At 36.9% G+C, this 144,179-nt stretch overlaps 1 long non-coding RNA gene across 3 annotated transcripts; it reads left to right on the forward strand.

Moving 5' to 3' along the window:
• The first annotated feature begins 5,412 nt into the window (after positions 1–5,412).
• LOC139827596 (uncharacterized) lies at positions 5,413–80,916 on the forward strand. 3 transcript variants are annotated; one of them, XR_011738411.1, is made up of 8 exons: positions 5,413–5,494; positions 12,004–12,167; positions 12,830–12,927; positions 50,899–51,024; positions 53,046–53,259; positions 53,627–53,734; positions 60,566–60,617; positions 72,277–80,916. It is a non-coding gene; the product is annotated as an uncharacterized lncRNA (long non-coding RNA). The 3 variants fall into 3 exon arrangements; XR_011738413.1 differs by lacking the exon at positions 53,627–53,734; XR_011738412.1 differs by lacking the exon at positions 50,899–51,024.
• The last annotated feature ends 63,263 nt before the right edge of the window (positions 80,917–144,179 follow it).

Here is a 144,179-nt window from a genome sequence, read left to right on the forward strand (position 1 = left end):
GTGCGACAATTTTCTATGAAAAATAAAAAAGGGTAAAAGCTCTGTGAACTTCTGAGCATTACCGGGATAGGCAAACACACAGGACGTTATTCTGTGAGAGCAGTTACTTTTTTCTCTCCAAAATGGTGCTGGATATTTCACGGTATGATCTGACCTTCAGTAGAGTTTGCTTAGATTTATTTGGCAGTTGGAATAATTAAAAAACAACAACAACAACAACAACAAAACCCAAAACAAAATGGATAACACGTTACGTTGGATAACTCCAAATGTCTGAATTCAGCATTCTGAATAGGGGGAAATGGTAAAGAAGTAATTTACTATTAATTGAAAAAGGAAAAAAAATCTTCAAAGTTTCATGTGAGTTCTGTCATTGCATAAGCAGGAAACCGCTGACCACAGTGATTACTGGATGAACCACTGAGACTGACAACTGCTGCTGTTCCACAACTGACGGCAGAGTGTAACTGACTAATGAGAAGGGGTCAGGAGAAAGGAAGATATAAAAACTCAGCAAGGCCGCACCTGGGAATTACTTCTCAGAGGGATAAAGGGGATGCTGCGGCTGCTGCTGTGAAGAATTAAGTAAGAGTGTCTGAACCCTCATGGGCCCAGAACCTGTTAACATTTTGCACCTTTAGTTTTACATACATACAGAATAGTTCCATTGCAGTCTAGTTCAGTTTCTGATTCCAAGATTTTAAAGCCAGGAGGGACTATTAGATCATCTCTTCTGACCTTCTGTGTAACACAGATCATAAAATATCATGCAGAGACTGTTGTACTGAGCCTAATAACCAGTGTGGAGTCATAAGTCATAGGAGTTTCACTGTCAAGTATTGTCTTCAATATTTGATCTTAAAAGCAAGGTGATTTGGCTTTAGATAAATAGAAAACCTTACCTCATTCTGTGTCATTATCCCTACTCGCTCTAGCAAAGGTTAAGGAGCATGATCATTTGAAGTAATGCAATTCAGTGGAGGGCTCTGTGTTAAATTATCCAGTGGAGCTTCTGTTTGCTGTTGCTAACTGAACTATTAACATATGGAAGTATATTAAATAAGCAACATACAACATACAGCTTGAAGCAATAAGAAGAATCCTGATCAAAGATTTAGGTGGAACTAAGAGCTGTCACAGATGCTTCAGCACGGAAAGTGTCTGTCAATCCCAGATTCTCAGCTGGACATCCTACCACTAGAGTTTTTCTGTTTGGCAGCTGATGGTTTAATGTTTGTTTGTCTGTTTGACTTTAAAATTCATTTTAATTCGCATATTTTTTTGCAAGCTCATATGCAATTTTATCCACCCCAGTGGAATATTAAGACAGTACCATAATCATGTGACTGCACCGCAGCAAGTTGAGTGTTGGTATCTTTGTTTAAACCATAGAGAGAGCTGTTTCCTCACGAAAAGTTTGTTTCTTTCTCAGACCCAGCAGAAATCTGCTTAAGTTGGGAATTAGTGGCAAGATTTGTTTCCTCATCTCTCTCCATAGGGCATGCAAATATTTCTTCAGATTCGGAAGGAACTGTTTTGAATGGGAAATCTCTGCAGACTCAAAGTGAATGTGCATATCTGTTTTTATCACCTTCATCTGCTTATGACAGAGGAAGAGAAATATAGGTCAGTGGCAATTCATTCCATGAAATAAAGGAGGGAAGATTCAGATGCATAGTAGAAATGAGAAAACAGATAGGAAATTTAGTCTGGGCTTCAGCTGTTACTATCTTTGCTTTTCCCTGAAGTAGCCATGTAAGTGAATGCTTTTGATAAAATTTCCATCTTCACAACACACCAAAAGCTTTCATGCAATGCTCTTGTTACCTGATAGCCTCCAGGATGTTAACAGCAGCTAACAATGTCAGGTGTCCTGCTGTCTTATAGGAAAGGCAGAGCGCCTTTTGGAGAAACATAATGGGTTTTTTGGTAGATTAAGGACTCTAATTGATCATATATCACAGGTAGTCTGATCCATGTTTTCACATTTTGAGATAACATCTTTTAAATACAATGGTGGATCTGAACATATTAGAGTAGCAGTGCTGGGCCCATGGGACCTTAAATGCTGTGGGACTACATATTGGGTAAAATTACATTTTTTTTATTTACGTAATTACTAATAGGAAATTAAGTTACCTGTAGGTGTATAAACTCGTACAAAATAAGGACCAATCCAAATGTATACCTTTGGAAAGCCTGAAAGTGGTCAGAAATGTGCATTTCATGTTTATAGATCCTTTTCAGGCATGGAAGTGTCAACCCACCATCTAAAACTGTCAGAAGAACTAAATCTGCCTATGTATTTTGTAGTTAGAAGAGCCTCAGGCTGGCAGGACAGATGCAGACATATACCAAATTCTGCTTCTCAAGATGCTGAAGCTAACCTTCCTTTTTTTTTGCCTCATGGCCTAAACATTAATGAAAGAGTAACTTTTTGTTGTTGTTATTTAGGATAGTATTTTATTGTGTGATATTTGATCTTGCTCAGGTATAATCTGTAATTTTATTCTCAGAAAAAAATATGTTATTTCTTGACATCACTCACTGATTCTGTTTCCAGTATTTTTGTCAGACATATTTTATACATTTAAGGCCATGCAGCTCCCCAGCAGCAAGACTGCAATACTTGTCTCCTAGAGACTTCCAGACCAGTAGTTCTGCAGGAAATGTCTTCGGTAGTCACATCTGTGTTTTCCTCTCTTTACTTTTCTTTGTTCATTAAAAAAATGCATAACATCTATGTGTTCATCATACATTTTTTTCAATTATTTAGGTGGTAAATAAGGTGAACTTGCCATATTCATTCTGATGATGACAGGATGAAAATATTACACAAATGAGAGACAGGGAGGGACAGAAAACAACATGTTAAAAATAACATGTTTAAAATTTCTACATCATATCTAGATTGTTATTGTCATACAGACCATTGGAAGACAGTTTAAGAAGTTTGTTCTCTTTTTGGATGTACCTTCACACATCATGACTGATTTCAGCAAAGTCAACAGAATCCAGAATTGTGAGAGGGTAAATGAGAAGAGAATTTGCTTGGGAACTTGATAATTTTAGGAATCCATTCCTTGTCATAAAGTGAAGTAAGTTCTAGCTGAGACATTACTCAGAGTAACAATTCCAGAAAGAAAAATAGTAGTTGAACATGATATTTCACATTTTTCTTTTTCATTTTTTAATGAGTAGTGATTAAGATGCACAACTCTACTTTTTCAGTTTTGAAATTAACATTCTTCTTTGATATCAACCAAAAAAAAAAAACAGGTTACAATTATCTTTTTTAATTTAAATAACAAATATTCCTACTGACAACAATTGCCTTTTTTTGGTAAATATAGAAATAATGATAGAATGAGTAGTACGGATTTTTGTGAGTGAAATTAATTCTAAGTGAGCAAGACTGAGAAAAATTACTTTTACAACATTCCTTAGGGGAGCAGGAGTCAAATAATTGTATCTATATTTTGTATTTGTATTTTCCATCCCATAAAAGCTATAGCATATTCTTTGGTTTTCCCTTCTTTACAGTCCATAGTTGTGGATTACTGCAGAACAGTTGATATTTCAGCCTGATAGAGCAGAAAGTATTCACACAGTTGCAAAATGAGCAAGCTCAGGGTTTACTAATTTAACTTCTCTTCTGCCTGCCATATTTATTTATGTTACCTCTGGGAAGATGGTACATCTTCAGTGTAAAGAAAATGCTGCTGAACCAGTGAATCCACTGACAAAACAGTGAGTTCACAAGAGAGGCTTAAAGCCCCGTGATCTGTGACATTTATTTTTTTTTGTGGATCGGGCAGACAAGACCTATTGAATGCAGGTGGGAATGACAAAGAGGAGCCACACACAAAAGGACTGCAAGAGTTTCTGTCTGAAAACTCAAGCTCCCTGTTATTGATAATCACTGTAAACAGGGATTAACTAAATCAAAACTAAATGTTAAGAACCAGTGCCAATTTAAAGCATAAACCTTAGAAAAGATGACAGGTCTAATGGTTCTAAAAATGTCAATGACTAGAAAATAGTTGTAGAAGACAGGCAGTCTTTCTGACACACTTATTGCATTTCCAGTCATCCTTTGTGCCACCATCAGCTGCTCCACCTATTCTAAACCTTCTCCTGATCCTGCACAGCAGCTGGGGGATGTTATTGCCCTCTCCTGGCTAGAGATTGTGCAGTGCAGCTGTGCAATAAATGCATGTTCTCTGAGGGTAAAGGAAAATTGACCAGGAAGATCTCAGTCCAGGGTGAATAAGTGTCTGCTGTGGCTGAACTCCGGGATCACAAGAAGCCTCAGCATGGTGCAAAATACCAACTAAAAGCTGCATAAGTACTGACTTACAAAGAAAACTAATAAAACAAAGTACTACTGAAAGAGGGGTTTAAAGATATAATTTATCTACTGAAGAGTGGATCACAAAATTTCAGTTGTTTGTCATGGCACTGGGCAAATCCATGTGGGGGTGAGTTTTGGCCAGGTGCAATTCATCTGCACAGCTGTCCTCCTTTAGTCATCTCCACTTAAAGCAGACCGAGACACAGCTGACAGTGGAATTGCATTAGCAGCAGGTCCAAGTTTCTTCTTTCCTCTGCTTCCTGCAGTGGGCCCCTCCTGATCTCTCTGCTGTGACAGCAGCTTTAAGAGTTTAACAACACAGTGCCTTTTGATCTCATTTCGGCAGCTGTGATTAAATAGACACACATCACTTGCTGTGCCACTGTGTGAGCAACCCATGGTTCACCTTCACTGAATTAGTACCCGCTGAGCACTGCAAATATTTGAAATGTCAATCCATTTGATAATGTCAAAGAGGGCTGCAAATACCACAGAATGACACGAAGGAAACATTCAACACACCCAGTGGCATATATAATCTCTCTTTTCTTCAGGACAAAAATCATAGTTAAATAGAAACAGGAAACCATCATAAGAAGACATTAAGGTCAACAGATCCAATAACTTGAAGTAGGATGTGTTTCTGCAATTTATCACTTCAAAATTTTAAGCAAACCCATCTCCTCTCAGAGAGCTTAATTGTTCCACATTCATTCATTCTAGGAAATTATTTTCTGCTAGTAAAAATTGAGATGTTCACAGCGTAATGACCTATGTGTTTGACATGCGGATTCTGTTGCTTTAAACAAGGGTGGAAAGTAGAGCCTTGTTATGACGTCTTCATTATATTTTCCCACTCAAGAATCCTAAACCAGAGGGAAATATTTTATCTGAACAGAATACAATAATGAAACCATCTTTTCAGTCACAGAAGCTTGGATCAGCAAAGAAGCAGGTGAAAGCAGAAGAGATTAAGCTGACTAGTAGGTTGCACTTTGCCCTGTAGAAAGATTTGCTTTTACAAAAGACAGCAGAAAATAAGACATTAAACTTGTTGCTGGGAGTTGAATGAGAAACTTACCAACCTTAAGCATGTGCAACAAAGAACTGACATCTGGCAGAGGAGAGAACAGTCTTCCAGTGAGTTATAGCTGTGGTTTTTGTTTGTTTGTTTTTCTTCTGTGTGTGTGTGGGTGTGTGTATGTTAAACTTTTCTTGCTAAATTTCAGATTTCTAAACATTTCCCAAAGTTGTACAGGTTAATATGTAAGAAATTAAATATTAGTGATGCAGGGCAAGTTTCCTTTTTCATTGAAGAGTCATTCAATAACATAAAGGTTTAAAAAAAATTATAGAAAGTATAGTTAACATACTGACTGGCACAGCAGGCAAATACCTTGTGCCTTATTTGTGGCAGCTGAGAGTCAAGAGAAGATTTTCCCCTTTGTATGCTGATGAAGACTAATGATTTGCTGAGCACAAATACATCTGCATGTAATTAGACCAGTGGTACCTTAGCAATAGGAAGTTATAGTGAGACTTAATGTTTGTTTTATACCACTGTCCAATTATCTTGACATTCCAAAAGACAGCTACTTTTCCGTAGCTTAAAGGCAGGTGTCCAGTTAATCTAAAGAACTATTTTTAAATAAGACAAGAAAAATTACAAACTACAGTATACTCAGCAAGAACAACATTCATGAGCATAGGGCACCTTAATAAAGCTGCTTCTGAAGGCTTGGCTATCAGTTCCTCTTGGGTTTATCAGTCACTTCAACAGCTTAATTTTCAAGATTTTTTGCCTCATTACTCAGCAAGAAGATTTACATGATTGCTTCTGTCCATCTGTGACCCTCATTTACCCTAACAACCTTAAAGCCTACTAGTTTTCCTCACTGTCAAATTTAAGTGAGGCTTCACCTACAATTTATTACTTCCAAGCTCTGTATCAGTATGTGAGAGATTGCTTTATGTTGTCAGCATTATCTGTATTTTTTCCTGCTACCATATTTATAAAAAGATTTAAGATAAGTTACAACAGGTCTTAGTCTACTTAGCTAATATAATTAAAGTACAGGTTGCAAGATGTATTAGTGGCAAGTGGCAAGACTGATCAGCCTAAAAATCAGTCTTAATGCAGACAAGTAAACTCCAGTTAGTCTCTCAGACATACTAACTTTTGAGTCTGGGAATTTCACTCACTGCCTTGCCCGTTGTCTTTGTTAGTAACAAACAGGATGTTACTGCAAACACCCCAAGCAGCAAAAGTTATTACTTATTCTCCAGTTTCCTGTTCTGGAGAATTTAAAGACAAAGTTTCCTGTATTTTCTTAAAAATTAAACAACTCTATTGCTGTCTTACTTCCACTACTTTATTGGATCTTTAATGTCAAAACATGCAGATACACAAATACAAAGCCTGTTACACAGACTTCAGTGGCATTTAGTAAGAAATGCAACTGAAAAATTTGAGTCTCTTTCACCATTCTCTCAACATGTGTTTAATTAAACCTAAACTGTTGGTCACTGCTAAATAAGTGCTTCAAAAACAAGCTTATCAATTATTGCTCTTCCACCTGCTTTTCATCTGAAGCAGGAGGGCAGGAGGCTGCAGTCAAAAACAGGCAGGCTCTACAAATCCTTTGAGTTTTAATCACCTCTGTTGATTTTTCCTTTGATCATATTATTAGACAACAATGTCAGATATTCCTTTTCATGTATGCAGTTTATCTCAAATCTTTGTCTTCTTATTCCCTAATCAGGAAGGGACTAAAATTCTGATTAATGTCTCTATTACGCAGGCCTTCGTTAGCGTAATTCTTTCTTTGCCCATATCCCTCAGTCACCTTTGAAGTGATTCAGTTGCACAACTAAAGCTCAGAATATGAATATATTAAAACAATAGGGTGGTTTCAGTATAAGAACTTTCTCTCATCTGACTTCACGACATGCTTTATCCTGAGGCAGACTTTAAGTATCCTTGGATACTCTTCTCAAGTGGCATATAAAAATGTCCCTCCAGACATTTCTCAGATGAAAGCAGGGCAAAGTCCTTACTTGGTGCCTGATTAGCTAATTTCCTCTTCTTCCTCTTTTTTTTTCTCTCTAAACATGCACCAGCTTTTTTCTGTCATCAATAAAGCTGATACATGAACTGAAAATGGAGGAAAGCCTAATTAGAGGAATAGGCCTCTGGCTGATAATTAACTGTGGACCTTGATCCATTATACTGGGTTCTGGCTTTGAACAGTATCAATGTATTTATACTCATGAAATAAAGGTAGAGCTCCCCTGGTACGATGAGACCTACCAATGCTCCTGTGTTTATTTAAGTTTTTTTATTTTATTCACATGAGTGTTCGTTTTGCAGATATCTGAGTTGAATGTGTTCCATATGAATATACATATTTGATTATTGCTACACATCTTTCAATTTTTCCTTAGGATATACGGGGACAAGAAGGCAGGCTTACATGGGTATTCTTAGATACAGGAGTACTGGGATGCTTTAGAGTGTGCAATAGCAACCCAAACTAGTAATGTTCAAACAATGAGCCATTGCATTAATGCAAAAGATAGTCCTCATACAGTCAGCAAAAGTACAATAAGTAACAGGATTATGTCTGTTCAAAAACAAGAAATACGCAACAAGAGCTAAACTAGCACTGATGATCACTCCTTTGCTGCTCTCTGTCCCTGACAGAAAAGTTTCCACTTCGTTCCTCCTCATTGAAATAGAAGGTCTCAACGAGGACTCAGATGACCTTTATTTTTAATCAGGGGAAACAAACAAACAAACAACTCAGAGAGCAGCTGCTGCACATAATGACAGCACATGGCTCCCAAACATGAAGACTCTAGCTGGCTTTGTAGACCCTGGTAAATATACCCAGCAGAGCTCTGCAATAGCTAACCTGAATAATGGTATCTAGTAGAGCTCAGTGAATGTTGACTCGGCCTGACTTATATGCTATCAGTAAACTGCAACTGAACCCCCAGGATACAACTGGAGAGATGTGAAAATGTACAAAAATGAAGAAAAAACCTGTCTATTCCCTATCAATAGCATGAAATAATACAAGGTTATACAGTTCAACTGTCACTACTGAGGTTATTAATCTGCTAAAAAAAAAGATGGTATAATGAAGAAAAACACTTCAGTGAGAGGACAAGCAAATTTAGATTTATCAGTGAAGGGAATTACTAGATCTGCTCTGGGAGACAAGTAGCTGAGAGGAACAAGAAGAATTTCTTATACCATCCCTCTGCTGAACATGACCTTGAAAGTAGTTCTCATCCATTCTGGGACAAAAACCTAACTGGTGAGTGTAAAGACCTTCAGATTAATTTGTTATGCTGTGTCCTGTATTAGCCAGTCACAGCAACATAGTGAATCTTATCTGAGGGACAGCAAATAGGCAGTGAGCACCGGGCTGTGCAGCTGCAGTTTCAAGTGTGTGTTCATTCAGTTTTTTGGCAAGAATTCTCTTCCACCTCCACACTGCCATGCTCCGTGTTTTGTTAAGCCTCAGAGTACACCGGAGTTCCTATATAAATGCAACAACATATTAAACATCTATGTGGACTAATTCTTGGGAATGGCTCAGAAGCTAATTAAATAGAGAAACTGTCACTGAATAGAACAGGCTAGCATAGCAATAAGAAATGCCACACATGTCTGAAAAATCCTGTACCTGAGCTGCAAGCTCTTCTGATGCTGAGCTGTCATGGGCCAGTGCATTGGGAGGTGTTGCCACATTTAAGTCCAAAGTAGCACAGTACTGCTGCCTCTTTTGCTTCAACCTCAATGGCAAAGCCTGCAATGACTACCAAACTGCAATGGCAATGACTGCATAAACTGTGGCACAAGTTGGAAGCTGCTGTCTTAAAGGAAATTACTTTCACTTAGTTAATGACTGATATCATAGCCCTGCACAGGCAAAAACCCTCTGCTGGCAAGAGTTCTGCAAGAAGTGAGAGCCACTACATTAGAGGAAGCAGATAAATCCCTGGGGGTGAGGGAGACGCTGTCCAGTTCTCACTGATTTTTGCAAACGTTGGAAATGCTACGCTACCATATCAGTTTGGACAAGCATCGGGTGAACCATTGGTGTACTGGGATCCATTGTGCAGCAAAGGTAACCAAACCCAGCTACATGTTTCTTCTGTATACACTGAAATACACATAGCTGCAAGGACCAGAATGACCCTCGTTATCAAATACAGCACCCCCAGCGACAGCTAATCCAAGTGCTGCTTTTTGTGTAGGCTTCTTACACCACATTCTTTTAGCAACACTTCCATGGGAGGTGGCTTATAATGCTAATTCAGTTCTACTTTTTACTGTTTTGATGAACAATCACAGGCATTAGGTGAATATATGAATGGAAATTGAGACAAAGAATGAAATTAAATCAGTCACATCGTTTAAGAAGTCTCAACCACTTTTTGTTACCACCAGTAAATCACTTCATAATACCATATAGTAATGCAATTACTACCTATTAGAAAAGTGGTGTTTTCTCAAAGTCTAGCTGTAAACTTGCACAGACAATACAGTCTGGTGTGCAAGTTATACTGAGGATTTTATTTTATTTTATTTAGAAAAGACAAGTGCTCAAAAGTTTTAATGTACAGTCAAAAGGCATCTACAATACACAAATCTGTCAAAACTGGTCCCATGTGTATTTTTTCAATCTAATTGGGAAGGATCAGGGTGAAAAAGCAAAAATCTGTGTAGCTTCCTTATAGGTTATACAACCAAAAAAAAAATCATCTGCTCTTCAGTTCAGTCTGTTCTTTGAAGTTACTCCATACCACCCCATTCAAAGAAAGGAAGTGAAGAAAAAGAAAGATCTTGACTGTATACTTGAACTTGATCCTATAAAGAAGAATAGGAGCAATGTCCTCAAGTTAAATGAATCACACCTGTGGTCAAGAGTGAGAAGCAGGAAAGAACTCAGATGGTTTAACTGTGTAAACCTGTGGGTTTGGCAGCTTTATTGTTTCATCTAAGTGCCTTTAGCCGGAAAGTTATCAACCAAAAAATATTCTGCTGTTTATTTTATTGATAAAAAGAGAGATATAGATGACACACATATTAGCAGTTAAATACCAAATATGCAACATTCCCATTAGGTATGGTAATCTAATTTCATCAGCTTTAATAAGAAGTTAAGTACACAAATATAGGTAGGCCCTTGTTGCGTATTTTGCAAATGTTAATTACACAATTGTAGCAAAATTAGTTTTTGTGCAAAAGACAAGGAAGCATAGAAAGAACACTTTAATATGCTGAGGTGGTACATTAAAATGCTGAGTATAGTAATTTTGCTCAGTCTATGGCAGACCTGCGTCTCATGGCTTCATTTTTTCTGCACCAGACCTTTAAAGCAAAGAATAGACAAAAACGTGAAATGAGTATAAAATCTCAAGGGAAAAAGATGAAATGATTGTGGATGAACAACGTGTATCAAAATTTCTTACAGTATTCACTGCAGTATTTGTTCTAGATTTCCAGTGTTGAGCTGAAGTTTTGAATGGGTGTAAATAAAGACTTCTACAGCAGAAAATTGATCACCTTTCTGTTTAACTCCTCTGTATATAAACACTTCTGTGCAGCTGTATTGACTGCATGAGTGAGACTTTCTTGTTCCACTGTGTTTAGGAGAGCAACCATTATTAGAATGGATTAGTTTAAGTCAATAGCTTTAATAAAATACAAATTTTTCCCTAGGGTAGGAAAGTAGTCTGTTCTGTCTTATGCAGCTGATTTATTGCAAATAATGATAAAAAATGTGACCCATATCAGAAGTTAAACAATTATTCTTCCTCTATTCCAATGAACGAGTAAAATGGATATTTGCCAATATCACTTTCATGGCATGAGGAAGTAGGAAGTCTGCAGAATAGACCAGGAATGATCATTAGAAGCGGTTAACTGATGAGGACCCTGCAACATACTTCCAAGAAGGATGAAGTACCATAAAAAAGTGAGAAAAACTCCCACTGATTGAATAAGATCTGCAAGGACAGGAAAATAGCCAGAACAAAGCTATTATTTAATAAAGGGACTAGCACTTCTTTGTTTTATTTTTTTTTCCAAGTTGCTGTTTACTGAAGGTTGAACAAAGATTTCTAGAGGTTTTAAAAGTATTAATCCATTAATATATCCATCTGGTCAATGTTCTTAATGAAGAAAAAGAATTAATTTATTGAATCTATGAACTCAGTTTGAAAGTTATTGTAAAACTTTAGGTTTCCAGACATCTAGATGAGACTGCTAGTGTTCTAGCTGAGCATAACAAAGGTTTGGTGTCCAATAAAAGAAAAACAATTGTATTATCAGCATACGACATTGAAATTTTTTCACAATAAAATTTTAAAAAATAATGTGGTAAATGTGGCTTAAATGAAGGCTGAAGTCTGACACTGGCATATTCAGATCAGTAAATACAGTGAAATATTTGAAGAAGTTTGCAGTACGAGTGAGTATAGAGCCCATAGAAGCCAGAGGGGAACCTACATGACTAATTAGGCTATGTGTCCTATTTTTAAGTAGCCAGGGTTAGATAAAATAGACCACATTCATCACGAGACAGGTACCTAAAAATATACTATAACTCAAACAAAAACATCTTGTTTTGCAGGAATCAAGAGGCAATGCACTATGCCATCTGTTAACAAGAGGTCACCTTAGAAAATAACAATAATCCCCTTTTAATGTCAAGAGATTTATACAATGGTTCATCAGCCATCAATGCTCAGTATACTTCTATCAACAAGCGGGGAATGATATACTGAGATGGATCAGGTAAAGAATGGATAACAACATATTCAGACACCTAAAATATATTCGTTATAAGAGATTTGTTCTTCAGTTTTGAAAAGGGTCATTTAAAATGGAAAAGTTTTGGGGACAAAAGAAGTTGTTCTCATTAGGCAAAATTTGTAATTAGATATTATATGGAGCAAACCGAGCATTTGGGCATGCAGGCTTTTCAGGTCTGAAGCACAAAAAGTAAACTTCAAAGATAAATACAATTTGAGAACAAATTGGTTTAGATTTAATTAGATATTATATCATCAAGGCCATCTGAGAGAAAAGAGGGAAAAGGGGATCTTAACATGGGAGTGGGGGAGATAAGATAGCTATCTGTCAGAGCTGGAGAAAGAGACAGCTAAAATATAGGTTAGCCGCACACTGTGCATGCATGTGTGTGTTTGGGAAGGGGGAGGTTACGTATGTCCTAGAACCAGCATTCCTACTGAATCCATGATTTTTGCTTTCATAAAATTATGAACATAGTTCCGAAGTTCATCTTTGTAAGTTATTTTGTCAAAATTTAGACTGAATTAATCAATAAATTATTTATTTAGAAATATTTTTCCCCTACTGGTAGCTGGGTCATTCCATCCTTTATTGATAGTCTGTATGAGTTTATTCTGGTGCATAATGGTTGTTTATTTCCACAGGTATAATTTCAGTAGTGGTACTGAGTACACTGGATGAAATATAATATCCTTCAAGAAATGAAATACAGAATCTGAGGATTTTGATGGCTCTGCTGCAGGTAGTATTTTTGTGGTGGTTGTAGAGATCTTTGGCAAACTTAAATTATTACTAGAGGCACAACCTGGATTCTTTCAGTGCACATCAGACTCTGGAGAACTTGTTTCAAAAGATGAATTTAGTGACAATGTTGTTGGAAGAATTGATTTTCCAGTGCAGATTCTGGTGTGTGTCTAGGGGAGCAGCAGGAGTATGAGGATATGGGATTCTTCTTGTGCTGAATTAAAATCTAACATGGTTCTAAACAGTAAAATACCTTTAAAATATTAATCTAATTCTCTGGTGCAATGCTCCTCCTAGGTATGACCTTTTTTAGATTGTGGAGGTCTGTAACTCATGTGTTTCCCTCAGAGGAAATGTGATGTGACCTGGTTTGCTGGCTGTGCTTTGCAGCTTATTTTGGCTTGATGAAGACATTTGCTGGCTTTATAAGGATGAGGAGATAGACAGGTTGGGCTTTGAGTTTTCTGCATGTTGTAGCTTGTAAATTGCCACTTATTTGTGATGAGTGTGGTGTAGGGAAGTAACTTTGTCATCGTGGCATTACAAAAACAGTTTGATAAAGGGTCATTGGTTGTGTTTTGTAGATCAGTAGGACAGGCTGTTTCTGTGCTGGTCTTGGCTGGGATAGAGTTAATTTTCTTTACAGCAGCTAATATGAGGTTGTGTTTTGGATTTGTGCTGAAAGCAGCATTCATAACACAGGGATGTTTTAGTTACTGCTGAGCAGTGCTTATACTGAGTCAAGGCCTTTTCTGCTTGCCACACCACCCACCAGCAAGTAGGCTGGGGGTGCACAAGAAGTTTTGGAAGGGGACACAGCCAGGACAGATGACCCCAACTGACCAAAGCAGTATTCCACACCATATGACATCATGCTCAGTATAAATCTGGGAGAAGAAGGAAGTGGGGTACATTCAGAGTGATGACATGTCTTTCAAAGTAACTGTTACATGTGATAGAGCCTTGGTTTCCTGGAGATGACTGAACACCTACTTGCTGCTGTGGAGCAGTGAATTAATTCCTTGTTCTGCTTTACTTGTGTACTTGGCTTTTACTTTATTTATCAAACTGTCTTTATCTAAACCATGATTTTTCTCTACTTTTACCCTTCTGATTCTCTCTCCCATCCCACCAGGGGTGAGTGAGTGAGCAGCTGCATGGTGCTTAGTTACTGGTTGGCAGTAAACCATGTCACCTCCTAACCCAGATGAGAATAAGTCATATGTGTATTTTAAGTATCATATAGACCTGGCAATTGAACTATTTTAAATCTCTCCAAGGTGGCATATTAAAATGTTGGCCTAGTTTTGTGCCTGTTAGCTAGAGACCATGTTCATTATTGAAAGTAAAGCTGTTGGTAAAGATGAAAAGACTGATAATAATGACATCCTTGACTTTATACTATGAATATTGAACATTCAGGAAAGAGTATGTTGCACAAAGTTATTAGATATTAGTGGACAGAATGGCATGAAGGTGTTTCATAGCTGATGGAAGAAATCAATTGCATCTTAGAGAAATCTTGGAGTCAGGAAGACTAGGAATCTTAGACTTGGTTTCATGAATGTTTTTTCAGAGAAGTTTAGCTAAATATTATCACCTTGCCAGTGATTTTTTTTTTAGTGATCATATTTAAAAATCCTGCAGAGGACTGGGTTTTGTGATTTTTCTTGGAACTGAGATGTGTCTGCGAACTGAGACTGTACTGCATGCTTGACTTTTGAAATGTTGCTAGATTACCTCTCGCACTACTGGTGAGTTGGGTGCAGAATTGTTTCTTATAGTGTTTTCCCTACTTGATCTGCCAGATCATTTTCTTTGTAGTAACCAGTTCTATTCCTAAATTCATATTTTTTTGCAAATTCCTACTACTGTATGTTAACAGTACAGTGGCAAAGTTATCACCACTGTAAAACGTTCTTAAATTCTTTCTTTGCTTAATCTATTTTTAAAAAGCAATTAAGCAAGCATTTAACTTTATTAATCCTTCAGAAATATAATTCCAGGTATCTAAATTAGTTAAACATTGGACATACAGATAAATAGTGTAACATGAATTTCATTTAATATTTGCTAATATTTGAGAGACCTAATAGAAGGTTGTGCACATTTCATTTGAAAGATTTGGTCAAAGTAGAGACTTTATCAAAGCTGGGGGAACATTTGTATTTTGAACAGAAACAGTACCTCTCTGTGTAACAGTCATTGATCATGTTGATATACCCATCAATTCCTATGTCCTGTTCATAAGCAAACAAAGAAAAAAAAATCACTAATTTCTCAGTATTGTATACTGAGAAAGATTTACTTCTTGAACCTTGATGCAATTACTGGTGGCCCTGAGTCCTACCTCTTTACTTCTAGTTTACATGATTATCTACAAATCAATATGATTGTGTGACTCCAAAATCTAACTATCACCAAGAGTCATGATATCCAGATTGTCTTAAATTGGCAGTTATTGAAGTACCTATTTTTATTTTTTTTAAGTGGCCTATGTATTCACAAACTGAATGCATCACTCAGAAAAATCCTATATATATTTTTTTGTCTACAGCCAGGTTCAGACTGCCATTGACTTTAGTGGGCCTTGGACAAGGAAACTTCTTTATTGAATACCTGGCTTGCACGTGACTCATTTGTAAACTACTTACAACTAAGCATTTTCATTTTGTATTACCTTGTATGAACATCTTCAGAATTATCTCAATGCAGTACACTGATGCCCCAGGAATGGGTAAGGCTATAACATCTATTTGCTTTCATTTGTGAGTCTGAGAGATACTGGGGTCCTAGTTACATTGTGTGACTGAGCAATCGGACATGTTTCTGCTCCCATAAATCTGGATGGTCTCATCATTGCTGGGAGATAGCAGGCTTTAGCTGTAGAGTTTGAAACACAAAACCGGAGTTGAGTATTTAGAGCTGTCTCTTGGTAAAACTGAAGCAAACTTTTAGAACACCTCTTTGTCTACCTTTCATTTATTTTTTTCATTTCACATTTTCCTCTGTCTCAACTGAGGTTGCTTAATTGCTGTAGTATTTTTCACTGCATGTATTATCAGTCAGACTTTCTAAGGACCATGCAAACTGTAGATGGGCTCTTTTTGCAATGGCAGACATTAAACTTTTCCATTTTTTTCTTGGTTTTAATGTTTTTTTTCAGATTTTCTCTCATTTTTCTCTAAGACCCCACCATAATTTTTTTTTGTGAAGTCCACTGTATTGCTGCATCTGTGTTCTGCCATATCTTTATCCTGCCAGTCCAATTCAACACAGGCTCCCTGTTGAATCAGAAGACCTCTCATTCAGAGATTTGCTGTTCTCTCCTGACAACCTGGCAGTCAAAGCTTCCTCTTTGTGAATAACCCTATGCATTAGTTTAAATCTGGTAGATCCTTTCTGCCAGAGAGCCTTCAACAGCATAATGTGTCTATTTTCTCTCATCTGAGTCATCTGATTACTCTGTATGTCCTATTGCACTCACAAGCCTCAGCATGCTCTCCTGAAGTATCTTGGCTATAGACCTCATCTCCTGCAGGGAGAGGAATCACTATGTCCTCGTTTGCTGCATATCTTTATGTGGGCTTGAGTTTCAGTGATTGGGACACAGTTTGTACAAGAAGATATGTTTTTCACTTTCTTCTAGATGAGTCATCTTCACAATAAAAATAGAGCACAAATCCTAAACCATCTTAGGAGTGCAGAATAAAGTCATATCATTGACCACTCTGTGTTACTTATTAGTTCCCGAATACTTTCCTTCACATCTCTAAAGGTTTTCTCACCTTCCGCAAGATACTGCTGTACTTCCTGCCTATTTGGATCAGAATCTTTGGAGGACTCATGATCCATTTTTTTTAAAGGTACAAACTGGGCAAAGTAAGAAACAAATACTTTGCTTACATAATGAAAATTCAAAGTAACTGCCTCCCTAGTGATGAATTATATCCTTTCTGGTGCCGTGACTCAGTATGTAAGGATTCTTTTGTCTTTACATGAAGAATTAGCATGGAAATACTAGTTTATAATACTCTAAATGTTCTAGTCTGATGGACTAGGAGAAAGAAGGTAAAAGGCCATGTTTTTATTACAGAAAGCTGTTCTTCCTTCTTTAGTTCTTCCTTCCCATTTTGCAGTATCTCTCAATATACAACATTTTCTCACCAGCAAAACTCATATGTAGTTGCTGCTGTATGATACATTCTACAGTTATTATCAGTTTGTTTGGCTCCTCCATTTTTGGCTTACACCATGTCTGCTCAGTTTTATTATAACTTAAATCAATTAAATGACATCCTGTAATGTTCCTCTTCCATGCATTGCTTCTCTGTTCTTACCAGCTACACGATCTTTTAATGCTATTTTCTATTATCTGTTCAGTTCTTCTTGCACCATGTTTGTTACAGGACAACCTCCAAGCTAAGTCTCAAAATATGCAGAATTTTATTGTACTATAAGTACCAAACTTGCAGCTTTTCTTTCAACTGCATTTAGTAAACAAGCTGCAGCTTTCTGTCTTTGTTCATCACTTTTGCTGAAATTGTCTTAAAGTCTAGCTGATAACGAAGTAATCTGTAATTCTGTTCACTGTGCTTTCTTCCGATGTTGTCAATCAATTGCATCACAAAGTCTATTTCTTTTCCAGGGATAATTTACATTAAGAATAACATCCATCATCTTTTTTCTTCCAATTTGACTTATACCTGTTTATGTCCAGTCACTGTACTCTGTTCAGGTTGGGTTATACAATGCCAACTTCTAATCTAGTGCTTTATTAAAATCCTTATTATGACTGAATGATGTAGAACCTCTTCCAGAAAATGTGAATGATGAAGCAGCTATTAAATTCAGGCTTCAAAACCAAAAAATATTCATTTGTCCTTACTGAAAGACCTCACATTTTTTCTCTTCCTGATAATTATTCAATAACAGTGCCCATAGAAGCAGCTACAGGAAACTCTGAAGTGTACCCAGAGTTTGGTACTTATCTGAGCTGAACTTTCTGAGTACACATCATTGCTTAAGAGCTTCTATTTTAAGCTAAAAATTTTCAATGAAGCCTACCTAATAAGTGACTGACTAGAGTAGTCACAGGTGAGCATTTCTCATCAACTGAATGAGGAATCTACCCTATCTTATGTATGTCAGCAGAAAAGAAGTGGTTTCATTTGAGCTGTTGACTGCAGATCTTGTTTGGCACTCTTCTATTCATGCCATATATAGAACCCTTCCCTCAACCTTCACCAAAAAATAACCTACAAAAAGTTTCTAAATGGTTGCATGAAGAATGTGTATAACACATTTGGAAAAGCAGGAGAACTTCAGTGTTTTCTTTCACCTCTGCCAGCACATGAGGTAAAGCGGTCCAGAGATTTAGAGGCACAGCACGTATGTGCCCTGGCAGCCCTTGCAGTTGAAATTTCCACTCTGATCTCTCACTGTATGCTAAAGAGTCTTCCTGGATATTATTTTTTTACTAGAAGGCACACCTTCTTGAAGACTGTACCATTAGTTCCTTCTCTGGCCCCTGTACTGAACTATGGCTACACTCTGCAGCCTTTTCAATGAATGAATGAACGTGCCGGAGAACTGAGTATTTAAGACGTTTTATTCTCAGTTTACGGATTTACCACTGTGTTTGGTATGGAGTTTTTACTGTTATTGATTTAAGTAGCATTTACCTTAGGTTAAGGTAAAATCCAAATAACTCTTATTGCAGTGTCATGCTTACCAATCACATAAGTTATTGATGTTTTTGTAGGATGACAGAAAGTGAAAGAAATTTAATTAATCTACATGTGCTTCCTGTTAGATCAGAAGAGGTTTAATTCAGATCCAGATGCTGTTCTGCCCTGACAAGTCTATCTCTTAGGTCTTTCCTACCACAGGTCTTTCATCAGCATAATACTTCGTCTTAGTGGAATGTCTTAATTTTTAAGCCAATTTTTACTTTGAAGTACCCCAGAAGGTCAGGTAGATTTTAATTTTTCTGAGAACAGCCCTGTTTCCTCCTTGTTGAAATCATAGGCTGGCCATATATCTTCATCATAATAAAAATTATTTTATTTCCTTGAAGACACAATGTCTTCCTCTCAGATCAATATGTTGTCTCTTGGTACTGGAGAAAGGAGCGTAACTGTCATCTGGAATTTTGGTGACTCATGGGCAAGTTTTAGTATAAGAAATGTTGCACCAAATGTTGTGTTTTGTCACTTAATCATCTAGATGAGATAAACATATGTATCTTGCACCTTGATGGAGAGTAGATGCAATGGTTATTGGCCAACTGAAATATTGCAATTCACCCACCAATCAAAAGCCTCTTTATTCTAAACACAGTGTAGCTATGCTGAGTCGTTCCTCTCTTTTCCTTTCCATACAGTATAAAATCAGAGTATTCTAACAGAAAAGAACTAACAGTCTTCAAAGAAACAAATTATAAGAGTATTTCAAACAGATCAATGCTGAGCCCCAAATCCGGTTAATAATGTGTTTTGGTTTTTTTGGTGGTTTTGTTTGTTTGTTTGTGCGTTTTTGTTTGTTGGTTTGTTTTTTGTTTGTTTTTATTTTTATTTTTTTTTTTTTACTTTGCTTGCTTTGAATAAATACTTTTAGAAAGTGGAGGAGTATAATTTTTGTTTACCACTGAAGTTCTGGTGATTTTACATGGCTTAAGTTTCTCCAGCTATTAAGGCTATATCTTGACAATGATATATAATTTTGTTTGTAATATCAACCAGCAGCATAGATGATGTTTACAGATTATATCTGACTACTGTCCTAAATTCATAATGAAAAAATACGAAAAGAAGCATGAAAAATAGCAGCAGCACTTCAGTTTCCAATATAAATAGTCCAAGAAACAACATTTAGCCCTCCTTGACAAGGTATTATCAGCATGAAGTCTTGGCATAGATTTCTTCTCTTGTGTAATCAATATACAGTGCAGAACAATTATACTGGCTTACCCTGCAGAAAATCTTCATTAACATTTTTCAAAAACCTTTTGGACAAATTACCCCATTTGTAGCGTGCATCCATTTACTTCAATTTAATTTACTTGCACTGGTTGCTCCCTGTTTCTTGGCAAAATTAATAGTCACCATAGTTCAGTAGCTGTGTGCCCTCAACTAGTTATCACTGTGTTGTAGACAGAACTCAGGTTTCTGTGGTTTAATTTTTTTTCAGGATCCTTGAAATGGTTTCTTTCCTTCCATGTGTCTGCTGTCAAGTGTGTAAGCACAGCATTGCAGCTCCTGCTTGCACAATTTCTCCTTCCCCTTTCATTCCTCACAACAGAATGAGTCTTTTGTGGACTTAAGCTTCATTACTACCCAGCTTCATTGGGATATGATAGTATTCAAATCCCAGCTTTCTCCTCTGTAAGTGAAACAATACAGTTTGCTTGTTTGACACAGGCAACATGCTTCTCTGTCCAATGTGACTATTCTTCTTCTCAGGTGGGGCAATGCTGAATACCAGCATCACACAATTCCTCTTGTTAGCTCTTCTAATGAAGCACAGTTTAAAACGGACTGGGATAGCAGCTGCATGCTGCTGCTCTTCACTCACAGGGCTGGAGCCACATGGCCCAAAGAGTCAGGTTTGGGAGGGGAATCGCTGGCACAAAAAGGACAAACCAAGGTGGCTGCACAGAGCTCTTCATGAGGGCTGTGAGCAAGGATGTGCTGTTGGAACTTGCCCAGGACGAGTTACTGGGACTGGTTATTTTCCAAAGGGTGGTTTCTGTGAAAAACTGTGGTGTTGTTGCAATATTTGACCACTGACAAAAAAGCTGCCTATACATGCTACACAGATATCTTAACTATCCTCAAGAAAAGGGAAACGCTTGATATTTCTGTCTTTTTCCATGAAGAGACATACTGTGACTCTGGGCTAGATTTTATTAAGTTATTTTGTGACTATCAGGCCGTAGACTTTCTTAGGTCTTTGTTTGTTTATTAAGCACCCGTATCCTACCTATTCCTGGAAATGGAGTAAATATATATGTAAGAAGCAGCATTCTCTGTGCATACATACAGTCAGGAAACAATGTGAATTTATTAGGAACTGCTTATTGAGTGTGTTTGGATTCTGCATCAAACAGTCTCACCCAAAAATGATTAAAGAAGTTTTATTACCATTAAGCCTTCTAGACATTGTCTGTCCAAAAAAAAAAAAAAAACAAACAAACTATTTTACTGTGGGTTTGGGTTGTGTTTTTTTGAGTGTCTGGGTTGTTTTTTTGTCTGTTTGTTTGTTTTGTTTTGTTTTAAGATCTAATAGCCATTCCTGGCTGCAGCAGCTACCTAATAGGTAACGTGTGAATTAAATGCTCCACCAGCCTCTTTTAAAGTACAGACTTCACCTTAATGACTGATTGGTAGTGGTCTTGTAACATAATTATAATAATTTCAGCCCTTGAGAACAATCCTAACTAGCTTCAAATGATAAGAAGTAACACACTCAGTAGCTCCAAAGTCAGGAGACTATAGCTGGCTGATGCTTTTTCTCTCCCAATCAACTTCTTATGAAAGGTGCCATAAAAGTTTCATTGGTTAAAACTAGAAATGGACAGAACCAGTCTGAATTGTAGATACTAGACCAAATATTTCATGTTAACATTAATGTTGAGATACCAACACTGGTGTTTTGGCATGTAACCTGAAGTTTCTTAGGGAAGGGGGAAAAATTAGAAAGCCACAGAGAATACAGAATTCTAACAAACCTAGGAATAAAAAGAAAACAATGGTCCTTACATTCAGAACAGGAAGGTGAATAGAGATATGGAAGACTTAGAGAAATAATATGTAGAGAGATTTGCAGGAGAAAGAGTAAGTCGGAGAAACAACGGGAAAATAATGAGAGACACCAAGAAGGGAAAAGGAAAAGAAAAACCAAACAGAAACAGAAGAAGTTGTTTTTTCTATATCAATATAATTCTCATATTCCCTTATACTCCCATCACTTATTGTTTTGAACTCATTATTTTTTCTAAGTTTGCCGAATAAGAAGGTTGGCTCAGTACATAGGGGTTTCTTGTTGTTTTGTAAGTTTTTTTTTTTTTTACAATTACTTACAATGACATTATAAAACTGGTGTCACTACCAAGAAAAGCTATCCCAAATACTTTTATGTCTCTGCCTCACTGTTAGGACTGTGTAAAGAGATAAGCAGGAGTTATATATTCAGGATTTTATATATGTGTGTGTCTCTGTATGTACAACATACACTTATATGAATAAATACATTAAAAATTTATTTTAGAAAATTTATGTATGAAAATAAAGAAATATGCACTTGGAATGAAATAATTATTCAAAGTAACTTAAGAGAGTAATTACTGAATATTGGAGAGATCTGTGGATTTTATTCAACACATTGCAATATAAACTACTGGATTATTTTTTGTAATAAAGATTTGACAACTTTTGGTGGGGAAATTCAAATAGTGCTACAGTCCTATATTTTAATATTTCCAATGGACTGAACAGTTCAGTAAATTGCATGAGGAGCAAAGCAATACTGGTCATAGTTGGCACAGTTACTCCAAGGTTGTGACACTTATGATGTGATTTGAAAAATCTCAGCTACTGCTGCAGTGCTGTCTATACTAGTATTTCACATTTATGTAGCGTCAACATATCTCAAAGCACACAGTAAATGTTCAAAGGATATACCACCTTTTTGCAGATGGAGAAGCTGCTGTGTGGAAAGGTTATGATTACAAAGCAATTTGATGATATACACAGGAACAGAAATGATTTCAGGTCACTTGTTCTGGACAGGCCCTCACCATTTTATTTTTCTGTTAGCATCTTTGGACTTTTCATTTTTGGCCTAATTTCATTCCCAGTTTCCTCATATTTCTCAACATAATGCTCATTTAAAGCAAGCAAGTTCATTTATGATAACACATGTTCATTCATCATAATTTATCTTTTCTTGTTCTGCGAAATCAATCCTTTCTCTTTTTTGTGTTCCAAAGTTTGTTTCTTGCTATTTTTATGTAGTCTCTATGAAAAGTCAGAAGTAACCAGAAAATTAAGTGTAAATTACAAACGTCTTCCAAATGTTGCTTACCACCAGATAATGACCAGCTGGGAATTTATTGATGGCAAGAGTAAAAAAAAAAATAAAAAAAATTTAAAAAGTTTATCCTTTAAAACATCAGCTCTTCAATAATAGAATTTGATGTGAACATTGTTTTTTCAAATCTATAGTTAATGGCATGCTTTTCTTCTAATGTTTAGTTACATTAATATGCTATTTGGAAGTTTGTAACTGATGTTATCAGGAATTTATTTTCTGGCAATTAAATACTATGATGTGTTGTTTTGATACCATAAAGGATAATATAGGATCTCAAAATTCTAATGTAAATTAAAGTTTGAAAAACTTGGAAATATTCATATTGAAACATAAATTTTTGGCTTCTAAATAAGACATAAAGAATTAAATCCAAATACAAATGGCTTATTGATTAGAAGTCATATTCTGTGTTTAACACCTTATTTTTGCAGGAGACAGGAGGGGACTTTCGTACAACCTATAACCTTGCAAAACACTCTTACAAAATTACATCCAAACAATAACTTAAAAATGCCATTTGTGCTATAATAATGTTAGAGTTCTCCTACGCATCTTTATATCCTGAAGTCTGAATTATTGCCAAAGGCTGAGAGGAAAACTTCCTAAAAAATTAGATATCATTCAGATATGACAAATGCTTATACACTAATCCTAACAGCATATATGAAGGGCAAATATGTATGCCTTGAAATACATCCTTTTAAATATTGTGTCTTAAAAGATATTGTGTTTATACACAGGTCTAGAGTGATAATATTTCAATGCAACTGCATCCTGGGTTGCCTTAGGAGAAGCACTGCCAGCAGGTTAAGGGAGCAGATCCTTCCCCTTTCCCAGTACTGGTGAAACACATCTGAACTGCTGGGTCCAGTTCAAGGATCCTCAGCTCAAGCAAGAAATGGACATGCTGGAGTGAATCCAGTGAAGGACCAGGAGTATGAGTAAAGAACTGAGGCATCTGACATACGAGGAGAGACTTTGAGAACCCAGAATATTCAGTCTCAAAATGCTCAGGGTGGTGGTGGGATCTTATCCATGTGCCTAAATACTGAATAGAAGGAAGTCAAGAAAATAAAGCTTCATCCCAGTTTCTCTCCGAAGCCACCCCTGTAGCCCTCCCACTACCAAAACCTAACTATGCAAACCCAATATAGGGTACAAAGTGAAAAGCAGGGGATTCCACTTAAACACAAGAAAAGCCTCTTTCAATTTGAGGGTAGTCAAACACTGAAACTGGTTGCCCAGAGAGGATGTGGAGTTTCCATCCTCGGAGATGTTTGAAACCCAACTGGGCACAGTCCAGCATAATCTGCTCTAGATAATGCTGCTCTGGGCAGGGGGATTGGTTCACATGATCTCCAGAGATGTCTTCCAGCCTCACTTATTCTGTGACCATGTGGGGGTTTTATTACTTCAAATTGTATATCAGACTTACTCTAACATTGTTCTGGTATAGACATTTATTAGCTTATCTCTTGAGATGGGTTAAGTGTATTTTTTTTTATTTTAGTTTTTATATGTATTGTGCGACTGAATGCAGTGATTACACAGAAGGAAGGGTAAAGGAAAGAAGGAAAAATAATCACATAACATGTGGATTATATTGAGACTGGGGAAAGAGATGAGGGAGAATTCCATTCCCCAGTTCAGCACTCACATACTATTCATGTAAATATACTCATGTACCACGACACTGAGAATCAACAAGTAGAGGAAAAAAAAAGGCCTCAGTATGTGCTATAAGAAAGCATACAGTTGCACAATTCCATCATATTGGACCCAGAACAGAAAATATTCTGTGGCATTCTGAGGTTTTGAAGTACACGATTAAGAAATAAAGGAAAATGACCCAAGTGATTTATTAGGAGTAGATAGAAGTATCATGTACAATACTGCTTGTACTGCCTTATTTATGATACAACTATATAATCCTTTAATTTTTCAATATTCTTTGAAAGGCCATATAGAATCTGCAGTCAGCTTAAAATAGGTTGTTCTTTGTGTTGGAATTTGTTCTTCAGAGCACATTCAAGGTTACAGGGTTCTTAAAAATATATTCTCGTAGAACCTGGTAAAATGTAGGAAAAATGTCTCTTGAGATTCTATCCATTCAAGGACCATGTTGAGAACTGGAGAGTGTTGAAAAAGAAGAAAAAAATGAAAAAGATGATACATTATGATCTGGAATAGGCATTGCTACAGGAAATTTATTTTTATGTCCTAATTTAAAATATTTAAGTCTACCTAATTGTATTTCTTGGACAGACAGTAGTATTGAGAAATCAGTCATGATTTCCTCCTGAGTAACACAAGGGAGTTTGCTAACAAGATTTGATCTTCCAACTAATATAAGTGTATTTGGAAGTAATGCTTGATGAGTATTCATGTTCCCAAACTCCAAAAGAGCATGGATTGTCTTATGGAAACCCTTTGGAAAAGCCTGGAAGTCTATCTGCTGAAATATATTCTCAGTGTGTACACAGTCAATAACATTCTCCAGACAGGTACAGAGTTCACTGTCCATAAAATTTGTTTAGAAGAGTTTAGGGGAAAAAGATGACTGAACATGGAATGTTTTTGGCCAGGAACACTGACAATGTGGCAACCCAGCAATTCCTTTTCAACCTTACAACTGCGGCTGTGTTGTCGTGGTTGAGACGGACAAACGACACTGTGTCAAGGCTGAAATGTTCCGATGTCCCTTCTTGGCTTTTGGGTCTGTATTGGGGGAATGACAGATGCTTTAACAGGAATAGTCCTATTTCAGCATTTGGTGAAACTTGTGGTGTGGAATTAAATAGAGAGTGCACTCATTAGTATCTACTATAATTCAGTGCTCAGAGAAATGGTCATTGCTAATAAGCAGACAGATGAGAACACTGAAAAAAAACCCCTGTATCTGACAAAGATGGCACTATAGCAGAGTGGGAACTCGGATGCATGCTTCTGCTGAAGTAAGCACAAAGATTCCTAGTGCCACTGAAACGAGTAAAAGCAGCATGAAGACCAACTGGGATGACTCCGCCATCTGACGAGGAGGTAACAGTCAAGGACACCTTTTTTTTCTTTGTCAGTCAGCAGCCCGCTGAGCTGTCCGTTCATTTTGATCAACTCATAAGCAAAATTATCTTGTTTACTCCTGTGAGATACCTTTCTTGGATCTCACTACTGGCTAATTAAAACTCTTATAGCATTTCTGATTTTACGGAAATGTTCTGACAGAGAGAAACAATTCCCTCTGCCACTTATGTAGGGAGTCTATAGTGTCACAGGTGTTCAAACTCTAAGGTCTCAACCAGCGATGTTGGTAAAAACCTTTATTTTTCTATAACACACAAAGTAGGATAGGGATGCTGTTCAAACAAACATTCCATCAGGGACCTTTTGAGCATGATCTGCTGTGCCCATTTCTGCGCTACTCCATATCATAAATGAGACAAGATTTCTTAGTAGGCATAATGACCTTCCAGGAGGAACAAAACTTGAAACCAAGAGGCATTTGCATTTCACACTTGGGACCAGATATTTCAGGCTTCAAACAGGTATGGCAGCCTTCTATCCCTCAGAATTTAAATTTGTCACACTCCATTTATTTGTTTGTTTGCTTGTTTATCACAGTAGAATGAAAGATGGTACTTGCAGTGCTGAGAACAAAGCAGTCTGTGGGTTGCTACAGCTGTTAGCTGAGAGAACTGAGAAGAAACTGAAGAGGAGTTAGGAAAGCTTTATTGTCTAAGTCTTCAGCTTACATTACAAAGAGACTTGGGACATATATATACAACCTATATTCTTCCACTGGAGGATAAAGATTTTGTATATATGAAATGCAGCGAACTAGATGAAGCATTTTCACTGCATTTGGCTGAAAAAGCCTGATAAAGTATTTTGAATTTGTGAAAAGTCTGAACATCTGATGAAATATTTTTCTCATTAACCATACTCTTACTCAGCTCTAATCTCTGGCAATGTATCCATGTCTGGTCAATGAACTGGAGAGTTAGCACAAAACTGTCACAAAAGGACTAGAAATATTGCGTAAAACAGATTGTCTGTTAAAAAGTCTTGCTACATATTTTCAAGAAGAAAGAGGTAGTTTTAACAAAAAAAAAAAAAAAAAAAACAAATCCATCTAAATTAGTTGCATTTCTCAACACATGAAAAGCTAAAGATATAAATACATATGTGTATGTTGTTTGGTTGTTGCTGCTTTGGGTTTTTTTGTTTGTTTGTTTTTTAATTTTTAACAGAGGGAAAAGAGAAAGGATAATTTTTACTTTTGTAATGAGGTCTTGACTTTAATTTTTTAGCTTGTCCTCAGAACCCAGATATACTAACTGTTTAGATAGATTTTGTAATATGGAAGAGTCCATTGGGATTTACTTCATGTAACTCACACTTTTCTAGCTGAAATTCTAGGTGTTTCAATGAGGGGATATTCTCTCCTGTTCTTAAATTTTATTCATTTCCTTATTTGCCAGGAAGGATGTGGAATTCTGGCACTGTGGGCATCAGTAGGACCAAGTTTTCCTTGCTCTCCAGATGTGAATAACGTTTAAACATAAATTTTTCACAAGTGTGCACACATACACAAACAGACCTGCAGTAAAGCACCATGTAGTTCAAAATAATTTCAATTAAAGTTAGTTCAGAGCTCATTGTTACATGTGATTTCACAAAGTGATAATTTAACGCACTAAATTACCACTCTGTTCCTCATAGAAGGTGACACTTATGACCACATAATAAAATACTTTATGGCCTGTTGTTCAGAGTCATAATTCCACTTTGCTGTAGTAGGAGGAAGCCACAAGTCATTCCACTCTAGATGTCATTAGGGGATATATTGCTTTTCCAGCCTATGTGCTGCGATTAAAAACCTGACAGCCTCTCATCCGCAGATGGCAGAAACCTCTAAAGCTGTTGAACTGGCACTCAGTCAGTTGGCTTTTGATCTGGTTGTTCAGATATAAGAGCCCATTTAAGCAGAAAAGAAAATAGGCTGTTCATGTTCAGTTAGTATAAAACTCTCTTCCGATGAGGCTCTGTCTTTATCTGTTCCTTCAGCTGCTTTTAATTAGTGCTTTGAAGACACTGTGTATTTTGGATTTAAGGGCTAGAATAACTCTTCCTAACTCAACTCCATATTAAACATCTTGATTGTGAGCAGCAGCCCTGTTTTCCCCCAGTGCACTCTCTGCACAATAACTTATTAATAAATTTCTTGAAATAGGTACAGATTTTCTCATTTAGCAAGGAATACAATCCCAGTTTATTTACAGTTGTTTGGAGAATCACAGCTTAGTGTAGACTAAATGAATAGATAAATAAAAAACTGTTTCACAGCCATTAGACTTCAGGGGTTATGGAAAGCCCAGCAGCGCAAGGCATTTAATTTGCAAGCAACTTTTCTGATCCTACAGGATGAATCCCTAGGTAATAAATATCCGCATTGCTATTTTTTCATCAGCTAGCCAGTGGGTGTGATGCAAAGCAGCAGTTAGCACAGTGCTCTTCTGTTAGTAGTAAATATTTCTAAGTGTTTCAAATGGAAATATCCTGTGTAATCTTAAGATGCTTGTCAAACATGAAGACAACCTCCAAAAGGTAGCAGACATGTTTTAGTATTCCAATCACAAAGCAGTCTTGCACTCATACAGCAGCTGACAACTCTGTGCTGTAGTAGAGTTGACTGATCCACAGAGAACTGAACTGCTTGATGTACGCACAGAGCTTGACAGCTAGCTGACTCACACTGGGGTACGGACAAGGGTGCAAGACAAGAAGGCCCATGCTGTCTGGTGGACTCAGGAAGAATTGTGTTTCCCCGTTATTTTTGCCTCCAGCTCATTCCAGTTGTTTCAATAACTGGAGCTTGGGAAACCAAGCGTTCACCCATCAAGGATGCTTATAAAGAACCTAAAGATTCCTATATATTTGGAGAATTTGTTCACCAATTTATTTTCTAATATTGGTAGCACGGCTGCTTCTGTCAAGGATGTCCTCAAATAGTGTTCACCTCACCATGGCAGCTCCTAGAAAAAGTAGTGACTGAGTGTATCTCATTGTGGGTCACAAAATCTTAGTTTTCCATTCATCAAAATCTGAGGTGTGGACAGAGTGTACTGAGGTTTCCTATCATTGCAAATGTCTAGACTTCTTCCCTTCACAACAAAAGCATAAAAAGGAAGTGAGTGAATCTGATGCACATACAGACATAAGCCTGATAAAGGATGTCTGATAGCCAGGTGCAGAGACTTACAAGTACTACTTGGATTACCAATTTACATATAGCCCTTTTAATTGAGATAACAAGGACAAGACCAAGTTATTAAAGAAGAGATTTAAAAATAGAAATAGATTAGGATGGTCTGTCTAATGTTGCCTATACACGTTTAGAAGCCCAATGTCAGCCTTTGATGTCTTTTACTCTCTCTCTATAGCTTTTGGTCTTTTTCTATAGGCCTAATTTTCATCACGAGATACTTGAAAATATTTCATAAACACTCCATAGTATGCAGTGAAGAAGCATGTCAGCAAACATTGTTCTGATATTATTTTCACCTTGTACTCAAATTCTGCTGCTTTTTAGGGTTTAAGAACTTGAAAGAATGAAGTGTACAAAATACAACTTTTGATTTCTTTAGCTTCTTCTCCTACCTGAACTACTGAAAACTTTCCTTTCTGCCTCCAGAGAAAGCTAAACATTATCCTCTCAGCATGCACTGTACTATTGTGTTGGGAAGATTCTGATTTTGGTTGACATCTTCCTTTCAAGAAGAACATGCCTCTCCATGCTCTTCTTCAAACATAAAACTGATTTGAGTATGCTTGAGTATATTTGAGAAAATGTCATTCTGTCTCACATTTGGCCTAGTCTTATTTTTTTACACATGAATAACTTCGACTGTGCTTTGCCACTCTCTTTCATGCCAATCAAGCATATTAGTATTTACCTTCCATTTAAAATTCTATTACCTTTGAGTACACTGACTGTTGATGCTGAGCTCACAGAAATATTTTAAAAGCTCTACTTCAACTTCTTTTCCTTGCTGCACATATAGAGAGTGTATTTGACAATTATACTGCTGTGAAACCAATCAGTTTATGGCTTCAAAAGGCCTACCTCTGCAAATTTATATTTTAAATTATTCCCAAACCCTGTCCTCTTTTCCCTTCAGTCCACAGACTTTTTTTTCCCCTACAAATTCAGTGCACCTAGCCTTGTTGAACCAAAGGCACTCCCTTGGAGTGATTGCTGTAAAACACAATTACAGGATTGATTTCAAAACTCCTCTCTTAAATATGTCACATTATGGTCTCCTGTCAGACTTCTCCCATTCTCAAATCCTTCCTTTCTGAAAGAACATCTATGATAAAGTTGTCAATTAAAAATGTTCAAAAAAGAAACATCATGTTAATTGCTCACGGTTCAGTAAGCATTGTCATGTTTATTATATAAAGGTGATCAGACTCATGTGTTACACCTTATCCTAAATTTCCACTTTCCTTCTATTCACTTAATCATCTCCAGGAGAATATTGTTTCATAGAGAGGCAGAGTGGAAAAAACTGTAAAACAAGCAGATTTATTTTTTTTTTAAAGTTTATTTCTTCAAAGTACCATCGTCTTTCCAAAGTTCCTGTCAAGCTGCTGTGCAAGCTGAGTATATCTGCTCCAGAACCAGTAGCCCAATAAAGTCCAATAATGCAGTCCTTCAAATGAAATTACTAAAACACTAAAGCCTACTTTTTATAGGAAATAACATTTACTTATAGTCTATCCATAAATACCTCCTAAAAAGCTGTTGCAGAATTTGGTTTTTTGAGAGAAGAGACTACGATAGAAAAATAAACTTGGTAATTTTCAGATATTTTCTTCTTTTTAATGTATTGCTTTTCTCCTCCTACTCCATCTGTAAGTATTTCTTAGAGAAAAGAACACAGCCAGAGGGATATGAGATATAGTTATAATGAAAGCCCAAACCACTTCTAAAATACACTTCTGTCCAGTATGTTACTTAAGCACAATACACATTGGGGTAGCATAAAAGCTTTACTAGCTTTTGGCATGAGTTATATGATTCACTCAGTTCTTCATCAGTCCAAAGGAAAAAAGAAACAAACAAAAACAGTTGTGCAAATCTCATAAGGACAAACGTGTTACCCTATCCTACCAAATTTTGTATTTTATAGTATACACTTAGATGCACACTTAGAAAGCAATAATTAACATTGATAAATAACTGTAATTGGTTCAGTTATTCAAGAAGTACAGCTCGTAAGGAATAACTGCTTTTTTAATAATACATCATTGTTCTCTCAGATGTGATCATGCTTGTCAATGACAAACACATCTCAGAGCATCAAATTTTGCCAAAATATTTGCAGATTCTTTCAGAACTGTTTTGCCTCAATCAGTCCTCATGAAGAAAGCTTTCAGGTTTACTTGCAGAACAAAACACCTTTGAAAGTAAGTGGATTTCCCGTGTCTGGTTTTAAAAATATTAGGATGCCTTACACATTACGCTGAGAGTTTTCAGAATATTATATTGTGTTAAATGTTGAAATGCTATTTTTCAATAGCCCTGTAACAATTTAGCAATAATGTATTAGCCTCTCCAATACAGATTTCTGAGCAAAAAGAAAGAATACTGATGTTGAATAGCAATCTATTGGTAACACAGAGAAAAGCATGCGGGCATATATATCCACTATATTTCCTTTACTTGCTTTAACAGTGCAAGGTTCTCTGGTGACAGGACAAGCTGGAGAGTAGACTACGTATGTTCTTTATTACTATATCTTCAATATCAACCAGTCTTTCATATATGAACTCAAACAGGAATAATTAGTACCTGAAATCCAAATAACTTGCTGCCTATAGATTTGATAAATATAATGAAGTTACAGTGGTGATCAGAACAGCAATAAACAATTGTTTGCCTCCATGAATGTTTATCTGGAAAAGTTTTCAAGTCATGTAAATAATTAATTTCAAACCCTCAAATGTTGTCTGCACCTCTCCAGAGTTCCCCCGGGAGTACCTCCGGGTAGGGGCTGAGAACCGAATAAATCTGTTCAGTTGGAAGGAAGGATGTGGATTGCCTGGAAGTTTTGCAAAATTAACTTCATTCATTTCAAGGAGCCCTTCCCTGTCACAGGGGATTGTTGCACAGGAATGCAAATTATCCTAAAACGATAGGACTTCAAGAGCTTCATAAAGCTTTAGTCAAACATGCGAAAGTAATCAAGTAAAAGTCTAATCAAACAGGCTGATCTTAAGCAAATATTTCAAATGGTCTTGAGACTGAGTTTCTAAGCAGTCCATGTGTGTTTGAGAGGTGGGTTGGTAAGGGGAATTAATAACTATGATGTGTGAACACTTTCCTTTCTAAAATGTAGTTAGACTTTGGAGAAGAAGAATCAAACAATAAATGCAAAAACACACCAGAGACCCTGAGACTTGAACTAACAAAACCAAACAAACAAATGCAGGAAAAACCCCAAACAAACAAACAAAAAGAGAGTAAAATTCTATGTTTTGGAGCTGTATGGAGCAGCGAGCAACTCAGTAATAGACTTGCCTGCACAAGTGGTAGCTGGGAAATATTACAACACATATAAGAAAGGATACTAAAAAAGCCCTCTTCTGTTCAAAGAAAATGTTAGCATATGCTCCACTATTTCATGAAATGAATAGCAAATGTAAGCCCTCTTTGGGAGGTTTATTAGCCTTGGCGTATTGCACACGACACTGCAACGTGTAACTTGCGCTCTTTTGAGATTAATTTTGAAAATAGCAGAAGCAAAACTAATTGAACACTTATTTCTTCACAGGTTTTATTTCTTAGCTTCTGTATGTAGCCAATTTCAACTGGACGTCAGTGTAATATTAGTCTGGGGCACAGAATGTGAAATTTTGATTTAATAATGTTCTCTTCATTAATTCAAAGATTTTTTAAAAATCCCTACAGTGTTTCCCTTATGCGATAGAGCACATTACTTATTTGTATTCATGCAAGCTTTTGAAGAACTAGAAAACTCTGAAATAAACTGAGAAGAACGGCACCTTTTTACATAAAGAAAGATACACTGAATAGAGCCACTGTCGTTATTGTGTTAGTTGATGCCAGTAATGATTTCTACTACCGGTATGCGAGACGGTCCACCTGAAACACAGATAGCATCACAGGCTATCCAATACATAGAAAAATGCATAGGTCTGATTACCATTTTCAAAATATGCCATGAGAAAATGCGAGACAGGAAAGAAGTTAGGCTAGTTGTCAACAGGTGACAAAAAAGTGTTTATATCTGCTATACCTAGCAGCTTTGGGAGTTCTGTGTATCTCCCAGGAAAATCTGTGCACTGCCAGAATGTTGTGCACATTAATAAAATTCCAAATGCTCCCCTGTTTAAATATAACCCTTCATTGTGTCTCTGCCATTTCTGAGAAATCAAATGAAGCTGAAAATTCAACTCGGAGAGCAGGAGGATGCTATTAATAACATTTGAAAGGGAGGTTATAACATGTGAAACAGTGGAATAGAAACATTTTAATGGTCTTTTTGACCTTGGCATAGTCATGTCTCTTATCTGTATTTCAGATCTTCATCTGGAAAATAGTAATATAAACACAAGAAAAAAGTTTAAGGTAACAAATCTCTTATGACCATGTACAGGTACTATAAACCTCTACATCCTATCATCCTACCATCCAGTTGGATATTGTACCACAAAACAAATAAAGAAAGTGAAGGAAACCCCACAGCTTCAAACAAAACAGTGCTGCTCTTTTGCCTCAAACCTGTCACACTAAAATAAAATAAAATAAAATAAAATAAAATAAAATAAAATAAAATAAAATAAAATAAAATAAAATAAAATAAAATAAAATAAATCTACTCCTACTGTCAAAGTATTTGGGTTCAACAATATTTTCACATAAAAGTGTCTAATTCAGATATAGTATCGATACTGGTCATGAACACCATTTAAATTTAATAAACTAATTTCCTTTGTGTTCATTTTCAAGGTATACTCTGGAGACTTGAGTTTATAGCAACAGAAATCTTGAGGAAATATTCAGAGGAAGTCAATGCCTAAGCTATATTGGCCATAAAATCCTGTTTTAGTAGTCACATTCATCCAATTAATGTATGATCTGTTCAAAATAAGCCAAATCATGAACATGTAATAACAATAACCTACGTTCAGCTGCAGTATTACAGATAACTTCATGCAGCAACATAACTATTCAAGTTCGAGAGGACTATAATAACCTGTTAACAGAGAGAACTTTCAGGAAAAAAGCCAATGAAAGGAGTTAATTTTTTTCAATTAATTGTATTGTTTGAAAATACCGGTGTTTCTTCAGTCTTCTCTTTATTTTTGAGTTCTTATCTGTAAATTTAGCCTTTATAGACACTGTATTTATTATAAGCTAGGGTGGACCATGTGATTCTAGCTGGATGTAACTCTCAAACAGATCAAGTGAAACTCTCATGCTGGTGTTTTGTAGCCTGTAGGCTTGAGGACTCCTGAGGAACATAATCTCTCTGACTGCAACAGGACAGGATTCCACCAAAAGCTGGTGTCTCCAGGTCAACACAACATCCACCTGCCACATTCAGCGGCACTTTGTGTTGGACCTTCACCTCCCACCTGCTGGCAATGCATGTTATGTGCTGAAGTTTCTCACCCACAAGACTTGTTGGGATTTTTTGGTTTTTAATATAACTTGTAGGAGTACAGATTTGTCTATTTCTCTGTTTTATTACTATCCAAACTGCTTCTAGATGTCAATATCTTTTCATATAAATTCTACTGACAGCCCCTCTACTAATAATATTTTGCAGCGTATTTTGAAAACAGTATGCAAAGATGATATTAAGAACAGAAATTCATTGTAATTTTAACGTTTTATTATAGTAAAAAAAATTAAGAATAATTTTCTTGCATCTGAGACTAAAATTCTTCAATATCTATATAATTCAATCATCATTTACTGCTCTGTCAGAGAAGTTATAAGGATTTGAAAGGTAAAAATAAAAGTGGAAATTATGCGGTCATGAAACTGTATAGAGATGCTAAGGCTGCTTTTTAGACTTTCACTTTAACAATTTAAAAATTCATTCTTCAGTGGTTTTTTGCATTGCTCAGCAAAGTTCCAAAATTCCTCAGAAATCTTTCATACACCTAAATGACTATGAAATTAATACATTAATAACATAAAAAAACCATACATATTTGCATATTATAAGGACACAGTTTCACAAACTCGAATCATTTTAGTCCCATGATGCACAAACTCTGCTTAAGGCACTTTGAGTTAACACAGTAAAAAAATAATGAAGTTCATATCATGTAGCAATAGATTACTGCTGTCTGGGAAAAAAAATTTCTTCTGTGTGGAAACATAAGCACATTCTCTTTCATGGGGTAATGAAGAAATAAGAGAAATGTAGGGTGGAGTGAGTAGAGAGCATGAAGTGAGGAATCATTATAAAAGACCGGTAATACAACAGCATTAAATGAAATCAAAATGTGCTAAAGTTGCCCTGAACTGTTCTTTTGGTTTTCAGTAGAAGTTTATAGAAAGAAAACAACCTCCCTCATACATTTTTGGTATATACTCTTCCAGCAACTGGCAATGAAGTCATACTGAAAACTAGGATATGTTAAAGAACTCTCAGTGACCTGTAGAGGATGGTCCATGTTTCACAAAGCCTGATAGCTGAAGCAATTTCAGTAACATTTTCAGAAATGACTACATGTGACTATGGTTATTCCAAGGAGACTATGATATTTCAGTACCCATTAAAATTCTGAGGGAACTAGATGTCAGTTTTACTTACTTTAGACAGAAAAAGGTTTTATCTCTTACACTCACAGAACTTTAGCCCAGGTTTTGGATTAGAAATCATCTTGCAAATATTGTGTAGATATTTTCAGAATTTATTTCAGGTATAGTACTGGTATCACAAAGATTTTCTCCTTATTTTTCCATCTTGTTTATATTCACTCAGCGTTTAACTATATTCACTTTATCTTTGAAGTGTGTATTCACTTAATATATATGTTATGTGTAATACAGATATCTGATTGGACACCTTGGTTAACGTATTTTAAAATAATATTTAAATATTTTGGTATTTTTTCAGAACCCAATCTCAGGCTGAATTTTTCAGAGCATTGTCAGTCATTGGGTTCTCTCTTTCTAGTTCTAAGGAAACAGATGCAGTGTGATGTGAGAAGAGCTGTAAGCTCAGTGCTCTTTACCAGATAACTGTCAGGGAGCAGCTACAGCAAAGAGGGCTAATAAGACATAGAGGCAAGGCAATGATTGGGGCAAGCACCTTAAAACCAAGAAGAAATGAAATCTAAAGGGTTTGCCAGCCAAGGTAGGGCTCATACATTACAAACACCCTGGCCTTTGAGGGCTGAACAAGAGCTGAACAACCCTGAAACTGTGCTTCACAGCCCCACACTTTTTGAGACTCCAGACTACCTAATTGAGGTGTTCCTCAGCAAGCTGATAAAATTGTGGGCATGATGTTAAGTCCTGAAAAGAGTTGGGTACATTATGGCACATTGTCTGATTCAGTTTGAAGTGAAAATAGTGAGAAGACACAACTGTTTCAGACTCAGAAATTGAACAACTTGTTTAATTTACAGGTTTCAGTAGCACTTACTGTAAGATTAAATATCTGGATTATGTCATCCTTCATAAAACACTTTCAAGATATTTTGGGGACTGTAGCAAACAATGTCAAAGTAACTCTGACATTGCTACAAAGAGTACTGTTTTGCAGGTGTCCAGCAAAAATAACGTGAGGGGAGGGGGTACGGAGAAGAGGGAAATGAGCTAAGCAATTAGTATTCCCAAATACCCAGGAGGAGAAAGAGATGGGAACACAGCATTTTCTCAGGATTCACTTACTAAGATGTAGAAATAAGGGTGTTATCTTCTTTAAATCCACTTCCCTGATCAGTAAGCGGTCTGGGAATTGTGACTGATTTGTCTGGTGGTTATTTTTTTTTACTTTTTTCACCAATCAGAGAATGAGACTGAGGCAGTTTCTGTGAAGAATTAGTAAGTTAAACTTTAAATAAAATATCCAAATCAGAGGGTTGGGAATCAAGCAACAAATCAGTTTTGAGACAATTTCTTAGCCGCATAGCAGCTACTGAAAAATTACATTCCTGTTGCCATGCCTCATGCCTGAGCCAATAACTCCTAGAAGCCAACTGTAGTATGCATTATGTAGTTATTGTGAAAGAATAATAACAATTATGCAAACTAGCTTGAACCCATTGAGTGTTCAGAAGTTGTGTAAATGTGGTGGGGAGGTAGGATACTTCTACTTTGTTCAGCAGCTGAACTGCAGCACTGTGGTGTAAAGGTGAGAGGCAGTTTCTCATACATATGCTGAACTATAGACACTTGATATAGTGACACCTGTCATAATATTAATTTATTTATATGCTATAATGTAAAAATATCTGTCATTAACATGGCAGTGATGAGGCTTTAACAGTCATTGCAACCTTTCTTCTACTTAAAAAATGAAGTGATGTATCTCTGTGTTATCAATTGGGTATCCACTGACAGTTGTTTAATTTATATATTTTTTAAAACAATAATTGGATGTGTTGAAGAAATGTAAAATTTTGTTCTATTTCATGCTTTTCTTTAATACTGTGCTGCACTAAACTATCCTTGTTAACCCCACTATAAAGGAAATCTTCTTTAATCCAGTACAACACATTATAAATGAAAATAAACTATCAGAATACTTATTTGCTTCTTGATATAGGTAAATTATGTTGAAAACTTGCGTAAATAGAGGCTAAGATAGTACTAAGACAGCAATGAATTCCACCCTCAGTCTATAGTGTCTTTATAGCGATCGAGTGGGAAAGTGGCATAAGTATGAACGCTGCAATTAGGAATGCTGCAATATTATATGTGAAAAGAAAATTAACATTTAAGTAAATCAAGTAACCCTAAGGAATTAACTGATTATGCACTTGGAACTGACTGCGGTGTGCATACAGCAGACCACAGCCACAAAAGACCTTACATGGTTACAGGTAAAATAAAACTGTTTTCCATTTGATCTTGGAGTTATAAAACTATAGTGATTCTTACTCAGTTCTGGCCTCATTTAGTGGAAAGCTATCACGTCATTTCCTCTCTGCTGCCCCACAGTAGTAAAATCATTGCAGTTTGCTTTTAGGGTAAGCAGATGATTTAGAGAAACTCATGTGAAAAGAGCTGTCTTACGACTTGTAAATCAGGCTTGTCAGCCAGTAGTAGACAAGTACCTATTATTAGCTGTTACAGCAGGCAAGATAGAAATGTCATTTTTTCTGAAAGGTGAAGTTAAACTTTTCCATTTCACTAGAGAAGATTTCTGTCACATTTTGAGACAGTGCTATATGTGGAAGCTAGCACTGTATCATCTGTCCCAGCAAGTGATATTTTGGGGCCACATTGTAACCCAGCTGATGACTAGCTCATAACCTTGACCAAAATACTTTCTGTGAATTAAAGTTACGTATACACTTAGGGCCTAAATTCAGCTTGTTCACTGGTAGGTCAACACTTCTGAAAGAGCTGTAATTGCTTGGGAAAGACAGGAACATACTGAATCATGTAGAAACATTTTGCATGAGGATTAATAACGAACCTAAACTTGAACATGCTTCCAACCCTTGAGTTCTGCTGATACGTAGAGTCATTCACCTACCATTCTTGCAACCTAAGGAAATAAAATGTGGACTATACTGTGTCCAGTATTTTTAGCATACTTTGCACAAAGAGATGTTGTTATTTTCCTGAACTAGTGTAAACTCTTAAACCTATTTGTCCTTTCTGTGCTGAAAATCCTACATTTGACCCTAATTTTGTTTTTAAAAGACCTTTTTCATTGTTTTGACTGGTGAGACTTTGCAAATATGAACGCTTTAAAGATTATTGTCCTGAATCATATTTTGAGACATTATATGCCTGATTTTGCCAAAATGTATCATGGTTACAAATGTGATACCTAACTTTGATATACTGGGCTACTGTGGGAAGGTGAAGGAGACAAAGTCTATCCTTTCTGCAGCCTGGGGAACCAGTTTGCTGTAGTTTGAAAAGCATTACACAGAAGTTGGTGAAGGACAAAGAAAAAGGGTCAGCCCATATCTGAGGAAAAGCAGGGAAAGCCAGCAACACAGACTAGAGAAACAAATTATTTCTTTTTGGCTGTTCCATGTGCAGCTGATGTGCAATAACTGCAGAGAGATTGCTTTGTGATACACTTTTCTACAGTGTCTTTTTTCACCCTTAAAATAAATAGCATTACCTTTTCTAAAAGTTGGCTGATCACAGATAAACTCTGTTATTATTCTTACAGGAGCCACAGGGCAACTGCCCACCTTGTATTTGGTGCCCTGAGATCTGAGGAGAGGATAAGGGGACCCTGACTGTAAACTCAAGTCTAGAGGCAGAGGACTGCACTTCCTCACCTGCAAGAAACTCAGATTTGCATATCTGCGACCATAGCAAAATACCTTAGGGGATTTTGTGAGGGACAAAGCTGTGGTAAATGAACATCACAGGAACTACAAATGTGACTAAAATAATTAAAAATCCATTCGACTTATTAAAGAGTCTATTAACCATTAAATATTCAAACAATGCTTCGAGATTTCAAAATAGGTGCACCATAGTCCTTTACATGTTATGTATGATACTGGTTTAGGAATACGGAGCAGCAAACAAATATTTGGAAAGTGAAGTTACATTCTTCAGTGCTTACTTATCAAAGTATATTTTCACTTTCCTTAACCTCATTTCATGGTTACTTCAACAGCACAGCTGAAAAGAACTCTGAATCTCAAAGCTATAATATCACCCTAACAAAATATAATATTTCACCTGTATAAGAGTGAGGGAAGAAAATTCAAAAACCTATCCACAATTTTAAGACCAGCAGTTGCCTAGCAACTCTGCTGAGGATTGTGGGATTTTGCTCAGACACAGGCCAGTAGGCAGCTGGCCAGTGTGGGGCACAAGGGACTTCTCCCCAGGCTCCCACACACCATTAGGAAAAGTCCCTGACTTCAAAAACACTTTTCAGAGGTCCAGTGCAAAATAATAGTTTTATTTTTCAGAAGTTACACTTTTCTGTTTCCTGGACTTTGAAGGATTTAGCTTTCCATCCCATCCTGGCTGCTACACAGCACGCCTATAGACTAAATGGTATTTATTCCATAAGAGTTTTCTCTTCTGGCTTCCACTGTGGTGCTGTGCTGCAGTTGTTACTGGGTATGTTACCAAACTGCTCCCAAAAGTACAGCTGAGCTGAAAGGAATAAACATTTCAGGCTGCAGTCAAACAAGTTCAAAATTCTGGCATTCCTGTTCCTAAAATTGGCCCAAAACCATAACTCAAAAATCATCACACTACAACAGCTGCCCACTCACTACACCATATCTTAGTATCTTCTTCTTCTAAGTATCTTTCTCTCTAAGTGTGGCTTATGAAATTTCACCACTGCTTAGAAATTGCAGCAAGCTATATATGATGTCCTCACTTTGTGACATCTTACCAGTAGTTTCTCTTCCCAGGAATATACTTCCTCCCCATGACATTTTGTCACTGGACTTTAGAAATTTCTCTTGGAAAAGCATTGGCAAGGGTGACTGGCTTATCATTTTGTCAAGATGCTCAAATTTAACTGGATTTTTTTTTAATGGGAGTGGGAATGAGGGGGAGTATTTTGACAAGTCTTGAGATTGTTCATCCTCCACCTTTTTTCCAAGCTACTCTAGAAATAGATAAGAAAAATTTAGATTAAGATTCTGTCTCAGAAAAACGAAACAAAACAAAACAAAAACACCAACCAACCAACCAACCAACAAAAAATGCACGAGGTATCTTTCTTCCTCCCAATCAATTCAAGATGTAGTTTTGACTCAGGACCACAGTACACACTTGGATTTTTACCTTATATACACTGAAGCCCAAGTTTCAGCTTGAATCTTTCCTAAGCTTATGCAAAACCTCAAATCATACTGTTTGAAAATCTTAGCAAATCTGGGCCAAGCTTCAGCTCCTTTTAGAAAAGTTTCTAACACATTTAAGTGTATCTCTGTAGAAAACGGGATGCCTAAACGAACTTTTATGTAACAGAGACATGGTGAACCTAAGGATCACACTTAACAGAGCGGTTTCAATACATTTTTTTTTGAGAGATGTAAGGCATTAGAGGCATGATTAGTGCTGCTTTCAGGTTTTTGTCAATTTCCTCTTCCCATCTTTGCTGCTCTATGATCAATTGAGAAGCAGTAAGATTGTTACGACTCAGGAGTGCTTGTGAACTGTTGTGGACTCACAGATAAGGCTATCCATTTAGAGATAAAAACCATCAATATATGTCCATAAAAAAATTATCAGTTTTATATAAAAATGTTGTTTATTGATGGTTAACTCAGAAATTGTTTCAATATGAAACATGGGGAGAAAAGTATTCTATATTACCTCTTTTAAAATATTTTTAGTTGAATGTGTAACTTAACTAGGAATTTACAATAAACAAATGAATTCCCTTTTGACAACAAGTAGTAAAATGTTCCAGGCACAGTCGAAATGCTCATTAGCACAACAGAGCAAAGGGAAAGAATTTTGTTTGCCTTAATCTATTTTACCCTGCCCAAGCGCCAGTCATATTAGCTAAAAGTAAAGACAAGGCAGCAGGTCTTCAGCAGATTCAGCATGAGAAGAAGACATCTAATAGAAAAATAAAATTGGTTTTCCTGTTACAGCACTGGCTTCAGGCTTGAGAGACCCAGGCTGCAGTCTTGCATAGTAATTGCTTCCACTGCAGTGCTGAGCCCAGGTGTTCAACAACATTTAGTTAGAAACTAACAGGGCTGATCAGAGAATGATTGAGGTTGGAAGGAACCTCTGCAGGTCAAGTGATCCAACCATCCTGCTCAAGCAGGACCACCTAGAGCTGGTTGTTTGGGACCATTCCAGACAGCTTTTTAATATCTCCCAAGATGGAGACTTCACAACCTCCCCGGGCAAGCTGTGCTTGTGCTCAGTCAGTGCTGCCACTGGACACTACTGAAAAGAGCATAGCTCCATCTTCTTCAGAGCCTTCCCTCAGGCATTTATATGCATTGACAAGACCCCCTTGAAACTTCTTCTCTCTAGGCTGAACAGTCCCAGGTCTCTTAACCTTTCCTCATATGTGAGATAATCCAGTCCCTTCTTCATCTCCAAGGCCCTTTGATGGACTTTCTCCAACATGCCCATGTCTTTCTCTACTACGGAGCATAAAACTGGACTCAGTACTCCAGGTGTGGCCACACCAGTGATGAGCAGAGAGGAAAGATCAGCTCCCTTTCCCTTTAGGCAGTGTTCCTCCTAATGCAGCCCAGGATATCATTAGACACCTTTGCCACAAGAACATATTCCTTGCTCTTGGCCTGATGGCTTGGTCCAAAACCATAGGTATTTAAACATTAGCAACCTAAATGTTTCAGTGACTTATCTGTAAACTGAACACACTAAGGATACTTCCAGGTCAGTTTTGCACCTTCGTTGAATGTGCTATATTTAAAACAGGTATACAGAGCACCTTACAACAATGTAGTCCGTATGCTTACTAGAGACAATATTACAACAGTAGCAGTTTCGCTCTTTTCCAGATTCGTGTGTCAGATTAAATTGAAATAATTCTCAGGCTTTTGGCTCAATGCAGATATTTAACAATATTTAACAAACAGGTGTCAGAATTCCATTGAAACCAATTTAGGTACATTTTTATTGCAACAATGTAATCAAAACTACTCTGCCAGTTTATGGCAGTCAAATTATCTGCAATTGGAAGGAAAGCCATATTTTACAATATAACTGATAGGAACAAGATCAAAGAATAATCAGATGATCAAGACTTTTCCTCACCAAGCTGAAATATTAAACATTCTCATATACTTGTTCTAGCAGCAACACAACTGCTCCTCAGGCTGACACCTTACCGTTAACCATGCTACAGATCTAATTACACACCATGTATATTTATAATAAAACATTTTTTCTCTACTGAACTGCAGGGTTATCACTCACTAGGTAGTAAACAGAAACAGTGCTCACAGTGGAAACTGAAGATATTAAAATTTGTCTTTTTGTTTTTTTGTTTTTTTTTTTTTTGTCTCTCATCTTACCAGGTTTAATCCCTCTCCAGTAGAGATCTTTTCCTTCTCTCAGTTTGAATTTGGGCCATATTTACTCCTTCCCATTTCTAGGTCATTTTCTTTGGTTCTCTAGTCTGTTTCCAGTTCAGTCACTTTGTCAAGTACTTGTGTATCTTTTTCATACAAGTGTGTGCTCAGTTTTACCCACTACTACTTTCTGGCCCAACTCTCACCTAATTTAATTTCATTCAATTTTTCTACTTTTCCACATCCAAGTTTTGCTCAGTTCCTTGTATTCTGATTCCAGTGGAATTTAATTAATTTCTCTTTGTTTCTTGCTCAGTCTCAACTACTTGAAAGTGAACTAAAATGGGTAAGAAAGATTTGAAATTGCAAAGGAATGCATTATTCATTATCAATGAACTAGAATGGGAAAATGAAATGAGTACTATGGGCTGAACTATTAGAAGGGAATAGTTCTGGTGGGCTGAATGGATAGCAAATGGGGAAAAATGCACGGGCTTGGAATGGAAAATAGATTAAATTACAAAAATGAAATAAAAAGAGTATACAAGAGAAAAGAAACAATTCTGAGGAACAAAGACAAATAAGGTCGTAGGGAGAAAAAAAAAAAAAAAAGAAAACCAAGCAACAGACAAAATAATGTAGAACATGAAACAAGAAAATAGGCTGGGCTTCATCAAAAACATTTGAAAAACACCAAATAGAAAATCAAACAGATTCAGCTGAAAGAAAAATCCAAATATAAATTAATACAAGATTAATGGACAACTACTAACATGGAAACAATTATAGGATTAGATTCTGCTTACATGGCCATGATGCGAATAGTCAAGAAGAAACAGAACTGAATTATTTGTACAGCTATATTGATGTGAGCACTGATATGGCTGCTTGTGCTTTTTCAGTCACTGTTCTGAGCTACTGAGCTCACGGGCTGTCACTCAATTGCCTGGTCATACTGGGTTCTGCAACCAGTAGCTGTCAAGTGGTTTTACTTCAATATTTGTCAAAGAGGTAATTCTCTTCTCTACACCTTTATTACCTCAAGTGGAGATTATTGCAATGATTTCTACATGGGGCATGGCTTCAAACCACCTACAACTTGTAGATGGAGTAGAACATCCCAGACCATTTCTTTAGTAGTATTTCATGCAGAGAGTAGTTTGTTTTGACCTTTTAAATCATTTTTTAAACAGTTTGGGGCTCATCTAGCCAAGAAGCAGACTGTCTGTTTGTGTGTCTTCTGCACAGCTGAAGTCACCTGAGGTACTTCAGCTGAAAGCCCCTTCATGGTAATAGACTAACAGGAGGAGGCTGATGGCAAAGTGTTCTCAGTGTGAAGTCTTTGACTTCGAACTAAGCTTTATATTTTTTACTGGGATCTTTCAAAAACTGTATCTTATCAGGTAACATTAAATGTCCAGTGAGTTAAAGAGATAGAAGAGATAGAAGAAGATAGAAGGTAACAAGGAGGAACTGGTGGGACACTGCTAGTCAGAGGGGGAAAAATGGAGGAGAAAGGGGCAAAAGTCAAGTGACAGAAGATAAGGGGGAATTAGTGTGTTCAGTGGTGGGTCCTATTCCAGTCTGATAATAAAAAAATGCCTTGGGCATGAACTGGAACCATTTTATATATGCTGAATTTAGCCTTGCCAGATTATTTTTAAATTTTGATATAGTTTTGTACAATGTTTAATAGATACTCTATGTAAATTAAAACAACATTTTATCTATTCCGGAAACAGTACATTTTGATTAGGACATGCTGGGCCATATATAAATAAAATACATAGCATAATACATTGCTGTTTCTTCTAGGTTACCTTTCTAAACTTTATTATTTCCTTCTTGTCAAGAACCTTGAGATAATTTCAGAGTTTGATTCTGAGACACTGACTATTGCTCAGATATTTATTTTTTTCCAAATGCCTGGAAGGCGGAAGGACTGACTGAAGGTTTTTATTGTTCAGTTAGACCTTTGCTCACAAGAAGAGCAGGATTCTGCATGCATGATGATAACATGTCAGGCATTGGCTGTCAATGGTAGGAAGGAGGAAAGGCAGCCCAAGCTTAGGTGATCATCCCTGTGACAGAGGAGTGCACAGAGAGGGAGCAGACATCTTGTTGATATCCCTGTGGAATGAAGGCAGAGAAATGTACTTGACAGTGGCAACCATGGGATTTCTCTCTTTGTCAGTGAAAGGAAAGCACAACTGACAGTTTCAGCCTAAAGTACAGCAGCAAGAATGGAAATAGCACTGCAGGGTAAATGAGCCATGGGAAGAAGTGCAGTCCACAGAGTGGAAAGGTAATTTTTAGAGTTCTAATTTAAAACAAGATACTACTAGTCAGTGTCCCTTTTTAAAAATAAATAAATAAATAAATTAAAAATTATGGCTTTCTATGTGGTAGCTTAGAGGAACAGTGGATGAGATGCCATATGTGCATTCCATTTTCAGGAAACTGGAATGAAATATAAATATTTTCTATTTTCTTTGATTTACTCAGCCTTGATTGTTTAAATAAACTTAACATGTTTTGCAAACGTAAGGTAGAGTCAATGTGAAATACCCTTGATTTCTTATTTGTCCGTTGCTTTACAATTGTTTAGTACCACAATCAGCTGCAACGTTGATAGTTCTCATATCATAAGACAACTATTAGCTGCTGTGATCATCATGCCATCAGCAGGACTCAAACTATTTAATTTCTCCTGACAAAGAAACATTGATTTAGACAAAGAGAGATTGGGGTAAAAGACCTTAAGCATTTTAAATGTACTAGATTAAATATCCAAATGGTTTCAGGTAAATAATTACTTTGCAAATATTGACATAATAACATAAAACTCAGCTCCCCTTGTGAGTTACAATTTTAGGCAGAAACTGAACTGATTCCAAAATGTTTAGAAATTCTTTGCTAGTTATAAATATCTTCGATCCTCAAGGATGAAGAGATTAAGATGCAGAGCTAAATTTCATTCTCAGTTATGTTATTTGTCCAATACATCTCAGTCCTTGGCGGTCCATTTGCCAAGCAGTAAGGACAGAAGAGTTATACCTCAACTCAGAAAACTCTTCCAATGGTACTTAAGTACAGAGTGAGAGGTGATCCTCTTCTATGGCTGCTGGGGCCATACAAGCACCGAGGAAGTTAATACCATTAAAACCAGTCATGTTTTCATTCATTTTCCATCATTTTAGTTAAAATGTACGAGCTCTCATTAGCACATCTATACATTAAGATACATAGCAGAAAACCTTGTCTCACCATCAAGTTCCTCTTAGGGATCCATCAGTATTGTCTGTCATGACATTTGCCAGAATACTTAATTCTTCTTTTCAGTTACATTATGTGTGATTTTGTCTGTTTTGAGAATATTAACTTATCAGAAAACCCCGAAAGTGGAGAAACAACGGAGTTGACTTGTCCTGCATGGACAACACCATCATAACTTAAAATGGTGCTATTACCAGTATTATACAAACACATTTTTTCTCATTCTATGAAGGTATATTCCATGGAGAAAGGAAGTTTAAAAGGATGATAATGTATTGAAAAGGTAAAAACTAAAATTTGAAGGAAATTATTTAATTTAGATTGCATTTTCAGTCTTGGTTTAGACAGTCTTCACAACTTTATATTACGTGTTTTCTTTTGTTATATTGTTCTTCATTTTTTTTTCTTAATTATGTGATCCTCTATTTCATTGAGTGTAGAGATATATGCATCTAATGACCATAAGGCATTGTTTTACACGGTAGTATTTCTGTTATCACTTTATAGGTCAAAATGAGGTCAAACACTTTATTTACTGACTATTGGTTGAACCCTGCTCCAGCTACAGCATCATAAGTTTCCTTGTGGACTTTTATGTAACACTCATCATTACAGTTGTTTACAGCTGTTAATTCATTTTCACACCTGTGACATGAGGCAACCTGTTAACTACGTTTACTAGAACAAATGATAAAACTGGCTATAAAAGCACTAAGATTTTTAGACACTGTAATTAATGTTACAGACAATACAACATCAGTCAGAAACTAAGGGCAAAGACAAAAAAAGGTGAAAAAGGATTTAACTGTTCATGACACACAAATCTGATTTTTCCTCAGTTCTTATTTGTTTTCTGTAGCAATAGGGTGTCAGAAACTACTCTATTACAGTCACTGGTGCAAGATCCCTTGCTGCTGCAGGAAGCTATGTTATGAACATGAATACATGATGGGATGGTGGAAATGGGAAACAGCATGCTAATCTCCAAGATTTGTCATCTTCTCTATGTCTCCAGTCTCCAAAACTAGTCATAAGTTTGTGCAAAGAAACTTAAATCACAAACCTGAATCCTCTCTTTTAACCTTCTATTTTATAATGATTTTGAGAGTTAGTAGCAAAAGCTAGAAGTTTCACAACACTAACGTGAAGAAATGATTAGCACCTGGGAGCATTATCTGTACTTGATATGCATCAATTAGGAGGGTATTAAATTCCAAAATACAGAAATATAATCAAATCTTTAGAGATACCTGTCAAATGGTGAAAATTCCTCTGACTTCAGAACAAATAAACTATGTAATAAACTTTTAAAAAAAGTTCTTCAGCAAAACTAGGAGTCCATCTCCAAGTAAATCTGAGTTTTCATCTCTCATAAAGAGACACCACAAAATTATGAATCAGGCAGTAAAAAATTCTTTGTGGTCCTTTGTAGCATGATTATATTTGTCCAGAACACCACTAGTGATACTACTTTGCTCTGCACATCAGGCTATTTTGTTCCAAGTTAAATCTCATATAATGAGTATGTAGCTACTGACTTCTTGCATAAAATCTGGGTTAACTGACCTGCTTATTACTATCAGAAAGTGTTATCTTGCATTCTTACTACTGTAATAAGTCATGGTAGCACTTTCTCTCTTCTGGTACTTCTTTCTTTGTTCACCAAATATCTTCCTTCCAACCAGAGGTCTAAGGAACTCCAGAAAAAGATTTATACTTGAATCTATTACACTGCATATTACTTAAAATGGTAGGTCTGAAGTAACCAGTTAATACAAATTGAAACTTTCATTTAGATGCATAAAACCTGCAGTAATACTTTTGTTTTTAATGCTAAGAAAGGGATGCAAAATGTGACAGCATACTTGTATACATATCACAAAGCACAAGTATAGAAAGGAACAGTGTACAATGGACTAAATTTTGGAACTTAGTTCCAGTTAGGATCATTTTACATCAATAACAAATTTATTTGCATGTAATTATCAAGTTTATTGTTAAAATTCCCATGCTTCTAAAAAAGTCTATTCAATTTTTACTGTTTCCAATAAAATTACCTTAGATATTTACAAATCTTCAATATTAAAAAAAAATAATCAAAACTAAAGCAAAACTGTTTGGGATTATTCATCTTAGCCAGTCAGATTATGTGAATTTCCCTGTTTTCCTGAAAATAAGGCCTACCCCAAAAATAAGCCCTAGCATGATTTTTCAGGATTTTTGAGGGTGCTCAAAACATAAGCCCTACTCCAAAAATGAGCCCTACTTACAGTTCATAAAAACAGTCAATTTAAATAGTGTCCAGGCAGCTATACATCTAAAAAAGTAAGCATCTTTTGGAGCAAAAATTAATGTAAGACCCTGTCTTATTTTCAGGGAAACAGGCCAGCATGACTGGTAAATAAGATTGACAAAGTAAGCTGGTTTTGTTGCTGCTGTTGTTGTTTTTCTTCACTTTTTGTGGAAAACTACTGCCTACAGATTGACCTTTCTTTTCAGTATGCTTTCTGTCAGATGAATCTAACTACTTGAAGAAAGGTTGAAGTCCAGCCTGAAATTCGCTACTATGCTATGTTAGACCACAGGAAACCACATTAGATTCAAAGATGAAAGGCTAAAATACCTCTTGTTACTGCATAGTATTAAACAGTACATAGAAAAAGCAACATGTAGCAAGCAAGATGTAAGAAACAGCAATACAAGGAGATGGGAAATCACACTTGGAAGCACTTTACCAAGTATCCTTGCCTCACACTAATGAAACACCATTTCCTTATGTGTCAGTGGTGTGGAAGGTAGTCTCTGGCAGCAGAGAAAAAATTCCAAAACAGTAACAAACTGCTTCAAACTACTGGGAAAAAAAATGGTTCCAGAAAATATGTTAGCAGATCAATACATTTCTCAACAACGCCCTGCATGGCCACCCAGCCCTAGAGTTGAAGAATACCAGTTGAAATGCTGAATAGCAGCTCTACCTTCAAAAATTCAATGGCTGCTCAAAATCCTGAGTGCTTTCTGTAACAGTTTTATTTAGTGGTTACAAAAGAAAAGAAGGAAAACATGGGAAACCATACTGTCTTTTATAAGAAGGTACATCAAAGCTATCCAAAGGCCAAAATTTTAAGCTCACAGCAAGATGATGCTCTGTGGAAACAGAAGATTTATTTAGAATGATTTTTTTTTTTTTTCAGGTGACTGTTTATTCTTATGTTTCTGGACTACTGCAAATACAGTGAAAATAAGAAGCCGAGATTTCTACAGTGCCCTGGTACTCAGTGAGGTTCCCTGACTATGCACAGTGAAGTCTGAAGATACGCTCCATTCTTTTCATCATTCCATGTATAAAAGGAGGAAAAGGCACTTCATTTTAAGATTGCTTGGCAAGGCACAAAATTCTGATTTTTGGAGACAAACAGTTGAAAAGATGATTCCTCAACAAAAAGCCATTTTTCCTCTGAAGATTACATTTAAATGTCCAGGGTTTAAGAACACACAGTGCTTTTGTAGTCCTTTGCAGGGAATAACAGATGTGTTTTGCTGACTGACACCACAATCTTCTTAATGCATCAGTTGCCCACGACTACTTACTTTGAATTCCAAGAACCTTTCCTCCACAACTAAGGGAATTATTTATTTTTTATTTTCTTTCCTATCATTCCTGTTTCTGCATTAAACTGTGCCAAAGGATGCAGGCACTAGAGAGAAAGGAAAAAAAAAAGAAAAGTTACTGCAGCAGCTGTGACAGCAAGTACATTATTCAGTCAAAGAGGATGAGTGGATTTAATAATTTTGAAAGTGTTTTGTGAGTGCTCTTGTCTTTAATATATCAGGAAAGTGGACAAGTCCCTAAACTGTGAACTCTGTGGTCTCATAATTAGGCACTGAAAACTCAGCTAGCATTTAAGGCAAGTGGTTATTTGAACACAGCAATCCCTTGTCGGCAGCGTAAGTGGCTAACAGAAAGGAAAGAACTGGAGGTGCACAGGACAATATGGTCAGTTGGAAAAAATAAAAGGTGCTTTTTCTGCTTTTTGGGAAGGAAAACTCAAGAATCATTGCATTTGAAATTATAACCTATTTTTATGTCTGTAATTTCAGTTGCTAACAAGAAGACGCTTTTTTGCATGCCAGTTCAGAAATTCTTCTGAATTCTGCAAACTGCTTAACTCTGTAAATATTGGATCACTGCAGCCTAGATGAGGAAAAGTTACTTTAACACAACTTTCTAAAGACTTTGAAAGCACCATTGCTTTCACTTGCCTTTGTTTTGAGAGAAAGATTTGTCCTTCCTACTATCTTGGTGGGTTATTTTTTCTGGGCCCCATTCTATCTCTTTGGTTAATATGGATCTACTCTGTTTCCTACCTGCTAGTCTGAGTTCAAGACCAGTTTCCAAGCAAATACTTGTGAAATTCAAAGGCATTTTGAAATCAAGACACTACATTTTTCCTTGATTGACAGACATCTCTTGAAAAGCATTAGTCACACCAACACTCCGGTAAGTCCAGGGAGACTTGTGAATGCTTTGCACGAGAACTCATAACAAATGTTTCTCCTTGCAGCAACAGCAATTAAAAACCATCGGGTTTCATCCAACAAAACTTTACTGGTGACCATCAACCTCATACTACTGACATTATCACACTACATTATCACACTAGTGTAATCTGATAATCAATCTTGACACAAGATTTTCCTTTCTTTTTAAACAGCTCAGGGTAAAGTCCTATTAATAGAGGCATCCAGGAGAAATTGCCTCAGTGAAAAAAATTTTGTTTTACAAAAGCTTTGATTTCAAATACTAATTACATACGTTAAAGGCATATTTTTCCTTATAAATAGGCTTTTATTAGTGACAGCCTAAGCAGTATTCAAACAGGTAAGTATGAGGGTGATACCTAAGGAAAAAGGAAAATCTTGAAAGATCCATGTTACAAACTGTCACTTCTGCTGAGAAAATACAGGTAGAGAAGCTGAAGGGAAAGTTGCTACATTTTACCAGGGAATTTAAAGAAGTACCCTGTGGATCCATATCCTTAAATCTCATAACATCCAAGGTACTTCTGCAAAACTTGAGCTTTGCTTTCAGCTCAATTATCTGCTTAGGTGACAAAACAACAAACCTTTAAGAAAGCCCATTCCCTTCAGATAATGCTCTGGATCTGATGTACAGTGTGAAAAGAATACCTTTGGAAATGTGGCAAGTGACATGCAGAAAGCAAATCTTTACATTGTGTAAACAGGTTGCATTTCATTACTGGCACAAATATTCAACAGAGTGTGATTTTGCATATATTTTCAGTCTCTCTTGTTTGTATGCCCATGAATACACATAACACATTTTAAATATAAACTACAGAGTCTCAGAACTCAGGATGCATTTTATTCATGTTTTTTTCCTAATATCTTCATGAAGGATTTTCAGCGAATAAACTCTTTGTCCGATAAAGAAAATTGTATTCTATCCTGATATAGATAAAACATGGCATGAAGAGTGCACAGTAGCACAGTGCTATCTCTGCAATGTGGTTAAGATAATGGAATTTATCCTGGGACCTCTCTTTCTGGAAAGGAGATCATAGAGTCATAGAACAATTTAGGTTGGTAAAGCTCTTTAAGATTATTGATTCTAGCCATTAACCCAAGACTGCTAAGTCCATCACTAAGCCATGTCCCTTAAGCACCACGTCTACACTCTTTTAAAGTTGTTGGTTGCACCAGCACCTCATTGTCTTTCTTGTACAAAGGGGCCCAAAACTGAACACAGTTTTTGAGGTGCAGTCTCACCAGTGTTAATTAATTGTAATTACTGTGTAAAGCTATGATGAATTCAGTGAGCGACCCAAGATGGCACTCTACAGTGGCTGTTGTGTTAGCTAGTGGCTAATGCAGTGATAGAAGTACTGCACAAAAGTTCTCGTATGTAACTGTAAAATACAGTCCGTAAAGGCAAAATATTATTTTCAAATTATCAAAGAGAAGCACAAAGATGTTACAGGAGAAGATGTGCTTGATTATATTAAAAATTACCTCATAGAGAAATCTGATAAATTTCAAATATCGAATCAAGTTTCATTGTTCCATTTACATCATTCTAAAACAAAGCTAAAGCAAAATATTTATTTCCAGTTTATCCAAAATATTTTCAAATAATTTATTAAATTATAGAAGCAAAATTTGACTCTAATTTTACTCTCTTGGTAAAGGAAAGAGATACTGAGGTTTTCATCAGTTCAGGGATTATATTCTCCAAAAATGAACATGAGAATTTGAACCTAGTTTTGTTGAAAAAGTTAAGAAATAGATTCATGGGATAAACTCCATCTGTAAAATTGCTGAATTCCTCTTAAAGACCTATCTTGTGGCTTTTTGTGGGAATATAGCGGAAAATTAGTAAGAAGGATTGTAAATACGCTAAAGTGACTTGCACCTGGGGTGTAGAAAAATGCATGTATCATACTAAGTGTTGTATAGTCTTGTGTGCTTGACAAGTAGAACCTCTGTGTTTGGATACCACAGGCCTGTGATAGATACAGAGGCACCTTATTGAACACACTCGAGATTCCTGCTCAGCTGTGAGGAAGGTCAAAGCATGGTGAAAAAATGACCACCGGCGCAAATCCTTGAAATGCAGGCAAAACCATGAGATTCAGCTATCTTCTAGGATGGACTGAGATCCTCCTCTTGTGTACCCCTGCCTGGGTGCTGCTTTGGAGATATCCCAGTTCACAAGGTAATGAAAATAAATACACTCTTTATTTCATCTGCGGTTTTGTAGTTATTCCTGCATCCTTCATGTTCCCAGTTCACATACTCTTACAGAACCCGGTCTCTTTCTTGCCACCTCTAGGAGGACAGATGATACCTTAAGCAGTCTCTGATCATGTGTCCTCAAGAGAAAGGACAATGATTAATCTGGAAACAATCAGTAACATAAGACTATATTTTCCTTCCTCCCTTTAACAAGATGGAGATTAGGGTGAAGCTAAGCAAAAAAGCCCAAAAGCTCTCTTCAGTTTCACAAAAAATGCCCACACCACCCTACCTCCTCCCATCGCCCTGACAAATTGGTGACTTTGTATCCTATGTACTTGTTGCAGAAGAACCACACTGCTTGGGAGATACACGGCATATTTTTGTCTCCTACTTTTCCACTTTTCACTGCCTGTCATGAATGTCTTCAGAAAACCATCTAGATAGAGAATTTGGTAAAGAATTTATTTTATTTTATTTTATTTTATTTTATTTTATTTTATTTTATTTTATTTTATTTTATTTTATTTTATTTTATTTTATTTTATTTTATTTTAACTTCCTTCCCAGTGATGCCTTCTTTTTTGTTGTGTTTTGCTATTGTTGTGGTTTGTGTTGTGGGTTGGTTTGTGGTTTGTTTGTTTGTTTGTTTTCCTCCTGCTCTTTCACTTTGCAAATGAAAGGGCAGAGTCCCAGGCCATCATTGGAAGGCAGAGGCACGGTGTTTACAGATACAGTGATGTACTACCTTAATTCTACCTAATAGAGTGTAAACTCAAGCTGAAACAAATGGATACTAAAAAGTAGCCAAAACTGGATAATGAACATTCCTGTAAGTAGTGTGAGAACCAACATAAATCCATGTTTTCTGTCTAAAATAATCCATCTCTATTGATCCTTTAACCTAATTTTCCCTGACTAAGATTCAATTTCCAAACCCAGCAAAGCACAACTTTCTTTGATGTTATTAAATCTTGTTCAGTCCTTTGCAGACTCAAGGTATTTAATTTACTCACAATCTATATATATATTAACTTCCTAGACTTTTCAATGCTGACTTCAATCTAGACAGTAAACAAATTGAGTGAGATCTGTTTTGCTGTGTATTGTGTATATTGATCAGACTTGGAGATGGTAGAGAAAATTAAACACAGGTTGTTCCCATAGTATAAAATTCGAAAGCTTGGATACTCAGCTTCTGTATCTGTGAGTTTATTCTAGAGTTGGATAGCTGCTTATAAATACAAGCTTTTATGAAGAATTTGTTCTCGCTTTCTAATGTTAGAAGTAACTCACCTATTTATACCAGTAAAGGTCTTTTGTGAACAAGGACTACATTAAAGCATTTGTTATAGTAGAAGTTCATACAGTCCTAAATATATCAGCTTAGTTTGTAGTAACTCCCTGGCACTGGGTCATGTACCCACGCTGAGACACAGAGCATGGACCATGGTGTGCTCAAAGGAGGTAGAGGAAACAGGACAGCTGCAGTGTTGCACAGCAGCCAAGAGGGTCCATTAATCTGGCTGGAAAAAGAAAGGCAGGAGAAAAATAACAGATATAGGGAGAGCGAAGACCACATCTAGGTAGGAAAAAAAAAAAAAAAAGGGAAAAAAAAAAAAGAATAAGACTTAAAATTTAGGTATTTGGAAGAGAGTTAAATAGGCGCTGCAAGTAGGTTGGAATAGTATCACCGGTTATATCACTCTGAAACTGACTTTCAGACCACTTTATTTGATGGTTTCATAAATGAGGTTGGCACAGAAAAATTGTTGCTGACACACTGCTAAGAGGTAATGTCAAAACTCAGTAGATTCAGAATAACAGACAGGAAGAGCAGCATAACTGTGAGGACTAGAATGATAGGAAGTGGTATGGTGAAATGGGATGTTTATCAGTTGAAAATGATGGTGAAAGAAAAGGATCTGCAAGTTATTTTTCAGAAGTCCACAAGCCATCGATAATACAGTGATGAAAAATAGGTAACAGGAAAATCAGAGATTTTGCACAGAATACTGTGGAAAATTCTGGTTAAGTGTGCTTGAAAACACATCTTTCAGCTGCAACTGGGTGCAATAAAAGAGTAAGTTGAGTGAGATAAAAGGAACTATAGTAAGGAACCTGCAAGACTAGCTCATCTTGGTTAGCTCAGAAAAGTACAAACTGACAGGATAAGATTGTTCACTTTAAAAGTATTAAAGGTAAATTACCAAAGAAAAGAAATTCTGTTGAAAAGCAACATGCACAGGAACAAACTATTTATAGACATATTTAAGTGGACTCACATATAAAGATTTCTAATCATCAGAAAAATGAAGCCGTAAGGCCATGCTTCCAGTAGCATAGGAGAGATGGGAAATTCCTGCATGAGTTGATAAATGCATGAAGATTGTGTGTGACAATACATTGTTGGATGCAGCGACCATGGAGATAGTTTCCAGACCTGTTTCATGACAGTAAATTCTGTATGGAAATATTAAAAGTGCCAGAATTTCAGATCTATATTACTTGTAAAAACAAAGTTTCTACAGAAGAACCTTTCTGGAGGAAGGTTGAAGATAAGAATGGTTTCTTTTTAAAGATTTCTTTTTGGTACAAAATATAATTTATAACATAAAATCTTTTTCTACAAACTTGTATATTTCAAAAATCTGGATAATTGTGTTCCAATCCGAGACAAGAGAAATAAAAACAAAAACTCAGACTGAGTGACCTAAATATGAGAGGACCAAAGGCCTTTTCCCTTAAAACCAATCCATTCTATTCAGACCAGAAAAAGTATAAATTATCACCAGTTTACAGGCATTTAGCCATGCAAAATGTACCAACATCCAACTGAGGATGATACATTGCAAATTATTGTCTTGGTTAACAAATTTTAAAGAGAACAGAAAGACTGAGCAAAGAGAAAAAGCAAGAAATATTGATCTGTAAATATGTATTTTCTGGGGAGAAAAAAATAAAGTCTGTAAGTGGTGTTCACAGAGTCTTGGTGAGAAAAGCACCTGTCCTATTTGCTTTGTAAATAAAGCAGAAAATTTGTATTCCAGGCTTCTCAGACCAGCACTTGTATAAGCTTTCAATTCAAGAGAATACATTAAAATAATCAAAGGGCTGGAGAATGGGTGAAAGAAAGAATAAATAGAAAAAAAATTTTAGAACTTTGTTAGCTAAAGCAAGGATCTTGGCCAAAATCAGAGTAAAAAACCTCAGTCTTGGCATAATTTCCATAAATACAGGAAATATTCAACATCCTTAGAACCCCAAGACTGCTGTTTAGTTGTTAACAGTTATGTTTTTCTTCCCCTCCACAAACATTTAGATACATCCATAAGAAGCCTCAGGTGAGCAGTATAATTACACCTAAATTGAGTTTTGTGCACAGAACCAGAAAAAGCCATTTCAGTCAAATCAGTTACCCTTAAATCTGAGTTTGTCTGCAGTGAAAAGTGAGTAAATGCAACAGTTTATCACTGCAATGAGATTTAAACAGGATATTTATATCCAAAGACCTTGGTTTTATTTAAATTCTGAAATTTCACTGAACTCTGAGATGCCATGCCATTTATGAAGTGATTGACATCTGGAGAAATCTTTCTGAAGTATTTTTTTTCAGTTTCATGAATTTCCATTATCCAAACTCTCACCAAAAACCAACCAACCAACCAAACAAACAAAAGCCCAATCAACTGTTTTTAACACCAGCTACATGCAACTATAAACCAAGTGATAATAGAGTTGTTTCGAAGTCCTGGAAATCAGTAGGTTTCTTCATACTGAATAGATCTGATGTCAAAGCAGGTCTTAAGAGGTTGCTGATGGCTGGCTTCCTAGCTGGCTAGGCTACTAGTCTTATTTCGGTGTTAATGATGGAGCTTCACATGCTGAAGTCCTTTCCTTATCTCATAAAAGATGTATCTCACCACAGCTATACTATGACCCTGTGTGTTTATGTTATGACCCTGTGTGTTTCTACATTCCCCTTAGAAAAATAAATGCTTGGAAGTGGCCCTAAGGTCCAATTAATTGCTCTCCCAGCTCTGCCCATAGTGCCTTTAAAGTAGGGAGTAACTTACACAACATTTATTACCTCAGCTGTTTGCATGTTTAGATCTAGAGTTTTAATTATTTTCCCAGACCTATTTAAATCACATTTACCATTTAAATGTTCTTTTAGAGAGCAAATCTTGACAGCACAGATATTCTATGACACATCATATGAAAGTCATCATTATTTCAGTAAAACAATCTAATAAAACAAGAACTGACTAAATCAAGTGTCGTGACAGAAAACAGAACCGTATTATCCAGTTACGTCTTACCATGACCTCCTTATTTTAAAACCAACAAATCTTCATCTGCCTGGACCTTCTCCTCTTGCACCCAACAGGCACACAATAAATTTTCCTACTTGGATCCTGCAGCCCGCTTTCTCCTAGGAAACATCCATGCCTCTGCTCTGCCAAATGGCTGAAGATGAGCGGGCAAGAAAGGACATCCCACTGTCAATACTGCTCTCCCCAGCACTGAGGACCTTTGTGGCTCTCAGGCATTAAGATCCCACAGATGTTCACAGAAAGGACTAAGTATCTGTCCAAGACTAAGCCACAAGGGCAGTTAGCACAGCTGTAGTAGCTGTGACCTTTGTGTGGGAACTCAGTGCGTTGGGGAAGCTGTGAGAGGATGGCAAAGCAACTTTTAGTAAAGATGAGTACAGACCACTGAAGTCTGGGAAAAAATATCTCTTAGTCAAACCACAGAAAATGTGAAATCTCTGTTTGCCCAAACTGCACAAACCTGTAGAGCAGTTAAATAATACCACTGAAAGTGTGAGAGACAATAATTGCAAAAATGGCCTTTAAAAAACAACTGCTGACAAAATCAATTTGAATGATGGTAAAAACTTTACTAGCTACAAACTTAGTTCAGCAAGTCTAACAACACAGATATACCTTCTTTCAAAATCAGTTCTCTGGAAAAATTTGTCTTTGAAAAGCCTGCAGAACACCTTTTATGTTGAAAAATATTTTCAGCAAAACATATCTGGAATAAAAATATTCCAGTGAATTTTAAAACATTAGAAAAAAATCTAACTTTATTTTAGTTTTTGTACAAATTTTGGAATGTCATTCTTGTGATGAGATTAGTTCACTAGATCATCTTTTTCTAATAATACGTTCAGTGTACCTCTTTGAAATATAAATCTTTTTTTCACCCTAATACTAGCCAGAAGCTGTACTTCTGAGTAACAAATGAACTAGAGGATCCTTCTGTTACTGCTCATTAAAAATTTCATTGCAAGCATTAAAAACGGAGAGAAGCCCTGACTATAGCATTGCTACAAGAATAAGGCAGCAGATTTCCATATGGCCATGATTAGTTAGACTTTCATGTGTTGGAGATTTTTACTGGCTCCAGCCCTCCTTCTTGTCTCATAGAAGCCTATTAATATTTCAATAGACTGATATAACATTCCAGCTAAAATGGCATGATGGGCTAATTTGTTAATCTTGTTCTCACAAATATTTTCTGTAACGGTATAAACAATTAGTGGAATCAGTACAATAGTGGACAGAATTTTAGTCAACTAGTTACAGAAGGCAAGGTAAACAAGATAAATCAATGAAAATAATTTAAGTGTGACAATGGAGAATACATCATTAATAGAAAATAGAGCTGTGTCAAGTGGGAACTATGATAATGTATTTTTCCCTCACTGAAAAGGCCACATAAAATAAGACCTCCTTTTCTTCATAAAGATACCAAAAAGCTGAAAGAATATGAAGAAATAGAAATTGAAAATACTCAGTTACTCCAAAAGTTTCAGAGAAGACACAACCAGTGGAGCAACAGAGATTTAGTGGAAGAAATATAGAGAGGCAAAACATAAAAAGTGAAGTAAGTGCCGAACAAATTGTACTAGTCAGAACCTCAGTATGTGCTATTTTTGCCACATTAAAATGTGGGCTACTATATGAAAGATGCGAGTAATGTGATGTCAGTGAAAGTTTTCTCTTAAAATAAAAGTCTGTGTTTGCAGTGCAAAACAATATATCCCTCAACAAAGGACTGAATTAGAAGAAAAATAATGTACATATATGTGCATGAATATAAGTATACCTCCTTATCTTGAACATTCTCTTCCCCCAAAGTGAGCTCCAAGGAGACCTGTGATGAAATAGGAGGTGGGTTTTGGAACATGCCTGAGGAGTAGGGGGTGCATAGAAGAGGTATGTGGGGGAACTGGTATGCAAGATAAACAGCCTGACAGCAACATAGCTGATTAATGCCAACTTTATAAATACTGATTTTTCATGATATTTCAGGCTCTCCTTGTTTCCTTGAATTATTCAGTACTCTTTTGCCTCACATGATTCCGTGCAACCAGGGTAATATTTTGTATCCTCAGAGTCAATGAGCTCTACCTAAAAGCTGTACATAACATGGCACTGTCATTTTTTCCCATCTCCTTATGATTTGTGCCGTTGTATTTGTGTTTGCTGAAATGTAAATACAATAAAGCTGGTAATCAAACCATCACAGCAGTGATGAAACATCTTCAGTATAAATAAACATATTAAATAATGGTGTCTTATTTTATAGGACGTATCTCCTATCACCCCTCTGTAGTCTGGAAGCATTGTGCTCATTACAAGAATCACACTAATTGGCTTTCTGACACAACAGCTACATATAGTTTGAAATGTCATCAATCACATGAAAAATCATAAAAAGAAATTGATAGCACACAGTGAAATACATATTGATACTCACTTTTCAGTTCACTAACTTTGACAAATACATATTAAGCTGACTTACTCCCATTTGAATAAATCATAATTCCTTGAAGCTCTTCTGTATTAATCAGTACACTGTCCTTACTCTGTGTTGCACTTGATTTCTCCTAGTTTGAAGTCTAAATACCACAAAAAAAATATACTCAATAACCTTACAATCCAAAAACCGCAAGACCATGCTATCTTGTTCCCAAGTGATCAATATGTGTATTTTTTTATTGCAATAATGCCAGTACTTACATGATTTTCTACTTATTCTGTAACTGTAATGCATTAGGAAGTTGTAAATAAGTTTCCACTAGGCGTGAGAAAATATCACATATCAGACATCTAGAGCTTGAATCCACATTGTAGACAAAAGTGTGACTGCCTAGTCGCTCACCTGTGTCCTTGACCCAGTTTTTCCTTTACTTTCTCACAGGGCAGCTTCTGCTTTCTTCAGTTCATCAATGGGAAGCATCCTGACAGTACTTCTTTTCCCTTTTCTAGGTTGGGGTACCTGAGAAAAAGTAACTTGAGGGACTGGAAGATTAATGTTAGTGTAAGTCCTGTACTCTGAAATGGAAATAGTTTAGTTACTAAGAAATCTCACCTGCTTAATGTTGACTAACTTTACTGAGGACACTCAAGCTAAATATTTGAAAGGCTAAAAAAACCACAGTTATTGTTAATGAAATGCTCTTTCAAATGTTAAATTCCTGACCCTACACATGTATGTGCTAAAATTTCACAAACAATAATGGCTACAAAATGTGGGAAAATACTGTATTTTCCCATAAACTTTTAATAAGAAACTCCAAGATTCTGGTAGAAAATATTAAACTGCATTAATAATGAAAGGCTAATGTGATTACAGACTTAGCTGCCACCTTGGCTCATTACAGAACACATAGAGTTATATTGCAGGAGGGGAAGGAAAAAAAACACATTAAAATTTAAAATTAAAAATAGTTTTGAAATTATGGTTTCTGCGTATTTCACATGGCTTTAAATCACACAACCTACATAAAGTTTATAACGTGGATTTGTGTCATATTTACAGGATGGCCAGGCTACAATATTACTAGTTGCTGTGATCCCAACACACCCCAACATCTGTGGCTTCCACACCATCTCCTTAGTTTAACCTGCTCTGTTTAGTATCCATGTGCTCCCTGTTGTCCCAGACTTCAGATTCAGGCTCTTTGTTGTTAAAGGTTTGTCCGTGCTTCCTTTACTTACAAAGAGATCAATTCCCACCCAAACCCCAAATAACTCAGCTGGTATCCCACTTAGCTCCATTTTAACTCCCAGACCTATTTGCAATTCTATGCATTGGCTCAAGGAGAAAAATCTTGGGTTCTTTTTTAACTCATCCTCAAAGTTCAAACCCCTGATTGCATCACCTTGGAGCCAGGTCTTCTTGTACAACCACAATGCAGGTACAGCCAGGGCTCAATTATTGTGAGCTGGTATAGCTCTGTAACTTAAAAACTTGGAACATAGGTACTCTGGGATTGCAGTGCAGACATACCCAAAATGTCTCTGCAGGTTTTCAGACTGGCATTGTGTTAGGCTGGTAAACACAGCCAAAAGGAAGCAGAAATCCACCTAGACACTTGTATGTCTCTGTTATGTTCTAGCTTCCATGATTTTTTGCTTAGATGTAGGGCAATACCTCAGCTTGTTTTGTGTGTTCATCCCAATTCATGAAGAGCTGAGAACTGCTGAAGAGTTAAAACATATTGCACTGAAATTCAGTGGTTACTAAAAATCCTACTCCTCACTCCTGGCACCTGTTAAAATATTTGCATTTCAGTTTTTCTCTTGGCATAATTCCCACTGCTAGATTCCCACTAATAGTAATTTTGGATCTCAGGGACCTTTACTATTATGTATAGACAGTACAAACTATGTGTATCCAAATTTGAAGTTTAAAAATAAAGCTTTGTTGAGATACAGAACACACAGATTTACTTGGGAGATTCATATTTATTAGCATAAATGTTAAACTTAAAAATACATTCAGGGTTGAAAACAAGTTTAAGAAGTCTTATGAGAATTTGTAAGCATGTAAAGTCGTGTAATGAGAATAAAAAGTGTCTTTCCAAGATGGATTCTAGCATCAATAACATAAAATGTACTGTATTTGAAATCTGACAGTAGCATCACATATTAAAGATAATCCTGCCCTTTATGATAATACTTCATGAACAGGAGAGATGTGAATGAGCTATCTTTTACTCACTTCTTAAGTGAAGAAAAAACATTATGACAGCTAAATAACAATATTTAATACATGATGGCCAAGCTGCTAGAATAGAAAAGCTTGTGAAATATAATGTACAGCTTTCTATTATAAACTATAAATATAATTATTCCAAAGCATTTTTAAACATAATAATAACTGTATACAATTCCAATCACTGCTTGTAAAATCTTTTAAACAAATATTATTGCATTCTTAAGCCAGATGGGCAACAGGTATCTGATAACATGGCAGGGATATTATAGGCTTTGGGAGCTGAGAAATTAGCAGGCTTCAAGCTGTCAAGAAAGGTAAATAAAGATAGGAGATTACTTTAGTCAATAAATTGGCCTGCTTCTAGTTTCTCTATTATACACCATGGTAAATTTCAAGTTCCTGTTTCTTGCTTGTTCTAAAACCAGAATTATTCCACTCTCATTCTGAGCTTCTATGAGAAAAATAAAATTTTTCGCCTTATGTTTGCCAAGACAGAATCTTCACATTTTCTACTTTTAGATAGCACAACACCTTCCCAGTGTACAACCAAGGCAAGCAATTTCAGATTGAACATCTGTCTGCTTCATTGCTAAGAATCTGGGGTCACTTCTTTTTGAATGGGTGCAAAATGGACAAAAGCACCGCTGCCTTCCCTCAAAACTGGTTAGACATTATGGTTTGGGAAACCATGTAGCTGGGGAAACATAAGGTTGTGCCCAAAATAATATGTCCTGTCTTGCAATACCACTCATATTAGTTCAGGTACAGCAGCCTCCCAGACAAAATTTATAATGAGAAGACAGGTGGGAATCTTAGCGCTGTATGCATCCAACTGTGAATAATTATATTGGCTAACAGTCTCGCTATATTTTAATCTCTTACACTACACTTAAATTACTGGATCTGGAAGCACATCCTAACTTCTGGATCTGGATATAAACCCTGCCTATATTATGAACTGAGGTGGATGACTACTGTTCATTTATGACTGTCTTTCCCAAGTTCCCTGGTTTTCATTAACTAAAAAGCTGGACACACAGAGACTCTATAAGAAAATCCCCCAACCCTTTTTAGACCATGGAGAGAAAGTGTAATGCAGGGTGCTCACAGGATTTCTCTAGAAGTTAGGCATGGACTATGCCAACTTTGTCCTACGTCAAAGCTACAAAGATATATTCTCAATTAGGAATTTTACCAGCCATCAGACTTGGTAAAATGTATATTTTTTCTGCTAAGATGAAGAAGGCAAAAATGTACAGCATCAAGTCTCCTCACAAACAGGTTACATAGGAGAGCAAAAAAGTGTGTGAAATGAGGTAAAATAGACAAATTCTGTGGAAGAGCAGAAATTACCAAGTAATCTTTTACTGGCTTCTGAAAGAACTTGCTACCTCTTCACACACTTATCACATGAAAAGTATTGCATTTTCTTGATTGTAACTGACTAAGCTCTTAACTTTTTGGGAAAAAAATGCTTAAGAGAAAAAAGAGATACTTGTAATCTAAGTCAGTAATTCTTACCATGCAGCTCATAGCACTAGCTTGTTCTTGGCCAGTGAGCCTAAAGTACAGTGTATTTCATATTAGCTTTAACATTAAAATGTTGAAATAGTCCTATGACAGAGACCTAGATCATGGCTCTGTTTTAAGGTTACTCCCTAGAGTGCTAACATCCCCTTAAGTATCCTTTAAAATATCTATAAAGTAACATGCTGGACATTGTCAGGCGGAAGAACAGCTAACATCTCTGTGTACAGAAGGAGTGGGTATTTAAAACACTATCTTTGCAGTGGCTGGCTGGGGAGAAGAGGCTTGTGTAGTACCTCACTCTTGCCACGTACAGGGAGATGGCACCTTACAAAGGTGTCAGGCCAAGGAAGGAAGATAATTAACATCTCTACAGGACCTTCTACTTTTTAAGGATATTTGTTGAACAGTTTGTTTTGACTGTCTGATAAAGGCATCTTATCCTGAGACTTTAGAAAAATCCTGCACTAAGCACACGATTCATGGCAATGTTAACATAAATGCTTTTATTAGTTCAATCAACTGTGGGTTTTTTTCAGAAAAGGAAAAAATTCATCCTAGAACATAAAGTATTTGGACATGATACAGTTAGAAATATTGCAACAAATTATCCTGTGAGATTTTGCAAGTGTCAGTAATGATGTTTAGGCAAACTAAAATTTGCATTACTCTCTGACAAAGCCTTTGAGACCATGAATTTATTATCATTTATTGAGAATCAGCCTAGAAATCTTCTACAGGAATAATACGTTCATGCTTCTCCCACATACCTACCAAATTTCGTTGTCATTTACATAAGATCTTACTCTGACACACTTGTAGGGCTAAATCAAATCTTGGATTTTTAGCCTGTTTGGCCATAAAAGCATAGATTCATAGAATGTCCTGAGTCAGGAATTTCTGAGTTGTCCTTAGTCTACCTTTGCCTGAGCCTCAGGAGTGTAAGCAGTATTTTAAACATACTGCGTGCTTCAAGCACTTAACTCTGCAACTATTAATCATAGAATATTCTGGTTTGAAGTATAGAATCATAGAATGTCCTGAGTTGGAAGGGACCCACTCTCTCAGCTTAAAATAGGGTTCAGGTTAGCTTCTATATAGAAAATTATTATCTCTAACAGCATTCCTTGTATTAATTATATCAAAACTGTCTACCCAGGATGTCACGTAGATGCTGTTAATGCAGGATAGTTTTAATGTTATCCATTACATTTAGTCCTCTTCAGTTCTTTCAGGGAAATCCAGAGTGATTATGAATTTTCAGATATTTATACAATCCAGACTATATTTCTAATCACAAGTACCACTGGGAAACTCATGTATTTTTCTAATAAAACACAATTTAAATCAAGAGAGTGCAGTGCAGACCTGGAGGAGGTGATTCAGGCCCTTCCTCCATATATTCTGTTGAAATTGCCTCTTAAAAGGGTATTAGATTAAAGGCTTAAAGTCTTTGTCTACTGAGTAAGGGAAATCTTTGTATTATCCTTAGCAAACTAGAGACAAAATGTCATTTAGGTATCGTGCAAAACAGGACACTTTAAATGCCTCATGTGAACATTATTGTGCTGAATGTGTAGGATTTCATCGAAATGTGTCAGGTACAAACTCAATAAGCCCCAGACTACAAAATGCATGAAACACTGGTTATAGAATAAATAGAGATGTAGCAAAAGCAATCAGTAGAGAAAACACAGACTGGAAAGTAAAAAGAATTTCACAAACGTGTGACAAAAAATCTACTGAAGAGAATAAATGCACCTATTCCTTCATAATAGTGTTTTGAAAGTACAGAGCCATCACACTGGCGCTATTTCATACTCTAGTGTTCAATCCAATAAAGAACCTAGCCCAGAAATTATATCACTATACTTTTCAGAGATGTCAACACAAGAGATACTGTCCAATAGAAAAAAAACTTTATTCTGTTGAGCCTGTGTCAAAAAAGCCTTCTCTAGTCTTTTTTATAGTCAAATACTCTTTGTAAAACAAACATACTAGAATATTCCATTTTTCTAAGTTACGATATCCTGCTTCATTTAGAGTAGACACAAAATTCAGGCAGTCTTCCTGAAGTCTCGCAGTTAGTTTCATGAAAATATATAACCAAAAGTCAGAAGAATTTACACCACATTTAGACAGTCTTTTGTCAGTCACGGGTCTCAAAACTTGCAAAGGTGAAAATTTTGACAATTTCCACTTTACAGATGGGCTACTCAAGTTGTACAGGGGCTACCTGATTAGTCCACTGATGTCAAGCAAGATGGAGGCAGCTTCAGCTACGTAATAGAGTTCTCTTGATTCCCATCTTGAGCTCATACTGCTGGTGTTTGCTTTTTTTTTTTTACGTGTCAAATGGCTTTGTGCTCTCCTAAAACAACACACCATGAGAAAAGGTTTAACAGTGCTCCCTTTTACACTTGATGGCAGAAATTACGTTAGCTATACATGTTATACTAATGAAGAAGTGCTTCTTATGGTGGGAAGTATTTGGTCCTATTTTGCAAAAATTCATTCAATATTTATAATAAAATGATTTAAATTATAGCAACATTCTGATTGAAAGTTGAAGATCACCTGTTTTTCATGGCAATTCAGAGTTCTGGAAGACATATATATTTATCAGAACATTAAGCAATTCCTCGAATGAATTTCAGCCACACACAAAAACCCCAACAAACAAAAACAACAAAAAAAACCCAGAGCATATATACAGGCCAGAGTCAAAGGCATTTACACAGTGGTTTCAATTTTACTTTGCTAGATAATGGTATGACACTCAACACAGCAGAGAAGATAATGAGTTTCTAGCTTTCACCAAAACCTCATGAGCTTAAATCAGGAATTTGCTTCTCAACCTAAGATCCTAACCTTCCACTAGAAGCAAAGAAAATTACTTGAAGACAAAGATAGGTAGGCAATAAGGATTAAAAAAAAAAATGTTTATAATACAAACATATCACACAGGTTTGAAGACGCTCTAAGATACTTATTTCTGGCCATGATAAGTGTCTATCAGAGAGTAAAATCAAAATAGTTTGCTAGTCTTCACAACTAATGAACAAACTTCATGTGGGAAAAGAGCATTATTACACAGAATCACAGAATTCACAGAATGTTAGGGATTGGAAGGGACCTCAAAAGATCATCTAGTCCAATCCCCCTGCCGGAGCAGGAACACTTAGATGAGGCTACGCGGGAATGTGTCCAGGCGGGTTTTGAATGTCTCCACAGTAGGAGACTCCACAACCCCCTTGAGCAGCCTGTTCCAGTGTTCTGTCACCCTCACTGAGAAGAAGTTTCTTCTCAAATTTAAATGGAACCTCTTGTGTTCCAGTTTGATCCCATTACCCCTTGTCTTATCATTGGTTGTCACTGAGAAGAGCCTGGCTCCATCCTCATGGCACTCACCCTTTATATATTTGTAAACATTAATGACGTCACCCCTCAGTCTCCTCTTCTCCAAACTAAAGAGACCCAGCTCCCTCAGCCTTTCTTCATAAGGGAGATGCTCCACTCCCTTAATCATCTTTGTTGCCCTGCACTGGACTCTCTCCAGCAGTTCCCTGTCCTTCTTGAATTGAGGGGCCCAGAACAGGACGCAATATTCCAGGTGTGGTCTCACCAGGGCAGAGTAGAGGGGAAGGAGAAACTCTCGACCTGCTAACCACCCCCATTCTAATCCACCCCAGGATGCCACCAGCCTTCTCGGTCGCAAGGGCACAGTGCTGGCTCATGGTCATCCTGCTGTCCACCAGGACCCCCAGGTCCGTTTCCCCTACACTGCTCTCTAATAGGTCATTCCCCTACTTACACTGGAACCTGAGGTTGTTCCTGCCAAGATGCAAGACTCTACACTTTTCCTTGTTATATTTCATTATTTTTTTCCCTGCCCAACTCTCCAGCCTGCCCAGGTCTCGTTGGATGGCAGCACAGCCTTCTGGTGTGTCAGCCACTCCTCCCAGCTTGGTGCCATCAGCAAACTTGCTGATAGTACACTATATTCCCTCATCCATTAATGTATTAGAGTGTGTATTTGCTAAGTTCCTTACATTTATTATGAACAAAATGGTGTGAAATGACTTACATGGAAACACAGACCAGTTTTCCTTTTCCTTCAAAACTTGAAAATATACCTTCTGATACTTCAGTTTTGCTGAAAGCTTTTGCCTGTTCTTAGGTTCCTGTTACTTGTAATGAGCATGAGAATTGTGCTTTAATCCAAACAGACAGTTACTGTACCCTTGTAAACACCAGTTAAAATCAATGAGGAGAGTATGGGAAGATATCTACATAATTGTAGACATCTTTTCCTGGAGCCTTGATAGGAAAGAGGTCAAAACACATTCAGGTGTCTCCATCTTCTCACAAACAAATAGTTCAAATTGTTATTCCATGATGAATGAATGAATTACTATTACTTTTTCCACTAACGTCTTCACTCTTCTACAGAGGAGACTGGTTAAATATTTAAATATTTAAATTATAGTAATTCAGTGCAGAGGTTAAGTTCTATTCCTTCCCTGCTCAGAGGCCTTTGGATAATATTGTGCAGGAATTTCCTATGTAACCACCTAGTCCTGTGGAAGTTACCACTCAAAGTGACAAAGTATAACGTGCTGCAGCTCTGTGTTGCCATTCATAGACCAGCATTTTTAGTTCAATCGCAGATGAAGGTTGACTTGAGCCAGTAAGTCCACCGTGGTTCAGCAACTACATTTCACAGATCTTGTTCAACTTCTGCCATGCCTGCTACAGCACCAAGAAAAAACACTAGAGAATCGGGGTGACATTAATGTCAAGTGAAAATGTCTGTCTGCTTCAGAGCATAGATATCTTATGGACTGGCTGACTGAAAAATTTTGTTTGGGTATAACATCAAGAGTCTGTGTTGACAAAATGAATGAAGAAAACATGCAAAAGGACTCTTAAAGAATGAATGCCTACGGAACATAATCAGAGCTGCCAAACTTAAACTATAGTTGTTTGACATGTCAGATATACAGAAAATGGAACAGCTGGTGAATTCATGTCACTTTAACAGAGAAAAGAAAATGGACAAAAGACCAAACATAAGGCAGAAAAAGTGTTATATACAATGGTTTAGCTTTTGCTGGGACCATTTTTTTGACTTCTATATCATAGATGAGAAAAAATGTCAGATTTCCAATTATAAAATTACTAAATATGGTAATACTTCATTGTATAACTAAACTGGGATAAATATCATGGCATCCAATAAGCATAACAACTATGTTGATGTCAAATAGCAGCACAACCTGAAGTGTCTTTCTCTAATTAAAATATTTTTCCTAACTTGGTTTTGGACTAACATATTAGAGTAACATTTTATACAACTTTGGCCATGTAAGACAGCCACAAAAAAAAAATTTTTGTGTCATAGGTAGTCCTGATTTGAACTCTGTGATTGATGGCTACAAGGCAAAAGACTAAATAACATCTGTTGGAAAAAAGGCCCAAGAGTGGAAGTGTAATGGTGATTTAACAGCAACCACATCGCAGCAGTGTGCTGCTTCACTTATGAGTTCACAGAGATATATGTGGTGTGAGTAATTTCATAGGTTGCTAGTTTTATGTTTGAAGATACTATTAAGTGGGAAATGATAAACTAGGGATTTTTTTGCACATTGATAGAGGGTGTGGTGCAAGTCAGTGGCAGGTGAACAAGAGAACAGCCATTCTGACCATGGTTAATACGAAGCCTGTGGAAGAAGGTTCTGGGGACAAAGGACACTCCAGTATTTGTAGCATATAATCTCTTCAGCACAACCCCACTGATAACATTCTATGACTAGTTTTGCAATCTCTGTAAACTCCTAAACCTCAGTGCACCACTAACATCTGCAGAGCCCCTTTAAGGCTGCAGGTTGCTCAGCAAGAACCAAAATCCAGTTCATTGTTGTATATCTAAGTGCATCTGCCAATCAAGTACAAACAGGGTTATGTACACTCTGCTGTGTGTGTGTATAGCACTTATGGACACGTCCAGCTCTCCCGAGTTCACTCGTTTTGCCTTTTCTTTTCTTTTCTTTTCTTTTCTTTTCTTTTCTTTTCTTTTCTTTTCTTTTCTTTTCTTTTCTTTTCTTTTCTTTTCTTTTCTTTTCTTTTCTTTTCTTTTTTCTTTTCTTTTCTTTTCTTTTCTTTTCTCTTTTCTTTTCTTTTCTTTTCTTTTCTTTTCTTTTCTTTTCTTTTCTTTTCTTTTCTTTTCTTTTCTTTTCTTTTCTTTTCTCTTTTCTTTTCTTTTCTTTTCTTTTCTTTTCTTTTCTTTTCTTTTCTTTTCTTTTCTTTTCTTTTCTTTTCTTTTCTTTTCTTTTCTTTTCTTTTCTCTGCTTTGCTTTGCTTTGCTTTGCTTTGCTTTGCTTTGCTTTGCTTTGCTTTGCTTTGCTTTGCTTTCCTTGGGAGGAGGGTAGAGTGGGGCGATGGGGAGGGAGGGGTACAAGCGGGGAATAAGTAGGGGCCTAAATAAAATACTGGTAAAGGTAAAATATTACCAAATATAGAATAAAGTAATTTAGAAATATTTATTCTCTGCAAGAGTAATTAGACATTACTAGTAAATTAGAAAGGAATAATAATGATACACAGCAGTAGAGGAAATGGTAACTCCTTCACTAGGTATTTGACAGAAGCATGCTAATGAGCCATGCCTACAGCATGATATAAGCATACTGAATCTGATTGATCATATGTATGATCATCTTGCAGAGATAGTTTATCACTGTTGCATCACTAAGCTCCCTGATAGAGCAGGAAAGACCAGGACAAAGATTTTGAAAAAAATATGGTACTATTCTGTTTATACAACTGGTGAATGTGCCAATTCTTGATTTGGAAGAGCTGGGATCAATGGGTGAACTGGAAAGAACATTTTGTATTCCCAGACAGCAGACTGAAGTTATTAACTGTGTGGGTTATTGTTTCACGTCTACCTAAGAACACTTCCCAGCATACAGATTTTGCAATGCTGCACTGTATCCTTGACTGGAAGACTGGCAGTGATCCCATCAAAGCGGTGCAGATGGTAGTGTTTCAGAAGATAAAAGAATTCAGAAAAATGTCCTGGCAATCCAGAAACCTTATCATAGTACATAATCTAAGAAATAACATTAGAGACAGATACTGTTGCTCTTCTCCAGTGCTGAAAACCAAAATGTATGCAGGAGGTCTCCCCTTTTGCCTGTATGCAATTTCCCTTTCTGTTTCTGCTGCTCCCCACATCCACCATGTACTGATAACCCCACCGAAGTCAGATTGAGAAAGTGCATGGCATTTCACAAAAGCTTCTGAAGGTGTGCTCACTGACAATGCACATTTTCATGCACCCTGATCCTAACTGACACCTGGTTTAAACTCTTTACGAAAAACTTAGTTTCTGCATAGACTCTCGAAATGAAAGATCTTACTTGTGTAATGTAGCAAAGTAGTTTTATGTTGAGTATTACTCTTCTTTGGGCAGTTACTTTGATTTATCCTAGAAAAGTTTATTGATTTTTGTTTGCCTCAAGGACAAGCTCAGTGAAAGACTGGAAACTAAATTAGTATAATTTTTATGTAAGACAGATGAAAAGCAAAAGTCAGCTTTGAGACAAACATTAACAAGAAACACCTGTTCAGGCACTTTTCCATGGAAAGCTACATCTATATGCTGGATGTTTTGTACCATGACCATGTCTTGCCTTGACACAAACTACAGAAGACTAACAGAAGGAAGTCCTGCAGCTAATATGCTACATTTCTGTGGGAACAGTCAGCAAACTTGTATCTCATTATCTACCTGGCCATATCCAAATGTGAAATAGAATAGATACAGCAATAGAATTCACCCCAAATTTCACAAATTCTATAAGATTAAGGATGATTTTGTTTCAGAGCATGTTTTGATTGTCATATAAAATGATACTTAATATAAATGGAAACTTTAGCAAATGTATGATGTAAAGGATGCTTAAGTGTTAACTTCTTAATTAGTATTTTAACTGGTTATAAATAATTGCAGTAAAAGAAGTATTAAGTAACCAGGTATTAATCAATGGGTAGCATTATATCTGCAAATAGCAACTACAGTTGCTTGGATTAAGCTCTAAAACTTATATATAAAGCACAGAAGGTAGCACACCTACTAATGATCATTTATTTTCAATAGAAGGATTTTTGAACAGTGCAATTAGCTCATATAACATTTATGTTTAGAACTGAAATACAAGAGGTAGTCGACATGGAACTCAAGAATTATACAATTCAGAAAGTCTTTTGTCACAAAAATAGCAACAGAACGACAGATTCAGGAATCTGCTTGTCAGGCAGCAGGAAAGAAAAGACTTCTTTTTTAATGATGAAGAAAAGCATTGAATTTTACATGCTAAAATTAAGACCTTTATTGTTGTTGTTGTCCTTTTCATTTTCTTTTTCCCCCTTTTTTTTTTTTTAGCACAGCTGAGCTTATGTTTCCTGATCACCTGGACCCTCTGCAGATTTGGTCAAATCTTAATACTTAAGATGTCTTGCCATATAAATGTGACAATCATAATGTAGACTCAAGAACATATGAAAGAATGCAAGTCACTCGTTCAGTCCTTGGAGGAAGCAGATCATGATGGAAGCACTTCTGACCACCAGGGGATCATGGGTTTTGCTATGCAGCAGCAGTTCCAGTCTAAGTCCCACTTGTAGCTAATTGATTTTATAGACAATGCTCTGTGTGTTGTTACACATCGCTGTTCTGTAATGGAGTAATCACCACCACCTCACTGGTTGGGTGCCTAGGACCTTCGAGACCTGTAAGGAGGGATGAAGTCAGCCTGGGGCCCAGGAGCCTTGAGGTCCATAGGAAGCAGAAGAAGAAATCTGCCTGGTGCACAGGACCTTGAGGGCTTAATGAGGAGGGGAAATGGGACTGATATGATGTGATCCTCTCAGTCACAGAGTATGGCCATTTGCCTTCTAAAATGGTGTTAGTTATGCTAACCACATTGCCAGGGGTCAGCAGCAGGGTTTTCGGTCACACTTGAATATCCAAGTGTTACAATCAGTTGAAAAATATTTTATGCTGAAACAAAATTAAGACTCCATCTCCCAAGGAAAATTCATGATATCCAATTTAGTGTCATGTTGCACTCTTACAGTGACACAATGAATTTTGAAATCTTCTTTGCAACTAATTGAATAGTTTCGGCAGAAAAAATGTCAGATATCCCCACTCTGATTAATCTGTGATCCAAAAAGGTAGTCTAAGCACCCTGAGTCTTTGGACAGCACCTTGGGGAAGTGCCACAAGTACCTATCTAGTCACAGGATAAGTAACCTGCATTTCAGGCTGCCCCATTGTGTCTTTCCAAATCTTCTGTTGCCACCTGTAGTCAGGCTAGTACAACCCACTTGTGGGTGTCCTATAAACTTTTCAGAACCCAAGCTGATGGAGGATGGACTTGGAAGAATCCTTTTAGTTATGGATTTGCCACTTACAGGGTTCACTGTAAACAAGACTAATCAAGTTTACAAAAGATAGATTTAAAAGATAAAACAATGCATTAGCTGAAAAACAGATTTATGTTAATAGGTCAAAATTACTAATAGAGAAAAAAATTATAACTACGGAAAAATAACAAAATGCAGTACTAAAATCATCCATAATAATAATAAGGATCCTTGTGAGTTGCTTCAGCGCTTTGGCTATTTTGAATTTAGATAATTGACCTAATTAAAATCCAATTAAAATAGAAGAAGAGCAGCAGAACTCCTTTCTTTTGGCCTGATAGCATCTTTTCTAATTAAATATGACCAAGACCAATGTGGCTTATAGAAAGTCTGTAGCTATCTGTATTTATTAGGCATGTGCAAGCAAACATACCAGATTGGGCCCTTCTCAGGGGACCTAAATGAGGGAACATCTAGCTTGGAGGTGATAAGTAGTAAAAGAAAGGAATGCAGCTGCTCAGCCTTTCAAAGACAACAGATGGCTTTTTACAAAAGCACAATTTTATGTACTTAGAGACAATTTTTGGTAAGAGCTTAGTCACCAAACAGGTTATGCAATGGTATAGAATTTTATCTTGGGCTTAAAAAATTTAACTCATTTTACACGTATGTAAGCATTAGGCATTACGTGATTGTATTAGCTTAAATATATATATATATATTTCTACTGTGTGAACAAAAAATAATTTTTGAGAATAGGACATGTTTTTGGAGTTATTTTCCCTTTTCATAGGTTGTCTATTAAACCTATGGGGTAGACAGTTCTTTGCTTTGATTTTCGAACATTGCTCATGTACACACTTGGCTAACTCGAACAGTTTGAAAGAACCCAAAATCTGTGTGAGCACAGGTTTGACTATATAGAGATCACCAGCACCTTTCATCTACCAGGAGTTCTCTCCCTCAGAACATTTGAAGTGTAACGTAAGACAGAACACAGAAGCAAAAAGAAACTGAAGCAGTGTTCCTCTTCTTCTGTTCACAGTAATAATCCCACTTCTCTTTCCTTTATCAGTAAATTCTTTCTGTCAACATGAATGAATGCACTCAGGCATAGAAGAAATATGTTTTTATTGTATTAATTATGAATATACAAGATTTCTGGCACGATATGACTTTTGAGTGACATGCAGTAAATATGAATGAGGATGACTACTTAAGCTGAAAAGACTTGTGCAGACACTGAATCATAATCACTTTCAGCATTGTAATATTTAGTCCATGAATGAAGTTCTGAAACCCTTCTGGTAACAGGAAAGATTGAAATTTCTGTATTAAAAAAATCAAATTTTACCTAGCATAACTACAACCTAATTTTACAGGGGTCTCTGTGTATGTCCAGGAGCACTCTCCAGAAATGAGGTCCATTTGCCACTTCCACTTGCTGCTACTTTGGCAGCGTTGACATGGACTAAAATGTAAAACTGGGGAAAGAGATTTAGTCTCAACTCCTATAGTACAAATTCCTTGCAGCAATCAAAGTAATATATATAATAAGCTAAAAGAAGACTGTGACACATGCAATTACAGCAGATGAGACCAGAGACTTCAGCAGAGGTTCAGCGTGCCCCAGGGTATTGAGTATAAAGAAGTCTGTCTATTAAATGGTTCATGCTTTGCTGTGAAAAAGTGTAATTGTCCAGACATTTTAATTTGAATGTACTATGCTAAAACTTTGACTTTCTTTGGAGAAGCATGTGGTTTTCTTTAAGGTAGTAAGTGCTGAGACTGTGCATTGGAGAAACACTATGGAATCTATTTTGCAGCTGAAGAAAGAGGGAACAGCTCCTTTACTGTTTGCACATATTTCTATCATCATTTAATTCTTTTATTGAAAATAGGTAACTCAAAACTGACAGCAACAGGAAGGTGGTTGTCTGTTTTGTTTTTTTTTTTCCTTCTTTATCTTTCTTGTAGAGTTGCTGAAAATTCACTTGTCAACATCGGCAGTGAAATGCATTGTTCAAAAACAATGCAGAAATAAAAATATATCTTAAAGCAAGAACAAGGACTTCAAGAAAATTTTAAAAGGGTATTGCAGCATAGTGTTTCCCAGTGCAGCAGTACTCACAGTCACAGCACACACTATACGTGATTTCACGTAAGGAAAAAAGTCTGCATTCACTTCTCTATAGGTTCTCTACAGGTTCTGTTTACTGTAGCATAAAAATAAAGGAAGGAAATAGCTAACTTTAATCTTAGCATAATGAAAATATGCCTAGGAGAGGTTGTAACATAATCTGTTCCTCAGGGAAATTAGAGGAATCCTATTTGTTACAGAAGTCTAAAACTGAATAGATGAATATGAAAAGAACCTTAAGGCCTAAGTTTCTCCCACCACTCAAGTGTATTTTTCAGTATTTCCAGGGCTGAACGTGATGAATCAGCACTTGATGTATGTTTGAGGAGTGTGCACAAAAGAAACCAAATGATTTTTACTTCCACAAAACGGTCAGAAGTGCATGCACGCTTCAATAATACAGTATTTGAATATGCCATTAATTTAATAGAATTCTTAAAATATTATGTCTATATGTACGTTCTATGTGAGATTGGGGCTTATATTATCATACTTAGAGATGATCCTAAGAAGAAATTAAGGTAGCATAAGAACGGCCTCCTGCAGCATTGTAGGACTTTCCATTTCAATTCCAGAAGAATAAAGGTACCAGAGCTTAGCAAATGTTTCAGAAATTTCTTAAAATCTGTTTCACTTCAGTTCAGAGAACAATATAAATTGTTTTAAGTGTTCCTGCAATGCTTATCTCACACTGGTTTACAGGACGGAGAAAACAACGATCAGACTTCCTTTAGACCACGAGAACTGTGGCTTAATTAAATACTAATTTATAATTTCCTGAATTTATAAGTGTTTCTATTACACAAAAAAAAAAAAAAAGTATGCAACTTTTCTCTAACACTTTCTCATTAGTCTAGGTGGGATCTATAAGTGATATGTATTCCCTCAAGCTTGTGTGGGTTTGAAGCTGTCTGAAGCAAATCTGTGGAGTGGCAAAAACCATTAGAGCATCTGTTAACTGTGCTGGAGGGCTGGGATTTCAGGGGATATGGAAAGATCACAGTCTCTGTCATTTGGGAAAAAAAACCAGTGAATGACCCCAAAATGTGTAGAGCTGTTACCTGGAGATAGCAAGATGTACTAGGTAGATCAAAGCACATGGAACATTTTTAAGTGAACTCACTTTGCGGTAACATAGCAATGGGAGGGAGGTGGCAAATACTGGGAGAAAATGTGTTTTACTTTGAGTAATGCAGTCGTATCTGTAAAACACTAAGTCCATTTCAGAGTAGGAAAACAGCTAGTGGGCTGAAGCTGGTGCGTGTTTGGGATGTGTTTTGTTCACAATGTTTTCCAGCTGTTGTGTGGTGGCTGAGCAGCAGAGAAGGGATTTCAACACTTCTGTTCTTACGTTTTCGATTTAGGCTTATCATTTGTTGAGCATTTGTTACACCAGTCTACAGCAAGTAGACGTTTCAACTAGCTTTATTATTTCATTATTTGTTTTGCTGCTTATCCCTGTACTTTGATGATAATCACCCTCCTTTGCCTCCTACAAGTTCAAATTATTTAAGTGTTCTCAGTATCTGCAGTGTCTTTAAAAGTGCACAGCAGAGTCTCAGGTCACATTTGCTCAGCAGAAATGTCTGTCTTCCATCCTACTGAGTTTAATTAACACAGAAAGAAAAAAAAAACACCTTCCAGTTGAACAACAACCTAAAATCCTAAAGGATTAATAGAACAATCCTTCAGAAAAAGAGAAAACAAAAAGTTTCAAGGATCTATGAAAGTCAATTGTATGCTGCAAGAGCACAGCTATAGATTATAGCAATAGGTATTTAGTTTTTCCTAAAGAAAAACAAAGTTCAGCAAAAAGATCTTATGAAGCCATTCCTGTAGTTGCTTATTACATATCTGTGCAACTAAAGCAGTATTAACTGTGTGAAAAGCAATTAATAGTTGTCTTTTATTCTCAATAGACTGGAAGCATAGCTGTTAATTTCTTTCATGAGCTGTTTTCTCAGTGCAATAGTCTTTTAACTGTGACTTCATGTGGGCTGAAATCTAATGCTATATTCACATAAAAGGGTTTGGGCACAGTCATGTTTAAATCCCATAGCATGAGAGTCACACAAGGATCTCTAACATGTACAAACTGGAATATACAGATTTCTCCAGCTAGAAATCTGAAGCAGTGTCATACACAGGAATGTACCAAACCATGTAAAACTGAGCAGGAAAATATCACAAGGAAGTCCTCTTGCTGGAAAAAAGTTTATCATAAGACCCTTGGCCTAAGCAATCAATAGGAAAAGCAAGTAACTGCATAAAATATATGTGTAGCTATCTATTCACTGATTTTTCAGAACGCTTAAGTACAGAAATGACATTTTGAGCAAAACAAAGGAGCATCATCAGAGTTAGTAACAATTTGCTATTGTTACCAAGATTGTCTAAAGATTTAAGCTTTTTAAAGATAAGAAGTCCCTATTGACCCAGCTTCAAGGGATTAAAAAACCAAATACGTATTAGGGCATGTATATTGTAATCTTATTAGGTCAAATGTTGTTATTGATATTTTTGTTATTATTGATGTTATTTGTTATTATTTCTATTACAGCAATTCCTGGGAAACCTGCCAAAAGTGAGGTGACAGTGTGCCAGGCATTGTTGAAATGTATAGAATAACTTGACCTTGCCCTGAGACCTTTCACAATCTTGTTTAAGCCAAAGCCCAACAAATGGATGCAATCACATAAGAAAGGAAGGTGAAAGCAACAACAGGAATGCTGTTGGACAGCCATCATACAATATTTGGATTAGCTTTTTGCTGTAGGCAAGGTTATGTTTTTGTAGGGCACTAATTTCTGTGTTTTTACGATGATATTCGATTATCTGCAACTTGCCTACGTTGACTGTAACATGCATTTTCTTTATCTCTGTGGTAACTTCTGGTTTTATTTCACCCAGGATGATTTTTGACAAGCTGACACACAGGAAGAAAAACAGCGGTATCTGATTTCATAAATCTAAAATTGTTTTAGGGAAAAACGACTTACCCAAGAAGAGTGGAGTTTTGTTTGCTTACACAGAAGACATTCATGAAAAATATTAAGATTGGTATGAAGGAAGTCTGAATGGAAATGTGTGTATGCAAGCATGAGAATTAAAGCAGAAAAAAAAGACTTGAAAGAATGGCCAGTTAACAAGGGATGCCATTCCCAGGACACTGTTTTCATCAGCAAAATTGAGGAACATATTCTTGATGTCAAAAGGAAAAAGCCTGCAGTCTGAAGATCAAACAGACTCATCAGCAAAAGAGCAGCCCTGGCACTAACAGGGTGGCAGTGAGTCTGCAGAGCATCATGGACACCACTCCTTTCCCCGTTAGTCTGAACAGACAAGAGACGTGCTTCACACATATGCCAAAAGAGGAAAAGCAGGCAACGAGCAGAGGTTTGGCTTAAGATTTGTGGTAGCTTAAATAAGCAAGATCTGAAGAGAAGATCGACCCCAAAATAATCAACAGCTCCTGAAGGAGAAGAAAGATTTGTCCAAAGACTCATTCGTTGTCAGCAGTTGAGAGGCACTCCAGGAATGCAGAGAGGACTTTGCAGATGGAACATGTTGTCTTTTGTGATATACCCAGGTGATGTTGGTCAGACCGCCTGGACACAGGCATGTTGCTGCTTGTGAGTATGTGAGTGAGAGAGCATGAAACCATGAAATCAACTGTCTTTGCAAAATAAATGCAACTTTCCAATCCATTAGAATTTGCATTGAGCTTTATTATGCTGATACCACTAGAAAGCAGATGTCAACACACTAACTAAAGTCAACACTGACAAAGCAGTCAAAATAGTTGATGTGTGCTTTGGAAGCTAGAAATTGTATAAGAATAGAAATGTATTTTTGTAGTAGCCCTCAAAGAACCAAGTGGGTTTCAAGGGGAACTACTTCTAGCAAAGACAGCTGTAGGAAATTTTAATATCAAGCTTTCCATAACTTTAAACTGTCCTGGGTATTACTGAACAAGAGTATTGCATTATTTTTAGTAAAATGTTAGGGGAAAACAGATCATTTTATAATATCTACTGTGAAAATTGCCCACACATATGAAATTGTATAACATTGGGACTGCAACAAGCAGTTTGTTCAAAAGAGTTTGAAAAATAAAACATATTGTTAGGTGGGTTCTAACTGAGAAAAAAAATTAGAAAGCAGCCAAGTACTCCTAATGCTATTGGGCCTGTTAAAGATGCAACACTGCTGCACTTTCCCTTGACCTTGTAACCCTGTAGCCCAGTGCATGAAGTAATGCTATATCTCATAGGAGGCCACTGCCTTTTCGCTACCTTTACACTGCCTGAGGATTGAGGGCTGTCAGACTCGCTTGGTCTGACCTTGCACTGGCTTGTTTAAAGCTTCGTTTAAGCTTGTTTGGTTGTAAAAGCTGTTTTTCTGATGAACAGGTAGCTATGACTGGTTTGTTTTACTTTTGCTTATCTTTGTAGAGTATAACTCTATTTTTTCTATAAAATGCCGTAACAAGTAGTAGAATGAAATATTTATGTCCCTAGCCTAAAGATGTACTATGTACGGGAACACAGGCCTTATATGATAGCAGAGACTTTGAAAGTGGAACACACAACACAATGTAAAAGAGTATAGAGAAAAGATGGTAAGGAAGGAACACAAGATGACAGTGCATGCCCAGGGTTATAGACAACTCACCTGTGTTCAGGTAAAGAAATGCAAATCTTAGAGCAGAAAAAGGGACAGGAACTCAGAAGTGCAAGTACACCAGTTTCAACTCTATTGTCATTCCAACGTTTTCCTCACTATCTTTCTCTCTTTCTTGCATTTTTTTTTCCTGTATAATTAGATCTAGAATAATAATTTTTCTCTATAGTGTTAAGATTATAATTACACTATTAATAATTTCTTGGTTTTTCATGTGGGATGCATTTACTTCTTTTCAGTGGCAAGATGGAGCATAATAACATCTTCAGGGAAAAATCAAGTTTGCTATGTATTTGTTCCCATTTAGCACAGCATATGGACTTAAATCAGTGAAAATGACATCCTGTTAAAGCCTAGGACATAAAAAATAATATGTTTGCTCTATGGTGCCCACTTCCCTGTAAATGAAATTTTTTCATTTAAGTTCTACTCTGGATAGTGGAATTTAATTTCTTGGCTATCTACATATAAAAAAATCCTAGCTACTAGCCAAGGTTAAGTCCATAACAATTCCTCTAAGCTATCTGCTTCAGTGGAACAACACTGGATTTGGATTGACACAACAAAAATCAGAGTCTGTCTCAATAACTTAGCCTTTCCAGTTGAATAATGGTATCAGTGATAGTGAAAGGGCAAAGGGCCCAGGTTACATAGAATATATTTCATATCTGTTGGTATGGATTAGCAATGATGAGACTGTGACTGGAAGGCTTCATACTTTCTCAGTACATCACAGAACTGTCTGTCAGTCCTCAGCTGGCATCCTTGAAATGTACGGAGTGAAAGAGCACAGCTTAAAGTAAATTCTGTACAATTACTATTAATCCTTGTCTCTGGTGTTGTAATAAATACTATATTCTAGTTCAATTATGTGTCTGCATTTCTGTAGTTTACTGACCTATAGAGCTTTGGAATAACAAGAAGTTTTGTACAAAATTTCTGTGAAATACAAGTTTACATTTTCCTTCATTAAGATGAACCTATTCAATGCATGTTCTTCGGGGAACCCTGAGTCTCCTGCTTCTGACAATGTCTACAACCACAGAAAGCTAAATACAGTAGTTTATTAAAAAGAAAATATTTATTTTAGTTCAAAAAGACAGATTTATGGAAATTAAATATTATCTATTTTAGTGGAATCCATCATAGTATTAAAAATATAACAACAGCAGCTTTATTCCACTACCAGCTTTCCAGCTTCTGACAGTAAGATCTGTATCTGTCACTCAACACACAGCCAAAGTGGCTAGTCTTGCCTCTGGACAGCAGCTTTTGCTGGCAGAATGGCTAAGTAGATAGGAACATAGACAAAGGCTAGTGTAATACGCCACAGTGCCAATCACCTCTTAATTGAATTCCTTTCACAACTATGCCTGTTGTTTGAAAGCCAAGTTATTTGAAAACCTACCTTGAAGGCCTTATTTTATTAGAGCTGATCATTATTAAGGAAACCTTATATTTATTAAGCTTTCATTCAAATGTAGTATATTGACATGAAAAATATCAGTAAAAGGGTCAACAATATCAGCTGTGATACATGAATGTGGTAGGGAATTTGTTAAGAATGTATTTGGCATGAATGAGTAGTAAGGAGACTCCATTTCAGCCCTTTCCATTCTCCCTGGGGAAGCAGCTTCTAGAAATACGATAAAAGGTAAATGAAGTGGTTGAAATCTATCTCTTAATCAAAAACAACAAAAAAAAATTAGAAAACAAGTAAAATATAAAATATTTTATGTACTTTCATGAGATAGAAAACGAAATATTGTATAAATAATGTGAATGTCCTAGTTTCATTGCTAATTTCTCACCATCACATGATAATATGCACTGAAGAAAAAGCATAAGGTAAAACAGAACTGTAATAGCACCATGCTGGGTTTTCAGTCTGATAAACCTTCAAGGAAATATTTTAACTACAGAAGGGCTGTCCCTGAGTGTTTTTCTATTTTCCAGCTACACACAGAATGTTTCATTTCAGACATCTGAAAAAGGTCTAGCAGAAACAAATCTATAACATATTTTTCTATTCCTACATTCAAAGACTTTACATCTATCTACCAAGCCCCATACACTTGCCACACCAGCAGCTTAAGATACTTCAACATATCGTCAGACTTATAAACAATTCTTTCAGATGATGTCTACCTAAAAAATACTACTGTAGGAAATAAAGAAATGTGAAGACAAGAGAGTGAACTGAGAAGAGCAAGAAATAATCAGAATGAACAGAAAACCAGATGTCCCATGTTGATACAAATTGAAGTTATTAACCTCCCTAGTAAGTGACAACAGTCTGTAACTTGAATTAAACTCTTCCGCAAAGACTTCCACAAAAAAAATGTGTTTCACAAGATGAAGCTAGGTGGCCACTGGAGGTGTCCCACACTCACAAACCTGGAGTGCTGACAGCCTGATTGCTTCCTCCCAGGTCCAGCAGTGTTCCATCTCTGCAGTCTGGTTACTGCTGTGCCCCAGCCCTCACAATGAAACACAAAACCTTTCCTGTTGATATCTCTCCTGAGGGGCAATGGCAACTTGTCTTACTGAAGCCAAATACTTTACTGGGGGAATGAGAAGAGGCAAGATTAAATGGCTCAGTGTAGCCCAAAGCCACTGTGAGGACTCCAGAACATCATCTCTCAGCCAGCTGGGAAGTGGCAATTTCATTAAAATATCTTAGGAAGCCTAGTCCAAGTTTTTTTCTTCGCTTCTACAATAGCTCTAAGATTATCAGTGAGAACTGGCTGAGAAAGAGCAAATTCAGAAACCAAGAGGACACCAGGGTTTTGGTCCATTAGGGTAACTAGACTGCATCTGGAATGCATACACACAAAAGGCAACAGTCTGCCTTTCAGTCAAAAGCAGGAAGAGAGGGTCTGCAAGTCCTCCAGTTTTTCTTCTCAGGAAATTACTGTTAATACATTTAGTCACAGAAAACTAGGTGAGGAAAATGCTTACATGTACTGAAGTCCTAATCTGAACTGCAAGCCAGCTGTTCAGGGCAATGCCCACAGCTACATTTAGTCCAGGGCTTTGTTGTACCAAGTCTTCCTGAGCCAATTAAACTTGACATTTTGCACACTTTCTAATTAAAATGCAAATGAAGGGATGAATTACATAAAAAAAACAGATTATGCAGGTTAATTAAGAGCAAAACATACCTAGACCCCAAGTTTACTGTTAAATGGATTTTAGACATAACCTGCTGACACAGCTGAATATGGAGTCTGGACACAGAATGGTGCTTCAGTGGAAAGGCCTTTTATCTGTACCGAATGTTGAGAGGTCTGCAAGGGAGTGCTTCTATAATTGCTATTGTTTTACTCCTGCCTTTAAAATTCTGTCTCATTCTTCTAACACACACAATACTATGCCTCAGACTGGCTGTCTACAAATTTGTCCTCGAATAATACATTTACAGTATTTGTATTCCTTGTAGCTTCTGTGTATCCATCCCATCCATAATTTTCAACTCTAGTAATCAGAGCTCAGTCACTGGACATTTGAGAGGCTGGTCTGGTCCTCAAAGACCTTACCTGATCTCTCCTCCGCAAGAGAAAATGAGAAAAAAAGCAGCCAAAACCCACCTCGGGTTCAATAGTATGACCTTACCTGTACATATAAATCGGTGGGAAAGAAGAGATGACATGAAGGTGTGTGTTCAAAACTTGGAGAAGAATAAAAACAAAATGCATATGAAACAGGGCTTTGTCAGCCCTTTTTCAGGATAATATTTCCCTGTCTTTGAAGTCATCCATTTATAAGCGTTGTGTCATGTTTAATTTTTAAATGTATGTTTGGAATTATAATGATGTTCCTATGTGCTTTTAGTAAGTAAATGCAATTAGGCCTTTAAAAAAAGGAGTTACAACAAAACCAGCCCTCCAGAATTCATACAAATGTACTTCCACTTGCCATTTTCTAGGTATAGGACTTAGAAAAGCTTAAAAGGGATTAGTCAAGGCAGGGAAAAGAGTGCAGCCTGCAGGGAACTTTGAGAAAGGAGTTCAGGAGAAAAGATCTGAGAAAATGTTCCAGCATTCCAGCCTGTGTGAATGTTAGCTTTAATTGCAGAAACTCTGTTCATAGTCTGTGTCAGCTGAAGAGTCATTTCATGTGCTTTTATGCATTATATAAAAAAAAGAGAGCTAAGATCATTGTTAGAATACGTGACTGAGAACTTGATTCCCAGTTTTACTGCAGATTTCCTGTATAAGCTGGACAACCAATTCCAACACAGATTTTTAAAGCCAGTTAACATACAGCTGTATTAATGCACAGACAGGTGCTTTTGAAAACACAAAGGCACCATCTGCATCTTTAGGTTGCTAAATGCTTGAAAATCTGGCTCACTATTTCACTGAGCTGCAGAACCATCTGTAAAATGGGAAATAATCAGGTTCCCTTTTTCCAAGCTTTTGTCCATTTAGATCTGTTCTTTCACTGGATTTGCCTTCTCAGTATGTATATGTCTAGTATGAGAGTTGTTTTATTTTAGTTGAGGCATCTAGCCACTACAGAGAAAAATATATATTCTTAGTAAGGATTCACAGAACAAAAATGACTGTTACCTCTCCCCAGAGTACTAACATGTTGTATTAGAAAGTCAAAAGCAATGCCAACTATAAAGGAAGAAAAAAAGGAGAGAATGATATGAATCTAATATTTGTTATTACAATTACTATTTTGACCCAAACTCAGAAAACAAGCACAAAAATGAGTATGGCGTGGGAGTATAGGGCCATAATTAATAGCAAATACTTTTATCTTCTACACTACTTAGACAAGTACTTCAGTTCTCATTGAGCAAATAACTCCTTTAGCAAGGGAACAGGAAGAGTTCTTAAAAAGAGGAAAAGCTATATTCTAGCTTCCCAGCTGCTTATTTTAATAAGCAGAATTTAACATTCAGTAGCTTCTACTATGCTTCTTTTTGCAATAGTGAGAACCTAGACCAATCTGCTGAGATCTCTCCTTACATTTGAAAATCATGCTCTCATCTATCTTATAGTTTCTATGTATATCTAAATTCACTGTGCTCAGTGAAAAATTTAAGAAATTATGTCAGGGAATCTCTGTGTGCACCGGATTTCTGGAATAATTGCACAACATAAAATATGTCGGAAAACCAATCTGAAAAGGGAAAGAAGTGAAAGCCCATACTCCTTCAGAAAATGTTCACAAATTGTTGATAAAATTCAGTAGATGTTGTCTTTTGTATCCACATTGGATATAAAAAATAAATGTGTAAACTGCTACTCAATTTAGGGCATTTATAGTTGTGAGAAAAGTCATGAACCAGGACATCATGTTAATAGATTATTGGATAACCTTTGAGTGATGTTAAACTGAGATGCCACTTGTCTCCATTAGCAGAAAACTAGATTCAGTGACCTACAAAGCTGATATATGTCATGGGTCCTGTCTTCTGTGGTATCTTGAACTCTGTACCACATTCTGAGTAAATCCTAAAGAACACTCAATAACGGTCAGAAAATGATAGTAGAAAATAATTTGATGTTTTCTATTTTTACTAAGATTTGGTTTTTTTCTTACACTATGTAATGTGAAAAAACAATTGGCATTGGAAGTTATTTTGCAAAGTCTGTTCCCATTTGTTTCAGCTATTACCTGTCACTGGATGATAAATCTGAGATTCTGGAGGTTTGGAGTTTAAGACGAAAAGCAGAGTTTTTAGATGAACTTGAGCTGGCAGAATTCATTTGAAATTTGAAGATATCAAACATGCCAAGCAGATCATCGCTGGATACCTGCATAAATTTGAGGAGTGTGCTTGAGTTCACAGGTAAGTCACTGGTTAATTCAGCGATCCAAACCATAAGAGCTCTACTTCTGGCAACTAGCTTTCTCAGTTGACCGGACTTTCTCAGCATCCAGGAGTAGCTATGTGAGTAGTGCAGGAGCAAAACAAAAGATTTGCAAGTTTTCTCATAATATAGTAACATGGACTCTCAAGCACGGTACAATTCTTCTCTGCTCGTGGGCCCATAGAAATGGTGACATGAATTTGGCTGGTGAAAACCCAATGATGAATCTGGAAAGCACTACCCCAGCAGGCTCATGTGTTGTGAGGCTCTCTTTATCAACCATCACCACATTCTGTTGGAGAAACATTTCATCTGCTTGGATTTCAAAACATTTTGGGGTGTTAGAGGGCATAATTTTGCTACCATATCTAAAATAAGTTGTGGAAACAGGGAGATGGTTTTCATAGTTTTATTACTTGCTTGATTATTTATTTATGTAAAAGAAAAAAATATGTCGATATTTTCTCAGGAAAAAAAAAGGACTTTGATAAGTTTCTTCACTAGAGACTTCCCAGTAGACACAAACTTCATTAATTTCACCAACAATTTGTGTCTAGTTTGATGATGGAGGAAAAAAATCCCCTGCATCTGTGGATCAGAGCTGAGAAGAGTACAAACACTGTCATAACAGCAAGATTTCTTATTAAAATCCTTCTTCCCAACATCCAGTTTCTGAATTCCAAACTTCTCCATTCCCAGTTAACTCCTCTCCCAGCTTCTCAGAAAGTGCACTACTGGCAAGAATTATCTATTAATATTCTAGTTCTCCTCATGTCTAATGCAATAACATTAGACAAACACAGCAGTTCTAAGAAGGTGATGAAAATAAAAGTAGATTCCTTGCATCTTGTTTCCACCAGTGTGAAAAAAACCCCATACTGCAGTGGAGGAATGTCACATAGACTGCCTTAGAGATATCAGTTCTTATTAGTGGAAGTTCAAAACCATGCAAAACTCAAAAACATTCAGTACCTGGAGAGAATAAATATTGCTGAAAACCATACATTAAATTTCAGGAAAAGGTATGAAAGAGTGAGATCTTGTCTACAAGTTGTTTTCAAAGAGACATTAAGTATATAATATATATAATTTATTTTAAGCAGACAGACCCTTTAAACTACTGGTTTCTTCGTATTATTTTCCAGTAACATATATATATTTGTAATATGTATTTATTATATATATAATAAAAGGAAATTAATAGTTCATATATTCCCCCATGAGAATTCCATGCATTCACATTTTACTCCAGTGATTACCAGTAATAGGCCAGACATAGTAGGAAACTATTTTTCTCCTGAAAAAAATATCTGTGACTTTATTATTACTTTGGTTACAGCTGAAGCAGCGTGGTCTCTGACCATGAACAATAAGACGATGATTGCCTCAGTAAATCCATCAGACCAAACCTGGGGCCTGATGACGTACTGTAATTAGACATAAATGATATCACCATTCTTCAAAAGTTTCTCTTCTTCCTGCTAATATTCTTCGCAAATATAACCAAATACTACATGTATTTTGGCAAAAGCATGAGAAAGAAAATTTAACAGAAAAGAATAAGATACTATGTGATTAAATTTGGTACAAGGAGAGAAAATCATTTTCATTCCGATAAAAACCCTCCTTGCAGCAGAGATTCTCAGGTCTTCAGAAATCCTTAGGCCTGGAATTGGAACAGTTATTAAGCGACCTACGTCCTCAGAGTCCATAGATATTCACTGTCTGATAACACTTTAACAAAATTGCTAGCTTCAAAGACCTCGTTTATTTCTTAGCTTCCTGCAGTCTGACAGCAATGATGGCATACTCCATGTAATTCACTCCAAGACTAAATATGAATATACAACGTGGGCAGAAATACTATACTAAAGGAACAGCAAAAGATAAAAAATACCAGTATTAAGGTTACATGTTCAAGATTTTACTCAGGCTTCCCACTTTCCTTGACACAAGGATTATTCATGCAGTTAAGGCTTCATCAGTATGTGATGAATTCTAAGCTAATGAATAAGGGGTTCCATTTTACTTGGCCATAGAACCCTGTCTTATTCAGGGCACAATAGGCTTCCATGATTAATTGGGACTGCTCAGTGAAGAAGTTTATTTTCTATAAATTCTTGGCATATGCAGCTCTTCCTTTCAAGTACACAAGTCTGAGGATCTACACTTCTTTGCCATAGTTTTGTTTTTCCTGGTAGCAGATATAGAAGAATCTCTAGCTGTTTAAATTAGGAAATCAAAACTAAAAATTTTAATGGAAAAGCTTGATTTAGGAAAGAAACAACAAACAAACTGCACAAAAAATAAACAAATGAACAAACAAACAAAAACCCACCACAGTGAAAGGAACTTCAAAGTCTCATTGAGAAGAAGTCTGTGTTGCTGGTACCTAATGTTTTCTGCATGCATCCATAAATTCCGAGGATAGGATATCCAGTCTTGAGAAGAACTTGTATCAGTCCCGGTAATGGAAAAATGTCAGAAATTTGCATGGCCTCTGGTATGGTGTGAGGCCAAGCACACTTTTGCTACACCTTGGTGTAGCATCTGTCTCTGTCTGTCTGTCTGTCTGTCTATCTATCTATCTATCTATCTATCTATCTATCTATCTATCTATCTTCAATACTAACATTACTACATGACTGGAGAAAGTCAGCAACTTGCTGTATTTAGCATCACAGCATTGTTGTGAGACAGGACAAAGATTTTTCTCCCATTTTGTAGCATATATCAAAAAGAACTATTTAGCCTCAAATTAAGATAACATATTCATATTGGTCACCTTGACCTTGCCAAATCGATCTAAGAAAAGATAACCTATATTACGCAGGAGGCAACTTAGTAGGGGCTTGAATCCATGTGAACCCCTTCAAAACTGGACAGTTCCCAAGTGTTCTCAGATCGTGAAAAACCCATCAACTTCACACCTTCATCTGTCTTTCTTTCTCTAGAAATTCAGTTTGTACAGAATATTATGCTTTTTACTTATGATTAAATGTATTTATTGAATACAAAGTTAGATATATCTAGTCAATGCCACAAATGTAGCCATGAAATGAACTGATCCAATGTCTAATCTATTTCTAATCAATTTTGTAACTGTCTTGTATGGAATCTTTCTTCTCCACAGTAGGAAATATCTGGGGAAGTACTGCTTGGTCTAAGAAGCGCAACTGAAGAACCAGCTGTACATTGGTATATCAAGTGGCTTGGGAACATCAGTTGTAACATCCCCAAATTCTAAAACCCAGAAAGAAATTACATATAGGATGAACTGTAAGTTAATATTTCAGCGTCTCTCAGTCAGTTTTGGATTGACAAAGTGACATAACACAAGAGAGGACATCAACAAAAGCATGTGTTTAAAAACTCCTTCCCCATACCTTGTCATTTTAAAAAAATTGCTGTACACTCTTAAAGCCTGGCTTCCCTAATCAAAACATAAGATCTAATAAAAGCTGCAGCTGAACAGAACAAAATTACAGCACTCTATAATATCACAAACATAATTAACTTTGAATTATGTGAATTAACCATGCCTGACAAATTATCATTCAGCTCTGAAATTAAATTCTTTCATACCATTACATTTGTTTGTTAAGCTCAAGTAGGCAAAAGTAGTATTTAATAAAGTAATAAGGATGCTTTGCCAAGAGTGTTTTTTGAGATATATATGGATTTATCAAAAATAAATCATGGAAGTGCTGTTATTGGCTCATTTGCAAATACTATATAATGCTGGACCTGTAAAATAACATTACAGTAAAGTTTTATGTCACTATAAATTATTACATGTTTATTAAAACGTTTTTCTGATTACTTCTTTACATTGATCAACAAATATTACTAGTTAGCTATGCATGTAATGCACAGCCTAAGTATGTTCAACATTTCATAGCTATCTACTCTTAAAGTATTTATAACCTGAAATAGTTTGGCAACTTTTTACTAGTACAGATGTATTTCTAACAGCATACTTCATTGAATTGTAGTCCTGTAGTGGTTAACTATATCATTTCTCACTCTCCCTCTTCAGACTGACAGTTTAATTGATGGTTATCATGTTCCTCCTTCTTTTTCACTGAATATTCATGTGAGAGAAACTTTGCAGTGTTTTGGAAACTTAGATCTCAGAAGGATTAAACCAGGACAAACAACACAGTAAGAACTCTCATATATCTTCTGAAGGCTTCTCATAAGCCTTCTGTGCTTACTTACTAAGCCTAACACCAATTCAACCCAACAAGAAAAGTGCTTTCTCTTAAGCTAAGGGGACATAAAAGGTAGCAATTGTTCGAGAGTAAGGTCTTCCATATTCATCCAGTAATAATCTTGTGGAAAGAACAGAGGTAAATGAGCAGAAAAACTTAATTGGTGGTATTACAAATGTAATATCTCTTCACTCTGTGTCCTGGTTTTGTTAAAAAACAAGTTTCTCTTTTAGTGAATTTTGCCTGTCAGCTAAAGCCTTCATATTAGCTGCATTTTCCTGGAGAACCAGATACATGTTTTGGTAAACGTAGCAATGGAATGCAAACTTATTGACAAGCACGGATGGACATCTCGCGAGAGGGGCAACGAGAAACCGGTGACCAAGAAACTGACCAACTGTGTATAATATTCCATTCACATGAATACTTCATATAAAAGTGGGAGATCACGAGGATCTCGTCCCTTTTCCCTGCTTATGACCAACATTAGGAGAGGACCTTGCTAGTTGTCCCTGCGAACTGAGGCCTAGTGAGAGACTGAATCCAGCTCCAGTTGGCTACAGAGTCTAATCCAGGACTTTGGGTGCTGGCTCTGCAGTTGCTGAGACTTTCAAGATTGGTTTTGTCTATTTTGTATTATTTTCTCTATTCTTATTAGTAGCATTAGTAAAACATTTTTAATTTTTCCAACTCTCTTCTCTCTGTCCTTCTTTCCCTCCCAATCACCTGTCCTTAGTGGGAAGAGGGGAGAGGGAGGGGCAAAAGGGGGAAGTGGTGGGGAGAGGGGGTTAACAATACATCTGCCAGGGTTTGATTGTCACCCCGCAATCTAAACCCTCAACACCCTGTAAGAGTTTATGTTATCAAACTCAAATGAGTATATTTCCTATCCCAAACGATGGGTGATATCCGCACAGAAATCTGATGGCAAATGCTTACAAAACAATTTCTGACAGCTACCCGAAAGAACCCATACCAAAAGTTGTTCATATTCTTGGACTGACCACGACTCTCTGACTTCTTTCCTTCAGCCAGTTCACAGTCCATCTCACTACCTGATCGTCCAGACTGCGCTCCCTCAGTTTAGCTGTGAGGATGCTGTGGGAGGCTGTGTCAAATGCTTTACTGAAGTCAAGGTAGGCCACATCCACTGCTCTGCCATCATCTATCCACCTTGTTATGTCCTCATAAAAAGCTATGAAGTTGGTCAAGCATGACTTCCCCTTGGTGAAGCCATGTTGACTGCCTCTGATGATCCTCTTATCCTTGATATGCCTTGAGATGGCACCAAGGATAAGTTGTCCCATCACTTTCCCAGGGATGGAGGTGAAGCTGACTGGTCTATAGTTACTTAAGATGATCGACATGAAGAAGCTGCCTTAATCAAGCAGGAGTCCAAGGGAGGAAAAAGAGGAGCAACTTTTGCCAACCACAATAAAAAAAATTCAGGATGAGTACTTTTGAAAAAAACCAACCAACTACCCAGTCTTTAAGAAGTTGGCAGGTTTTGTTTGTTTTTTCCCATACTGCTTGAAAACATTATTTTAAATATTTAAATTACATATGCATATCCCTAAAAAAATCCCAGAGGAGAGTGAAACAGGTATGTTCCATTTCATATATGTTTGCAATCAGTCTGGAAATAATTGCAGTGAAGTCCAAGATACATGGCAGAAGAATGACTTATTTCCACCCACTCAGACTTCTATTTTCTGAATTTTATGTGTCTGCTAAAGCCAGAAATAGTCACCAGTATTCTAAATGATGGAATAGGTTAGCCATAAATAATTGGAGCATAATATCAAGAACTTATCTGTTTTAATGGGTTCAAATAGCAGAATTTCATGCAGTCAAACAGAGGTATATAGAGCTTACTTAGTTGTTGTGCATTTTAAAGTTTCACACTTGTTGGTTCTTCCTGAAGTTAAGGACAGTTTATGTTCACAACAACATTTAAGGAAAATAACATATGTAACATGTTCCTGTTGTTGCTTCACTTGGAGTAAAACCCACCTACACTAACACTCCCACTCTCATCTGAATTAAAAGAACAATTTAAGCTTTCTGTTAGAAGGGAAGGTAGGGACCTCTAGTTTGGAGAGATCGTCAGATATCACAAAAGGACAGCAATATCAATAGATTAGGTTACACTGGCCAAAGCAGATTCTGAGCACTCTAGTGATTTAATTTACTCTATGTTTAGGAATACCATCAGAGACACAGTGAAAGTATTTTGTCAAAAAAAGATAACATTCCAGTCTGAAATAGACTAATGGATTAAGGTTCTTGCTTATATAATCTTGTGCATCAGGTAAGAAATATAAAAAGGTGAATGTCTAATTGCAGGAACACTGATCAGTATTAATGCTGAAGGAAAATACTAATAATGGAGTATTTCAGAGTAGGGTCGTCGATGAATTATTTTCAAACTTCTAAATAAGACATACCTTAAATTAATTTATAAGAAGTTAATTGCTAAACTATCTTAAATTATAATATAAATTCACACAATGCACACTGATGTAATATCTTACTAATAATAGATGTATTTCTAGCATGAACATATAAATAGCATGTGGATTTTTCCTCCTGAGTAAAACAGGAATATATGTTTTTTTCTCTGCCATTTCATTTACTTATTTAATAACATTTACTTATAGCTAGCTAAAGACCAGAATTTTGTAAAGTTCTATATGAAGAGTATAGAGTCATTGAGCTTTCATATTCAGCAAGAAGTATTTTAAAATCCTTGCTAAACTTGTTTCCTTAAAACTTTCAGCAGCCTTTCTTACATCTATTCCTTGGTACAGAACATTCAAAAAATAGAATGCATACCTAACCTTGTTTTCCTTTTTTTATTTTTGGATCACATTGCCTATCCAAAGCTAAAACTTGAGCCAAGTGAGGAGACGGTTTTAGAAATTTTGTCTCTGATCTTAAGAAAATTTGTGAGTTTGTTAGGTAGGTATCAGCAATTTAAATCGGATACATACACCAGAAATTAATTGTTCACAAGGAAGCCTTGTTTATCTTTGAACATTTTTTTTTTTTTTTTTTTTTTTTTTTCTGCTCAGGTGGTGTAAGAGGAACAGAGATTACGAGAAACTCTCAGTTTTCTTACACCTTTCCATGGCAATATCACTGCAGTTCCTGGGTAGGAAAATTAGCTGCTATACCTTCTTTTGAAACTTCAGTGTAGAAGCCTGAAAGGCAAGAAGACAGGGTCTCCTGACTATTCAGAATAGTAGGTGATTCTCTATCACAAAATGTGTATTTTCAGTCTTTTAAAGCACATATCTCAACTGGGGCAATGAGTCAGTAAGTCACAGCAGAGGTCATTATCTCCTCTATTTATGGGTAAGTGTGTTGCAGGGGATTGGATTGGGTTACTTCTTCATCTCCTTTCTAGCAAATTATTCTAATTTTATGCCTACGATTCCCACACTTTACAGAAATAGCCACGTCTGCCAGCAAATTCCAAATTGATATTTAGAGGTAGCATCTTATTTAGGTGCCAAATTAGGTACTGTGAATAATTTTGCCTACTATTTTATGAGTCTTAAGAGGGAATAAGGGAAGTAAATTAAGAATAAGAAAATATATAAATGACAGATTCACCTGCTGCATGTGTAGCTCACCTAAAGCTCAAACACTTAATCCAGCACAGCTAACTTAGGTACTGCAATCATGTTATTAATGGACATTCAGGTGATGTTGAGGTATCTGTCACTTTTTTGAGAGTGTAAGGAAATTTCTGCAGATGCTAAGATCCCAAATAGATGAAGAAGGCAGTTGACATAGGTCTTTTGTGTCTACCCTCAGAAAAGTTTCACAGTTCAAGAACTTTGCTAGGAAGATAGGGCCAGAATTTTAAGCTTTATTCTTCATGAAGAAAGGTCAACCTACTTTTTCCAGTAATTTGCTCCGTCCACCAGAATGGGGTATCTTGAGTGAAAGCGATGCAGGGTAACAGCAGCTCTCTGTTCTGCTTTTGTTTTTAGTTAACAACACTAAAATGTGTGAATAACCCCAGGAGCAGAGATAAACTATGGACAGCTCAAGAATACTGGGTCAAGCGTAAGTACCATATAACCACAATTGCTCACGCCTCATGCTCTACTGGTTCCTTAATATGTGTTCACCAGGAGGGTGAACTACTTCAACTTGCACTATGATACTTTCACACATTCTTTGGAAACTGTCTTTCTGGTCTAAGAAATTATGGAATCAGAAAATCATAGAATCATAGAATCATTTCAGTTGGAAGAGACTCTCAGGATCATTGAGCTCAACCATAACCTAACTCTAGCACTAACTTAGACAAACTGGATTGCTGTTTGGGAGCTGTGTCAGGACAGTGATGCATAAGACCCTCTTAGGCAGGATTTATACTAGAAGAGATTACATCTTTTGTGCTCCCCTAATGTCCTGCACAGATTCTTGAGGGATCACACCAGACTTACTGACTTGGAAGCAGTCATAATGGAAAACATTTTCAAATGTCAGTTAGTGCTATTTTCCTCTCATCAAAATTTCAAATATTTTAAAAACGGGTAAAAAATGACGTATGGCTCAACACTGGAACAAAACAGACAAAACGGGGCCAGAGCCAGGGGGGAGGGTGTAAACTCTGTCAGGGGAGGATTGGTGAACAATGGACAAAATCAATTTTTAAAAATAAATCTGACAAAACTGGAAAATCATTTCAAAGACCAAATGTTTGAACATACCAAGGCTGTAAACAATAGATCAGGATCAGAAATAATTATTAACATAATTCTGAATAATTTGAAAGTTTCTAGTGAAAACTAAAATTAACATGGTCTTGGAGAAGTGTTACAAATTTTCCTTTTCCTCTCTGGAAATGTTTCATCCGAAAGCTTTCAGTCAGAGATAGAAAGCATCTTGTAATTAATGGCATACAAGTGTTGCTAAGCACATATAAGTTCAACTTGCATCTCACTGCTGAATGGCATTTTTGGAATATTTTCCTAGTTATATTCAGAGCAAAACAGTTCACAAAAATGCTCAGATCAGAGTGCATTGACACAAATAAAGCAGTACCAAATTGGAGCTAATAGTATATTAAACAGTAGCTAAACTCTAGCCAAGACAAATTTGAGTATTCTGTTCTGAATAGAGCCTGTCACACATTTCTGGCTTTTTGTTCAATTATGGTTTGTTTTCAAATGATCTTCCAAACAGTAGTGAGATTTATATATGTCAGACCATAAAACAGAACAAAACACCATGTGCGTGTGCATGCTGATGAACTATAATTACATAATTATTAGTACTATGCAAAACAGAAAAGCAGATGTTTTTTGTTTTGTTTTTTTTTTCTTTTTTAATAAGAAGGCATTTCTGAAAGCAAGTATAAGCTAACCTTGTGTGAAATGAATAGAGGGCATCTCACATATCACTGCTGCCTGTAAAGCGTCAGTAAGGACTGGTCTGCAACAACATGTCAGGGTTTTCTGTTAAGGTAAGAAAAATGATACACGGAACTTAAAGGAAATTTATTTACCTAGCTATGAAGTCTCATATCACAGAGTGTGGAAAGAAAAAGAGATTGGAATTCAGGTAGGAAGTTGAGCATCAACACATCATCACAAAAAGCACAAATGCTGTTGAAGAAGCTCCAAAAAAGGCTGTAAAATGTAAGGAAACCTGCAGTGGCATATACCCTAATACATTTTCTCCCACAATAAGCAATAAAAGACACTTAGGAAAAGAGTGTAATAGTGGGGCATGGACTGAGTGGTAGTGCTGACATAGCCTCTCACTTTCTGGAACTCAAGTGTTTAGGAGCTCTCAGCTGGAGATTTCTCTCTTCCAAAGAAGTCTCTTCTTTCTGGTAAAAGCTCCACAAGCTTTCCTTCAGTCAAGTTGCAGCTTGGGGAACATCTAAAGACCCGTATGTTTATACATCAATATGTGACCCCAAGCAAGCTTTGGTGATATGATCTATTTTTATTTTATTAGCAACTTTATTTATCCCTTTCCCACTCTCAAAATTTGTCAAAATCCCATTTTCAAAACTGATATTACCATAGAAATGAGGCCATGAACACTGTGTTACTCTTCTGTTTATGTTGTCCTCATTCCACTGCCTCTTGCTTCTCAAACAAGAGACCAATTCCTCCTCCTTTCTTCCCTCCTTACCATTGTTATGTATGACTTACACTCTTCTCCACATTCCAAATCCTACCCTTTCAGAGGTTGCTTAGGCATGGTGACTGGAGCACGCACATCTTGTTGCTGTCAATCAGCTCATTTGTAAACCTAAAGTGAGTGATGCACTTAGCACTAAGCACCTGCTGCACACTTTAGGTTAGTTACTTTAGGTATGGTAGATCAACAGGAATCGAATAACTTCTTGGTTAATGGCATGGAGAAAAACTTCATGGTGAACGGGATCTCAAATAACCCAGGCAACTTATACCTTACTGAGTTAAGTAAATATCATTCATGCAGAGAATGAAAACAAGCTCAGCAGAGCTTCATTACCTTCATAAATCAAGATTCCCAAGATTCGCTATTGCTCTGCTGCCAGTAACTGGCAAATTCATCATCGCCTCTTGATCTAGTTCACAGATTCGAGAGTAACTGAGAATTCTTGCTCATTTTGCTTTAGTTAAATACATACCTCTCCCCTTCTTTGGAGTCCACTTTCTTTTTTAAGTGCAAATAGGAAGGAATTTTTTCTTCTTTAAAAAGTCAGGGTGTTATATGCAGTTTTCTGAGTCAAATGCTACCATTTTGATACTCTTTTAGTGCAGTGATTTGGCTTCTGAATAGCACCACCCTGATGTCTGATTTCAAGCACTGTATCTGTTGCTCTGGTAACCCCATATTACCCTGACATTCTGTCATCCTGTCCTCTTACTGTTCCTATCCACTGCTTCTTCTGATAATTTATGTTCTTCCATCCTGTTCCTCAAACCCAAAGGGCTTTTTTTGGTCAAAATTTTATTGTATTTTCATAATAATTTATCAGACAATACCTGACATGGGAAATTAAACTCTTGCAAAACTACTGGCAGCCTGGTCTTGAATATTAAGTCTTGGGTAATCTTAAGCACAGGAAACCCTGCTTTTACTGTATGTTACTTCATCTCCCATTCCCCTTACCAACTGTTAGAGAATGTATAGTGTTGTGAGTTTTTTCCTTGATGTAGCTATCTCATATTTGCAATGTAAGTAAATAAATAACCCAGACACACAGTTGGTATAAACCCAAAATATCTCACTGATGGTAGTGCAGCTGTTCCCATTAGTACGAAGTGATGTCCACATCACTGATTTTCTAGTTGTTTTACAGAACTGAGAGATTAAATCCAAAGATCTATATAGTCTGAGGCTGCCATTTCAGTGTTCTCTCTCAATTTTACATATTGAAATTTCCTAGTGAGTTTATTTGCAGATCATTTCAACTGTAAATAAATAGGGGTTTCCCAGAGGGCCTACTTGCACAGTATTTCAAATGTGAAACACATTAATTGGCCTATCAATAACGTACTGTCTAATCTAATAAAGAAGCAATTCTGGTATCAAATATTTGCCTGATTTTGTAATAATCTGGAGTCTTAGTACGCAATAACAAACCATGAATATTCATTTTTCCTCCAAAAACATTCTGAACTGGTGGGAAGCCACAACCTCATCCCAAAAGGCTTAGGAAATGCAGGCATCTCTCAAAAATAAATATCTGTACAAATATTGAAGTTTAAAGCTTGAATAATAACAAGGGAACAAACCAGAGACAAGAGTTTCCTCTACTGACACTTGAAATCAGAGGATATTTTACTGATTTTTAAGAAACATACCTTCAGAAGTGTAACGAGGAAAGAGTACTCAAGAGAGAGCTATCTGTTCTTCAACACTTCTGGATTGCATTTCAGATGAAGGTCTTTAATTGAGAATCACCTTTTAAGTGAGACAAGTTCCATGATATAGTTAGTTACATATTAGAATTCCACTTTTAGAATCATTATGGACCCTTGATTCTTAATTATTTCAAACTTGCAACATACCTAAGATTATGAGGAAAATAATAACTGCCTCTGTTAAGTCTTTAAAATATGTACTTCATATATGAACAATATTTAGCCAGCATAATTCTTGCAAATCCTACTTCTGAATTTCTCGTAAATACATCTTCACTTGCCTGGAATGAAAAAATAAACAAAAAGGAAGAAATTGGACACTGCAGCTTTTTTTTTTCTTAATCTGTCAATAAGTAAATGTCAGACTCCAGATGACTGGCCTAATAATTATACACATTTCCCAACCATTTAGAAAGTTGAGATCTCAAAGTATGTCCTTGATTTTTGATATAAAGGTCAAGACTAGATTAACATAGTGCTTCGCTCATGTCAAAAATCTAAAAGTCGTGTTCATGCCTTGCTTATTTTTCCCCTAATTATCACATGATTTATTTTTTTTTAATTTTTTACTGAATTTTAAAAACAAATTGACCTGTTGGCTAAGTGATTAGTTGCATTAGAACAAAAAACGGTATACCCATAGTAAAGATGCAATAATGTTTTGAATGTAGATGGTATGATATTTGAATTAACTCTTTCAGATGAGGTCCAGCTCTATTTTCAAACCAGAAGGCATCATTTCCTAAGGAGAACTTTCTGCATTTTGTTGCATTCAGGATGCATCTGTGAACACCTATTGTCAACTTCAATACTTTACAATATCTTCCCTAGCTTTCAGCTGACATTCCAGAGATGCTGGGTTCTCACAGTAGACCTACGTGACCTATGCTGGTCTCATGCCAGCGTCTCAGGTATCCTAAATTGTCTCCAGTGGCTCTTTGTTTGCGCCCCAGAATAAAGCTTCTTACGTCGGAGAATATGAATTCACTGTAAGTTACCTCTCAGTGTAACAGAATGTATGTTCACATAGTTAATTAGTAGAATCCTTTGCCTTTCATTTCCCTTTATTTAAACTCATCAGATGAGAGATTATGAAAATGTCTCCATTATAGCTACTGCTTGTTACATTATCTGTGAACAGGAATTTCTACTATTGTATTATCTTCATGGAGATATTAACCCAGATTCTTAAAAAGTATTTTGGGTATTGACTAAGTACTTCTGGTAATCCAAGTTTAATCCAATTCATGTACTCAGTTCTGCCTTCTAGGCCCAGAAGGAGAGTATTTCAACAGTCTTCTCCAGTTTTGGGTTTTGTTGTTGTTGTTTTGTTTGTGTTTGGTTTTTGTTTGTTTTTCCTTTGTTTTGTTTTAGTTGGGATCTAGTAGTGTTGCTTATTTGTTGTGGGGTTTTTTGTTTGTTTTTTTTTGTCGCCCAGTTTTAGCTTTCTGTCTTACCCAGTTTCTAATCTATGCCAGTATCTTAATTTCCATTCAATGACTAATGAATTTTTCATTAACCTTAATAACCGTGAAATTCTCATTGTATTCTGTTAAACAGTGTCTAATTCTACAAGAAGCCCCATTAACTTATATGAGATCAGCTACAAAGGAAAGTTATTGTTCAAAATAAGCAGCTGTAGCAAAATCTGTCTTTAAATACTAACCAGAACCACATTTATGGTCATTTTACTGTATAACAGCAGATTAACAGTTTCAAACGCTTAACTCCCAACCTTTCCCTTATATCTATTCAGTTTCAGGAGTTATTTTAGGTGGGTAAATTATGAGACAAAAGTGCAAAATCTAATATCAAATCTGTGGTTTTTCCTTATTTCACAAGTCATTAAATAAAAATAAAATAGATAAATAATGAAAAAGAAAAAAAATAGATCTCTTTACACTGTGGAAAGTTCATGCAGAAAGAACTGGTATAACTTCCCATGTAACCACATGTAAATCCAGTAGGTACTATCTATGAAGTATTAGGCTTAACAAAATTGAACTTTTTCATTACAGTGCTCAGCATACTGACAAGACTAACGTAGTTCTTCAGTTTGTCTGGAGTAGATTTTCCAGGCAGCTTAGACCATGTTAGACTTTTCTTTAAAGACAGTTATTCTTTCACTCCCGAAAGATACTGGTAATGAGCAGGGAACTGTCTTTGAGCCTGCCAAATAGTAGACTTGTAGATGTGGAGGTTTAAGTGAAATTTAGTCTGTGACAAGATACATTAAGGATAACAATATTACAAAAAAATTACATTTTCTACGGTTATCTAAAGAAAACTTAATGCAAAGTATGTTTTTTATTTGTCCCACAAAAATTAAGCATACAGCATGTTTTTTTTATTCTCCTCAAGGGTGGCAAGACTGAATTAAATACCTATACCAGCTCTGTCAGAGAAACTAAAACTGACCAACAATAAACAAATATAAGTGATTTTGCTGTTTGCAACAGTCTGGATAGAAATTAGAAGTAATTTTCAAAGAGTGAAATAATCCACAAGTCCAGATGCCACTCTAAAACCGAGGAAAGGTGTAATTTTTTCCTCTCTGGGAACAAAGGAGTAAACTCAATTTTAAACTGACGCTTGTAGTGTAACATGCAAGAACGCACTCACTTTGCATCAGCACCTTTCCTTTCGAAACCTTCTCCTTCCTGTCCTCATTTACTTGGGAATATCACATCGTTGCCCAACTACATCTGACCGAACTGCAAAGAAATAAAATATATTCTTTCCTAGTACTTGTAAAAGCAGGTCATAACCGTGGATTTCAGGCACATCTCCCTAGGTAGTGGAATACAGATCCCGCAGGCAGCTGTGACAACACTAGCATCAGAACACAAATACATCTTAGACATGCTAATCTACATGGTTCTTATCACAGGACATGGATATTTGATGGAAGAACAAAGAGCTGTTGTCTGCCTAACCCACTTTTTCACAGATCAAAAACGTTTTCCCTAGTATTTTTTTCATTAAGAAGCTAACGTCTGCAAACTTCTAATAAATTTTGCAGAAAGTATTTGAGGTTTATAGACTCCTAAGATGGCACAGAGCAACTTACAGCCTTATATGTGAAGTGATTAATAAAATATGTTGAAATGCAAGTTTCTGTATTCATCTAGCCTCTATTCTTGATTATCTATATATTTTGCTATTAATACTTCAGTCATATGGTAGTCAGATTTTCAAATGTTTCCTTTAAGGGGAATGCTGCAGTTCATACAAAGAATTTCAGTACTGACTCATTGATATCTGTGTACTTCCCTAACAATCAATCCTATGGATTTAAGTCTCTATTTATAAGAAATCTCTGGATTTTCAGTTGTTTGGGGGAAGACTGAACTGCGGGCTTTCTTTGTACCTTTTACAATAACTTCCACAATTCTTCACATGTTAGAGCCATTCTTCTCATTTGTTCAAGCAGAAAAGCTTTTATCTAAGAAAACGTGTGTACTGAACAAGAATAGGAGGACTAAAGGTATAAGCTACAAGCAGAGCCTTTCTTCCTTTGCCTTCAAGCTTGGTGTTTCACCACTGCTCAGCTCCCAGCCCTTTTCAAACATATAGAAACAGGATTGCCAGCTACCACTAAAGGTCCCTTAACTGTGTTGCATTTTTCCTCTTCTACTGAGTGAGACGTTTTTCTAATTATAGCATTTTTCCTATTAAATCCTAGAACTACAAGGCTGGTCATCCAGGAAAATAAAAGCAAAATGTCTTGGTTTTGTCCAATTTAATTAAATACCAAGTCCCCAGAGGAACATTAAGTTAAATAACAGTGTTTGATGTGAAAAGCTAAAACGAGTCAGAAATACTTTACACTTACTCTATATAACTTGATTTAACTGATGACTGTATTGCAATCTGTATCACCAGAGACAAAGCAGAATTTTTGATAAAGAATTTTGTCAGAATCCCACAGAAAGATGTACATGCACACAACAGAGTATTTTACCGGTTTCAGAAAAATTCACAAGACTCAAAGATGTTGCAAAAAGGTAAAAGCCCAGGGACCCTCCTGGGATTCTCCTCCAAGGCAGAAGAAGACAAGCAATCAAGACAGTCTGTTCTACACATATCAGTTTTATGTACGGTTTATCTGCCTTCCGTGAGAGTAGACCTCACAGTTCAAATGTTTTTTGCCTCAGTAGAAGGTCCTTTAAAAACTTAACTTAATAAAAAGAATAGTAAGAAAAGGAATAAAATCTGAGAGGTTCAAATTGGACATGGCTACCTCAGGAATGCAGGACAACTGATGTTTATTGATCCATACCCCAATGGATAAAGCATGTGTAAAAATGCCAGATCAAAGCAGAAAATTAGGTCTGGAAAGAAGTTTACCTTTCATAGTCAGCTTCAGTCCCAGGGTATGTGCTAGATTTCTCAGGCTATCACCATCAAAACATCCAGGAACTTTCTAAATATTATACAACAAAATTTCTCAAGTAAAAATGAAGGAAGAAACCTGCATAAATATGTGTCTTCCAGCTGTCAGTCTCAGATGGACAAACAGAATGGTCAATCTGAAAGTCATTAATAAAGAATTAAAGACGGAAATATAATTAATGTGTTTGGAAAATAGATCCTGACAAACTAAGCTGATGTCATTTCTTGATTAAACATTTATCTCACATGCAGGTAATAGTTAAATGTAAATTATCCCATGACATTTTGATAAATAAAGTATAAAGATGTACTACTTCAACATGGCATACCTGGGTGGTTCCTTGGAAGTAGTTTCAGGTGATTTATCATGACATGACTTATGAGTTGAAGGAAAATAGGTCAGCTTTCAATAATGTGATTAATTATTTTTAATAATGATTTGAGCAGAATTTATATTTATAAAAAGTTGCTACATAAGCAAATTATTTTAAATTTTTAAACATCTAATAACTTCTTAAAAGACTGCTGTTCCAGTTTTAACTTGTCCTGAAGGCAGATGAACACTCATGGGTTTGAATTTGACTGAAAGGCTTGATGTGATTTAAGGGTTTGTTTGTTTGGATTTTTTTTTTTTTTTCCCAGCATCGTTCAGGACTATGCTAACTGTTAAAAACTGAACTCTGAATTAAGAACCACATTAAATAATATCTGGATCTATTTTCACCTGTAAGATGTTTGTAATAAAACTGCTCTTTCAACAAGTAGAAGTGGTGAGATTCATTGCTGTGTTGTTTTTAAAACCATTACCTTTGACCTCTGAAGTACAAGCATTCCAGAGGAGGAAACATGACATAATTTTAGTAATAGAATTATAGAGAATTATTTTTATACCTCTCTCTAGAAATACGTTAGAAAGTAAAATTACATCACTCATTTTTTTGCATGGCCATTATTCAGAGACTTTTTCAGAAGTGGCAATGTGCCCTTGCCCTGTAACAGAAGAATTACATGAAATTCTGAAAAAAAATACAATAATAGTAAATAAAATAAAATAAAATAAAATAAAATAAAATAAAATAAAATAAAATAAAATAAAATAAAATAAAATAAAATAAAATAAAATAATAACTCCTTGCAAGAGTGTAGCTTGAATTTCAAATACAACTGATAAAATGCAGCGAGAGTAAAAAATAGGGTCTTTTACAGTCAGTACCTCACTTGGGTGTACCTTTTTAGTGACTCTTAGAAAAGCTGGACAATTTGTATGAGAGTTGCAGATGAAGGGACAAAGGCTACTGAAGGGGGTACATGAAGAAAGCAGGCAGTGCGGTACACTTCAGTTAATCAGGGTGTACTTACCAGGGAAATTTGCTTTACTGAGATGTTTCCCAAGGAAGTAATTTAAGACTAATGATACCTAATAGCAATAACTGCTGTTTAATGGGGATGGTAATTCCACTTAATAGGGATACCATCAGGTAATTACAGCCAGGTCTAAGCTACTGACTAGTGTTGGAAAAGCTCTACCTGTCAGGCATCTGAAGAGATGTGGCCCTTGATCAACAACTACGATGAAGCAGAAACACTGAACACAAACTTTGCTATTACAAATCTGTGCTTTTACAGAATATTCTTTGTTGATCAATAGGAATCTGTTGCCTGTGGATTTAAGAAACAAACAAACAAAATTTTCCAATATTTTTGCATATTGTGTTTTTTCTAGTTTACCTCAGGCTATCTGTGTATCTCTTGTCTTTCTGCCTTCATCTCCCCACACATTATTCCTAGTTTAACAGCTGGATATATGCCAATGATAGGATATCAACCCAAGTCCAAACTTAAAGCAAAAAAACTATTCAAGAATTAAAGCATTCCAAACTTTTCTTCCAAGTTTATGCTGGCACTAAAGGTGGGGGTTTTTTAGTTGTTTATTTGTTTTGTTGGGGTTTTTGTTTGGTTTGTTTGTTAGTTTGGTTGGTTGGTTTGTTTGTTTGTTTTCTTTTATGTTGCAAAGTTACTCCATGCTGGAGATGGCTTTTAGCTCATTTGTTCAGGCAAAATCAGTTATGATGCTCTGATGCCCAGGTTACCCAAGATGGGGCCTCCAAATTCTGTTTGCTAAAGTCAAAGAGTGATTGACCAACAGCATGGCAGGCTCACTGCAGCCTCCTAGAGAGTCATGAGGATCCTCCCCATACAAGATGCTGTTACTCTGCTGTTACATCTTGACTCATACACACACTCCTTGGATATTGTTGTATACAAGAGTTTCCCTTTGCTAACACTGCTCAGGCAGCACCCCTTCATAAATTCTCCTTTTGTTATGTGTTCCTACACTTGCTATTGCCATTTGTCAGCCTCACAGGATGAGAGATCAGCAGGCACAGAGAGCAGGCAGTAGAAGCTATATCCCTAATACCCACAGATCAGCATCTTTATGACAGTAAACTCCTGAAAGCAAAAAAAGGTTCAGCGGAAAAATAGCTACAAGAAACACTGGGAGAAATCTGTAAAGCTTGACAAATATTTGTTATTTACTTAGAGGTCAGCAAAGATCGTCTAAAAATTTTGGGGGATATTTTTCATAACTGCAGTCTCCTCTGAGGTGTATATAATTTGTCTAAGAGATAAAGAAAAGGTGGAAGGGTGATTCTGTATGCTGGAGAAATGCAGTCTTCCAGCAAGTTATATTCTTGTAGAGAAGGACGAACATGTATAGTTCACTACCTCAGGCTCCCAAGAAGTCACAAGAGGACAGCAGAAGAAAATAATTCAGAAGTCTGTTGTGAAACACTGCCTTGAGAAAAGGGGGTGAACAACTGGCAACTAACAGTTTATACAGCACATTTAGATGTTTATTCTCATCAGCCAAAGAGGTTATGATTTATACAGGCTATTGAAGGTTTAATAGGATATACGTGAGTCCTTGCATTGCTGGTAAACTGTTCACACAATAACTGTTCCCAATATTTCTGCTCTGTACTGGCTTTCTAACTGAATGACAACCGGAGGAAACTTCCAGAGGTACTCCCAGAGTGAAATTCAACATAGATTTGCAAATCCTTCAAATAAGTCGTGTGCAATCAAGTATTTCTTTATCAATACATACATGTATACATGTGTGTGTGTGTTTTATATGGATGATGTGTTCTTGACAAAGCAGCCAAAAAAAAGTAGGAAAAAAAAACAATATGAGAGGATCAAAAATGACATTAAATTGGCCTTGGCATAAATGTCAAGAACTCATAGGTGTTCTTCCAAATTTGGCCAGAGTATCACATATCTCTCATTACGCAATTGACTGTTTTAGCATCCAGCTGAACTCAGCTGTATTTTGTTGTCCTTTAGATGAACACCAACCTTAGATTTTATCTCTTCATGGCAATAAGAGAAGCTTACTGCTAACAAGTATCTTCCAATCAGTATCATTTAAAGAACATATTTGTGACTAACTATTCCAAAATGTATTTTTTAAAAAGATAAAACTTTGGAGCATGAAAGCATGATTTATTGCATTACAGCAAACTAGCTAGATAAAATCCCTGTTACTACTGAGGGGGAAAAAAAAAAAAAAATATTCCTATCTACAAACGAACAGAAACACTGCTGATGCTGCTTTCCTAATTATGCTGTATGCCCTGTGGCCTGCCACAGAGATGACCTCAGTTGAGACTGTGTTGAGACTTCATATTAATTTTTCTTATGCAAGTAAATGTGGCTTTTTCACATTACTGCTGGTAGAAGTTTTACACACAGGAATCAGCACAGATTTCCGTACTATGGTGTGAAAAATAAGAGAATACGTTTAACATAAATGTTAGGAGACAGAATTATGAGTAAAGGAATCTCAGACAGGAAAAGAAAAAATAATAAAGGATGGGAGTCCTGATTTTTGAGCTATTTACACATATATTGTGTGCACTTAACTTTGTATTCTGTGCAGTTAACTTTTAAATAAAGAAACTATGTTGCAGATAATAATGAAAAAGTATAGAGCTTTCTAGTGCCTCAGGGAACAAGAAAAAAAACAACGTAGACAAACAAGAAGATGCAGAAAACCTTTCCTCGTGTTTTAGATGCAACATCTGTTACCGTGTGTGTTTTCATAAATTTTAAGGGACAAGTTTATTAAATGAGTCACATAATTGCTTTTCAAGTTAAAAAAAAAAAAAGGCAAATCATAAGGATCCTAAGACTTCAAATGCTTTACAGAATATTTCTCTAACAAACTGCCTTCTAGAATTGCCTGCACAATGCCTCACTTCAGAAGAAACCTCTACTTCACAGCTCTCAATGTGTTCCCAAGAGCAAACATTTCCAATGAGCAGCATTTCAAGGCCTGGCAACCCAAGATCAGATACCAGTGGAGGAGAAGTGAACCCCAGCACAGTACCTTGTATTCAAGAGGCAGAAAGTCCCAGCTTCTAGTTCTGTAGCCAGTGGGCACTTGTTTTGATTGAAAACTTTCTGCTGACCACAAATCATGGATAGTTTTAGCTCTCACTAAGAGGTAAGGTTTCACTTTAACTACCAGAACAGTGAATAGAAGGGGGCTGGAGTACATGACTTGTGAGTGGTGGCTGAAGCAACTCTGTAGGGCCTCAAGAAGACATGGCTTTGGTGGGATCTAACAGCTGCTTTCCCATATCTGTGGGAGGCAACAGAAAAGACAGAGCCAGGTTATTCATAGCAATATACAGAGGAGAACAAAAGACAATGACCATAAAAAGAAACAGAGTATGTTCAAACTGCAGATTTAAAAAAAGATTTCAAAAAAATTTCACAAGGAGAATAAGCAAGTATTGCAACAGGTTTCCCATACAGCCTGCAAAATCTCCATCCTTGGAGGTTTCCAAGACCCAAAGTCCTAGTGTCTGAATTCAGTGTTGACTTTGCTGTGAGCAGGAGGTTGCTGTAGAAACTTCTGGAGATCCCTTCCGACCCAGACAATGATTATTTGAATTTCTGGATTGCTGAAATACAACTGTTTCTTGTTTCCTACACATCTAATATTTTGTACTTTTACATGTAACAAAATATTGTGCAAATAATTGTTTAAATGCTTACATGGCTAGAAAATAAACAAGTTAGAGTAAAAGTGAATTAGGAAAGTAATATGAGAAAATGGAAATACATACAAAGATGAAAGAAATTGAACAAATTATTAGAAGATTAGGAAAAATCTTTTCTGCTAAAGATAGGAGGAAGGAAACAGTACCTTTGGGTCCTGAACTCCTGTTTCAGAAGACAAACAAGGAAAAAGAAAAAGAAAAATATGCAGTGGAAAGAGCAAAGTGAAAATTATATTAACAAATTAGCTAGTAGTCTAGGTAGCAAAAATAATACAAGAAAGCATATCTATGATTTAATTGTGTGAATGGACACAAAACAGAATTATTTTTTGATGTTTTAGAAGAGAATTACAGGGTCATTTTAAGTGGGAAAGGGACAATACACTTTATGAGCCTTGTATATCACCTCTAGTGCCCAGCAGTCACTGGGCCAAGTAACTGAAAGAAGACATAGAGCCTTCAGTTCCATCCAATATGTCTGATAAATAACAAATGTCATAATCTGTAACAGCCAGGAGGAACAAAAAATCTTGGTTGCTATAGGAATCAAAAGTCTCAACAACTAATGAACAAACAGTGAGAAAAGGAAAATGGGTGTTTTTACAAGAAAAAAAATGCAGGGGGGTGGGGTGGAGTGAATTAATGACATAGACAACTAGTCAGCACAAAATGCTTTGGCCAGATTTCCCCACACACTGCAAAATAGATTTCAGGTGCTTTAAGATCAGTGGTGGATTTATTATGAACAGGAAAATCTCTATAAAAAGAGTTCCGCAATGTCCTGTATCAGTCATTTCCTAGGAAAAGGATCTGGGAAATACTTCAATAGGAAGAAAAGGTAAAGGCAAAGTTATTCACTATAAATGATTCTCCATTCACTGCATGTTCTCACAGTCCCTTTTGCATCTAAGTAAGGTTGGCCCTGGATTCCAAGGTTAGAACCTTTCCTTGTAGTTTACAATATGAACCCAAATGAGCAAAAATACCTCTTTTTCTCTAGCTACTGAGACTGAGATGTCCCAGTAATTTAATTAATTTAATTAATTAAAATAATTAAAATTAATTAAAAATAATTTAACATTATTTTTACATCATATCACAACACATTTTTTAATATCTTGTGCCTAAATCAGTCTCACATAGGTCCAGCTGCTTTAGTGTTAGAGTCTGGATCCAGCATGAGTTTTTGAAGCAAATTTCCTGACCATCCCTATTGCCTGTGTTTGCTCTGGTTCTACAATGTGAGCTAGTCTTAGAGTGCATGAACTTAATATGTTTCTGATGAAGGATAAATGGGAAGATGTGCTTCAGAAGGTCATCCAGAGTACTCCTACTGCTTCTTCAGTCTACTGGATCAGACTGAAGCTCATCTGAAATAAAAAAAGCTAAAAATTCAAACAAACAAACAAAAAGACACACATGCACTCTCTCTCTCACACACACCACCACTAAACAAATAAACAAACAAACCCCCAAAACCAGAACAAAAACCTCACGCTGATAAAAAGCATCCCAGATTGCATATAGTGTGCATTGCATATAAAGTCGCCTGTAGCATTGGTTTCACTCTGTAGAATTTCTTGCATTGTTCTGTCCTACATGGTGATATGCATGTAGCAAATCAGTTTAGAATTAGGCCTGCTTTAAAACTACTAAATTGCCATGCAATATATTAGAACTAAAAATCAAGAAAGACAGTATAAAAGATTTGCAATTCTTTTACAATAGTGGATCTAGCAACTGAACCATCAAAAAAGAAAGTGATTCCTGGGAGATCGAAAAGAACAAATAATTATAAATTACTAACCTGTGGAAAATCTAAGGACATAAGCTTATACATCAGACCACTTCCAGGAACACTATAGTAGTATAATGTTGTTACAATGTGTATCAATATATTATCAAAAATAATATGCGAAATTCAGAATATCCCAGCAGTCATCAATTCTCATTTGTGTATAATTACATGTAAAATATCTAGATAAGTTTGAATCATTCAAGCCACTGGTGTTCTCCACAACCAACCACTTTTAATAAACATACATGATCAGTAGCAGTTCTGCTTTCTTAACAGTGAGCTTGCAGATTATCTACAGAGACAAAAGCAGTAATAAGAAGAGAATGAAGTACGCCCTGTGGGGTATTACCAGGCAGTACATTCGTTATGCAGTTCTTATGATGCCATAAATGCTTTAGTCATAAGAACCACACATAAAACCCCAGACTTTCTAATACTCCAATAGGGATTACTTTGCTTTTTGTAATATACAGTTCTTCTTTTCAGAAAAAAAACATACCGGTAGCTATTTCTTTACAAATGTAACTGATTTTGCTTTGGAACATACTCGAAATGCTAAAAGTTTATATCTTTTATTATAGCTTTTTATACATTAGATTGACATTCAAATCATTCACTTAATTAAAACCATGTTAAAATATATCTCATGACATCATAAGAGAACAAAATTTTGAAAGGTATTATGAAATTGCAATGCTGTAACAGTTTGGCGTCGTTTTCCATATAGTGTTGTGTGAAATTAAACTGCTCCCATATTTTACAGAAACAGTACAAAAAATATCTCAGCCTGCAAGAATAAATAGGAAAACACAGCTGGCTCACAAAGCAAGTAGATTCCTACCTTGTCTTGGCAACAGGCAAGTGGTGACTGAGGAGATAAGGAAAACAAGGACTGTCCTGATCTACCTGTAAGAAAGAACATGTAATGGACAAAGCTTGCATAGATGATCTCATCTAATGCTCATTTGTTTTCCTAGTAAAGTCTAGAAGAAACAGTTCTGTATTTGCTTAATCACGCACTGTAGACTTTGAATTTTAAGGTGCATGTCTATAACTTATTCAGTTCCCAGGTAAAACAAAACAAACAAGACAGACTGAACAATTTAAATTGATGAGAAATGTGTACGCATTGGAAATATAAAATAAAAATCAATATATAAAATACAAATATACGCAATATATTTAAAAAAATATAAACAATATCTTCTCATCCTGAAGTTTAGCGTAGCACTTTGCTTAGCACACAACAGCTAAATATCCTGATCTTGACACTTACTTTAGAAGCTTAGTAGGAACCAAACAACCTAAGTAACCAGCATTTCACTTATCAGATTAACAGCTTATTGCTCATTAATTACTAGCGAAAACAAACATCTCTAACCTGACTGTGGTCTCATCCCTATTCAGCTTCTGGAATTGGTGCATAAAATTTACAAGCCCTGGACCTCTACTCGTGTTCCTAGTTCATGTAAGGTGGTGTAAACCTGAACTCTAGTTCACTGAGCATTTACATATCTGATGGGAACAAAGTTTAAATCAGGTAAGAAACAGCGAACTTCTTAGCATTATTAATCCTAAACCACAGTTATAGATCCACCAGACATTTTCCCTCCAGACCTATAAAATACACCGGTTTAGGTCAATTATTAGTTTAGCGGAGTGCTTGCCTTGCAAGTAAAGCTGAAACAGTGTTCAGCTGTATCCAGAAAGTAGCAACTACCTAAGCAAATTTTTCATAGGGGACATGTTCCTTCACCTCCTATGCAGAACACTATCTTTCTGTTTCTGATTTCTTTCTGACTTTTCTCTCTGCCTTCCTTGCTAGCCTCAGCTCCAATTGTCTTGGATTTTAAGTGCCCTACAGCACTACCATCCACTGTAATTTTAAAAAGAAGGTATTAATATAGCCAAACTCTACCTCTTTTTACATATGTAAGGTATCTTTTGGCTGTGTTATCTTGCTATGTGAAGTCCTGTGTACAGACTTGCAGAGCATTAGCAAGGATAGCTCTTTGTCCCACTGTGAGGGATGGCAAAGATGCAATGTAAAGCGTGTCTACCACAGTCACCCATATTTTGACCACCCAGAAGAAAACTTCAGTGCACTGATAATCACAAGCAAATTTAACAGCAACTTTCTCTGTTCAGATTGGAAACGTGCATCACAGATGAGTATAACTATGAGACCAAATTCAACCAAACCTTTTCAAGCCCATGAGAATGATTCCAAACACAGAATTATAGTTCAGCAAAATGGTGAGGCTGAGACAATTGTATTCCATGATCTTTAACAAACAGGTGAAATCAAGGATTTAATCATGACTTTTTGTGGTGACTAGTTATCAATGTTTCTAGCTGTTATCCTGTGGTCTCATTATGTCTTGATCACATGACATGTATCATGACTGATGCCTATCACAAAATTCAATGCTTGACATAAAATATTGAAGCTAGAGAAGAAGGAGACAGAACTTCAACCCATTTGTATGTGAGTTTGAAAGTGAGTGGGTTTTCTTCTCATTTCTATTCATCATAAAATTGTTTTCTTTCAACAGTGAAATTTGGGGTGATGGGGGGATGAGGAAGACAGGATGTGCTAGATTGGCTTTTAAGTTTTGTTCTGTCATGGATGAAGACGTAATTCCAATTCTGCCATTGAGGCTACTTTTTCTTATAGATTCAGAAGATGTAGAGAGCTCTGTAGTTCCAGGTACTTAAAATACACCAATATTTCAGCCAACTGATCTGAACTGCAAAGACGAGAAAGCTATCAGCAAAGGAGTAAATTTATAGGTTAGACTATACACTATTTTGAGAACTGGCATTTTCTCTATTGCTCTGTCCTTGAAGATATGGGAACTGGTTTGTGGATTGGTGTCTGCAAAAATTGTGCCAACACTGCTGTTCAGTTTGCTGAGAATTTTAGGGCTTTGGTTTGGGAATAATTGTCTATAGGATTTTGGTTCAGATTTTGCCCCTACAGAGTATGTTCTAAGAACATAGATGGCATTTGCCATGAAAATGTGCAATACCTATTCTTTGTCATAAAGATGTCATGTTTTTCAGCACTTTCAGTCATGTCAGTCAGATAGTTACGAATTTCTCTATGGAGTATTTTTATTTTGACCTTGTTGTATCTGTCTATGTGTTTGTTCTTAGACTTGCTAATAACTCTTCATTTTTAATGGATGAGGAGCAAATCACAAATCTATTAAAACTTGTTAAGGTCATTAAAACCCCAAAGACTCTGAATGATCTGTTGTTTTATATATATATATATATATAAATGTTATCAAATACCATTTCTAGTGCTCGAGAGTTTTATCCAAAATGCAAAATTGGTAAGTTAAACTTTTTGGGGGAGCTTGCAAGAATGTTTGGGGCTTGTTAAGAATAAAGCCTTTCACATTGGGGCTAGATATTTAATTTAATAATAATCTGAGAAAAGACAAGCTGGACTTAGGAATAGCATCCTATATCCTTGGAATGATTTTGTGTCTCTAATAAAAACACTATTTTAAATGCTGCAGAGTCTGAGGCTTAGAAGAATAAAAGTATTTCAGTGTGTTCTGATTCAGGACATCAATTCTTTATTTTGGTTCATAAAGGTAGTTGAAAGGTCTGATACTATGATCCCATTTAGCAGGATGTTGATCTAATTGAAAACTGGATAATAAACCTGTTATTTTAGCTTTGGTGGTGGATTCAGATTTGTTGGTTGAATATCTCTTTATGAAATGGTCCCTGAAGACAGAAAAGGCTGTGTGTTCAGAAGATGTTGCAGAATGGCTTGATCTTTTAATTGAGAATTATGGTACTGGTGGCACATGTGTCCTGTGAAGAATCGTACATGTGTCTGTATTAACGTCTGAGATCCAGCAGTGTTAGTCTATGATCCCACTTCTAGTCCCATCCCTTCAAATGAGTCTGGAAGTGTGGATAGTAATGCACCCCAATATAATATACCTTGATTTCCCTGAATTTATAGATTATGCAGTTTTGTAAGTATAGAAAGAAACAGAATAGAATAGAATAGAATAGAATAGAATAGAATAGAATAGAATAGAATAGAATAGAATAGAATAGAATAGAATAGAATAGAATAGAATAATTTCAGTTGGAAGGGACCTACAAAGATCACCTAGTCCAACTGCCTATAAACATATAAACATTTCTCTATATGTTTATCTGCATAGGTACCTGCACATAAACACTGTTTTCAGCAAGGATTACCCCTGGCCATTCATTCTGAGTTAAATGATACAGTTTATTTGATATGTTCATTTACTATGAATAAAATAATAACCAAGTGCTGTAACTGAGCTATTTATTTTCAGGATTTGTCCAACTGACATCAGTGATTATTTAACTTCAATAAGTCTCTGTAAAACCGATAATAATTGAGATATTTCTTCACCCGCATTCTAACAAATGTGATATGGTCACTCACAAATTCATTTTTTGCTTTCAGAGTATTTTTGTGATTTTTCTCTCTGAGCCGCACAGCAAACACTTAGATACAGTCAATATTTAGGGAGATTAAGAAGAAGAGAACCTGGATTTAATAAGTTTCCAGAAAAATGCTAGAAGGCAAATGCCTTGTCTTGAAATTGAGATTTAATCCAATTGAGAGACAAAACTCAGCTTGAAGCCAGAACAACAAATTCCCTGGAAATGCTTTAAAGTATTTTGTGCAGTGTTGAAAGGAGAAATCCTCAGTGATGTGAAAAGAGAACTGAGAGAGCATAAGAAATATAGTAATACACATTTTGTTTGTATCGCTTTATTTTATCTTTTGTTTTGTGCTTGGTTTTGCCAGAACATTAATTCCAAGACAGAGAAACAGAGAGAGAGGCATGTTTTTAATAAGAGCTTGAATAGTAAAACCTGGTTTAAGTCATTTAAAATGTAGAAGTTAATCACAGGGCTTGGTTAATTTTATCTAAAAGAAAAATAACTGCATCAATATTGCAAGATATCCCTGTTGCACGTGAAAATTATGATATGAAAATTAGTAGGACCACTCAAGGTGAAGAAAAGAAATTATTGCCAGTGGACATTTTTGTATATGGACATTAAATTGAAAATTAAGGTTGCAGTAAAAATGAATTAGAAAAAGGGTAGGTGATGGAATTAAGTTAAATTGATAAAAAATAAAAATGTAGTTATCATATAAGATGAAGAGATTTTAAAAAGTAGAATTTGAAATGGTATCAGAATACCAAGAAAAGGAAACTTAACACTTGTGGCCTTAGACATTGATCTAGTCTTACACTGGCATGTGTCCAGTATGAAATCAGCAGCAAACGAGAGAAGGAGTAGAATCTCAAAACACCACATTACATTTTAAGAAAAATAAAATTGTGCAACAATTTATTATAAGCCAAATTAGAAATGTCTTCTCTATTCAATACCTTCATATTCAACATGCAGTTTTCAACTATTTATAGACTTTACAGAGGTTAACTCTTCTTGCTCCAATTTCCCATGGCAGGTGCTCGCCTTGAGGCAACTTTACTTAATGATGTTTCCATAAATACACTCTGGCCATTTCTGAGAATGAGAAAATATGTTGGTTTGCTATTGATAACAAATTCTTACAGCTATTTCATCGAAAAAAAACAACTTTTTCAAGCTCTGGTCTCCCATGCTACACATTCAAATTTTGCAGATCTCTTTTTTTCCACAAGTGACATAGCTACTGTCTCTCTTTTTTTTTTTTTTTTTTTTTTTTTTTCTGTGATAGAATGATCACATTTGGAATGTTCACAATGTTTTGGGAAAGGACAGACTCACAAGGGTAATCTGGTAGGGAGAATTTAGTTAAAAACCTGCAAATGCTGAATGGAATTTCTGACTACACTGAAGCTGAGTGAAAAGGAATACCTGAAATTAGATAAGACTTGATAAGCCCAAACACTTAAAATTAGAACCTTTGAAAGAAGAAGCTGAAAGGAGGAACACACTGAGAGGAAAAGAGATACAGACAAAAGCTGAGAGATTAAGGTGTAACAGTAATACCAGGATGGATACAGGAGTTCGATACTGGGACTACTGGGCAGAGCATTTCAGGGTACCAAAGTTGGGAAGTACAGGAGAGAAGAAAAGAAAATGGTAAGAAATAGACAGTCTCACAGGTTATTTTTTAAGTTACCTATCCATAATTGAAGGGAATTAAAGAGACCTGTACATCCTTTTAATCAACCTCCGTATATTTTGGTCATGTGTTTTCCTCTGGATGGTTTCTTTCCTGCCTATGTTATAGAGGCTTAAAAGGTAAATGGAGTGTTGTAGAACGATGCCAAAAGCAACAGAAAAGGAAAAAAAAAATATAATAATTTTACAGAAGAAAAATAGAAATAGTAACAAAGGAAGGGAGCAAACAAAGAACCGGATGAGAAAGAAAGGGAAAGGACAGAGGAAGGGAAAGACGGATTGAAATAGGGGAGATTTGAGGGTGAAAATGAAAAGAGTAGTCATTAGATTTACATAATAATTTAAGTTGATAAGGAATTTTGGACTTCATCTAGTCTAATCTCTGCTGAAAGCAAAGACAACTTTGAAGTTATAGCAGGTTACTCAGTGCTGTGCCCAGTTAAGATTTTAAAATATCCAGCAATCAAGGTCCAAAATCTTTCTAGGACCCTGTTCCTGGGCTTAACCATTCTCATTATGAAAACAACTTTTTTCTTCTATCTAGCTAAAATTTCCCTAGAGGAGATTGCTTCTTGTCCTTGTATTGAGTAAGGACCTCTGAGACAAGTGTGACTTTCTTTTCTCTGTAAGTCCCCTCTAGGAGGGGTCATTTATTCCTTTTCCTCTTCTCTAATATAATCTACTCCAGTCCCTTTTGCTGCATTGATATTATCTCCCTTGTATTGTGAGGACCAATATGTACATGGTACTCCAGATGAAGCGTCATGAATTCCAAGTAGAGGATAATATATCATAGAATAATTAATTACTGTGCTTTTCTTTATGAAAGAGTGTTATACATGAAGTTCTGGAGCATTGCCAATATCACTGGAACTCACAATCAAAATTTGTGACTAATCACAATGAACAGACCCTAAAATGAAAGTCCATCCAAACAAGAATGACAAAATCTATGTTTAAAATGTAAAAAAAGCCTGTGAATTATTCATAAAACAAATTAAAAAAAAAATAAAATTTTAAACTAATCTAACTTTTGGGTTGGTGAATCCTATTTAACTAACTGTGAGGAAAAAGAAGTTAATTTGTCTTCTAGACTCCAGGCTGATTTTGCAGAACCTATTATAGTAAGAAACATAGGCAAAATAGAGAGGAACAGTCTTTCTCTCTCTTCCTTTGAAACACATATCAGAGTAGTTTTGAGCTGTAAATTACTGAGTCAGATATTAACTTGGAGTTCCAAAATACTGGTTCTTAAAAGATCACTTTTTAGATTGGGGTTATAATTCAATCAATCCTTACTAGTAGTGACACAAAACCGAATCATGTAAAAATAAATGATAGAGGTTAAGTTCACCTGAAGTTGAGCAGAGGTTAAGCAAGCCATAGATTTAGACATACCTCCACAACCACAGTGGACATCCAAAGTCTATGACAGATATATATTTAGGAAAGAATGGACCTAAATTTCACAGAATGTTCAAAAAGAAGAATTACATGGTTCTACCAGTACATAGTGGAACAGGTCAACTGACCTTTGTCTCTTCATTTCATGCTTCTGTCTCAATGTCTACTGATGGTAGTGTTGCATTTCAAACAAATTATTTTCATTCAAGGCTCTGAAAAATTGAATAGATCTCCCCTGGCCATAACCAACCAACAGAATTCTAATTTCCAGAAATGCATCTCCAAATACATCTTTTTTACATATTTGTAAAATTACTACAATCTGATACTTCTTGAGAGACAAGTGACAGCAAGCACTGAAGCTGAAAGTGATGTGACAGACATGGCAGCACACTGTGGTGAAACAATTCAAGCTTGTAATTAATTTCTATCTTTAAATTCCCATCAGTAATGTTTAGTTGGAAGACTCTGACAGGGTGGAGCTATCAAGAGAGAAATTTTCTGTTGCAAAGGTTGCAATACTGTTTGAATATTTACTATGGAGGCCACCAGATAATTATTCAGAACAATAAGCAAGGAAAACCTTCACAGACCTGTGTATTAAATGAAATCTCAACAGCATCAGTATTCCTTATGAAACATATTTGATCTAGAGTCTAGGGCAGAAATCATAATTTTGTTTCAAGTCAATGGAAAGCAGGAAAATCATCCTTTAACATTCAATTCAGACATATAGAATGAATCCATAAATAGGTCACCGTAAAAGTTGTTCTAGGGATTTCTTTCATGAATCTCATCAGGCTGCAACAAGGCTTAAGTGTAAGGATTCTGAAAAAGAAGGCAAATACATTAACAGACACTGGATTTCAATTTAATATCTATTCCACAAGACACTAGCTATGAATGATTCCCAATATGATTTTCCTTTGAACACAATCCTCCTCACAATACTTCACTACAATAGGGAAGAATGCCAAATAAACATATTGTTCCAGGAGTCAAATATCCCACAGCAATGTCAAGTAAAAAAGAATAATCAAATTTTTAAAAATCCACTCTATTTTCCTGTTAGAAGTGTTTGAGCTGAAATTTCTCTAAGTGGTATAAATCAGCAAAGTGATGGAAATTTCTGTGGATACTTATATATATCTATAAAAATACACATATGTCCATGTGTGTTTATATGTTTATATAAATATCCATATAAATAAGTATAGAATCTAAATTTCTTTGAAAAAAAGGACCCATTTAAAGTCTCATTTTATTTGTTCAACACAGAAGATATGAGGAAATACTTAAAGTTTCCCTTCTTTTTTTTTTTGTTCTTTCTTATGAATGTGGACATCCAAGCCTATATATGTCCAAAGAACAGGTGGAATAAATGTAGTACAGAATCAGAAAGATAATCATAAACTCATTTGAGCTTCTTTGACCTTGAAGCATCTATGTGTTGCATGTTTTGCAACCTCTTTATTCCAGTAGAGGTTTCAGAGTTATGTTAATGACAGTTCCCTACCAAACACAAGCGGTGCAACAGTAGTTAATGAGGTGTAGGACAAACCAGCTCCGTGTCTGTGGTTTTCCATGAGAGGGAAACCAGTGTAGACTTTATCAGGTATTTACTGTGAACAGTTCTGCACAGGTCTTATGCTGCACACAACATAGCTCGATGAAGCTCATAAACCCAAGAAACGTCCACCTTATTAAAAAATGAGGCTTTTGCCACTACTGCTTATTTTTCTCTACTATGTAGAAAGCTCTGATCTAGACACTGTGGTAAAAGTACATTAGGTAATTTTTACAGTTTAAGCCCCATAGCACAAAGTTGTTCATGCAGGATCTCCCCAACTCTGTCACACATCGCCTTCCTTACTCTTAGCTATTCCCTAACACTGTTTACATTCTGGAAGAGCTAAGGTTACTTGCCTCTACTGCTCTGTTGCAAGATCACTACAGAAAGACATCATATCTCTTCTCCAGTAATGCATGGCTGTTTATGCAATGTATTCTTGAGCACCATCTACTGGTACCTCTTCCACATCCAAAATATCTACATCTATACAGACAAAAAGCATGCTTCTAATATTTCCTCTGGACTGAATAATTTGATATTCAGTCACCTTGGTGCAATGGATTAATGTGGTGTTTATGCAAGTGATCTGGCCTGATTCTGAAAAGGATGCTGGTCTTGGCTGAAGAAGGAGAAGAGATAGTATTTCTTAATACACAACCCTTACGAGAAGATAAAAGCTGAAATTTAATATCTCTCTACTGATCGCCTGGCATGTAGTAGAATTCTTCTTCTATTTTATACTACCTGTGTTGCTAAAAAGGATCTGCAATTTAAGGGTCTTATTATTAAGAACACCGAACGTTTCATTTCAAATAGATACAGTTTATTTGAGGGAAACAAATACTAAATACTTTGCCAACCGTGAAGGAAATTATTATGCTGGCTTTATAGCAAGAGAAGTGATATGACTGTAAAAACTGCTGATCTCAACCTGTTGACAAGTCTAGTTAAAATGTACTCTTAGTATAACAGTCAGTGCTGCCCCAGAAGCCCTCTATTTGTAATTTATGCATTCTTATTTAGAAGAGGAGGGAGTCTGTGTTGAGAAAGGAATAACACACTTTTAAAAATTCTGTCTCAGAGCTGCTAGCAAGAACTTTGATTTATTAAAACTGAAATAAATTCAAGCACCTAATACTGAGTCCCCAGCATTTGTGCAACTTGTTACTCCCATTTCAGATGCCTGTGACATTGAAACTAAGCTGGTTGTTTTTTCAACCCTACAGCTCTGTTCTCACACTGGAAGTGTGAGACTACAAAGCCAGGGTGACAAATTATTTGTGATTACAATTTTTTATAAATGTCCCTGCCATATTTGTACGTGATTAATTAAAATATGACCCGTTGTTAAAGAAAAGCTTATGATCTGTGATTTAAGGTGTGGTTTCTTCATTTCTTGTTGGCAAAATGACATCTGAATCCTGAGATCACTTGTAAATGCTATAAGAGTGTTCTTAACTGATAATAAAAACATTTTTTACAGGATCCAGTATGACATATTTAAACCACTTACTGTAGTACCAGTATATAATAATCTAAGTATTGAACCAAAACACCATCTCTCTCAGTAATTAACAGGATTAAAGAGGATGTGAATGGAATGATACGGCTTAGAGTTTTCAAGAGCTGGAAGTTGCATCTGGACCTCTCCTCTTTGTATTTCCCATGGACATATTTCCATAAATTTGACCAGTTGCTTTTTAAATCCATTTATAGTTTTGGCCTCCACAACTTTTCTTTGTAATGAAATCCAAACTGCAGTTATGTGTGGGTAAAAAACCTACTACTTTTCATACTTTTAAATCTCCTGTTTGATAATTTGTTCTGATTCGATCACAAACCACTGAATGAAAACTTCATATTTGCTCTTTCCAGATCATTCATAATTTCGCTGATTTCTAATATACACCCATTCCATGTCATTATACATAAGAAAAACATTACACATCTGATGATTATTGTGTTCTTTCCTGTAGAACCTCCCGTGGAAGATTTCCTGCCTGTACTATATCATGAGCTTAAGTTTCATTAAGTCTCTTTTCTGCTATCTTCTCCCAGTCTACTTAATCTGACTTCTGTTGTCCAAATGTTTTCTATATCATTGACATGCTTCTGCTCCTGTCACTGATCAGTATGAGGTATACAGAGGTCCAGGTTAACTGCAGACTGAATTTCAAGTATCATTACATTTAAAAGGCTGCACACTACATCTGCAGTTACACTCTTCTGCTAAGAGTTTGTCCTGGTTTCATTACTCCTACATTTACATTACTACATCTCTGTTGTAGTCTTATGATCTTTTGAACTTTGGTTGGCTAAAATTTAACAAAGCCAAAATTCATCTTTTATTCATCTTCATCTTTTTGTGGATCAAAATCAATGCTATAGTCCACCATGGGTGGGGGCAGAATTTGTTCAGCTGAAGTTGAAGCAGAAGTGAGTGTCGGCTGCCAATCAGTCTGCCCCTGTGGAAAAAAAAAAAGTGTGTTTTAAAAAGGAAAATCAGGATGAATACTCAACAGGCTCACTCAGGTACAGCACTCCACTCCAGGTACAGCACACGTAACTACTGGAAAGTGCCAGACATTTATTGCCACTTGATTGAAGACTCATTCATCTTTAACTGGGTGTCCTGCTTGTTCTGAGACCACTGACAGCTGTAAGTCACATTACACAGAGCAGAACATGGATGTTTTGATTTATTTATTGTGCCTGAATTTTTCAGCAAGCTAGAAAAAAATGGAAAAGTAATGTTCATATGCTTAACTAATTTGTAACACTGATTGATAGTCACACAACCAGGGTCTTCTAAGTGTAAAATCATGTGTCTCAGTGGAGTTTTAACCTGTAAATAAAGCAAAAAGCAATTAATGAATTAAAATTGTATTCTGTCCTGAGAGAGTGAATCAGGTTTGTTAAATTCCATGTGTATACTCTTGTTCAAATGCAAATCAAAACAGGCTAATTTACTTTGTGCAAGAATTTATTTTTACATGTATTTTTACATTAGATTTTGAAAAAAATAGTTCAAAACTCAAATATTTTTTGAAAAATTGAAGGACTTTTATGTGGAGTCATATACAGTATTTAAATACTTCTGTTAATTATCTCTCAATTACTGACTTAAGATATTTTGTTGTTGTTGGAGAATTAGGATACTTATTCTCTGTGAAACCTGTGAGGTTTATACTGGCAACATCTCTCTGAAATTTTACAAAATGCCCTCAAATAAAAAAAAAAAATGCTCACTTTGTTTTAATTGTGATTGTTAGTAGATTTTTATTAGTTGTGATGGATGTCTAATTGTCTCATGACTTTATAAATGTTCCCAGAGTTCTTGAGACTTTATACCAATAAGTCTTAGAGGCAAAGCACTTACAGAACATTGTTCAGCAACATGTCACATCACAAACATAAATTTGATAACTATAATTACCTCACACTTCTGTTAGTTGTTTGGTTTTTCTCTGAAATTGATCAGTAATGTCTCCAGAGCCAGTGATAATAGAGAAAAAGACCTAAGAATCAGGTTTTTATTGTTTCTCTCCTCCTAGTTACTGCCTCCTATTTTATAAACATTACCTAAGGGAAGCCTGGAGTCAGGTTTAGTGTGTCATATCAAGAGCAAGGAGAATTGAAAACGTGGTTAATTGTCAGACATGCTGTGTCTGAGCTCGGACCACTGGAAGGATCACATAATCATGCAGATGTATTTAGATTCAAGCACATGGAAGCTGAGTAAATAAACTGCTTTTCAGCATATCTCCCATCCACTATAGAGACAGTAGATACAATTCCAGTTTTGATCCAGTGACTATATTGTCATAAAACTTGAAGTGCATGTAGTACAGCAGGCAATGCTATTTGAGATATTAGCTTTCCCTTGTCCTAATCTGGCAAATCCCACCACTAACAAGAATATAGCTCAGTTCTCGCTGATAAAAATAGTGTTCAATATACTCATGATTTTCATCAGCATGGATTGATCTGTACTCTTCCTATCAATGACCATAATCCCTCCTGGTGTTTTCTGCAGGGTTTTGTAGAATCTCTGGCAGGCTGCCCCTCACAAGACATTCCAGCAGCTTCTGTGGTGGCAGGCCAAATGTTCTTTGTTTCTGGCATGTGTTGTAATAGGTAGGGGGATACCAAGTAATTTGAAAAAGGTCTCTTTCAGCTCTTCAGATGAGAAAGTGTTTTTGATAACTGATTGCATAGTCCAGTGAGACTTAATACATCACTAGGAGAATGACTGGAATGTAACTGAAACAGTCATAGAACAATGTGAGGGGAAAAATAGCTTCATTTCTTTTCAAATGTCATGTTTACTGTTTCCTTGTGAAACTGGTGGCAACAATTTCTTGAGGCAGCTGACAGCTAGCAGAAGCTTGAGAAGCCTTCCACAGTCTCTGGCACTGATCAGGCCATTGACTAGGAGCTGGGCATGATAAAGCAGAGAGGTGACCTGAATCAGCAGCAAGATGTTCAGTGTGGGCTGGGCATCCCTGCTCTTTGCATGCTGCAGCAGATGGTAGAGGTGTGGTCATTTTCCTCCTCAGATTCTCCTGGAGCATCACGGGGAGATGCAGAAGATTATCTCCTTCGAGGCACAGTCAGCAATAGCTGATGTGTCTGTTAGGATGTGTGATTAAAGGTTCATTTGCCTAGGCCCAAAGGAGTAGAGAGACACAATGCCCAGGCGAAGGAAACCAAATAACCCAGTCAGGCATATAAGCTCCTGCCCTGCCCCCTCTTCCCAGGGTATCCTAGGAGGGCATCAACCCCATGGGCTGGGGTTGACACCCACCACCATGAGTCTGTGGGAAAACCTGACCTGAGATCACCTACAGGCTGAGAGGTCACTGCCAGGGAGTTATGGGTGCTTGGGAAGATTGCACAAGACTCATTACAGGTTGTTTAGGGAAGAATCAAAGGTGGGGAAAGGGATGGGAAGAATCAACTGTGGGACAGTAAAACAGGGTAAAAAGGGATGGTTGGGTGTGAATGCATGGCAGACCGGTACACTTGTCTGGCCTTGTGCCTGGCTTCTGTTTAAACTTCATTTTTACCTGTTTTTCTGGGTGAGGACTCTGTGTGCATGGCGGGGAGCAGGGCGGGGAATGTGTGCATGGGGGACTGAGTGCAGCCTCTGGAACAGGATCAGGGGTCACAGGGACCATGCACCAGCCCCTGGAGTGACTGGGGAGTGTGCATATTGTGAGGGTGCCTGGTCCAACTTGTGAGTATGTGTGAGCGTGCCTCTGTGAGAGAGACAACGGGAGCAGCTGGCTACCAGGGGGACCAGGGGGTTCTGGACAACTGTCAAGGAGACCATGGAGCCTGGAGGTCAACTAAGAGACCCGTTTGTGTTTGTGTGTGTGTTTCTGTGTACATCTTTGTGGGAGACAGCGGAAGAGGAGTCAAGGTACCTGCTGGATTATGCCTGTGTCTAAACCTGGTTATACATGGTGCCTGTCCATGTGTGTGTGAGGGTTTACACCAGTGGCAGGAGTGGTGCTGTGGCCTCAGGGGCTGGCATGCCCAAATGCCAGCAACTGGGAAGACTGGGATCTAGAGACAGCCACTGAACAGACTCCGTGCCTGAGCCCAGTTGCTGGAGGATCCAGGTCATACATAAGGGCTGTGTACGTGTGTTTATGTGGCGGTAGCAAATTCGACGAATCCAGACGCCGGCATAAGCTCTTTGATCGAACGGGCGGGCCGGGCGAGAGTAAGGAGTCTAATTCAATGTGAATTTACCATCCGTACTCTTTAATGAACTCTTAAACAACACTGAATATCAATGTCCCCGAGACCACGTTTTTCCAAGCCTTATATACTCTATACCAAAAGGCCATGCGGCAAGCGCAGGCTACAATTGGTTACACTCACAGTCACTCATCCCCCCCACTATGGTGATTGGCTGCAGGGCACTGTTCACAGACTCTTCATGCGCAGCGGCAACGCCCCTCCTGCAGCCTGGGTTGAGGGCAGACCGGCTTCTGTTTACTGTCCTTTTGTCTCTGGTGTCTCAGGGAAATCCTTCCGTGTAGCACAGCCGCATCAAGCCCTGGCTTGTTCACAGCACACAGCCAGTAACTCTCCACAATTCCTCCTTTTTTTTTTTTTTTCTTTTTGGACAAGCCAGGATTGATTAGCTGTGTGTACTAATCCTTCTTTGTTATGTGATAAAAAACAACTTATACATAACATATAAATAACAACAACAATCAACGTAAACAATGCACTTTGCAATAAACCTGAGGTATTCCATTGCCGTTTAAATATCGCAATGGATTGATTAAACAAATTCCAAGAACTTTGGTTTAAAGATACTCAACTTATAACAAACGATGTGCTGGGTGTTGATAAACTTACTCAAGAGGTAGTGGTGTTTAAAGATCTACTTATATAACTATAGTACGCATACATGTCACAGCTAAATCAATGCAAAGGTTACACCTCACTCTGTGACCTCTGAAGGTTCTGCTGCAGGGAGTTGATTTGGTTGAGTTTGGTTCAACTCCGGCTTTACTGCTCGGCTTGGAACCCACAATGGACCTTGATCTGTGGAGAGACACATATACCCTCTACCATTAAAAATAACAGGTACTGGTCCCTTCCACAATCCAGTGGTGGGATCACGATACCTCACCATGAATTCCGGTAAAGTGTTTTTCCTTCCTAGTCTGATCTGATAATGATGAATGATCACAGGAGGCTCCTCATGATCTCCAGTTAGACATAAATAATTCAAGGTAAACAACACCTTTGCTAAACGCTGTTGACAATCTGACTCTTCCTGCTTCTGTTTGCTCAAATACCCTTTAATCATTTGATGTGCTCTCTCGATGATTCCTTGGCCTGTTGGGGAATGCGGTATACCTGTAACGTGTTTCACTCCCCATTTCATTAGAAAAGTTCTAACTTTCTGGCTAACATAGGCAGGGCCATTGTCTGTCTTAATCTTTTCTGGGACACCCATTACAGCAAAACAAGCTGTAAGATGTTTACATACATGTAGTGCTTTTTCCCCTGGTAAAGCAGTAGCCCATATCATTTTTGAAAAAGTATCAATTGTGACATGCACATATTTAAGTCTTCCAAATTCTGGCACATGTGTCACATCCATTTGCCATACTTCTAAGGCTTTTAAACCTCGAGGATTGACACCGATTCCTATACCTAACATCTGGCTTCCACACTGAGGACATGCCTGTACAATACTTCTTGCTTCATTTAAAGTTAAATCGAATTGTCTTTGGAGACCTCTGGCATTCTGATGAAAGCTCTCATGACTTTGTCTCGCTTGTTGGAATTTATCTGTTGGAGGCATGTGCTGTACTGAACTTACTAAACTATCTGCAATTTGATTTCCTTCACCTAGACCAAGATTCCATTGATGACTGCGGATGTGAATCACACAACAGGGTTCTTTTCTTTGATTTAAAATAGCTCTCAATTGTACAAACAATTTTCCTAATTGAGGATTATTCGATTGTCTTAACAGGGCATTTTCCATTCTGGGTATTACACCTGCTACATACAAAGAATCTGTGACAACATTTAAAGCAGATTTCAGCCAATTATTTAAGGCCCATATTACTGCCGTGAGCTCTAAAGTCTGCAATGAATCCTCTTTTGAACCTTCAATTAAATGCTGTTTCCATTGACTATTCTCTTGCCAGACACATGCTGCCTGGTGTCTTCGTTTTCCTGCATCTGTATATACTGTAAGGCCTTCAACAGGTTTTGCTTTTACTTTGCTTCTCTCTAACCACTGATTTGTTCTAAGGAATTGCCATAGTTTACCTTTTGGTTGTCGTGAATGTACCTTGCCTATAAATCCTAATAATGCATTCTGTATAGGCATCGAATGTCTCAGCCACCATTCTAAATCGGCTCCATTTATCGGAATACTGATGTCATCTGGTTCCTGACCGCTAATTTCAAGTATTCGAGATCTTCCTTTTCGAATCAATTCTCCAATTGCTTCTGGTCTCGTTTGAATACTGAATTTTGGTTGGACACTGAGAAAAATCCACTCTAATAATCGCAAATCATTTTCTGTTTTCAATCTGACAGTGGCACAAAAGGAAGAATCTGTAGCAACATCTATGGGGAATTCCCCGTTTTTGTTTTGCCACTGGCAGATGATTGCACACGGATGTTCTAGATTGCTAATAAGGAGGGAAATTGGTCGATCAGAAAGTCTTCGGCTAGACCAATTTGTCTGTACTTTTTGTATAATATCAGAAAGACATCTGAGATGCACGGACTCTAAGCTTATTTTCTTAGCTGGATCACCTCCTTTTAGAAGTGAAGTAAGAGGTGCTGTATCATTGTTAGTAATGCCTACGCAATTTCTAATCCATTGTATGTCCCCTAACAATTTTTGGACATCATTTAAAGTTTGTAAATCAGTATGTAATTCAATTTTTTGTGGACGAATCTGTGCATCACAAATGGACCAACCAAGGTATTTCCAAGGTGCAGACTTTTGAACTTTCTCTGGAGCTATAACCAACCCCTTTTCTTTGAGTTTGATCGTAATTTGGACTATGGAGCTTTCTGTGAACTCAGCTTGTTGACAGAACAGAATATCATCCATATAATGATAAATAATTGTTTGTTTCCATGATGCACGAATAGGTTGAAGTGCCCATGCAACATACATTTGGCACAGTGTAGGAGAATTTTTCATACCTTGCGGTAGCACTACCCACTCATACCTTTTAGCTGGTTCCGCTTTGTTTACTGAAGGCAGTGTAAATGCAAAACGCTGTGTATCTTGCTCATGTAAAGGAATGGTAAAGAAACAATCCTTTAAATCTATAATTAGAATATGCCAATTTTCTGGTAACATTACAGGTGATGGTAATCCAGGCTGTAAAGCACCCATGGCTTGCATTTGATCATTTACCTTTCGCAAGTCATGTAATAATCGCCACTTTCCACTCTTTTTTGGTATTACAAAAATTGGGGTATTCCATGGACTAGTAGAAGGCTTGATATGGCCTGCAACTAATTGCTCTTCTACTAATTCACGTGCCTTTTGCAGTCGCTCTTCTGTTAATGGCCACTGGTCAACCCAAACTGGGCTATCTGTTAACCAGGTCAATGGAGGGTTGGGCAACTGCTTTCCAGTGACCACTAAGGAAAAGGTGAAGTAGTTAACACGGCACCAAGTTGACCCAAGACATCACGGCCAATAAGCGCCTCAAGGCTGCTTGGCAATTCCATTACATACACCCTAAGGGTAACACATTGACCTTCAGGGAAACTAATCGAAATGGGATCAACACTTATATTTGGAGTAGTTTGACCTCCTACTCCAGCTACAGTGGAAGAGATTGATTTTTGAAGTTTCCAATTTCGTGGCCATTTGAATTGACTAATGATGGAGACATCAGCTCCAGTATCAAGCATTGCATTTACCTCTACAACAACAGTAGAATCAGACTGAAATAGTTGCACACGTAACATGGGACGCTGAGTCATTGATGAGGTGAAGCAAACTGCAGGACCTGTCGATCCAAATCCTTTATCACGCCTTTCTGTTGAGGATGCTGGAGGGACTCCTGGAAGCATTGGTAGGCAGTTTTCCAGTGCTACTACCTGAGCTATTCTACTCCCAGAAGGAATAAAAATTGGCGGATGCAGAGTGTAGGCCAGGATTTGAACAGTTCCTGTGAAATCTGCATCAATTATACCTGGTATTACTATAAGACCTTTGATACTAGCAGAAGAACGGCCAATCAATAGGCCTCCAATGAGACTATCTTGTCGAAATAAAGGTCCTTTAGCATTAGTTGGTATTCTGTGAATTGCAGTATTGGTCAATGTTATATCTACTGCTGTCTCCACATCAACTCCGAGGCTTCCTGCGGTGCTTGGCTTGTTGAGGTGAAAGAAGCCTGGTTCACAGTTGGTCGCTGATTGTGATACAGGTTCGGAGATGTTCTTTGTGTCCTCGCGCGCACTCCGTTCGCGCTCACTTGACCGTTTCCCGATCTCTGGCAAATTTTTGTAGCATGAGTGTTAGACTGGCATCTGTCACACCAAACTGCTGCAGTACAGTTCGTTCGGACGTGTTCTTTACTTCCACAGCGATGACAGGAATTGTATGATGATTTACAGAATTTATTTGTTGATCGCTGAACTGCTGCTACAACTGGTTGCATTGTAGATGAGACTTGCTGGCTAACTTGTCGGAGAGATCTCTGCATGACCCCTTCGAAAGCGGCAGCCATCACCTCTGCACTTCGGTGTTCTTCTGATCTGGCTACTCGTGTCAGCATTTGTTCTACTGATGATCCTGGTGGCAGAGTTGCTAATATTTGTTTAGTCTTTGAATTTGCATTATCAAAAGCTAACAGCCGAAACATTTGATTTTTCATTTCTTCTGATAAGTCCGGATTTTGCATTACTCCCTCATGTAGCCGGTCAATAAAATGTGAGAAATCTTCTGTGGTGCCTTGGCGTATTCCGCTGAATGAGGGAGCTAATGGTCCCGGTAAGGTTAAGAAGGCATCTAGGGCAAGTTGTGCAGCTTTTCGGTGAATTTCAGCTGTAAATCGCAGTTGAACTTCTATGGTAGCATACTGTCCACGACCTGTATAGGCATCAGGTACCACATTGGTTAATGGGTCATTTGGACTGGTGTGTTTTGCTGTTTCTTGCTGCGCTCGTTGATACCAAGCTGATTCCCACAGGAGGAATTGCGCTGGAGTTAATAATAGGCGCATTAAATTTTGACAGTCCATGGGACACAATAAGTCAGCGGTAAAAATCCAATGCAGTATTTGTCTGGTCGCTTCTGAACGTATACCATAGTTGGTGATTGTTTGTTTTGCTTGCTGCAAAATTTTCCAATCGTGTGGTTCCCATACCGCTGTCTGAGTGTTCATATTTTGAATTACCGGTAGGGCTAATTTTGCTGGAGACCAATCACCTTCTAGAATGGCATCTTTGATGACCCCTGACCATCTGCCACGTCGGGGCTGTGGCTGGTCAATAGAATCTATAGGCACCTTTGATTGCATTGTTTGTGAAGGGCAAGCTGGTTTTTGAAACTCAATTTGTTCCTTATTTTTCTCTACATTTGACACTCTTAAGTTAAGTTGTTCAAGCTTGTTGGTAATGACTTGCAGCAACTGCTCTACTGCTTGGGGTGAGCCCAATGATGTAGGAGGAGGCTCACAAAAAACTTCCGCGGGTGCTTGCGGAGGCAAAGTTTGAGGCGGCCCCGGCCCCGGCAGCGGCGCCGGCCCGGCCTCCACGCTTTTCTCGGAGTGGGGGGGGGCGTCCGGCTCGGGGCAGGGCAGAGGCGGAGCGGTAGGAGGAGGGCGGCACTCAGGGCCTCCCACATCCGGACAGTCGACTAGTTGCACTTCCGCCTTCTTGGCGCATTGCCCCAGAGACTCGGAGGGGGAAACTTCCGGTTCTTTGTTTACGAGCCGCGCAGTTTCTAATCCGCGTTGCAGATCGGATTGTGAAAGTATTGGCTGAGCCGGGACCCCGCGACCACCCCGAACGGCAGGCAGACCCCACAGAGTAGCCCACAGGCCCCTCTTTTCTTTTGGATGACAAGTTTTATCAGTCCAGGTTTGTTCTTGGACAAGCGCCTCCGCGGCTCTTAGGGCGGCACGTTGTTCCGATTTCATAACTTCTAATGATTCTAATACGGTTTTCCACAATTCTCTCACAGATTTAATTTCTTTCTCTTCTTCCCCTCTGATAGTTTTGTCCCACATAGTGTCCCCCACTGATCTCCATTCCGTTGGGGAAAACAAAAGTGGAACTTCCCCAAAGTGTCCCCACTTCTGAGCTAAAAAAATCAATGTGATTAGCTTTTCCTGTGACGATTCAATACCTCTCTTAGAGAGAATAGTCGTCAGCAGTGCCGCGGCTGTTTCAATATCCATTATCTTATCAGCGCGGTCTTAACGTAGGATGCGAGTGGCCAGCTCGACTGGTGCCCGTCTTTTGATACCGGACTAAGCACACTATCCCACACCCCGGCTTGGCTCCGTTTTTATGAACGCTGCTCACCGCAGTAATTTCGATCCGGAGCGATTATGCTTTGCTAACGATCCATCCATCTGCTACCATATGTAGATCCGAAGCGTGATGCTCTGCTAACGAACCATCCTCTGCTACCAAATGTGGCGGTAGCAAATTCGACGAATCCAGACGCCGGCATAAGCTCTTTGATCGAACGGGCGGGCCGGGCGAGAGTAAGGAGTCTAATTCAATGTGAATTTACCATCCGTACTCTTTAATGAACTCTTAAACAACACTGAATATCAATGTCCCCGAGACCACGTTTTTCCAAGCCTTATATACTCTATACCAAAAGGCCATGCGGCAAGCGCAGGCTACAATTGGTTACACTCACAGTCACTCATCCCCCCCACTATGGTGATTGGCTGCAGGGCACTGTTCACAGACTCTTCATGCGCAGCGGCAACGCCCCTCCTGCAGCCTGGGTTGAGGGCAGACCGGCTTCTGTTTACTGTCCTTTTGTCTCTGGTGTCTCAGGGAAATCCTTCCGTGTAGCACAGCCGCATCAAGCCCTGGCTTGTTCACAGCACACAGCCAGTAACTCTCCACATGTTTATGTGTGTGCGTTTGCAGGGAATACATGCTCCACCATGCCACTGGCTGAAGCTGGAGACATGGAGCTGCAGCAGCCTATCCCCTTGTTGGGGTCTTGGATTTGGAAAGCCCTAACAGTATCTGTAGGACTACACAGTTCCAAATGAGAAAGAGCAATTTTAAACCCAGCTTCTGAAAGGGGCAAGGAGTTCTGAGTACATCCACCAAATACTTTTCACTATGAAACATGAGACTTCTTCAGCCTGGGCAATTAACTGCACCTAGTGAGCCTGGAGGTCTGTCAAGAGATCCTTAGGGACACGTCTTCAGCCCAGCTGAAGTTCTGCTGCTTGTCTTATTTATTTGAGAAAACCAATATTCTTGTCAAGGGAAGGCCAGAAGCTATGGGATAAAATTAAACAGGATGTCTTCTTTTCCAATACTTTCTTCATTAGCAAGGGGAACTTCCTTGAACTCCTGTCCGCTCACCAGCAGGAAGACACAAACTCTGTTCTCCATTAAGTTATTCCAAATGTTTATGCTCTTTGGGGAAGCAAGGAACTGTTCTGGACTAGTGAGACATCTTTGCTTGACTGTAGATTTCCAATCTGTAGTAAATTCACATTGTCTAAGTGTCTAGGTAAAGCCAAACCAAAACCTCAAAAGAAAAGAAAAAAGAAAAAAAAAAGCAAGTCCCATGCTTGAACATCCATTTCTGTTAGCTTTTAGCTCTGGTCATAAATAAGCTCCAAAAACCCATTTTTCTTCATGGCATGCAATCTTTGTGTGCCTTTGTATGTGGTTATGAATCTAGGAACTTCAGTGATATAGCCATTGGGACAGTTTGTCTAGGAGATATAAAACAACTGAAACTTGAAATGAGAGCTGGTACACGTGCTGGTTCTTCTTCAGCTTTTCCAACAGCTGGCTGCCTCAGTGAGACATTGGAGAAATCATGGATCACTAGGGAATTCTCAATCATTTTCTCTTCCTTCAGGCACGCTCTAAAAGAGTGACTGTAAGCAGGCCTACTCCAATGAAACAGAAAACAGGTCTTCCATTGCCTAGCAGACTCTGACACATCCTATTTCTCCATGATAATAAAGTAGATCATAGTTGTCTCAAACAGTAGGACATACACCTCTGTACTCCTCTGTTCACAATGTACACCTCTGCAGAATGAGAGCAGAATTACCATGACCTATGGTAAAAATGTGACAGTAAGTGCCAAGTGACACTGTCTTCTTTGGGAACAGATGAGTATCAGGTTTCACAGTGCTGTTAATCACTCCCTACCCCACGTCTAGGACTTGATTGAATTCTACAGGTTTTCATGGCATTGCAATGCATGTTTAAATGCCAGTGACAACCATACTATAACTTTTTATTTTCTTCATTACTTCAATTCCAAAAAGTTCAAATAAGTATTGTCTTGAATATGGTGAGAAGTCAAAGAGACAAGTACTTAAATTTTCTCTTTACTGTTGCATTCTCATTGTCTTTGCAGCACCTTAGAATTGTGAAAGTGGAGTATTTTACATGTCTTGCTGTAATAGTTAAGCCACCTTGAAACTAACAGGACTTTTTTTCATTTTTCAAATTCACTACTTCTTGGAGGATTGCTTCCTGCTGTTCAAAGCAAAACAAACAGAATCCATTCCTTCTCATAGGTCATTGTGATTTAATTACATCAAGGTAAAATGTGCATTTTTAAGAAAAGCCTCTAGATTTCTCAAAAAAAAAAAATTTCAATTTATTATACATTTAAACAAATACATTTTTTTACCACAACATTTATTCTTGAAGAATTTAAGCAATAGTTATTATGTATTATACAAAGCACCAAATCCCGTGAGAGGCACCATACGTTTTTCAAATCTTGTTGCAGCTACAGAACTAACAGCCTTTTTCCTATCTGTATAGATGCAAGCTGTTTGTTTTCTCTACATTGTATATAGAAGATAATGCAAACTAGTTGTCTGAAAAATTTAAAGCAATTAGTCTAACTGCTATCTATGAGAGATCCATACAAATGGTATGACAGCTCAAAGTAAAATTACATATTATTTCTTTTATTGAAGTATGAAAGTGGCAGGCCAGCACTTTATCTGTGAGGATTTTGATTTTATGACATTTGTGATGTGCAAGTAGGTTGTAAAGGCTATATGTGGAGACAAAAGCACATTGAAAGTGTTTCTTTTTCCTTTTTCAAAGGAACTGCACCTAGCAATTCCATGCACTGTGCTGCTTGTGTAGCTGTAGGATAATCAAGAATTCAAGGCATTCCCATATGGTACAAGGAAATGTACATTCTTACTACTTTGTGCCTTGCCAAGGCAATTACACACCATGAATTGAGTTTCAAGGTTGACCACCTCCTGCAATTCTATTAGAAGCGTTGAGGTGTTTGTCATCTATTTTTTAAACCTAACTCCTGCGGTCTAATAATTATATGAGAATCTCTGTTTTGAGTTTGAAACATATGGCTTTTAGCTCATCAGACTGTAGCAAAAAGTCTGAGGAGTCAATCTCATTTTTGGAACAGCAAATACTTATTTGAGGAAAAGACTCCATGCTTACCAACAGATCTGCCTTTAAGCACTGTAATTTAGGAGACAAAGTTTTCTTATTTTGAAAAACAAACAAACAAAATACCCCCATGCTATTATTTCGTTCACAACAGTGAGTTTTTCATACATCGGGGAGTCCATGGAATACTTGCATAAGCAAATGTTCACTAACACAGGCATGTTGTGACTGTAGCATGACAAAGTAGGCCATGACATGGACATCCCATGGCTCTTATTTGCTTCTTGGAAATGCTTGCCATTTGTAGAGATGCAGCTAACTACAGAGCCCAGGTGAGAAGTTCAGAAGTATTTAAAAAATTTCATTTGTCCAAAGAGGACTGAACACAACAGCTATCTTTGTATAATAAGATAAAAATAAATAATTAATTTATCTACTTAACATAGAAGTAATGACCTGAATTTTGAGAAAAGGGGTATTTAACTTGTAGAAACAATATGTAAAGAAATGGATGCGGCGTTTCATGTTGTTGTGTCCAGTTATTTGATGTCACCTCTTTTCTAGGGTACGTTGTCCCACACCAGAGGAGGCAAACTGGCACCTCCTCTGGCACCCTGATGTAATCTAGCAACTTGGTTCAAACTACAACAGCCCAATTTTACACCACTAGTTTTTAGGAGGTACTTAATCCAGTAAGGGCCTCTCCTCTGATTCAGTTACACTGAATTAATCAAAACAGTCTAAGTCAGCTTAGGTTTTGGGCAGATAAGTCCTGGAAGATTTAGCTGCCCCCAGCAGTCTACTCTGTTCTGTTGTTGGAAATGTACCAGTCCCGTACACAGCCATTGCTGAAGTTTCTGCTTTAACCTCCCAGTTCCCACCTGCGCCCATCAGGCTGAAGTGCTACAAGTCTGTTGTAACTCATAACGACTGCAATTACTGCGAGTAATCTGCCCAGGCTTCAGGTCTTTTAATAATTACACTAATGGTATCAGCAGGTCCAGACAGACATGCATGGGTTGTGTTTTCAGACTTTTCTTTGCTATGTGGAAAGGCAGAAGGATTTTTCTTTTTGTAGCAAGAGACTGCTCATGCTCTGACCCTACCCTGCCAGTGCGAGAGCTTGGACGCGGCAACCTGGCTCAGAGGACTGACAACCCTGAGCTCATGCACTCAACATAAGCCTTGTGCTCTCATGCACATGGTCTGACCTCGGACTTTCCCAGACTGGGGATCTTGCTCACATGTGTTTGGTATAGTGCTGCATTGCCTCTGCAGCTCTGTGACCCCTATAGCAAATGTCATTAAATCTCTTAATCTGGTGATTGGCTGTGACTAGAGCCAGAGAGTGGTGGAAGAGGAGAGAGTTCACAGCCATCTGTTGCTCCTGAGCCCTGTAACTTCTTTGAGGGTTTCATACTAGAAGGGACCCAAGGGACATCATCCAGATGCCACGTAGTACTGTGCGTCCTCACTGTTGTGTAACAGTGTGCTAGATCTATCACGTCCTGTAATGCATGCCTCGTCACACATGGAAAATGAAGAAATGGAGAGTTGGTAAGCATTTCATAGCCATGCTGAAAACAGAGACACAAAGTCAGTCTCCAACCCCCTTCGCAATACATAAGAGTTACCTTCAGTACTGCTGTAAAAAAATACATATAGATCTATCAAAGATGGCATTTTATTCTGGCTTCTTTGGCAGCCTTCAGAAATTAGGATGCAGTGATTTTTTTTTAAACTTCAAAGTGACTGCAATTCTTTTAAGATACATGTAAAAACAGGAACTATAAAGCTATTGCCATCATTAAAAGGCATCTGGTTTTCAGCTACAGTACATTTTTTTTTCTTTATTTCAAATGTGTGTGAGAATGTGTTTGCACAGTGCCTCCTGACAAATGGCTCTTTTCCTATTTGAACTGAAATGTTGTCTGTATTGGGGGGTGGGGAAGGGTATCAGTGGTTTGATTAAAATTTCAGTTACTGTAGAAATCATTGGTTTTGAACAAGTTTCCCCATGCCCCACCCTTGGGCATTGTTTGTTCCTCTTTTAAAGTACCCTGCAAATGGAGCATTGGGTATTCATTGTATTTTTATGTCAGCATTTAAGCAACTCTACCATTATTACATTCTGGTATGTGAGTGATTCAGTATTATCTCTTAGGCTTTTATGATCTTGTTCCCCAATCAGCACTTTTGTGTAACAAGCTAGTGAAATTAGAAATACGATTAGAAAAATGTGACTACATTATCTAAAACTTATACACACTTTTGTATTGCTTCAGATTTTTAAGTCCCGGGGGAACTGACAGCGATTAGAATCTATTTCTAGTGAAGGTACAGTTGGGAATAAGGGTGGTTTGAATAAGTGAATCAACCTTATTATGACAGAAGCTCCAATAGAGATATGCATTAGAGTATATTGGATTCCACTTTTGAAACCACAGGAAACCTTTTCATAAGTACTCACATTTCTGCCTGGACTAAGCAAATAGAGTACTAGAAATAAAACAAAAAAATCCAAAAGCCAATAGTTATTTCCATCTCTGTTTTTATTGTAATATCTTGCAGGTAGCATAAAACAGTCAAACCAGTGTTTTTTCTTTGTGAGTGCAACCAGGATTTATATAAAACTTTAGCAGTATGGTTATTGTCTTATAAACATCCAAACCCCCACATTTAAAAATAGTGGGTTTGTTTTTTTTTTTTTTTTTTGTGTGTGAAGGGTTCAGAAACCACAGTTTTTCTTACTGTGGACTAAAGTAAATGAAAAAAAAAAAATAGAATGCAATTTTTACTCTGCATTTTTCTATTGCAAGCAGACCAGGCCTCGTGGGAACACAAATGGGACCATATTCACATGTTTATATAACACAGATCACATGTTTTTAAAATGCTGGAATTATTTTAGCTAACATAACTTTACTTTAGCATGGATGAGTGGGAGCAGGAAAAAGAAAAATAAAAATCAGTGGAAGCAGGATTCCTAAGAGGTCCAGTGAAAAAGGTTACTAGGATTAATGACTGAGCAAAATAGTCTGGAAATGAGTGAGCATGACCTGGCCCAGACAGTAAGTCAGAAATGGGGGATTTGTGGAGAGTAAGAGGTACGTGATTTGCAACAGTACAACACTGACCAAACTGAGTCAGGCCAAAGGTCCACCTAACCTTCTGACCTGACAGTGGCTGATATTGTCTCTCAGAAAATAATATAATAATAAAGGTGAGAAAAGAACAATCTCAGTGCTGGCATTCCTTGCCAGTTTCCAGCAATCAAAATTTTATCACCAATATATCTTTATCATGATGTTTAATAGCCACTAGTATATATAGTGATGTAAATTACATATATATCTTCTGTGTAGCTCTGAAATCTCTTTCCAAAACTAATTATCTTTTTGGCCCTCACAACATCACAGAGCAGCAAGTTTCACAATGTATTTATTATCTCCTTCTCCGTGCTGGAAAGGATTTCATTAACTCCCTCCATATTCCTCCTCAACTGCCTCTTTCCTGAACTGAAGTGGTATCACCTGCTGGATTTCTTCTTTTGTGCAGGACATTCGTACGTGCAGTCACATTTTTTCTTCCTTCCTTAGCTCTACCATATTTGTCTACAGTTACAAGGACCAGAATTACAGAATTCAAAAGGTGCCTGCCCTACAGTGCAGTAGCATCTTGATGATTTCTACTTTCTAAACAAGTTGCCAGCTGGAGTCAGGGAAACATGTTATCTGTAGGTATTTGAGGAAATGACAGCTGAAGAAGAAGGAAGGATGAGTAACCAGATGTGCCACATGATATAGAACAACAAGAAAAAACAGAGATTATTCTCCGTGTTCAGTTTTGAACATGTAAAGCATTTCATCATAACAACAAATATAATTTAACAAACAATTTTATAACATTTTACTCTGTATTGTACAGACATTTAAAAATTATTCCTAACCCAGATGTTTATTTCTAATTGTGGTGACTTGAATGTTATGTGGAGAATGATGAGAGGGCTTGTATGGAAGGAAACAATAACAGTGATACATTAAGGACTCTTATAATGAGTAGAAAATCCTCATATTATTTTATTCAGTACAATCTAAAAGCTAATTTTAATTCCTACCAGTGGCAGGAAACTAAACCTGTCATTTACCTGCAAGGATACTTACTCATAGGTATGTAAACCACATAATTAAATCCAGCTCAGAGTGACAATAAGTCACTGATGAACTGATACTGTAGCCATTTTGTAGCCTATATGAAATAAATTAGGGAGTCTTTTGTTCCTAATAACAGGTGCCTGAAACCAACATTTCTTTGTTTTACATAATGCAGTTGGTGGCTGGCATGTGATGGGATACTGGTTTCTGTAATTATGCAATAAACTCACAGACATGAAGGGATGATATTTTATTTTGGTGGCCATGGTATGGAAAGCATTGAAGCTGACCCAGCCTCCAGTATTTTCAGAGGAAAAGCAAGGCAGTTAATAGGGGCTTTGTGAAAGCTAGTATTGCATTGTCCTATGGTGTGGGAAATGTTTAGTCAGCACCTTTGGTGAGTACCAAATAGCACTTTAAAAATGCACTAATAATTTAACTGCTGTTTCAAATCTGTATTTTTAAAAGGACTGAGTTTTATTTCAGCAGAGAAAGTTTCAGAATATTGGTGACAATCTATTCTCATTCTTCTCCTGAAAGGTAAAATGTATAAATATTAATAATTCTATTCACATTTTTTCAGGAAACTTAATTATTTTTTTATTAATTCATTTAAATATAGATCTTCGTGCATACTATGTCATTGTTGACACCAGAGGGGGCATACAGCAATGGTCAGTTGGTGTGAATTATGAGTCTTGCTTCTTTGGCAACATCTAATTGAACCCCTTCAGTTCCTAGTAAATGTGACTTGAGCATATTGGAGGTGGAGAAAAAGGACACTCTACTGCAATACAAGTTATAGCTTTTGATACAACTGATACACACTTCATATATAGCATCTTTTATACTTTAATTCTTCAGTAGTATACAACATTTTGTTTGGTTTATCTATGTGCATTAGCTCACTGGTTTAACCACACTTGTTCAAAGGAGGAGAGGTATGAATATTGCATATTCCTGCACCATTCATTTTCCATAATATATGATGACTTTTTAATTTCTTTTTTTTTTTTTCCTTTGTGATGGAAAGACAACCATTTGAAGTACACTTTTAATTCTACTAGTCTGAACAGCTCATCTGTTCTCTAAATGTTCTTATGTCCACACATCTGTAAATCCTGTTCTTTTCTGAGCTGCCACTGTGAAATACTGTCTCTGTACAGACAAAGACCATGTGTATTAGCTGAGAACCATTTTGCTACCTGTGTTTTTCATGACCAACCTACCATTTTCTTTTCTATGTTACTTATTACTTTTTTCCTTTAATTTCCATCTTTCCTCCTTTTAAAAACCTTGTACTCCCTGGATACCTGTATTTCCCTTAAGTATTCCTAACACTTGCCTCAAAGTGCTTATTAAGATCATAAAGGAAAGAAATATATAAGAATATATAAACATAATAAAGGAAGCAGCTGTTTTAAAATGTATCTCATAGACACAGTTCTAGTGATATGGGGAGGAGGGAGAAATGAGAGGAATAAGCATATCAGCCCTGGGGAAAAAGTGGACGAAATTAAAATGGCAATTAAGAAATGCTGAACCTCTGCTCTGTCAATGAGCTTCTATGGTACATAAAAGCGTGACAAAGAAGAACATACTCTTGCCTATTGTTTTTGAACACCGAAGTGTGTCCTGCTTGTAATGCTGGGGTTTTTTTAAGCATATTTCATAGTGTTTCCATTATTGTGTGTGAGCTCAGCAAACGTAAATGATAGACAAAACATTTTTGGCAGAAGGACAAAGAACACTTTGCTTTAGCTAGTAACAAATTGCTTTCATTAAGAACAAATGGTCTTGGAGTATTTTTCTGCTGTATGGTTTCCACAAGATGTCAAGCACAAATGGTAACCCAGTGTTTTTTCTCTCAACAATGGAGTAAAAACTAGATGGAGGCAAATAGAGTTTACTTTAAATGGTTTGTATGTGGCTTGCTTTAGGACACATTTAGTCATTGTGCGGATGAGCAAAAGAACTTGCAGTCTCCATTCTATAAACAAGTATGATTAGACTGCAACTTTTACAGTAACTGGTTTGGACTTGAATTAAAGCTGACCATTTTAATAGGTAACACAATTAGAATGGTGATTTTGCACAGGATACAACACAATTTAGCAGTATCCTGATTCCCTTTCTGAATGTGCTTTAAATGATGCCTTCAGTGACATTATATAGCTGTTATACAGCAGCACTTGGCTGTCCTGAGGCAAAATGTCTGTCAGCATTCCTAGTGAATCTATGTTTTCAAAAGTGGATATTGTAGCTTAGTAGGCTTTTAAAATATATTACTTTCCCCTCCTCATGAAAGAAGCATTCAGCTGAGATGCAAACTCAGTTTCTGGCAGATAAAATAAAGGTGAATATGTTGTTACTGAACAATTACAAAATATACACTTTTTTTTCTTTTTTGGCTTGTGTCTTTCCTCAACTCTATATTTAATTTAAAGTAAAGATCTTCATGCTCAGGAATGAACTAAGACTGTCATGTTGTAACGTGAAATGTGGCTTTGGGACATTTCAATTTAAAAATTACTGCAATATGGTATTTAAGAATTGAAAAAGTGGTTTTGATAATGTGTTCTATCCTCTGTTTAGAATATTACTTCATGAAGTATATTGCCACGTTACTTCTTGATTATGCATTTGTAAATCTTTATTTTGAAAGTTCAATATCTTGGCTGTGTAAGATTGCTTTAGATTTTCATTCCAGATGCAAATGTTGTCTGATAAATGTAATAAAAATTGGTCAGGCAAGGGTATTTAAAACTCTCATTGGTTCTGCAACACAGGTCTAACAGAACCACAAGAAAAAAGATGGAAAATCCAGGCAGCTGGATTCAGCAGCATCAAAGACTACCTATTCGCTTTCTGCCAATACCAGATCTGTAAAGAAAATTAGGAAGGAAAGAGGTAGTATGGTATGCACCAAACTCTGCCTTCTGTGCTTGCACTCACAGCATAACTGATGTGCATTGAATAGCCTAGGATTAAGTCTGGAGGTTTCTCAAGTGAATATCACTCTTATATTGTTTCCCACATTCCTCTGTAATAGCACATTTCATAATTACATTATTAATGAGCCAAGGAAAAACAAAAAGAATCAATCATGTTGTCAGGAAAAAAGGAAACAAAGTACTTCATGAAGAATAAGGAAAAAAATATTTAAAAAAAAACATAACACACTCAATCTCCATTGCAACTGACTTTTTTTAATGGTAATGAGTGATGTCTCATCTGTTGAAAAGATAAAAGCTGAATCTTTTTTTAAAACATAGAGCTCAACAGAAATTTATAAGAAAATACAATGACAGTACATGAAGGATAGAACATGCAAATGTGAATCACATTTGAACCCCTATGATCTTCAGAAGATAGTCCAATGGCTCTAAACACTAAAAGACCCTGAATGACATATACCCTGAAAATAAGAGAGACTGGTTATCATAAATTAAAATCTAATGAAACACCTTGGAGATCAAATATTATATTGTCTTATTTTCCAGTCTTCTGGAAAATAATCTTTCATTACATTTTATTTGAACCGACAGGTAGAAGTCTCAGGAAGTTAGAGTGAAAGTCCCAAACTGGACATACAGAAACCATTGACAATCATTCTGCAATCAGAACTTAAAACAGAAGGGCACGTTGTTTTGCACAGAAAAATGGGAAGCATTTCTTTCTGTGTATTTTCACTAGAGAAAAGATGGGAAGTCTACAGAATTACGCAGGAGCTTGGCCTGAGTTGTGAGAGCTGTGTGATATGGCAACTTCAGGACATGTAGCTTCATGCAAACAGCTTTTGAATTGCATCTGACTTTAATGAGGCCACTTAATATCTCAAAAGCACACAGAGTCAACGATCAGCCAACATGACTGGTACCATGGTCCTTGAGGACAAAGGAATCTTTGAAGTCATCAGAATAAATGCCTGTCTTTCATAGGAAAGTGCCTTAGGAGAAGAGAGTGGTTGAAGTACTGAGGAGATGTTTCTTTTTCCTGTAGGGAACAGGAGCTGGAGTGGAATAATTTCCCCAGGAGAACTCAAGTGTTTTAAAACACTTGAGACTAGGGATGGTTGAATGTATTTTAGTCAGAGATACCCAGGCTGTGAAGTCAAGCTCTGCTTGCAAGCTTGACAATATACCCTAAATTAAAAGTAATGTCTGGAACCTTCTTGGGCTCAGTAAGCCAAAAAGACAGAGTTCTGTACTAAGACCAAATCTGAAGCACCTGGTGACTTTCCAGTCAAGGGAAGTTTGGCTTGTGTCCCATGTTTTCAGTAGAAGGGACATTCATTTTCCTTGCTAGTCAATCAAAGTGTTTTCTTCTGTCAAAGAACGTAGTCTCTGTCGAATGTAGTCATTTCATGGGAACTAACCTCAATTCAGCTACTTAGAACATTAGCCGCTAAAAAATGGAAAAAATAATTGCAATATCTTCCCCTGCAGCATTCCATGCAACAAAGAGTAATTTCTGATATTAAAGGCTGATGACAGATATGGTATCAGCCCATTACTATATTTGTAAAGTGTGGAACCTAGCCAGCAGAAAACTAAGAAATTAGAAAATAACTAAGATTGACTTGTTTATTACTTCATTAAGGGATGACTGGATAAGGTTTAGGTATTTGCTTAGACAATTTATTTCTGAGTAATATATGATCAATGCATTGCAATTTCACTAGGAATTTGTGATAGGAGCATGTGTCTTAGGCAGCTATGGTAATAACATTCCACCATGTTTCTTCCTATCTAGAAAAGATTTTTAGAGTTTTTGGAATATGTATTTAATCAGTCATCCATTAAACACTATTTCAAGCTAAAGAGTGCAAACTTTCTAGAAAGAGCCCTACTGAGAATGAAAGATAATAAGGGTCCTCTGCACTGCTCATAGGAAACTGTGCTCTGAATACACTTGAAAAATTCAAAACATGATCACTGAGGTACTGGTCTGGGTTCTTACAGTCAGCATAGCTGGAATTTTCTTCCTGCATCTCTTCAACTTTTGCATTTGACTGCCCTGTAGAATTCATCTAGGCTTCCTGGACTTCCCTTTCTAAATAAAGAGCTGAAGATATGCATGGCTGTCTCTCAACATTTTTTAGTCGGTCTGTTACTCAAGGTGGATTGCACTGATCTTTATTTCTAATCATCATCTTTAAACTTTCTGAATGTTCAAAATACAAAGCAATTAATCCAAAGCAGTGATGATATTTCAATGTTTGCTTTATCCAGAACCTCAGTAGTAGCAACTTAAAATACCACTTTCAGCTATCTAACGGGATATGAAAGTATGCAAAAATGGTTGAAATTTGTCAACTACTTTGTGTATATAATACAACATACTTTAAAAAAAAAAAAAATCTAAGCTTAGATTGCAGAAGACAGCATAGAAAGGTATCATTTTGTCTTTGTTATTTCCCTGAAAATATAGCAAGGTGTTTCCAGTCATCTTGAAAATATTTAAGTCACTAGGTCATCTTTTGGAGTACTGTTGTCCTATGATTCCCTGGGAAAGAAAACTCAATACAATTATGTGCTGGTTTGACTGAAAATGGGTTAGTTTTCTTCATGCAGTTAGAAACCTTTCTTCGTCATAGCTAGCACGCTCATTATTTGGACTTAGTTTGAGAACAAAAAGATAACACCCCAGCACAGTGTTAATGATTTTATTGCTCTGGTCTGAGAGCCAAGGACATTGTGAGTGCTCTTCCCACAAGTGTGAGGCATCAAGGAAGGAGGCTGGCAGAGATGGGTCAGAGCTTGACTGACATCCAGATTGATCAATAAAAGTATTCTGTCCCATTAGCTGTGACCTTCCTATTCTGCTCCTCTGGTGGCTTCTCAGGTGTTTTTTTCTCTTGCGCACGTTTGTTTTTTTCTTCACTCTTTTTTTTTTTTGGGTTGTTTTTTGGTTTTTTTTTTTTTTTGGGGGGGGGCCAAGGGAGTTTCAGTTGGGACGTTTAGTCCGACTTTTGCCGTTTTGCAGAGGCCTCTGAGCCTTTCTGCTTTTTTCCTATCTTCTGTCTCTGCGATCTGCTGTGGGACCAGGTGTGGCTTGCTGGGACTGTCTGCTCAGTTGTGGACAGATCTCATGAGGAATTGCCCTGAGTATCTTTTATTTCTATGATATATATAGATATATTTACTAATAGCGCATTAGTATCTTGTTATTTTATTAAACTGTGTTTATCTCAATATAAGTTTCTCCCTTTTGATTCTCTCCCCTGTTGAGGGGGTGGGGTTGGGGAAGGGGGTGAGCGAGTGGCTGTCGTGGTTGCATTGCTAACTCGGGTTAAACCACAACAAACTATGAGACTGTTTATCTCAAAAGTACAGAATTATCACACTACTGCACAGTAACTTCTATGTGGGAGCCAAGATCAATGCCTGATAAACTTGATTATCATCACAAGCTTCAAACAAAACATAGCACCATCTGAAATCAGAGAATACGGACACCAGCCAGAAGAAGGAAGT

This window comes from Patagioenas fasciata, chromosome 3 (genome assembly GCF_037038585.1).
Source record: "Patagioenas fasciata isolate bPatFas1 chromosome 3, bPatFas1.hap1, whole genome shotgun sequence".
Lineage (NCBI taxonomy): Eukaryota > Metazoa > Chordata > Aves > Columbiformes > Columbidae > Patagioenas > Patagioenas fasciata.